We start from the raw sequence: 144,179 nt of genomic DNA, 5'->3' as shown, positions 1-144,179 counted from the left end.
GGCCTAGGTGCACTCATGATGTCGATCTAGTTTCCTTCCTTGCCCACTTCTCATTTTAGTTATAATGATATGGATGGTGCACACCAACTTTTGGTTTAAACATCCTTTCCAACCCTCCTCTTCAATGACACATAAGAATAGCACCTAAACTTGAACCAGACTACCAAATTAAATGCTATTGGATATCTTAATCTCCTCATCGACAGCCATGTATTTGGTGGGTCCAAAATTTTCCACATGGCAAATTGGATGGTACCTAAATTTCGTGGACCCTGGGCCCTTAGGTCTCCTAATCAAATGTTAAGCTTCAATTGAAGCAACGTTTAAGAAATGAAAATCCAAGACTAGGATAAATTTATGGGGAAAAGAATATTGTCAGGTGTGTAGTGTCGTCTTATGTCTACATAGCTTCTCCCTAGTCCCTCTTATGAAATGATATATCTGTCCCTTGTCCTGGGAAGAGAGAGAGAGACACGAGGGAGGCATTAGCATACACTATGCAGTCAGATAGAGAACTCATTCCTTCTTTTTTAAGGGAAAAAGAATGCTATCAGGCTGCGTAGTGTACATTAGCACTTTCCTGTGTCTATCTCTCTCCTTCCTCCTATGAAATGACATATTTGCTCCTATTTGTGGGAAGAGAGACAGAGACACAAGAATGCATGTATTGCATTGACATGTGTTGCATACACCATGCAACCGGATAGGGAATTACTTCTGTTTCTTAATTATTAAAAAGAAAAGGGATCCCTATAATGTCATAGTGCAATTTTCTACCATCGAGTAAGTAAAAAATCAAAGGGAAGCAGTTTTATGTACGGGAGTGTGGCCTACGCCAGCACTTCCATGTGTTTATCTCTCTCTTCCTTAAAACAAGGGGTAGAAGTGTCTTTTCACTTGGGGAGGAGAGAGATAGACTCATGGGAGTGTTGGCGTAGGCCACACTCCCCGACAGAGATCTTTTCCCCAAAATCAAATCATCATATAGGAGGTTTAATGAGGAGAGAAAATTTGAAGTCCAAAGGTGGCCCTTGCACCCAAACACAAGCTAGGGCATAATGACAGTTCCATCTGTTAAGAAAACAACACCAGAAGTGGCAATTTGCAGAAGAGATATGAGAAACAGGGAAGAACAAGCACACACAAACACATAAGATTTACGTCGTTCACCACCAGATATTGTATTGATAAACCAAAGGTGATCAAATATATCAGAGATATAGGCTATATATAGCCATTACTATTTTTTTGGTAAAGAATATATAGCCATTACAACAGCCATTACAACGGACTTAACAACAATTGGAATCCGTATGGACTTAACAACAACTGGAATCTGGACGGACTTAACAACAGGGCAAACAATACAAAGTAAATTATTAAAACATATAAAACATACATGACGCGACATGACATGACAAATTAAACTACTACACGACGAATTAAACTGCTTTAATCTGTCTCGGGGCTGCTGGAAGAATCGAGGCATGTGCCGCAGTGGAAGTATTGGTGAATCTCATACTCTACATGGTGTCTCATGATGTGATGGATCATTACGTGTTGTAGCACATTATTGAGGTCCCATGCAGTGCGGGTGAAATCAATAAGTGAGGGAGGTAAAGTAGCTAGGTCCACCTGATTTTTTATGCACATGGCTACATTCATGGCCGAGCAACAGAACGAATTTTACTATTCTCTGGAAATGTTACAAAACCTCTCTTACAGCCCACTCAGAGATAAGAACATTACACAGAGAAGCCCTAACCCGAGGAAGTACAAAAATACCTCTGGACACAAAAATTGCCAAACCGGACTGATCGGATCAAAACATAGCATTTATCCCAAAATATATCGTTTCGAAGATCTCGACGAGCCCAGCACAACTCACATCCTCTGGTGGTGACGTACGTCATTTTTCGACAATCCAAGATCGTTTTGAGGCTGAAATGGTCCGCTGAAGATCTCAACTGCATATTCTGAATCGAAATCAGGTTTCACCAATAACACCATCCATCAGGAAAAACAGAAATCCTACCCTTCTTGATGCTTCTGTACTTCCATTACCCCCTCTCTACAGCGTAGGAGCCATGCTCCGAGATAGAACGGGATTCCCTAATAATAATGATAACAATAACCTCGTTGGCAGTTCCACTTTGCACATGACGTGCAAAGATACTAGACAGTTGTGGTTGTTGTGGAATCGGGACACCCATCCACTCATATCACTTCAACCTCAATGGGGTTGCGGGCTGCCACCAACCGACCCTATAGTTGATAGTTCCCTCATCTTCCTTCATTAACTATGTTTTGTAAGTGCAATTGAGATAATGATAACATACACTAGGCGCGCGTACTATACTTCCATGAGGATCATGGATTTGTCTTCAGCTTTGATTTCTAATCGGTTCTATTTGTCTTCCATTGGAAGATATTTTTTATTTATGGTAAAAACTTTGACTTTTATTTTGTGGGGACAAAAATAAACTATTCTGAAATATTGGATAGAGAGGCTATGGATAGGATTAGTCACAGGTCAAATTTATAATTTTATTTTATTAAAATATTTTTTTATGTATTAATATGCATTCTATTTTTATCTATGCATCATGGTTCGTAATTTTGGATCAGTTCGACCGATATTGGTTGGATCAGATGATTTGGGTTGATGTCGTTTGGGTGAGACCGATCCTGATCCACTTGTATTGCCAACGGTTAAAAGGTTACCTTTTTTTTTTTAAATTAAAAAAGCAAGGGTAAATGCATCCAAATTGGTTCAATTATGAACGATACCAAGACCGATCTGATCCCGAGATTGATCTGATATCGGATCGATTCAACGATACCAAGATTATGATCACTGCACCTCCTGCAACACAGGACTCGAGTACTGCCCATATTGGGGAACCTATGTTTACCACAGAGTTTTCTCTCAGACAGGTGACCCAAGGTGGAGCAGAGGGAGCAGAGTCAAACTCAAGACTTTCAGCTTCATTTGGCCTCGTCCCTTACCAACTACGCTGCCTCTGCGTCTGCCTCTTGGGGTTATTTATTTCCCCTTTTTTTTTTTTTTTAATCAAAGAGGTTGAAAATGATTGTTTCATATCTCATGGAATTACGGACCCAAAAAAATTCACATCTCATGCATTCCTTAACAACTATATTTGTCTTCGTCGGAGAGAGAGACATCTTTCCTTATTTTCCGACCAAAACTAAATAATACAAGTGTCTTTGCAGACAATATAATCCTACATTATCAGGATGGTCGGCTGGTGTACTTTTCCTTCCATGCCTTTATTGGAAAGAAAATGTTATAGATACTTTAAGCAATTATCCCCATCTAACTAGTGCTTGGCAGGGATAATTTTCAACAGCCAGAGAAAAAATTCCTAATTTTTACCCTTAGAAGAAGAAAAGGAAGAAAAATAGTGGCTACATAAAAAAATAATGGGGGGGCAAACCATATATACCTTGTCCGGCTGTCTCAAGTAAGGATCAAGAACTCGAGTTTCGACCTAGTTGAAACTGAAATTTGGTCGAAACCTGATACTATTTCTCATTCAATCATGAGGAAACCTTGGTTGGAGGGGTTTCTATCGAAACCAAGGCGAGATATGCCTTTCTCGATCGAGATGACGTATTATATAGGCTTGGTTCAAGACTTCAGGATGGTTCAACCACGACCAAATGGTCGAAACATGGTTGAAACTGTCAAAACTGTCGATACCGAGTCCAAATCAAGTAGTTTTTAAAATACCCTTCCATCTCATCTTGAAAACCTACAAAACCGAGATATCTCAGTGGTTTCGACAAGTTTTGACCGAATTTTCTTTCCATGATCTCAAGTCGGTTTGATGCTAAGGCCGATCATTCAAAGTGGATTCCAGAATTGACTGAATGATTTGATAAAGAACACATAACTGCCAGACCATCAACTTCTAAGCTCAAATGGATTAAGCACCAATTAATTCACTTCTAAAATCAATACAACTGGACCTATACCGATCGATTACCTCGTATCCCCCCATCTGTACGTAGTAGTTTAGATTCTAATTAATTATTGAACATGTTATGTTGCTGGTTGAGCTTCAATTCTGCAGTTCCTTCAATTCTCCGAGGAAGATGGCCTCCGTAACAACGGATTCAACCGATCCTTATTGATTTGATGGAAAATGGATCTCTCTCTCTTAGTCAGGCAATTGGTGTCTTGGCTTTCATGACCAGGGTTTTAAATTCAAGAATCGGTCCTGCCATTCCCGATTCAGTTCGGATCTTTGAAATTTACATCAGAATCGATCCGATTAACCCTAGATTCGATTTGAAAAAACAGAAATCTGAGGAAACTCAAAAAAGGTAAATATTCTGATTCAAAAGAACAGCAAAAATCTGAATCGATCCTGACCGATTCTCGATCCCATTTATCGATTTTTGAAACCCTGACTTATAGAATTCAATCGGACAAACCTCCACCACCACCACCTCCCTAAGAAGATAGATTGAATCCATTGATACGGATGCTCTCTGCCTTAGACAGTCAGACCTTCTCCTTCAATCGTGAAACTGTACCAATCGGATCCATGGAAAACGGGAAACTGACCCACCTATCATGGTAAAAAACAGATCAAGTAGGTAATAAATAGATAATCGATGCAAAGGTCAACTTGACCTGTTATTCCGGTTCCGGAACAGATTCCGTAAACTGCATCAAAGGGAAGCTTTAATCAAGCCGTTTCCAATTTAACCCCTCGAGGCCTAAAATTCCAAAAAAGAAGAAGACTGATTTGATAGAATCAAGATGAAGAAGACTTAAAAAAATCCTCTAATAGGAACATCTGGATTGGAATCTCCAACTAATGGTTTTCATTATCAATTCTATCTCATGTGTTTTCCTATCGAATGGTGGAGGTTTGTCCAACTGAATTTTAGGACCCCTACTTAATTGTAGGTTTCTTTACCACCAAGGCGCAACCCTTAAACTCGGGGGACACAAGTGTCATTGCTTAAAAAAGCAAGTTGGAGGATTATCTTCTTCAAAATATTCTTGAAAATTTTTCAATGCTTCATGAATTTATTTTTGTAGGTTGAGATAGTGCAACAATATTACAAGGTAACAGTATAAAGTAGTTCATTAGAACAAAAAATGTTGCCTTAATTTTTAGAGTAAATGTTTACCAAACTATTTTTCTTTACTGTGAATTAATCAAGAAAGTGTGCCCCTTTGATTGCAACCACCATCCGAGGAATCAGAACTGGATTGCTGATTCTAGATGGATCAGATTGGAATCAATGGATCCAATTCTTGATTCTAACTGATTCCCAATTAAAAAAGTTGGCTGATTTCTATGGTTTAGGCCGAAAATGGAATCAATGGAGATTGGTTACATTACTAATTTCACTTACTTGAATCATAGTTGTAACGTCAGTACTTTTTATCGTTCGGAACTTTATTTTAAATGAAAATCTTGTTGTAATTAAAGTTGGCGAAAAAAGAATTGAACGCCTTTGTAATATAATACACTTCTTTCAACATCGGTAAAATCTTGTTATTTCACATTTATACTTATATGATAATAATAATTTTGAGAATTACTTAATTATAAATCACTTTCATATTAATTTAATTTTTTGAATAAAACAATAAAAATCAAAGATTACAAATTTTTTATTCCAATCCAGATCATATCATAATCGATCAAAGATCAATGAAAGAATTGATAAGAATTGATCCCAATAAACCCTAACCCTAGTTTTTGTGTCGGATCCCAATAAACCCTAACCCTTACACCAATATGGAGAGCTAATGAGAGCACGCGTAAGGGCATCAATATGGATGAGATTTTTTATTTTTTAGGGAAGAGATTTTTTATTCTTTAGGGAGTAAGTGGGTAATTTCACGCAATTCTATATTTGGTGTAGGATCCATGCGATCAGACAGCATTTTTTTTTTTCAAAAAAAAAATTATTTTTTTTAAAAATCATAAAATAACAAATAATTATCACCTCCAGTACGCTGCCCACACCAATTTTCTCCAATTCCTCACATAGGAGTGGAAATGACCACCCTACCCCATCTTGGACAATGTGTTTAAATAGGGGTAAGGTGATCATTTCTACTCCTATGTGAGAAATTGGAGGATTTGAAGCGGACAGCCACATGGAGGGGATAACAAGCTTTCTTTATAAGCCACATTTTCTTTAGATATGTCTTTTCATTGATTATTGATAACAACTCCTACCTCTCAAGGGAACAACTTTAAATGTCTGTAGAAGGATAAAGGAGGTACCGTCACAAGTTCGCAATCAATTCAAATCATCAACTTACACAAAAAATTAAAAATGGAAGAAGGCCCCTTTCTCCAAGCAAAAATTCAAGGCTGAGAATCATTAACAAAAACGTATCTGCCACATAAACCCTATTCTCTCAAATTTCCTTCATCTTAGGTTGATAGATATTTCTCCACAACACACACCAAAGGGGCATATGCCTGTCACGTTCTTCTGTTGCCACGTGGACGTTTGAACCGTTCGATAGCAACCACCGCTCCCAATGTACCTTACCACTTGGCCCATTTAGGTGCCCTTTGGCTTTGGTCACCCTTTCTCATTTTCTTCGCATTTTTAATTTGAAGATAAATATCAAGAAATGCAACCTCCAAACAGGGCCCCCTTCAATCATATATCATAAAAAATATATTTAAACTAAGCAATTGTCCCCCCTTCCCTTGTGGCACACATCCAACGGTGTATGATCACAAATAATTAAGCTAATGCCGACTCAACAGTGCCGATAGAACGATCATCATCATATTTTGGTGGATAAGTATGTGAGCTGCTGGCATTTGATTGCTGAGCTCTATCATGTTAAATGAAATTCAAACCAGTTACAAGTTGATATGTAATTCACAAACTCGATCTTAAGTGCCACGTGTCATTCAATTCAACATACCATACATGCATGCGTGGAAGACTTGAAGTCTCTATTTGTTGGAGGCTTCATGAGGTTAGTTGTTGACTTATCAACGGATAAATTTGGACCGCCTAAGTGACATGTGTACCCGTGTGTGGTTGGAAGAGTGATGTGGCAAATGGTTGATATGTGAGATTGGTAAGAGTGATCGATCATCATGTGGCGATGTGGACGCATCGATTGCTAATAGTAATATGGAAAAATGTTTTCTATGGGGGAGGTCACACCCAGACACAGTGGGGGGGTGGTGAAATGACCACCCCACCCAAAGAAAGGCGAAAATTCTGCTCCCGACCTTCATGTGCTTTCGTTGATTGTCATGCGCACATAGCTCCTGTGCTTCCCATAGAGAATGCTCTCCCTAATAATATATATTGCACTTTTACGTGGATATCATCACTTGGGATCCGGCTTCTCTCCAGGGAACTCAGCGCCCAGGGAATGCTCAGGGGGCATCTAAAGGTTTGGCTGTGTCGCACACATCTCGATGCATGCCTAGGGATGTATGCAGCACAGTCTAATGACTACATGCTCCCTGGACGTGCTGGGCTCCCTGAAGAAGAGCTCAATTGCATCACTTGTGGATCAATATATATGGATGAGAAGGACCATATATCCTTCTGGTATATTATATGTCACATATATATAAAAGAAAATTACGAAAGATATGGAAAGCAGTTGGGATTTTTCAATTCTTACATATACAACAAAGATCAAGAAGAGGGATGGTCGATATAGTAAATAGACTTAAGATTGGATTTAAGCAAGTTTGGAGTTTGAACTGAGTAAAAGACAAAGAGTATGGTTTAGAGAACAAAGTATCCAAATTCCAAACTGAGTAAAAGACATCAAGAATATGGTTTGGAGAAGAAAGTATTTGTCAATATTGGTGTCTTTTAGTTGATGTACTCTTATGTACATGGAATAAAGTGATATTGCCACCTCTTCCACCACCTCCCCCCTCTGTTCTTCTGTATGACACGTTTAATTTCTCTTTCACCTAATAAGTTTCCTTGTTTCTTTCTGAATTCTTAAAATTTTCAGATAAAAAAGAGAAAAAAAAATAAAAATTTAAAAAGAACTTTTTATTTTTGATAAAAAAAATTTAAGAACTTAAAAGAATTTATAGTAGAGATAGTTTCACATACCTAGTATTGGTCTCTCATTCCTATGTCCAATGTCCAATCATGACAAATCCTTTTTTTCTTTTTTGGGGGAATTTTTTTTTTTTTTTTTTTTTTTTTTTGTCTGGAGGGGGTTTGAATGATAGAAATCCCAATTGGATTCTCTGCAATATTTTGATCAATATCGAAATTATTTTGGAGTTCTCTCTTTTTTCTGTTCATCTTTTCTGATCGAAGGTAGGAGGATAATCAATATTTCTCTTCTGCGTTGATAATGACTTAATGGATGCAACTCTCATGTTGCATTTCTTTTTATTATTTTATTTTTTATAAAAAATTTTTAAAAAAATCTTAATTTTTTTTGGGGAAAAGAAAAATATATTGATTAAAAAAAATTATCAGATACACAAGATTCAAAAGAAACAAAATTGCGCTACATCAGAAGAGCTTGAAGTACGAGATTCTTGGTGGGTAACATAGAGTTAGTGTCTTTGTTAGCTAAAAACGAGGAATGCTTGAAATTTAAAGTTGCATTAGAATTTAGAAAGCTTGAGGAATAATGGTAACGCCTTCCAGGGTCAGGAAGTGCCTGGTGGAGGTGGTAGTATAGAGCAGATCGACTCCCTCATTACACTAAACCTCTTTGATGTTAAGATTCAGCTTCATCGCTTGTTCTGATCCCTGCAAATTAAATACCACAAAATGCATATAGCTTAGCCCGAAGATTTTAGACTTGGGTTAAATGCTCCTGCGCAGATTAAAATAGGGAATTCAAATATGTAATGAGGGAATCTGCTTAAAGACATTGTACCAGTCAAATATATATATATATATATATATATATATATAGAAAGAACACCAGCCGATCATGCGCTGTGGCGTGTACTTGTGCCTAGACACTGTCGGTCAAAAAATGACCAGCACACCCTATGGAAAGGTAGGGTGTGTTGGTCATTTTGCGTCCAACTGTGTCTGGGCGCAGATACACTTCAGAATGCACAACCGGGTGCTGGTCATTTTGCACCCGACTGTGTGTATGTGTGTGTGACAGTGTGAGCAACACTATATTTTAAAATGGGTCAGTTCAAATGAAAACCCAATTTTCTCATGGGATGGCCCAAGTTACGTTTCCCTGCATCTTATTGCAATTTGTAATGTTTTTAGGTAGAAAGGTGAAGTTACAATCAAAATACTGATTAATGAGATAACTACAATCAGAATAACTCATAACATGAAATGACAAGAGATATGGTTATTGCTTTCTCCAAAATAACCCATCTTTTTCCAACCTTGCTTGGAAACCGTTCTTGGTCTTGAAGCTCCACCAAAATGAAAGTTAGAAAGAAGCGGAGATTTCTGGCCCAGCCCAGCCAACGTGATCTTGAGTGTACAGTCCAAGTCCAGACTGGCCCAATGTCTTTAAGCAAGGTCTGCGCCTTGATACTTGCCCAATTTTAGGGTCACGGTTGATGTTTGGGCTTATGATTCAACTTGGATTGGGCTTCTGTATGTGTGTGTTATAAAAACTAAGGGAAAAGTTTTTATAGCCGCCAGGGCAGGGTACACTAGCACCTTTGTGTCTATCTCTTTTTTTTCCTCATATGAAATTATTTTGCTGTCCTCCGATGTACAATACTGTTTTGTCAAATTTCATTAGTGCATTCCTCCAATGCCGCTTGCTTAAAGAATCCTCTCCCAAAAAGCAAATATCGATTAGGGAGAGTGTTTCCTATCTGGGAGTGTAGCTTATGCTGGCAGGAAACATCCAACCATCCCGAAAAGGAAACATTCCCGAGGGGCAGAGAGGTCATATCAGAGGAGGAGAGGAGAGAGATAGACATAGGGGTTTGGTAGCATAGGGTACCTCTTGGACAGATAATATTTCCCCATCTGTTGTTAAAGATTTGAAAAACTTAAGAAACCTGGACAAAAGCAAGAACATATAATAATAGAGACTTGCAAATTTTTACAAATTTGGATCATTGGTTGCACTTTTGGGTTTTGACTCATATAATACCCAGGAAAAATTGATAAATTGGATATGGGAGGGTGTTTCCTGCCCGATATCGGAGGCTACACAAGTAGGTGAAAGGCAATGAGTGCCCTCTAGCGGCTCAATCAATATGGGGTAGAGAGGTCATTTCATTGGGGGAGGGGGGAGGGGAGAGATAGATAGAGGGATATGCTAGCGGAGGCTACGCCCCAGGTAAGAATATTCTCCGGCTAGATATTTTACAAATTTTTGTTTTCTATAAGGGGGGGTTGGATCTGATAAATGGTTACTAGTTGCAAATCATTTGCTCGTGCTAGATCTGGTATAAGGTGCGGTTTGAACTTTTGATTGATTTATGAATTTATGCTTATATTGATTTATTTTAATCAGAGATAGGAATCGTAAATCATACCAAACACATTATTTATGTTTATGTGTCCGATTAACATAAATTTAAATTATACCCCCAATTATGCTAAGTCAAATTCAAATTTTCTTGATTTTGGATTCTCAGACTACTGGGCCGACCCATTCTCACCAAGCCCACTGGCCCGCTATTATCTAGTCCCACTACCATAGGTGATAGGGCCATAGGAGGGACCCAAACAACCAGTCTCCACTAGTATACTCTGCCTCTGCTGTTTAAGATAATGAAAATTGAAAAAGCTTTTCCTGTTTAGCGAAGAACTTCGACGTTTAAATTTGATTCGATATGGTGGCTTTGAGTTCTCTACAGTCACTTGCTTCTTTAATTCCAACGACGTCTTACTCTTCTTCGTCGTCGTGTTCGCGCAAGGCCTTTCTTACCAGGCGAAAATCGATATTCTTTGCGTCCTTTGTTTTGGCTCCTTTTCTCCATTTCTATCCCGACTCTGCACATTCATTTCAGTTTGCAAGGGCCGAAGAGGATGAACTTGAGAAAGAAGAAGAACAGGTCGTTCACTTATTCCAGGTTCCTTCTCTCTCTGAAGTACCCATTTCGTTTCTGGAAAGTTGGAAACGAAATTTCGTTTTGTTTTCTCCTCTTTCCTTGCTTTCAATTTCGTAGTCCATGTTAAAGTCGTTTTTCATCTTGGTTTATGCTAACTCAGAAAACATTTAGTTTTTCTTGTAATTGGATTGGAATCACTGATGAACAATTACTTTTTCTTGCCTTAGAAGAGCTACATTATGTTCTATTGAAAGCTACCAAGCTCAATTTCAAAGTTCTACGAACATGGTGGCTGAACTCACCTTTGGGGGCTTTTGTAAAGAGTTCCCTGTCATTTGCTAAATCTAGCCTTTGGAACACTTGAGGAAAGGGAGTGAAAATGTCTTCTTGCTAGACTTGGAATCCTGTTAGTAAGAAAGCTAATAGGTTTTTGGGTTTTCTAGTGAATCTCACTAGCAATTTAAATGCCTTTTCTCCTGTTTTTTTAATTGTTTTGTTCATTTTCTCCAAGTTATTCAGTGATTCTCATGCATTTTGTTACGTGTACACGTGGTAGAGGGACTCTTATTGGTTATTATTGTTTATGTTAGGTATATTAGAGGAAGTTATCCGATAATGGTTAGTTATTAAGAGTTATTAGAATGCGTAGTAGTACTATAGAAGTGGGATACTTAATTAGTGGGTAGTTATCGTTGGATGTATTCCTTTTAAATGCAATGTACGTAATGAAGAGTAAACTTTTAGAATCCTAAATTATATCTTGGAATTATTCAGAGAAGAGGTCAACTACCTCCCAATCATCCAGACATCCGGCTTCTTCCGTAAAACCAAACTTCTCTATTTTCTCTCCACCCCACACGTGTACTTATCAATGGCATCAGAGCCAGGTACGGCGGAGGAAATTGACCGTCTCGGGTCTATATGGGAATATCCTTCTCTGTTTAACAACTTAAAACAAGGGATGAAAGATATTTGTTCAGTAGAGATTGATTGTCTTGGGTCCGTACGGGATTTTCATCAGGTTTTTCATTTGTCCGTGACATGTTACATCTCAAACTTCAAACTTCAAGCATTGGTGGACCATTGGGTTCATGGGCATAACATCCAATTCATATCCATTGCCCATTGGCAGAAGTAACTTAGGAATTACCCCAACAAGATTTGGGATCCGAGTAGGAATTATTATAATTTTTATTTATAACTTAGTAGTCTTGAGAACAAGACCAAACTTAAGGGGGATGGATTGTTACGTGCAAACGTGGTAGAGGGACCCTTATTGGTTGTTATTGTTTATGTTAGATATTGTTAGATCACATAAACGAGATCCAAATAACCAGGATTTGGATCATACCTGAATGTGTACGGAAAGGCAGTCGAAGAAGGATCAAACGCCAAGCTTATAGTTACGAGCACACGAACAAAGCACCACGATCTCAATAGGTTTCTCCTCAGAGAACTCCACACCACAAATCTTTGGGAAGAGATGGAATCCCACAGAGAACACAAACACTTGGAGAGCAGAGAGAAATTGAAAATTGGTTGATTAATAGCCTAGTCTTAGGGTTAGGGAGGTTATCTATTTATAACCTAAAACCCTTAAACTCCTCTCCCCTTGTAGACTCCCTCTAGGAATCGTCCAAGAGAAAGAGAGGGGGGGGGGGGGAGAGTCAGCCACTTAAGTGGCCGGCTCTCTCCGATGCTCATGGGTTGGACCGGCCTGCCCCATGTGGGCAGCCTGGACCGGACCTCAGGCCCATATTCGATTAACAGATATATTATAGGAAGTTATCCGATAATGGTTAGTTATTAGGAGTTATTAGTGAATGCGTAGGAGTTACTATAGAAGTGGGATACTTAATTAGTGGGTAGTTATCTTTGGATGTATTCCTATTTAAATGCAACTTACGTAATGAAGAGTAGACTTTGGAATCCTAAATTATCTCTTGGAATTATCCAGAGAAGAGGTTAGCTACCTCCTAATCGTCCAAACGTCCAACTTCGTCCGTAATGCCAAACTTCTCTATTTTCTCTCCTATTTCTTCTCCTTAATTTATCTTTTTCTCTATTTTCTCTCCACTCCAAACTTGTGTACGTATCACATTTTTAGTCTTGAGCATCATTTGAGAAATACTTACAGGTTTCAAATTATTGAAAGAAAACAGTTCTGATTATTAGTGCTTAGCTGTTAGACTAAACATTAATAATCTGGTGTTCTGTTTATTTTTGTTAATTAGATGTTTAATTCTACAACATGCAGACAAAAGTAGAAGCCTTGGTAATGAATCAAAAATAGCTTAAGTAGTTTGCAGAACTATAGCTGTCTTGTTATTGATTTAATATGAAAAAAGGAGTTAGAAAGACAAAATTTTGGGCATAGTTCATGTATCTTGCTCACTACTGTCTCTTTCGGTCCTTCTGTTTTGTGCGTGTGCGTGTTTTCTAGTTGAATCACATGGTATAGGTACAATTGAGTGTAATTTTATAATAAAGGAGCATCTTCTGTTTAATGATTTCAGGAAACATCACCATCAGTGGTTTTCATTAAAGACCTTGAAATAGTGAAGAACACCAATAGTACAGACGAAATCATGTCAACTGAAGATGGAAGTGCAAAAGTAGAAGGGACAGGTTCTGGCTTCATTTGGGATAAGACTGGGCACATTGTAGGCAATTTTTACTTATAATCAAGTGTTAGGATTTCATAATGGATTATGATGTTTAGATAAGTTTATCAGAAGCCAACCCCACCGTGGGATGGGAAATACAAATTTGTCATCTTACGCAATACGATGGTTACCTTTCTGATATATTTATCTTAAAATGTAAAGAGCGGCTAGCTTGATTTTCTTGTTCTGTTTTTGTTCTTTTAAACTTGCTGTTTTCTCAACTGTTTTTGCACAATGAAAATGTAACAAGATCAGCTTTTGTGAATTTAACACCTTTCTGTCAGATTCTGTTTCGGTCAACACCCCATTCCAGTTCAGAATCCCTACTAGAATCTTCACAGATGCATAGTTTGATTTCCTTTTTTAATTTTGGTCAAAGCACCTAGAATTCTTTCCAAGAACAAATCCTCTGTATTTCAGGTCACCAATTATCATGTTGTAGCTAAATTGGCTACGGATACAAGTGGGCTGCAGCGTTGTGAGGTCAGTTTGTGATTTTTATTTAATTTTCTGTTTTCTACCAGAACATGAGCTTTTGGAGCTAGACTTTTCTATAACTTATTGTTCAGTCATTATGACCTTTTTTTTTTTTAAAAAAAAAGGGCGTACCCAGTGAACGAGGCTCCCACCACTGCGGGGTCTGGGGAGGGTCATAATGTACGCAGCCTTACCCCCGCTTCGCGGAGAGGCTGTTTAAATGAACATAAATATTTGTGCTCTTCCTTATAGGTGGTTCTTGTGGATGCCAATGGCAGAAGCTTTACGAAGGAAGGCAAAATCATTGGTTTTGATCCAGCATATGATCTGGCAGTTCTGAAGGTACAGAACTCAAATTCCTATCATTTTTAATGAACATTACTGCCAACTACTTAGTAACTGATGAAGGAAACACTGTCTTTTCCTTTTTTGGGTAATAACTATTAAGTACAGTGAGTCCAATTCACTTGTAAATGTTAAACTAATCCATCTCTGGTCACTGGATCTTCCTGATACTTCAACTAAAATAAACCTTCCATTAATAGATCGATTTCCTTAGTGAAATCCAGATTATATATTACTCATGTATTTTTGTATGCAGTCTTGCATTAACACTTTAGGATATGTGAGTATTTGAATCTTGATATTTAACACAGTAAAGAACAGTTCTCCTTGAAGTTGGATGGATGGCTCTTCTGATTTTCATTTATGAAAAGCAAATATAAGGTCAATTTTCTCATTTAATTATATGTTGTTTATGGATAACATGGCTTGACTACTCTGCTCTAAAGCTGGAGTTGGTATGCCGCCAGAAAAATCATTTTCCCAGGCTAATAAATGATTCCAGATGAATTTAATTAGCTGATGCCTATTCTGCTTGCTTGTAGGTCGATGTGGAAGGGAAGGAGCTAAAACCAGCGGTTCTTGGAACATCTCAGGATTTACATGTGGGGCAGAGCTGCTTTGCCATTGGGAATCCTTATGGATATGAGAACACTCTAACAACGGGGGTAGTCTTTCATAAACTCTGATTGTTATGTGATCTTACTAGATTCTAAAGGTACTTCACTGTTAGCAAGTTATTATCATTCCTTCCAGACTTTAAACTAAATTTGGGGCCAAATATTTCTTTAAATTCAGGTTGGTTCTTGCTGATTTTTATTTCATTGGATGCTTATTTTTGGAAATGCATTATTGATCAATACTCATGTCGCTCCAGTATAAGTGTTCGGCTGTTTTCTTGAGAACATATGCACTATATCAGATTTCATTATTTTAAAAACAAAATCTGGTTTATCCTTGAGGTAGATTGAAGTCTGGATCAAGAATACCATTGATCATTTAGGCAATAGGAATGTATTACTCTCGTATCCCCTAGTTCATGTAGTAGCTTGAGAACCTCATTATAGATTGCTAGGTGCAATCTTGAATCAGCTCTGATTCTGCACATTTTCTTTTGCTAAATAATTCTATAAAACATATGAGTAGTCAATTAATAATTTCCTTTGGTGTTCCCGTTAGGTAGATTAAAATCTAAACTGAGCCTTGTTGACTTTGCTGAGATTTGTGGACTGCATAATTGAGTTTATAAACATGGAACATTGTGTTCCCGATTTACAAAAATAAGGGAGATATTCAGAGTTGCAATAACTATAGAGGCATAAAGCTAATGAGCCATACGATGAAGTCATGGGAGAGGGTTATTGATACCCACCTAAGAAAGGAAACTACTATTTCGGAGAACGAGTTTGGCTTTATGCCAGGTAGATCCACGATGGAAGCTATATTCTTACTTAGGAGACTCATGGAAAGGCATAGAGAAGGCAAGAAGGATCTGCATATGGTCTTTATTCACTTAGAAAAAGCTATGGTAGAGTCCCTAGAGAGCTTATCTAGCACATCCTAGAGAAGAGAAGGATACCAAGTAAATATTTGGACATATTTAAAGATATGTATGATGGTGTGGTGACTAGCGTAAGATCTGTGGGGGTCATGGTAGTGAATTCCCAATTACGCTTGGGCTACATCACGGATCAACCTTAAGCCCTTATTTGTTTGCACTTATCATGGATGATTTAACTAGCGACATACAAGATGAGATTCCTTGGTATATTCTTTTTGCTGATGATATTGTGTTGGTGGATGAGACAAAAGCATAGATTAATGCCAAGTTGGAGTTCTGGAGATCTACCTTGGAATCAAAAGGTCTTAGGATATGTAGAACAAAGATGGAGTATATGGTATGCAACTTTAGCCACATTGTGACAGCTAGTGAGGTCGTTAATATTGATGATAAGGAGATACCTCAGGGTGATTATTTTAGATATCTGGGCTCTTTCTTAAATAAAGAAGGTGATATAGAGAATAATGTTTCCCAAAGAATTAAAGTAGGATGGATAAAGTGGAGAGGTGTAACTGGCATACTGTGTGATTGACGTATTCCTTTAAAACTCAAAAGAAAAATTTTATAGGACTGCCATACAATCGGCTATGATGTATGGTGCAGATTGTTGGCAATTAAGAAGCAACACGTAGAAAAACTAAGTGTGGCAGAGATGAGGATGTTGAGATGGATGTGTGGCAAGATTAGGATGGATAAAGTAAGGAATGACCATATTAGAGCTGAGTTGGGAGTAGCCCTTTACATGAGAAGCTTCGAGAGAGTCATTAAGGTGGCATGGTCATGTCTAATGGAGGCCTGGGATGCACCAGTTCGTAGGTGTGATCTGATTCAGATTGAAGGATCTAAAAGAGATAGGGGCAGGCCTAAAATGACTCAGGAGAAGTAGTGACTAAACGCATGCTTAGCTTGGGCCTTGTCTCAAGTATGGCCTTGAATAGAGCTGATTGGAGGGCAACAATCCATGTTGCTGACCCTATTTAGGTGGGATATTCATGAGTTTTTGCGATGTTGTTGTGTTCTTTTCTTTTACTATTATGTTTAATTGTTTTGTCCTTGCAAGGATCCATGTAGCCGACCCCATTTAGTTGGGAAAAGGCTGTGTTGTTGTTGTGGTTGTTGTATAATTAAGTTTATAAACATGAAACCGGACCTCGGTGCAATGGTAAGGTTGCTCTATTGCAACCTAGTGGTTGTGGGTTCGAGTCAGGAAACAGTCTCTCCGCGAAGTGAGGGTGCTGCGTGTATTATTGACCCTCCCTAAACCTCACAGTGGTGGGAACCTCATGTACTGGGTATGCTCCTATTACGTTTATAAACACGGGCTTAAAATGAAGGTTGGTACTGGATTTGCCAAGCTTCTGAATGATGAAAGTAAACATCCTACTGACCCAAGAGATGATTGCAAATAGATAGGAAACACAGTTACACAAAAACCCTCCTGTTAATACAGAGCATGCTTGGAGTTTTAGTAGGATATGTTTTGCAGCTGAGCTTGTAGGATCATATATCAACTTTCAGGTCCTGAAGGGGGTAGCGCTGTTGGCAGGTACCGACACCTCACAATTAAGAGGTCATTTTTCAACTCTCCTTGTGGCCTACCTATCAATAAATAAATAGATAAAATTCAGGTACAGGGACCCCCATCATGTGGAAAGAAAGATCTTTTTCCTTTCCCTATTTTACTTCAAAAAATATTATTAGATTGAGAAGAAAGGAGGGGGGGGGGGGGGAAACCTTGATGCACATTAGGACATGGAGCTTCCATTGTCAAAGGCATTGTCTATATGTTTGATGCATAGAGATTTCAATTTTTAGGGGTCTTGGTACATCTGCAATGAAAATTAGCATCCTCAACTTGGATAATATATAGTCTCAGTCAATGTATTGTAATCTTGAAATATTGTAAGACAGATTGAGACATACTGAAATCTGATAAAAATGGAGAAATTTCTCCGCACTCTGCCAGGCCAGTGTCCTCCAGGAACTTTTCCGCTTCATACTTGTTGTACTTGTTACACGGGGAAGGTGTTCTCGAATTTACTTTGACTCCAGAAAGTATGGTAATTTCAGTTTTAATGATTTCTAAATTTTAAATGGAAATCCATGTTTTTTATAATATTTCAGCCCAATAAAATTGTTACTTTCAAATTTCCTGGAAATTTTTTCATGACATTCCCAGTTATGGAGGACTGTAATTTCTTTTAAAAAAAAAGGCCGTACCCAGTGCACAAGGCTTCCGCGTTTAGCACTGTAATTTCTAGTAGAGTCGAAATTATGGAGGTGTGGCCAATCAAATGTTTATCTATAAAATGGATGGTTTGGATTGTCCCATGTCAATATCTGAATGACTGGGAGAATGTCACCTGTCCTAAGAAGATGCCGTGCAGCACCTAATGGCAGATATTTGATAAGAGTGCAGGTAGTCAGTGGGTTAGGCAGGGAGATACCCTCACCTAATGGGAGAGCTATCAGTGGAGCCATACAAACGGATGCTGCTATTAATTCGGGTAAAATTTTAATTTTCTGTGCTATAGCTGATACCAATTTATGATTTTCATAAACCTGCAGTAGTTCTATTCCCTAATTTTTACTATATCTCAGACATCATCATCAGTGAGGATATTGTAGTAGAAAGGATTGCTGAACTATTGATTTAGCTTCATTAGCTATTTGCATATGTATTTGCTTGACCATTGAGTGTAAACAAATTGTTTAGGCTCCGTTTGGTTTCATGGAAAAGGGGGAAAGGGTAGTGAAGGGAATTCTTTTCCCTTTTTGAGTCGTCTGGTTGCAAGGGAAGTGAGAAGTGAAATTCATTTAATGGAGCTGTTTGGTTGGATGTAAAATTTTATAAATTTGTAATCCAGCCCAGTTTTGCTAAGTTGTAACTGACCAGACCCATCTCCATTTGCTCTAGCCCACTAACTAAGCTGTCTGTTTAACGAATGAACCCACCTTTGTCTACAGCTAGATTCTAACTCTTGTTGAATTATCAGATCAAAAAACCTCAATTCCTTTTGTAGATGCCCCTCTTTACAGAGACCATCCATGACCCCTGTGCAAGTATTCACTTATACCATGGCCCAGCATTTCAAGAAGGATCTCAGTAGTTGTTTGTCAATACCCTGCGACACATTGCCCATGAATTATTGCTATATAGGTTTTAACATTTGGAGATAAACCCTGACATCTCAAAGAAGCTTCATGGCCTCACCAAATAATTTCTCCTTACTTAATCCATCTATGAGTGAGGTGTAAGTTATAAATTCGGTATGAGACCCAGAATAACCATCTTATTAAAAAGTGCCCTTGCCACTTTAATTCTACCCTCTGTGCACATACTGGCTAAAACTGTGTTATACGTAGTCAGATTTGGTCTCAAACCAAATCGTAGCATTTCCCTGAGTAATTCTGAACCAGCTTCCGATCCTGATGAGCTACTAAGAGAAGTAAGGATTGTGTAAGTCCAACCATTGGGACTCAACCCTTTTTCTCACATCTGCAAGAGCTTTTGATAGGCTTCACTAATTCTACCCTCCTTTCATAACCCCTTGATCAGGGTATTACAAGTAATGAATGTAGGCACATAATGACAAGCCTGAATTCGTCAAGCATCTGGCGAGCAACATCGATGGTTCCACTGTGACAGTTCATGATTATGTTCAGTGTCACTAAATTCGGCGAAACTCAGAATTCTAGTAAAATTATTTATAGACAAACATGCTTCGAATCTGCTAGCTCTAACGAAAGAAGATAAAACCATATTACAAGAAGTAACAGAGGGATTGAAGTTTGTCTTCGGCAAGTTATGAAAGACAGATGGCTTCGTCAATCTTGCCAGATTTACAGTAGGATTCAATGACATTGTCAGTGTCTGCTGCTCCAAGTTCATCCACGGAAATCTAGCGGAGAGAAACAGAACTATAGGAATGCTACTGGCTTTGATTTTGAAATGTATGAGGAGCCACTGCTGTGGTAACCAAGTATCTTCTGGTTAAAAGCCATGGTTTTCATGTTCATAATTGGTCTCCTCTATCCCCCACACGGGCTTCCTTATGTTGCTTGCATGTTGCAATGCATCCAGGCCCTGGTGAGGCATATGGTATTCCAAATGTTGGTAGATCAACATGAATACCATCCATCAACATATGGGCATTATATTACTAAATGGAAACAGAACCTTGTGCACCAAGAAAAAAAAACCTTTGGAAGATTCTACCTCCATAAGAAGAATGGTGAAGAAAGAAAAATAGCTGGAACCGTACACTTTGAGAGAGAAAGAGAGATTGCAGCTACCCCTCCTTGATCGCTCAAGAAGCCTCTGAAGATGGCTCCTGTGGCCTCTGAGTTGTGAAGTCGAGCATCCGAACTTGGTGTGGTCAAGAAGAAGCGAAGCAGGGGAAGAGGAGAGGAACCGGACTTGCCCTTCAAAGCTTCAATGTTTCAGAGTTCAGAAACTCTGAAACTAGGCTTGGATGAAGAAGGGGAGAGGAGACGGATATGTATCATAGGTGGTCAGCTGTAAGGGAGAAAGAGAAGAAAACGAAGTAGAGAGAGAGAGAATTGAGGTCTTGCTTAACAGGGAATGAAGATAAATCAGAACAACAAAGGATCCTCAAAGCAGAGAGAGAGAGAGAGAGATTACTGGAGGAGGTATTGCTTAGCCTGGTTTGACATAAAGATTGCTCTGCAACTAGTAACTACCAACAGCAGTGGGCCGAGCTTCTCCAGAGAGAGAGAGAACCAGAGTCAAGTGCCTGGTCCGAGAGCAAGTTTTCATCAGATTTTACTTTTCAGGCGTTTTCAGTTGGGATATAAAAGGGGAAAGGTTAACATATAGAACATTTCCAAGTAAAATCTTATGGGGAAGGGGTTTGTGTATGACAGCTTTTGTAAATCAAATGCTTCGTATACAGGGGCTGTGGGTTTTGATATTTTAAAAGATGTTTATCCGCATCGAACAGTTTCATGTATGACCGTGCACCATCACGGCGTACATGTAAAAGACACTTTTCCAGCAACCAGACAGACACTCAAAGCAATTTCCTTTGGGAAATAAATTTCACTTTACATAAAATATTTGCATTTCCCTTGCAACCAAATGGAGCCATCGGATCATTTTTAATTTTATTTGCCATCTTGCTCTACCTTGTGAGAAAATTATCACCCTTTTTTCAACAGAAAACATTTCAGATGCTGCACTTATTCCGGGTCCTGATAGATTGAAATATGTAACAGGAAACTCAGGTGGCCCATTGATCAACTCATATGGTCATGTCATTGGAGTTAACACAGCCACTTTTACTCGCAAAGGTAACATAAAGCATTCCACATTCATGTTTTTCTCTCTGTACTTATATGTCCTCTTGTATCCGTTTCTGCATTCATTAAGATTAGTTACTTTTAAGGGAATTTTTAGAAATCTGAAAAAAAAGAAGAATGCAATGCCCAGTAATACAAGCAATGTTGTCAATAATGTGGCTAGGACATGCTATTTTTTGTTTATGATGTGAAATTGAGGCGAAAAATGGAAGTATGCAACGTGATATTACCACTTTTTGGGGTCTCGAGATAATAGAGCAAAAATTTTGTTCTATACCATCATCAATTTGAGTAATTGGGGTCAAATAGATATCTATGCATATACTGGAAATGATAGGGTTGTGATGCTGAAATCCAGCAGATATCTTTGTTGTACATTTTCTTTCAAAAATGGATTATCGTGAAAGTTGAAGCTTCTTTACTTATTATGCATATCGTCAATTGCAATGGAACTTTTTCTGTGTTGTAAAAAAAACCAAATAAAACTTTTTAACTAAAATTGAGTACTACAATGATTCTATTACATATGTACTGGTAACACATTTTCTTTGTCCCCTTGAGCTATTTACCTGTTTGCTTCTCTCCATGAAATTGTAGGATCAATTTAGTTCAAGTACACACCCAATAGTAAGCAGGATCCCAAAAATTCACCATCCTACCCTGATCTCATTTTCTATTGTTATATAGGGACAGGAATATCATCTGGTGTCAACTTTGCAATACCAATCGACACCGTTGTGCGGATTGTTCCTTACCTTGTTGTGTATGGAACACCTTATACTGACAGGTATTGACACCAGTCTTTCAATTGGACAAATAAAAGCTTAGCTTGGTGCATTTTGTTTGATCTTCTTGTTGTAATGCATGTCTTTTGGAGGTGATGACTGCTGATGACAATAAACAGAGAGGCTCAAAGTCTCCTATATGAGCTTTTGTAACTAGGGACATGTAATTCAATTAACCTTCAATGGAGAATTGAATCAAATTCATACCAGGAAGCTTGTATATGGGGAGGGGGAGGGGGGGGGGTGGGGTGGGGGAGAGGAAAAAAACAAAAAGGCCCTTGTCATCACAGGAAGCCTCTTTTTTATTTCTTCCCCCAAAACGATGTGTTCTTTAGTAGGCTTCATGGTATATCTGTGAGACAGGCTTTGGTAACAAACTTAGCCCTTGGCTGTGGAATTGAGCTTCTTTGATCACTCTTAATGCCATATGTAGTATTTGAACAGAGAAAATTATAGATTGACCCCCCCTGAGGTGAGGTTTCAAGATACCTACAGATCTGCCTGTAAGGTTTTATTTTTTTTGACCTAACAATTCCCCTCCCCAAGGCACTTTACCAAACTAAACTATACATTTGCCCCTCTTATCATTATGACTTGGAATCTAATAATAAATTCTAGTATTCAACATGTAGAATTTCATTTGCTCTTGGTTCATTGTCTTTTCTTTCTAATTTCCAAACCCCCATTTGTATGTTAAATTTTGTTACTATATAGGGTGAAGGCCGGGCATGCCGGCACTATTCTCAGCTTGAGTCTGTCTCTCTCGGTCTCTCCCATCCCTGTGGAAATGACCCCCTTGCCCTCCCCATCCCACCCTCTCCATTGGGCACAGCCGCCAGCTCTAGGAAAGCCAGCAGCGTGTCCAACCCTCTCTCTACTATATATTAGGAAAATGTTAGCCTTACGGTTGCATAAAGGACGCATGCATTGAGCCCACTCTCACCATGTAATGGTTCCACCACTTCTTATATTGGCAGAAGGCCCACTACGCTGGGGGAGTCGGATCGTGCATAGGGTATCACCTCTTAAGAGAGAATCACATCTGCTTGGCTGTTCATGGCATGAGGAACTCGGATTCGACAAAAGCAAAGAATAAAAACCATGGCTGAACTGAGAGATCCCAATGTTTAAGGCAATCTTCTTTAACCATAATTTCAATCAGAAAAAATTTTCCTTTTGTTTTCTAAATAGAATTTTACTCAACATTGTTAAAGTGTTAACTACATAATCTAAATAAAATCAGAGTTTAAGATCAAATGAAAATGGGAACAAATTTTCCAAATGAGGTTTTGAATGATGAAGATGGTTTTTTTTTTTTTTTGGTTGAAGAATGATGAAGATTGTTTAAATACTACATGGTGAGCAATCACGAAAAAGTGTCTATCACACACATATAAGGCTAGTATTTTCCTAAATATTTTGTTGGTACGTCGTAGCATCATGAATGGAATTTAGCTCGTCTCCAGGGAGCCCAGCACGTCCAGGGTGCTACCAGCTGTTGGGCTGTGCCACACACATACCTAGGCTTGTGCTAAGATGTGTGCGACATAGGTCGACCGTTGGATGCCCCCTAGCAGCACCCTGGGCGTTGGGCTCCCAGGAGACGATCCTGATCCTCATGAATGTGAAGTTAAAGTTAATAACACGTCCAACTAATATGTACCACATGGCAATTCACTTGGCCTTCAAATCATAGTTGGAAAACCAGGTTTTCTGTCTTGATTCGCTTTTTAGAAAAACATAGTGACTCGGTCTTGTCAAGCCATAGTCAAGGCGAGTCTTTTTTTTTTTTAATTTTTAATGCAATAAATCTATATAAAATAGTAAAAAATACATAAAAAATGAGAAAACCAAAAAGAAAAACAAGGAATAACATATCAATGCATTTTGAGGTTATACCATTGAACAAGGGAAGGGAGTCGAGAAGTTGAGGGTTTCTTACTATTTTAGAATATAAAATACTATTTTATTCAACTTAGTTTCTAAGTGAACTGGCATTATGGTTTTTAAAAAAACGACTCAACTCACTCAATTTGCCATGACTCAGGTAAAAATACCCAGTCTTATTTGACTGAGATGATTTATGATCCCGTCTTATCTTTTTTTACTCTGGCCTAGTCTACATAACTCTTGACAAATTCTCTCAAAATTTTGGCTCAATTCGGGCGACTCACCCCAATCAAAACCCAATTATGCTTCAAATTTGGTTCATAAGTAGGACCTACCATCCCCTATTTACCATAAAATTTCATTGCAATCCAAGTTTTATTTATAGAGAAAAAACAAGATCAAATATGGTTAAAAAATAAAAATAAGAGCCAAAACTATGTGCCATCCAAAGTATACTGGATAGTTGAATGAAAGTTGGGCATATGGTTGAATTTGGTCATAGAATTTGATATGTAGCTAATCCACGAGGAGCGTACCTACCCATATGGTTGGATGAACCACATTATTAGCATGTGGCAAAAATGATTTGGGATGTGCTGTTAATCTTGATACTACATTTGTGCTACCACATTTTTTGTCATTGACTAAAATAGTTTAGATTCAAAAGGTAATTTGGAATTAAAAAAAAAATAATGAAAGAAGGCGAAATTGAGAAATTTTATGTAATAAATACAACGAGCATAGGGCCACTTTGGGGATCCACAAATAGGTATGGGAGTGTATCCTTATTTTGTGAAGGTATATTTGTTTGAAATTTGACATGTGACTAACCCACATAACTTCCTAAGCATTCACTAGTCATAATTGTCAAATCATTCTTCAGTCGAAACACAAAGGTATGTTGATATGGAAATCGGGTCCAAGTTTGTTAGAATATGTTATTCCCAGGTTGAAACTTAAAGGAGAGTGAATCAGTGCCTAAAATTCTTCCAAAATTTTCCTTGTACTATTAACTCACCCTTGGTGTTCCATAACGAATTAAAATTGTTGACATATTGTAGACACTCACAACATACTGCTACGCAAAGGTGAAACACATAATGTTGCCAAGAGCTGAAGCTTGTATCTACAATGTCTAATCAAGGATCTAATTCAAAACCATTTTCAAAGGAGAGTCCTTCACTCACTCACTACCAACAACTAACACTTACTGACACATAATCGCTTGATACACCTTTCCTCTCAACTACAGCCAGTCATATAATTCCTCAGATAATGTCTACACGGTGTGTACACCCATCCTACAAACAAGCATTCCAATACATAGCATACACTAATCAGATCCACAACACAAAGATATAAGTGCTTCGACTAGTTGCCTATATATATAGAGTAATACCCAGACTTGCTCAGGATCTATTCACTATTGGTCTTCAACTGCAATCACCAATCCAGGTCCTAGTGGTGTTTCAGCCACAACTGTGACTCCTGACACCTTGTCTACTTCAACCCCTGATGAATACAGGAGCAAAGGTGTTACTCCCAAATGATATCCAACACCCATTGGTTACCAAGTACAGAATTGAGCTTATAGAATTACCCTACAATGAAACCCCTTATAGTCTTTCTTCTTCTTTTGCTTTCGAAGACTTCAAAACACACAAACACACATGCACACATTTGTTTTTTTGTTGTTTTTTTTTTCCTAAAAAATTCCTTGGTGTTTTCACAAACACCTTAAATGCACACACAACACTTTCTTTCTTTTTTTTCTTCCTTCTTTCCTTCTTCTTCTTCTTCCCTGTTTCTTTCTTTCATGTCACAACCAACATTAAATTAGCAATGAGTGTTTATCTACTATTTCAATAGCTTCAATAGAGCTCTAAGAATGCAAGAGCAAGGTTGGTGATGACATCAAAGCACATAAACAAGGGGGAAAAAGGGTATTTGTGATTTTTTGCACTTCCGAGGCCACAACCTTTTTTTTTTTTTTTTTCCACCCAATAGTGTAGAGGTTAGAAAAATGAAAAAAAAACGGAGGTGTGTAGATGAGAATTTTTATCTCCTCCAATTCTGACACCCTCCAATTCTCCTCCATTCCCTCACATGGGAGCTGAAATGACGATTTACCCACTGCCTGGACACACTTGTCCAGGCAGTGGGTAAATCGTCATTTCAGCTCCCATGTGAGGGATTGGAGGGGAATTTGTGTTCAGGCAGTGGGTAAATGGTCATTTCAACTCTCATGTGAGGGATTGGAGGGGAATTGGAGGGTGTCAGGATTGGAGGGGATAATGATCCGTGTGGATGAAGTTATCGCACTTTGAAGTTGGTCAATGGAAATGCTCCAAATCGAGTATTCCTAGAATATTTTGTGATGTATGTTACGTCACGCTACACAAAATCAACGTGGTATACAATGTGTAATAAAGTAACAAACCATGGTAACAAGTTGTACCACCTCTAGTTGCGACTTGGAATCTTTGGGATCGTATAGCTTGAAATCCGTTCAAGAACGGAATATTCGAGTACCATAAAAGGTACCTTGACACCTTTCGCTCTGCCATTAGTTCAATTCATTTTGATGAAATATATTTGGCTCCGTTAATTGAGAGGGGACTTAGGTGGGGTGGGAGAATTTGGGTGAGAAAATATTGATGTGGCATTTTAAATCCCATTTCAAATTTTTTTTTTTTTTTTTTTGGTGAGAAAAATCCCACTCCAACTTTGTTTTGTTTTGTTTTGTTTTGATTGATGTGACACTTCATAATCTCACCAAATGATTATTATTCATGAGAGAAGTAACTTTTCCTCGAACATTTTCACTTCAATAAAACCCCAACAACATGTGGGTCCAATCTTCCCAACAATCTTATCCCACCTTTCCCTCTAAATAAATAAACGGGTTTACCTTTAGATTTGCATATGAGATCTGACATGATCTGGAGTCTTGGTTTATGATCGCTGCTATGGTTTATGGCAGGTGCATAGTGTTATGTCCACTTCACTACTCATACGCTTAGATATGGAATCTTCTTCTCAAATCACGATTTTTAAACCCCAAAATGAGTAAAATCCCTTCGATCAGGATTCAGGATCATGATGACATGGAAGCACTTGAGCCTTTGGATGGTTCACTTAAGTGAACGTATTTAGCATGTATCAATTAAATGTTTCGGTGTAGCAGTCCACATCAATACCAATACATACACCTAGCGAAGACAAGAAATGACATATTCAACTCACAAACACTTCACCTTGAGCCACGGATTTGGAATATTCTAAAGCATCTTCATCTCAACTATCCAATCCGTCTATGTACTGTGATTCAATTTATCCCAGTGTAACATATACTATTATGCTCTCGACCAACAGAAATGCCTAGAACGGAATCAAATTATATATCACTCATCTTAATGAATTTTTGAGTTCCGTTTTCGCCACCAACCTTGTGACAGTTAAAACTTTCACTCCACATATGTGATTTCAGGAAATGGTTTTCAGAATGCATCTCAAAATCCCCAAATTCTCCAGATTTGATTTTTTAGGTGCGATTGTATGAGAGTAATTGTATCTCCTTCGTCCAGTATTGAAACAACACGAAACCAAATGCAATGGAACACTAAATCGAAGAACTATGTTTATTCAGTTTTCAAATCCTTCCTAAAATGTTATTTGTATTTTTGAAAATGCCCTCAAACACGCTGCCATTGCGTGAATCTATGAATCACCATTTAGAGGCATGTATCCTTCACCTGAAGCTATCAAAGGCTACCAAACACTGTATAAGTTTGAAATGAAAAATCATATTAGCCCGACACATTATGTAAATGGGCCCGGCTGGGCTTTAACCGGGTGAACTCGGTCCGGTCTATCGGGTCGGGCTTGGAATTGACACCCCTAACTAAAACCAAAGTGTCAAAATAGGATTAAAAAACCAAATACATTTTAAATAAAAAATTTCAAGCTAGGTTTGGTATCGATAGTAGTCTCAGCCTGCTTTCCCTGCCATCGGCATAGATATCGATTAGTCTTTCCTTATCCAATAGTGAGTGGAGAAGAGTAGAAGGAAGATTCCCAGTAGGTACATTCGTTGTCTCTTTCAGCCTTCATTTTTGTAATCTTTTCAACTTTGGATCTCGGTAGGTCTTTGATATGGTTCTTCACTCGATTCGTCAGGAACTGTGGTGAAAGCAAACAGAGATGGGAAGGCCCATAGCTTGAGAGGTCCCTTGTCGTTTGAGCCTCAATCTGCTATTTTCACAGATTTCCCTCCTAACGTGATCCAAATGACATGGAATCGGGATAACAAAAGTAGGAAGGAAAGCCCTTGATTTGAGCCTCAAAGTATGCCCATGATTTCACATCAAAGTCTGTGAGATAAGGGGTTGCCTTTTGGTTTGCAGCTAATTCACTTGAATCGAGACGTGTAGGTCTTCTCTCGATCCGCTCAGCTCTATCAGAGGTGGACGGATAAGGAGAGCACTTGGCATGGAAAAAGACCTAGGTGTGCGGTGTGCTACCCCTGTGCCTAGACACAGGGGTGCACAAAATGACCACTCGCCCCAATGTAAAGGTAGAAATTCATGAGGGCTTGATGATCATTTCACGCAGCCCCAGTGTTTGGGCACAGGGGCAGGGCACCTCACTTGCCTAAGTAGTGTGTTCTTTCCAAAAAAATAAATAAAGAAATAAAAATTTGGGAAGTAGTATTTTGTACGGGAGTGTGGCCTACGCCAACACTCCCATGTGTCTATCTCTCTCCTCCTTAAAACAAGGGGGCAGAGGTGTCTTTTCACATGGGAAAGAGAGAGATAGACTCTATGCCAGCACTCCCAGACTGAGAACATTTTCCCTAAAAATGTTTAGGATAAATCGTAAGAGAGACACAAAGAGAAGGATAGCCAATGGGAGGGGACCACGTGGGTAACAAGAACTTTCTTGCCATCTGGGTAACAACACGTCTTGACTCTTGATTAATTGAATACACTTAACAAAGGAAGCTCCCCAATGACCTTCGTAGATTTGTAAGTATCTTCACTTCCTCGCAAACGGCCTGTATATATTTTAGCTATTCTTGTCCCCTGAGCTTGGAGCTCTGTTTATATCTGCACAAATGGCAGAGGAGGAGGTTGTTCTCTTGAGCGTTTGGCCCAGTTACTATGGGATGAGGGTCAATATTGCCTTGGAAGAGAAGGGGATCAACTACGAGTTCAAGGAAGAACCAGAAGTCCCCGGCAAGAGCCCTCTGCTACGGCAGATGAATCCAATTCACAAGAAAGTCCCTGTTTTGATTCATAATGGCAGACCCATCTGTGAATCTCTCATCATACTTGAATATATTGATGAAATTTGGAGTCATAAATCTCCCTTGTTACCTTCTAATCCTTACCAACGTTCACAGGCCAGGTTCTGGGCTGATTATATGGACAAGAAGGTAATTAATGTCTCTCTCTCTCTCTCTCTCTCCGATTTGAATCTTGTTTTGGTTATGGGTTTTTAATCTATTTGCTTTTGACTGTGTTAGGTTTTCCCCTCTGCAAGAAGGATATGGATGAGTAAGGGAGAAGAGCAAGAATCAGCTAAGGAAGAGTTCATGGAGGGATTGAAAGTATTAGAAGGTGAGCTTGGAGAGAAATCCTACTTTGGAGGTGAGACCATGGGTTTCATTGATGTTAGCCTTGTTCCCATGTCGAGCTGGTTTTATGCATTAGGAACCTGTGCAAATTTCCGCCTAGAAGCCGAATGCCCAATACTGGTAAATTGGGCCAAGAGATGTATGCAGAAGGAAAGTGTTTCTAAATCTCTTCCTGATCCACATAAGATCTACGATCTGGTTCTGCAAATCCGGAAGTGGCATGGTATAGACTAAAAAAATCTCTCAATGTTCATATAAGAATTGTGTTCGTTTTGCTTCTCCATGTTCTTATCTTTCATGGCCTTGTTTATGCCGTCAAGATTCATGACTGGTTCTCAAAACTCAAAATTTTCTTTATCTAAGATTTGATTCATTTGGAGTCCAAAATCAAACAAATCAATCTGTTGGATGTGAAATTGCAGAAACAGGGCAGTCTTAATTTCTTGACATGATAGTAATAATGGATCAATGGTGTCTATGGTTGCATTTTCAGGCCTTCCTTTATGCTATTTCGGTACTTCCTATGAATAATAAGCCCGAAAATTACAAGATTACTCAAAAATGGGTAGGGAGAGAGAGATCATTTGAGAGTTCGGAAACTCTCAAAACTTGAGTTGCTTCTGGTTTTTTTTTTTCCCAATCATAAATAGCTGCTTTTTGACTCCAGAACCTGCTAATTTTGTTTCTCAATGGGGGGTTTTGGTTTTCTCTGTTTCAAACAATTGGTATCTCTTCTCTTCTTCCTCCCTCCACTTTACCACTGGCTTATATACCTGATTTTTTGTTCTCAGGAACAGAACCCAGACAACAATTTACTTGTTTGGCTATTTTTCTCTGGATTATGATTGTACATCTGGGTAATCATCATTTCCATTTCTCCATCCATCTATCTTATTGTTGGTGGTGTTTTGGGTAACCAACTTTGAAACTCCCAAGTTCTTTAGACTTGCTCTGTTTATGTTCTCGCACGAGGGGGGATTCCTTCTAGATTTTAAGAGAGAGAGAGAGAGATAGAGAGAGAGCATGGCTTTAAGAATCAGTACTTGGATTGGATCGGGGAATCGGTCGATTCAGATTGGAATTGCCCTTGACCTGATTTTTACTGATCCAATGCAGCCGATTCAAACCCACAAACCCTAGAAATTTCCTGTTTTTTGGATATGAGGATCAATTTTAGGGTTCTTAACCACCGATTCAGGCTGATTTTGATTCAATCCGATCCGGATTGCAATTGCCAATGATCAATTCTGTCTCGATTCCATGTTTTAAAACCCGGGAAGGAAGAGAGAGAGAGAGAGTATGTTTTTTTTTGGCATTCCCTTGATGGTTTAGAAAGTCCAGGGAGATTTCACTGCAACTTGCTAAGTCAAGAACTATGGTTCCGATGGTTGTTAGGGATTACTCTCTCCTCTCCTTCAAGCTAAGAGAATGAACTTATTTTAGAACGTAGAATGGAGATTTTGTTGCATTCTAGAACAAGGCTCTAGAACAAGGCTCATTCTTGAATCTATTCTAGGAATTTAAAATGGGAATGCATACCAAACACAAAGTTAATAAAATAGTTTTCTATTTATCATTCATTGGCAAAAAAAAAAAAAAATAGTTTTCTTTATGTGCAGTTCAGAGATGATCGCCGGGTATTTGTACACCTCCCTGCCCTGTGGATGCAAATTGGGTCACTTTAGGCTGGGCTCGAGTCCAGCCCATTCTAAACCCTTTTGGAAGGAGGAAGGATTTCTCATACCTGGTTGGTGGTCACCAATCAAGAATGGAAATCTGGCACATGAAAATTGTTTGCTTGAAATCATTCTCATAAGTTCTGAAAGCAAATTTTTTGTAGGCTTGGGGGGCAACTTCTCCATGGCTAACGTGAAGCTGGACAATCTTGTGTTATGGAGTGGAAAGCCAAAAACTTGTTAAGGCTAAAAGGGAACCCAAGATTGGATCCTTGGTTTGTAAACCCATTAAGTATAATGTTTGAACTAGCTAGGCTTGGTGTTTGCTAAGAGATCAAAAAAGAACGTATAAGAGACAGTAGCTAACAACTGCCAGGACCAGGTCCATTTAGTTTAGCCCATCTAAGGCTATGTTGGGTGCCACCCTTTGCTAAAAGGTACTGGTATGTTGGCAGTGGTCTTTCTAGGATCGGCTCCTCTCCTACGAGTCCAACGCTCAGTGAGGCATCCAACGATGCTAGGCTGCTGGGTGTATGGGGATGTGTGCCAGCACCGTTGGATGGTTGACTGGGCACTCCTTGAGGATTGGGTTCGCTAGAGAGGAGCCGAATCCGTCTTTCTCTGTGTTTTGATATATAAGACGAAATAACCACTTGTCATTGACAAACATTGTTAAGGTTCATGTGTTGGAATTTTCCATAATCTTATTAGAGCAATAATGGGAATAAATATACAAGGTTATGGTGTAAATCTCTCCATAGGAAAGGAAGGAAATAAAGAATATCTACCTACCTATTCTAAACTTTACATAAAATGACAATTATATAAAAGGTAATACACAATATAAACATGTGCTAATGAGTCCGTTGATGAGTCAGCCGATGTCTATCGTAACAGTCCCCCTCAAGGTGGAGCATGAAGGTCACGAATGCCCAGCTTGGACCGTAGATGTAGAAATTGAGGACGCCCAAGAGACTTGGTGAAGAGTCGGCAAGCTGATCAAATGAAGAGATATTGAGGGTACGGAGGAGTCCCTGTTGTAATTTCTCACGGACGACATGGCAACCAAGCTCAATATGTTTGGTGTGTTCGTGGTACACAGGGTTAGCAGCAATGTGTAGGGCTACCTGATTGTCACAATAGAGGAGAATATGCGCTGGAGTAGGTAGACCCAGATCGTGTAAGAGATACGTGAGCCAGGTGAGTTTGCACGTAGTAACAGCCATGGCGCGGTATTCGGCCTGTGCGGAAGAACGAGATACAGTGACCTGTTTCTTCGTCTTCTAAGATATGGGAACCATGCCAAGAAATATGCAATAGCTAGTAGTAGAGCGGTGAGTCATCGGGCAACTAGCCCAATCCGAGTCGCAATAAGCAATGAGGGTAAGAGCATTCTTGGCAGGGAGGAGAAGACCTTGACCTGGGGTACCCTTCAAGTATTGAAGTAAGCGATGGGCAGCGTCAAGGTGCGGCTGACGGGGTTGATGCGTAAATTGGCTCAAAATATTGACTGTGTGTACAATATTTGGCCGTGTAACTGTGAGATACATGAGTCGACCAACCAACCGTCGATAAGGAGATGGGTCACTGAGAATGGGTCCCAAATTGTCTGAAAGCTTCAAATTTTGCTCCATTGGAAAGTTCGCGGGCTGATAGCCAGTGAGGCCACAATCATCCAAAATGTCTAAAGCATATTTCCTTTGACAGAGGTAGAGACCTTGCTATGAACGAGCAACTTCTATGCTGAGGAAATATTTGAGAACTCCAATATCCTTTGTGTGAAACTGGGTGCAGATGCGATCCTTGATGTCCTATAGTAGGGTTGCATCGGACCCAGTAATAAGAATGTCGTCCACATACACAAGTACAAAGACTGAAGCGGACCCCCGATGTAGAGAAAACAAGGAATGATTTGCCTCGGACTGGTTAAACCCAAAACCAAGGAGGGCAGCGGATAGCTTAGCGAACCAACTGCGGGAGGCCAGCTTAAGCCCATATAAGGAACGCTGTAATTTGCAAACCATATTGTCCCCCTTGCGCCTATAACCAGGAGGGGGTTGCATGAAAACCTCTTCAGTAAGATCCCCATTTAGGAAAACATTGTGGACATCAAGTTGCCTAATGGGCCAATTCTTTGCAACAACAATAGTAAGTAGAACACGAACAGTTATGAGTTTGGCAACCGGTGCGAAGGTGTCATGGTAATCGACCCCTTCAATCTGGGTGTAGCCCTTGGCAACAAGTCGGGCTTTATACCGCTCAATTGAACCATCTGGCTTCCGTTAAATTTTAAAGACCCATTTTGAACCAATAGTGCGCTTGCCATCAGGAAGTGGTACTAGCAACCAAGTTTGGTTGGCTTGAAGTGCCTTAATTTCGGTTTCCATGGTAGCACGCCATTCTGGAAATTTCATGGCTTTTGCAAAGGTGGTAGGCTCAGTGGTGGGCAGTTAGAGTAGTAAAAAAACCAGTATGTGTATTAGAAAAACGGGTATAAGATAATGAATGAGCAAGAGGGTGAGCGATACCTGAACTGACCGAGGAAGATGTAGATGCTTGGGCAAGTAAGAGGTAGTAATCTTTTAGACAGCCCGGTGGCTTGGTGTCCCGGGTGGGACGAGCTGGTGGGGGTGGTGGTACCACAATTGGGAGGGGGGTATGTGGGTCAGGGTTGACAATAGGAGGTGGATCGGGTGGGTGGGGGTTTGTGGGTCAGGGGTGACATTAGCAGGGGGATTGGGTTGGTCATCCTGGGCTTGTGGGGGCGGGGGAGGGGCCTCATGTTCATAAATGGGTAGTGGTAAAACAGATGTGGGTGTAGTGGAGGGTGGTGATCGGAGAAGAAATGGAAAAATGGACTCATGAAATACAACATCTCGCGAAACATAAATTTTCTTAGAAGTAAGATCATAAACTTTATAACCCTTTTGTCCATGAGGGTATCCAACAAAAATTCCAGATAAAGTATGTTGATCAAATTTGTGACGAATGGAGGTGTTACACCCAAAGCAAAGACAACCAAATACCTTGAGATGAGAGAGGGAGGGAGGTTTTTGAAAAAATAATTCATGGGGGGTACGCCCCTGAAGCACAGGGGTAGGTAAACGGTTAATGAGGTAGCAAGCAGTGGGCACACAGTCGCCCCAAAATTCTAGGGGTAGACGACTTTGAAAGCGGAGGGCACGGGCGATGGCTAAAATATGGCAGTGTTTGCGCTCCACAACACCATTTTGTTGAGGTGTATAGACACAAGAGGATTCTTGAACAACCCCAAGGAATATAAAATAGGCAAAGGTGTCTTTGTTAAAAAATTCCCGTGCATTATCGGAACGAATCTTTCTAATGGAGGCATCAAATTGAGTTTTTCACCATGAGAAAAAAAAACCGAATTCAATAATTAACTTCAGTTTTGTGATTCATGAGAAACACCCAAGTGGTGCGGGTATGGTCATCAACAATGGTAAAAAAAGAACATGCCCCAGAATATGTAGGGGTGTGATATGGACCCCAAACATCAACATGTATAAGATCAAAGCGAGATGAAGTAGATATAATGTTTGAATTAAAAGGCAAATGTACTTGTTTAGTAAGAGGACAAACAGTACATACATGTTTATGCAAAAAAGAAATAGAATTGTCCATAGTTTTGAAATAAGAAAAGAAAGAGGGAGACGGATGACCGAGTCTCCAATGCCAAAGATCAAATTGGGGTGAGGTGGTAGCGGAAGAAAATGAAACCGAGGGATCCAAAAAATATAAACCACCATGGCGCTTACCTGTCGCAAAAATCATCTTCGTCCGTCGGTCCTGAAATGTACAAGAATCAGGGAAAAAGGTTAGGAAGCAATCAGATGAAGCAATAAGTTTGCTAACAGATAATAAGTTATAGGTGAATGAAGGGACATATAATACATCAGTAAGATGTAATTTGGGAGAAAGAAAAACGGTTCCAACATGGGTGACTGGGGCTGTCGATCCATTTGGAAGCCAAATGGTGGAAGGGGAAGGGTGGGAGGTGGAAAAAAAATTCAGGTCTGAAACCATATGGTCTGTGGCTCTAGTGTCGATAATCCAAAATGATGGAGAGGGTAGGGCCATGAGAGCAGTACCTGCGATGTGGGCAAGTGGGTGGGGTGTACCAGTAGGAAGAAGGGATAGAAGCTGCTGTAATTGATCGGCCGTGGGAGAGGCCGTGGGCACGGTGGAAGCCTGGTCCGAAACTTGGGAAAGATTGGCAGCAAGGCGAGCTGTAGTGGGGTGCGCAGGTGCAGCCGTGCGTGTGCCAGATTTGTTGCGTGGGGTCCAATTAGCCGGTTGCCCATGCTGCTTGAAGCAGCGGGAATCCGAGTGTCCATCAATGTTGCAAAAATTGCAATGGTAACGAGGTCGGTCAGGGCGGTTTGGAGCTTGTTGAGCAGCCATGGCGACTTGTTCCTGAGCAGGGGAACACGAGCTATGTAAAGATTGCTGGCGTTCCTCTTGAAGAAGAAGAGAGTATGCCTTGGCCATGGTTGGTAATGGATCCATTAGAAGGATCTGACTGTGAACCGCTGAGAATGAGTCATTAAGTCCTTGTAAAAAATCAATCAATGCATCTGTTTCCACAAAGGAGTGGAGAGTTTTCATGGCACCGCAGGTGCATGTAGGCAGCGGGCGATAGGCACCCAGTTCGTCACGAAGAGCTTTCAAGGTGGTATAGTGTTTAGAAATAGAATCAATGCCCTGTGAAACAGTAGAGATGGAGCGCCGTATCTCAAAGATACGAGACGCATTTTGTTGAGAGAATCGAGTAGACAAATCGTCCCAAACAGCTTGTGCATTGCTGCTCCATAAAATGCTATCGGCGATGGAAGGGATGGTGGAATGAATCAGCCACGAAGTGACCATGGAGTTGCAGCGTTTCCACGCTGCGAGATCCACAGAGTCAGCAGCCGGTTGTGGAAGAGAACCGTCGATGAAGCTAAGTTTGTTTTTCGCCTGAAGGGCCATGGTGATCGCACAACTCCATGTGGGGAAGTCGTCACCATTGAGGAGTTGCGTGACCAGTGGTGTGCCGGGGTGGTCGGAGTTATGGAGGAAGTAAGGAGAAGACGGATCAGTGGCTGTTGGAACCATTAGAGAGGTGTAGAATCGTTTTTAGGCTGATACCATGTTAAGGTTCATGTGTTGGAATTTTCCATAATCTTATTAGGGCAATAATGGGAATAAATATACAAGGTTATGGAGTAAAGCTCTCCATAGGAAATGAAGGAAATAAAGAATATCTACCTACCTATTCTAAACTTTACATAAAATGACAATTATATAAAAGGTAATACACAATATAAACATGTGCTAATGAATCAGCTGATGGGTCAGCCGATGTCTATCGTAACAAACATGAGTGAGTCAGTGTTGTGGAAGGCCTTGAACGGAACTCATTGGTGAAGTTTTGGCCCCAACAAGTAGGGAAAGTGACTCAAAAATGAGTTCAAAGTGGTAAAATTAAATACATGTCATTAGATTCTATAACAGTGAAATGGTATCCTTGTATGCATAAAAAAAGAAACGTATTCTTGTAATTTTATGAAACTTTAAACACTTTCTAAACCAAAATTCATGATTGTTTTAAGTTAAATTGTGACCTATGGAATGAGTATAAGGTTCTCTATCACATGGACCCACAAGTCCATCTGTTTCCAAATGTGGTAAGTGGTGATAAATCTAGATGTCACTAACTTTTGTAAATTGTTAGATTTTCTTTGGGAATATAAATAATATTCTCTCAAATTAATTTGGATGGTAGGAGAATCAAATTAAGAAGAGTGATGTTCAGAGTTATTTTAGATTTGGAAAAAACGAACGTTGCCCCACATGCAGCTTGAGCTAGACACAACCTCCTGAAATGATTGCCCCACCCTTCACAAAATGAAAAATCTCTTTATCAATGCGCTTAGTAGCTCCTACTGGCCCCCGTGCTGGTGCAAGGGTCATACAGCCTATCAGTGACCCTTTGCCTTTTAGATTTTTTATAGGGTGTTTAAATTCTAGAATTGTCTTTCGATTTAATTAAAGTGAATCAACATTAATCATGTAGTTTCATCATTTAGGCTATGTTTGGTTGACAAGAAGTGGATAGAAAAGAAATGAAAAAATTCAAATTTTTTTTTGAATTGGAAAAGAGAGATAGACACATACATCAATTATTGTGGAATCATGATTTTTTGTCATTATGACACAATGATTGATATATGTGCCTATCTCTCTCTCTTCTCAAATTCAAAATGAAAAAATAAAAAAACGAATTTTTTCTTTTCTATCTATTTCTTGTCAACCAAACCTAGCCACATGAAATTTCAAAGCTCACGTTTTTATTAGGGTCATTATCCTCTCCGGTTCCTTGCCCGGTACAGTTGTCCGGTTCCTTTCATAGGGGGCCGGAAATGACAACTTGACCCCTTACCCGAACACACTGCCCGAGTGAGGTTAAGTCATCATTTCCGCCTCCCTATGAGAAGAACTGGACAACCGTACCGGACAGAAAACCGGACTGAAAAAAAAATTCTTTTTATTATTAGTACTTGTTTTAGTTTGAAATTCCAATAGTAATATGGGTGTAGGATTCTATCACGGATTCACTCACAACGATTCAATTCTATCATCAAATTCCACAGGCAATTTGTTTGCATTTATATTTTCTTTTATGTGCCAATTTTAGGCCCTTGGCATACCAAGGAACTTGGTATTCTTTGGACACTGAGCTTGGTAGGCTTCTGGATATGCCTAAAGATGAGAAAGGCTGAGAATTGACATAAGCAAGAATGTCATTTCATTAGTAAGGAGTCTGGTGACATGTAGTAATTAATTGTTGCTTTAATTAAACTAACTTTTAACATATTTTCTTGGATCCTTGACCCAAAAAAAAAAACATACTTTCTTGGATCTGATTGGTATGATTTCTATTTCAATTTCATGGAGTGATTTTTATTTTAAAAATTGTTTGGTTTGATTTTTGCACCTTCTTTTAGTGAAATAGAAATTATGAAATAAGGGAAAAGTCCTTTCAATTTTGAAATTGAAATTGATATCTTTCTTGTTCTTTGATGAGCATATGGTTAATTTGATGGGCACAATAGTAATTTAATGTTAAAATAAAACATCATCCTTCACCCCAAGGGGTCAGCTCAGTTGGCAAAAGACCAACTCCTCAAATAAGAGGTCATGAGTTCAAACCACCTTGGAGCCTATCCCCCCTATTAGGATTATGTCGTTTCTTAATAGGCACCAATAGACACCTAAATGAATAATACGTATGACTATTGGACGACTTGTTTGAATGGTTAATCAATAAATATTTTAGGAAAAGATAGGATGTTTGGCATATCTCTTGGGAATACCCCCCAGTGGTGTCTCTTTCTCTCCTATATATAGAGAGGGGGTGTTGTCCATTTCTCTAAAAATTTTTATGTGGAGACAATAGTTTTTTGATTACATTAAAATCATTTTTCAAACCATCTATTGAGCCTAGCCTTGCAACAAGTTCGTGACTTTTAGCATCTTCACAATCTTATTTTTACAAGCCGGGTACTTGTTTACTACATCTTCCCACCTACACCCCCACCTTTACCCCCCACCCTTGCCTCTACCCTAGCAACCACCATCATCTCCTAATGAAATATAAATAACCTATTATCAAAAAATGAACTACCAAATGGATTTCATGTTTTTTAAAATATTTAAGATTGATGTAACTTAAACAATTTTCTTGATAGAAAAATCTATTTATTGATTATTTTTATGAAATAAATAGGAAATTGGAATTAAAATCATATCAAATCGAGCCTTTAATTGTTTTAAGAGATACTATTCCCTATATTTGGAGCGTAGGATGCGCTCAGACACATGGGGTGAGTAAAATGACTGACCCACCCCCTATCAATGACTATAATCTCATCTCTATCCCATCCTATGCATCTAGGCGCAACCGTGTCTGGATGCACTCCCAGGTAGACAACAACGCCCCTTGTTTTAATTTTTGAATTGAAATTTGACCAATAAAAATTTGAGTAGAATTTTTTCATGAATCCAACGAAATTTGCCTATATTGTAGTTTACTTTTATCCTTAGCAAAATGTTAGTGGCAAAAGATTCCAAGACATGGGTGGAAAGCATAAAGCACAAACAAAACCTTGACTTCGACTTCGGAGGCGGTATTGCTAACGTCCATAAAAACTGACTTGACTGATGCTCACAGACGTGAGCTAGTTAGTAATCCGGTCAAAGAGAGAGGTTGTTAAGCATATTTGAATATGGGTTCTGCTAATCCTGTCAATCCGGGGGCAGCGTGCAGCACTTGTGCAGCACCTAGAATTGACAAAGGCACTTTGACTGCCTTACCTCTAGTCGGACAGGATGTTGGGCAAGGGTAAAGTGGTCAAAGCGTCCTGTCAATCCCAGGCGCTACACATTACTGTACGCTGCCCGGATTGACAGAACCTTTTTCCCACAGAATACGTGAGACTGGTCGGTCATTAAAGACTTCAAATTCCAACCCAATAGGAAAATATGATAATGGATCTTTTCAGGCTGTCCCTATGGTAAAGTGTAAAGTCAATGGATTAGTCTATGTGATGGAGGACCGAGAAGAGTTGAATACAAATTATAAAATGACATTTTTTTTTAATGAGAAAATGATATTTTTTTTAAAGGAAGCAGTTTTCTATCCGAGACGCCAGCACTCCCATGTGTCTATCGCTTTCCTTCTTAAAATAAGGGGGCAGAGGTGTCTTTTCACATGGGGAAGAGAGAGACAGATTCATGGGAGTGTTGGTATAGGCCACACTCCCGAACATAAATCTTTTTCCCAGTTTTTAATTATAACTATTTCCTTTACTTATTTTAAGTTGAAATTATACTGAGATGCTTGTTGGGTTCTCTATTACATGGATTAATCCATATACTGTCATGTCACAAATAGTGAGGAGTTATATTTCACTAAGCATAGTGACACAAAGAAAAGCCTTTATTTTTTTCAAGAAAAGAACAAGAATAGAATGTAAGTTCTGGGGAATGATAAAAATTTTCTCTACAATATATATGAATATAATGAAAATGTTCATTGTGTGTGTGTGTGTGTGGGGGGGGGGGGGGGTGGGGGGAGGGAAGGGAAGGCCACACTCAGACAAAGTGGGGGCCGAACTGATTGCCCCCGCCTCATGAAATGCGGAGATTCCACCCCCCAAGATGCCATCGTGCGCACTCTCATCGGCTACCAAACGCACTTGGCCCTTGCGCTCCCCTACAGAGAACGCACTCTCATAGATATATATAGGGAAAAAGAACTCTGTCCTAGAAGGTGGCCTACGCTAGCACTCCCATGAATCTATCTCTTTCCTCTTCATATGAAAAGACACCTCTACCCCCTACCCCCTTGTTGAGGAGGAGAGAGATGCATGAGAGTATTGACGTAGGCCACACTCCCGAACAGCTAATTGGGCTGTCAATATGTCATGGGTGTTCTTCTATGGCAGTGCTGTAAAGTTCCCAAAGTTTAATTCATGAACCAACAACCAAAGCACCAAAAACGAATCTTTTCTGTATCAAAAATTGGGAATCCTCAATTCCTAGCTAATGATGCAATCCATGACGAAATCACCATAGAAGTTCCTAGAAAACAAAGAAAACAACACCATGAAGGGCTGCTTTTTACTGGGCACATGTCTGACTGATCAACTAATGATCAATTTTCACAAACAAAAGCTATAAATACACTTAGCCATCAAATAGTAGTTCACATAACTACATCCAATTCAAACTTTGAATCTTTCACCACCAAACAAAGTTTCTACTATTCTCTCTTGCTTCCATTGTTCACTCCTGCAACTAAGTTTGAGTTTCAGTAACAATGGCGGATGAGGTACTTCTTTTAAATTTCTGGCCCAGCTGCTTCGGTGCGAGGGTGAAAATTGCCTTGGCTGAAAAGGGTATCAACTACCAATACAGAGAAGAGAACCTCCTCCAAGAAAAGAGCTCTTTATTACTTCAAGTGAATCCAATTACTAAGAAGATTCCTGTGTTGATCCATAATGGGAGACCCATCTGTGAATCTCTCATCATTGTACAATACATCGATGAGCTCTGGAAGGACAAAGCTCCTTTGTTGCCTTGTGATCCTTATCAAAGATCCCGGTCTAGGTTTTGGGCTGATTACATCGAGAACAAGGTATGTATTTGTGAACCCAAAGGGGGAAGTGAATTATACCATTTCCTTGGCTGCCAGCCTTGTGTAGCAGGAACATTTCTGCCATAAGTGTAGGTGCAAAATTTTTCCATATATGAAGGGAGAGGGATGGGTAAGCTGGTGACATACCGTAAGCTGGCACCCTATGTGTTTGAGTTGGGATCAGCTACCTGCATGGGGAACAGTAGGGACAGATTCCTACCCTCCATGGGCTGTGGGACTCACCTCTGGGGTGTGGGACCCACACCCCATGGAGGGTTTAGATCAGTCCCCACCGTCCCCAAGTGGGTAGCACTTCCAAACTGTGTGTCTTTATCTCTCTCTCTCTTCCCCCTTTGAAATGACTCCCTTGCCTCTCAAAGGGAGGAAGAGAGAGCGAGAGAGAGAGACACATAGGGTGCTTGCTTACGGTATACCATTAGCATACCTAGCCTTTTCTTATATCTAATGGACAAATTTTCTTTGTGCCGAAGAAGCAGGTTGTGCCGAGACACATGTGGGTGGGAATGACCACCCTGTTTGCCTGAATGGTAGGCCCATATGTCTGGGCACAAGCTGCGCTATGGCACAGACATCATCAACCCTTAATTCTAGGTATCTTAATCTAATCTATGTTTGCATTCTCATTTCTTTGTTGATCACTTCTGTTATTTAATTTCTTTACCCTGTATTGCTTGTTTTAATTAAATTTATAGTGCTATGAATGCATAAGGCAAATATTATACAGTGGAAAGGAAGAAGAACGAGAAGCAGCTAAGAAGGACTTTATAGACATGTTGAAAGTGTTGGAACAAGAGCTTGGAGACAAGCCTTACTTTGGGGGTGACAATTTTGGGTTCGTGGATGTGAGTCTTGTGCCTTTCTATAGTTGGTTTTATGCCGTAGAGACGTTTGGGAACTTTGGCATAAGAGCCGAGTGCCCAAAGTTGATTATATGGGCCAAGAGGTGCTTGCAGATGGAGAGTGTGGCCAAGTCTGTTCCTGATCCACATAAGTTGTACTACCATGCTCTTCAATTGCGCAAGAAGTTTGGCGTGGAGTAGAGAGAGAGAGGGAGAGAGAGTCTTGGGTTTTAAAGTTTCATTTCTTTAGTCATCTAGCAATTAAAGGGTGTCAGACACCGGTTTGGTTTCAGTTTTGGTTCAAGATACAAAATCTAGAAATCAAAACTGAATGAACCGAGAATAGGAACACAATTTCAAAACCAAAATTGATTCTACTTGGTTCGGTTTCGGTTTGTATTTGGTTTCTTAATGGGTTTTAATTTGGTTTCATATTTGGCTTAGATTCTAATTTATGTGTTTGGGCCTACTTTTTACATCTTCACCAATAAAAAAAGCCCTTATTTATTAGGATCATAGTCCACCAAACTTTTTTCAAACACTAAAAAAGAATAGAATTTATCATCCACCTTTGGTTGAAAAATTAAGGAGAAAATTTTCGTACACGATCGTGTAAACCGTGTATGTGAGAGGGTGGGAGTTTCAAGGCAGTAATTAATGGGTGGGTATGTATGCCTTTTCCAACTTTTTGTGAGAGACTCTCTCCTATACACGGTTTACACGACCGTGTACAAAACCTTTTCCCAAAAATTAATAAAGAATATAATTTTATCCGATTCCTTATTCGGTTTGACAATAGGTAATTTGCTACTGTTTAATGATTTTAGGCATGAAACCAAAACCGCACCAAACCGACAAAAGACTCCAGCTCTTGAAATCAAAATCAAAATGATTTATTTTGGTTTGATTCAATTCGATTTTAAATTGGCGGTTTTGATTTTCATTTTGAGTTCTAAATTGACACCCTTATCTAGCACCGATGCAACATATGGACTCCAATATAAACGCATCTTTGCATTGTGACTCAAATTAAATGGGAAGTAAAAAAATGAATTTATTTTTACAATTTCTTTCCATTTCTTGTAGTTAGAGGGTGGGAGAGGGTTGGGTAAGCCGCCAGCTCCAGGTAAGCACGGGTGTGCCCAATGGAGAGCGTGGGATGGAGAGGAGTTGAGGGGATAGTCTCAGCGGACTTGGTAGAGCCCATGGAGCCAGACCTGTTTGGAACCACACAGGAAACCATACATTCCATATTCAACTTTAAGAACTCATGGAGCGAAAAACTATAAACAATCCTTCCATTTTCCATTAAAATGTGCATACAACGGGATGGATCTGATGAGTGATGACACTACAGAAGTCCTACAACGTTTCTATGCCCGTCAAGCAAGAGACCAAAAATATACCAAGACAAAAGAACAGAGAAAAATTTACATATACCACCCCTGAGGTTTGACGAACGGATATTTTCATGCTCAGCTTTGAAAAATTCTACGTACCCTTTAGGTTTGCAAATGATAACAAATAAGTCCATTCCGTTAGTTCATGATTAATATTGTTAAAATCAAAAAATGAAATGACAAAAATGCCCCTTTGAAGAAAAAGAAAAAAACAAAAAATCCTGCAATCTTTCTCCGCCTTCACTTCCCTGATATCGGCCAAGCTGCAGGCCTTCTCCGCCTTCACTTCCATGATTGCTTTGTTCTGGTGTTACAATCACTCTCGCCCCAATCTTCTTCTTCTTCTCGATTTTAATTTCAAGTCTATAAAGTAGTTAGTAGGTCAATTAATGGGTGATGTGATGAATGATGTGGGTGAAACATTGCAATTGCAGGGATGTGATGCTTCAGTATTGCTGGATGGTTCAGCAAGCAGCCCAAGCGAGCAGGAACAACCACCCAACTTAACCCTGAGAGCTAAGGCGTTTGAGATCATCAACGACCTCCAAGCCCTAGTCCAAGAGCACTGTGACGCTGTCGTCTCCTGTGCTGACCTCATCGCTCTTGCTGCCCGTGAGTCTCCGAAAAGAATGATCTTGGGCCTGATCTTTCAGACACAAACCAAAAAGAAAAAAAATCTCTTTTCTGTTCGATTTTTCGTTCTTCAGGTATAATTCACGGCTTAACAGTGGAACACGAATCCAAATCCTGCAAAACGCCTTCTCCTTTGTGTTAATGATACATGCAACTCTTTCTCTTCTGTCCCCCCTGACCCCTTCTTCTAAAGCTGCCTCTTCCTTCAATGCTTACCCAAATAATAATTGAAGCCCAACCAAAGAGAAACAGAGACAGAGAAGAGTGGTTTTTGTGGTTCTTAAGAGTAAGTGTGAAACCCTAACACTTTTCCTAAAAATTTGCAGTCCGGGGGTCCAGATTACAAAATTGCCCTTAGCGAACCTGCTACCCGGTACCAGGAACACAACCGCAGTCCTCGACTTGTTGGCCACCAAGAAATTGGACGCCACCGACGCCGTCGCACTCGAGTGGCCCTCGTGGGTGGATACTACACAGCAGTCCTTAACACGAGTTCATCGATCGCATCCTCAGAACTGGCGGAATCGTTGCCATTCAATTGAGCGACAATCCCTTGGTTTTGCAGGTTATCATCTGATGAAGAATCAGAAGTGAATAAGAGTGTCAATCACTATCGATGCGTGTAAGACTAGGGCGATAAATAACCTCATCATGTTCTTCCGAATTGATTTCCATGGTGTTCCCTGCAACTCATCTTCCCCAATTGATTTGGGGAAGATGAGTTGCAGGTTTTTTTTTTTTTTTTTTTTTAATCTTTTCTTAAAGGGGCATTTTTGTCACTTTACCCTTTGATTTTAACAGTGTTAGTTAGGGGTGTCAATGGGCCGGTTCGGGCAGGTTTTGGTTCGGGCTTTTCGGTTTCGGTGTGACTTTTATAGAAATCGAAACCAAACCATTAAGAAATGTTCGGTTTTGGTGCGGTTTCGGTTTCGGTGCGGTTTGGTTTCGTGTCGGTTTCGATTTATGATAACGGGTTAAAATCGGTTTGGATTCAGTTTGGTACCGGTTTTATATAACTAGTAAAATCCGGTTAGTGCTAATTTTTCTTCTCTTTCTCTTTTAAGTACATAAAATATTTCAAATACAATGCATCTTTGTATCCTATATCCTATGGCCTATGGATACAATTGGTTGGGTAATCATTAACAAAGGATATGAGATAAAGTGAGAAACTATCACAACACATTTAGGGGGCAATGAGGCATTAGGCATTTATTGATTTACTTATTTATCAGATTAGGTCAGTTCGGTTTGGGTTCGGGCCTAACGGTTCGGGCTATCGGTGCACCGTTGGACTAGCCCAAACCAAATCAAACCGTTTGCCTCTCTGGATCCACAAACCGAACCCGAACCATTAAGAGTTCGGTCCGGTGTGGTCCGGGCTCGTTCGGGCTGGTTCGGGCCAGTTTCATCGGTTCGGGTTGGGTATTGACACCCCTAGTGTTAGTCATGAACAGACGGAATGGGTTTATTTATTACCGTTTGCAAACCTCATGGGGTACACAGAATTTTTCAAAACTGGGGGGTGGAGGGGTTGAAAATATCTTTTTGTCAAACCTCACGGGTGGTATGTGTAAATTTTCCTAAAAAAAAAAAACCAAGAGAACAAAAACATATATTTTTTTGGTAAGAGACCAAAAAACATATTTACAAGGGTAAATATCATCCCCTCCCCTCTAAGTATCCATAATATCAAACCCTATCCTCAAGTTTTGAACAATGATAATGCCCTCACTTACTTTTGAAAGATTCTGTCAACCGTACCCTCAGTGGCTAACGGTGTTAAAACAACAGTTCAAAAGACGATATTTCCATCGTCTCTAACCTCACTTTATTCTTTCTTCTTAGTAGCCACAGTCACCACCACGGTTGTATCCACCACCATTGCCGCCACCATGGCTATATCCTCCACCAGCGCCCTCATGATGTTCACAACCACTGTCACCTCCACCTCTGGGTTATCTGGTTTCAACCTAGAAAATAGGGATAGAAACTCCCAAATGTCATTTCTACCTTCTCCAAATAAATGGCCAAGCCAATGTCCTACAGGCTCTGCCTCAACTACTACTCTTATAGTGTTAGCTGTCCATATTGAAGCGTAGCTGTCAGTATTGGATCGTAAGGTTGTCTTCATTAGATAAGATTAGTGTTGACTCATTGTACATATCTATTGAGCTATTTTAGGAGTTAGTAATGGGAAAAAGGAAACAAACCAATGTGTACCCGATCAACAAACACAAGAAATTTTTCCTTTCTTGAGTGAACTTAATAGAAAGCAAGCATATAAAGAAATATAGAGCAATATATATCGAACACAATGAAGGCAATAACCAAGCTCCCAAATCAGCAACTCAATGCATCACAAACACACACATATGAACACCATCAATTTTTAATGTGAAAAACCTCCTCAATGAGAGGAATAAAAACCACAGGACCGTAGTCCACCAAATTTCACTATTTTCAAATAATGGGAATACACAAGAGTTTTCTCTAATAAAGATTAGAGGCATATAACTATTCCAAACATCAAGAGTAATATATATTTGGCATCTATCATCAACAAGATGAACTCCAAAAAGAGGAATGAAAGAAAATAAAAGAGATATCACCAAAACAGGGGCAACAAAAACGTAATTATCAGACTGAATTAGAAAACTCAAATCAGCAATCACAAAGTTCAAAATGAAGATCTGTCTTACGAATCTACTATCCAAAATTCAGCAAACAAATATCAATTTTTACAAACAAAAGCTATAAATACACCTAGCCATCATATATTAGTTCACGTAACTACCTCCAATTCAAACTTTGAATCTTTCACCACCAAACGAAGTTTCTACTATTCTCTCTTGCTTTCATTGTTCACTCTTGCTACTAAGTTTGAGGTTTAGTAACAATGGTGGATGAGGTACTTCTTTTAAATTTCTAGCCCAGCTGCTTCGGTGCGAGGGTGAGAATTGCCTTGGCTGAAAAGGGTATCAACTACCAATATAGTGAAGAGAACCTCCTCCATGAAAAGGGCACTTTATTACTTCAAGTGAATCCAATGACTAGAAGATTTCTGATTCATAATGGGAGACCCATCTGTGAATCTCTCATCATTGTACAATACATCGATGAGCTTTGGAAGGACAAAGCTCCTTTGTTGCCTTGTGATCCTTACCAAAGAGCTCGGGCCAGGTTTTGGGCTGATTACATCGAGAACAAGGTATATATTTGTTAACCCAAAGGGGAAGTGAATTATACAATTTCCTTGGTTGCCAGCCTTGTATAGCAGGAACATTTCTGCTACGGGTGTAGCAACAAAATTTTTCCCATATTTAATGGGAGAGGGATGGGTATGCTAGTGGTATACCGTAAGCTGGCACCCTATGTGTTTGAATTGGGATCAACTACCTACATGGGGAGCTGTGGGGACAGATCCCAACCCTCCATGGGTTGTGGGACTCACCTTTGGGGTGTGGGATCCATGCCACATGGAGGGTTCAGATCAGTCCCAAACGTCCCCAAGTGGGTAGTAGATACAGACTCTATATGTCTTTATCTCTCTCTTCCCCCTTTGAAATGACTTCCTTACCTCTCAAAGGGAGGAAGAGAGAGAGAGAGAGACACACACACTTAGGGTGCTAGCTTACGATATTCCGCTAGCATACCCAATCTTTTCTTATATCTAATGGCCAAATGTTCTCTATGCTAGGGGCGCATGCTGCGCTCAGACACATGGGGGTGGGTAAAATGACCACCTTGTCCCCCTGAATGGTAGACCCATGTGTTCGGGCGCAAGCTGCGCTGCGGCACAGAGAACATCACCCCTTAATTCTAGATACCTTAATCCAATCTAAGCTTGCATTCTCATTTCTTTATTGATCACTTCTGTTATTTAATTTCTCTTCCCTATATTTCTTGTTTTAATTAAATTTACAGTGCTATGGATGCATAAGGCGAATATTATACAGTGGAAAGGAAGAAGAACGAGAAGCAGCTAAGGAGGAATTTATGGACATGTTGAAAGTGATGGAAGAAGAGCTTGGAGACAAGCCTTACTTTAGGGGTGACAATTTTGGGTTCGTGGGTGTGAGTCTTGTGCCTTTCTATAGCTGGCTTATGCCCTAGAGACGTTTGGGAACTTCAGCATAGGAGCTGAGTGCCCAAAGTTGATTATATGGGCCAAGAGGTGCTTGCAGAGGGAGAGTGTGGTTAAGTCTCTTCCTGATCCACATAAGATGTACTACCACGCTCTTCAATTGTGCAAGGGGTTTGGAGTGGAGTAGGGAGAAAAATAGTAATTCCAATAAGAGAGAGAGAGAGAGAGAGAGAGAGAGAGAGAGAGAGAGAGAGAGAGAGAGAGAGAGTCTTGGATTTCATATTTTCACTTCTTGGCTCCGTTTGTTTCAGCGTAAAATTTTACTTGAAAATTTTTCTTCGGTAAATTTTACTTTGTAAATTTTCGATGCTTTTTCCATCAAAATACAAACATTGGAACGCTTTTCAACATGTAAAATTTTACATGTCAATTTTTTTGAAGTGAAAATTTTCAATTAAATAAAATTTTCTAGGTAAAATTTTATGCCGAAACAAATAGAACCTTGTTCTTAAAAATACAACGGGATGGATTTGATGACACTATAAATAGGTCCTACAACGTTTCTATGCTGGTAAAACAGGAGATCAAAAACATATTTTCAATCTCATAAGAGTTTATAAACATCTTCATTAACCATCATTCGTATACTTTATGTTTTTTTCCCGAACTTATCTGGGACTTGGGCTAGCCCCTAAGAGTTTATTAATGAAGAAATCAAAGAAAATAGGAGGGGACATTGCACCTTACCCCAACCCAAAGGAGGATAGAACTCTCAACAAAGACTTGGACCCAAGCCATACAAACCTTGGGAAACTGGACAAACTAAAAACGAAGCTACATTATGAAAATAGGCAAACTAGCTCTGTCTTCCCAAAGAATCCGCTGAAGATCCCACGAAGGAAGACTCCCAGCATGGAAGACGGATGAGGAAGCAGAGTCACAAGCTAAATTGGCAAGCCAGTCTGTTGCCCTATTATTTTCCTTGAAAGTAAAGGAGATAAGTGGCCGAGTAGAGCCAGGAAGAGTCATGATATCCTGAAACCAATACCAACCCCTCTACAAGTTACACTTTTTGGAATTAATCATTCTGAGTATACTGGTAGAGTCAGAGTTAACCATAAAATCCGTGAAACCCAGGTCGGAGCACAACCTCAAGCCATCCCTCAGGGCTCTCAACTCCGCAATCAAGTTGGTACACTCCCCATAATGGCTTGAGAAAGCAGCTATAACAACTCCCTCCATGTTTCTAATGACCCCTCCAACCCCTCCACAACCCGGGTTACCTCTGTAGGCTCCATCCACATTAGCTTAACAGAGGGAATAGGCGGCCACTATAAGAAAAAGGGTTTTTCACGGCATTTTTAGACGGGCCTTAGCGGCGTTTACTGGTAAACGCAGTCATATAGGAACATTCGACGGCGTTTATTAACAAACGTCGGTATATAAAGTATAATAAGTAGAACTCGTGGCGTTTATATGTAATTGCCGCTACAAGTACATATTTGGGGGCGTTTGGTTTGAACTGCCTGAGTATGTAACAATACAACAACGTTTATTTGTAATCGCCACAGTAGCATACATCTTTAGGGGCGTTTGTTTTGAATTGCCGGGGTATGTAAAAATACAACGGCGTTTATTTGTAAACACCGTAGTATCATACATCGTTGGGGGCGTTTGTCTTAGATTGCCGGGGTATGTAACATCGTTGGGGGCGTTTGTCTTAGATTGCCGGGGTATGTAACATCGTTGGGGGCGTTTACTTGTAAACGCCGTAGTATCATACTATATTCATCACCTGGCATATGTATTTTAGGGCGTTTAGGAAAAAAAGCCGTTATATGGGGAGTTTCACGAAAAAACTCCAAGCTCTATTCATTTCCCGCCTCTTGCCGCGCGCTAACGATATCCTCTCTAAACTCTCAAATCACAATCCCTCACGTTTCTCTCTCAATCTCTCACTGTCCCTCTTCCCTATCTAATCTTCACATTCTCTCAGCGATTTCTCCCAAATCTCTTTCAATCTCTCTCCTGCTGCAACCGTTGTGGACCATTGGGGGATAAAACAACCGATTGAGGAACAAGGGGAGGATTCTAGGGTTGGTGTTGCTCCGGCCACAACTGCCAGGAGCTCCAGCTTGTTGTAGCTGACATTGGTGTTGCTCTTGACCTCCCTGCTCGAGGAACATCTCCTACTCTGAGGTACTTAGTATGTTCTTACTCTTGTAATTCCTCTTTTCTCTCCTATTTCCTCTGCTAATGTAACACATTTTTCTCATTTAACCGTTCGGAGTAAGATGTCTTGCAACAACTTTCTTTGTTTTTAATGCTGGGAAAATGTATTGGTATACCAGTACAATGGAGGCTCCAAGATTTATTTGATAGGGCTTATAAATAGTTTATTTTGTGTTTTCCTTTAGGGAGAAAGAACACTACTTGGGTTATTTTATTTTATTGTTGTTTTGAATTTAATGGTTGCAGTGTTGCACTATTGTATTGTCTCTTCCTGAGGTATCAGTTTTATTGTGCTTTGGTGAGTCTTTCATGTTGGGATTCGTTGACAATAGTATGGCATTGACCGGCTCTACCACAACTTCTCTCTCTAAGGAGATACCCAGCGGCGGATTTCATGGGTTCTACATACTCTAACAAAACCAGTGCAATTCTATTTAGATAAGAGACAGTACTGAACTTTTTGTTTGGGTAACGCACTTAACTAACATTGGCTATTAAAGTGTACTTAATAGCCACATACTGACCCACTTGGATGGGTGGTCCATTGTTTGGGCTTTTTTCTTTTTTATGCCCAGCTGTCTAATGTAGTCAATAATTGGAAAATCATTCACTTCAGAATTCAGTCTAGACATTGAGAGTGACTGGAGTAGTTAGAACTGATAATGGTGTAATCCCAAACAATTTCTTCTGTTCAGCCCTAGCATATTCTTAATCTTCTTAGTTCTCTGCTGTTCTCACTCTCATCCCAGGTTCAAGATAAACAATCTTTCTTATCCATCTTTTCTATTACATGTTATTTCATTTGGTTAACCTGGAATCAATGTTGTTTTTCACAATCCCCCTCCCTTCCTAACCCCACTTCTGTTATGAGGAATGTGAACCGGTGGATTTCTGATTTGAAACTTTATCCCTCTGATCTTAGTTTTATGATTCTAAGCTTCTTGTCCCATCCCCCTCAATTTTGGATTACTTAGAATTAACACAACCTGACTCTCTGATCCTCATCAGTGAGTCAAGTTGTTTTACGACTTATACAAGAGAGGCTGGCTGGGCTATTATAGTAATTTATAGAAAGAACTTCATCTGAAAAAATTGTGTGTCCAATAGAACAACACATTTTGGGTTCTCTTTCAAGGCTTCTATGAGGATTTTAGACAATTGGGTGTCCTTGTTCAAGTGGACAAGGTGATCGACCCATAAATTGACTCAGCAGTTGCAAGTGCCAGTCTTCTCTTTCCTATACAATCCATCCCTCGAATTAGAAACCAATTCCCATTCTTCTCGGACAATTTGGAGGAACCTATTAAAGCTTCTGCAATGGAAGGGATTATCGCAGATTGCCAAGGGATATTCTCTTGCAATAGCTTACAGAGATCTCTTTTTGGGTCCATCTTTCCTTCCCTTTTTTGAACCTTGGATGCCATGGAATCTTAGAAAAGAGGATTGCCAAGAGCAAGAGTGGTCTTCACTTCCTGGCTTTCCATGCTTTTCAGAAAATCAAGCTCAATTACGACTGCCGGTGTTCCCATGCCTCTTCATTAGTGAAACCAAATTCAATTGTTCGTGACTGGTGACTTCTCAATTGAGGTGCAATGCTTGTGATATGGTTGGTCTCCGATATAGACTCGGTGAAAGAAATCGAAGTCGATTCAGGGAAAATGCTGGTTTGATTGTACTGAGATGAGGAAGGCCACCAAGGGTAAGATTTTGAATAGGTATAGCTCTTGTTGAATAAGGAAGAGCCTTTCTGGTGGAGGATCTGATTAGGCCTTGGATGGTGTAGGCTGTGGCATAACCTGTTCCATCTTTTCTTCAATTCAACCAAATCCTCCTGAAAAAAATAAAATATTAATAAAGGAGACACGTTGTAAGAACAAAGAGAACTTAATTGAAAGTTGTTTAAAACATCATCATCAACATCTCTTTACCTTGTGATGGGTGTCAGCTTTATATGGCTGCAACCAGTAAGGCAAGTTGGTTGGACCCTTGACCATGTCTTTGGAATTGCAAGAGCTAAGAAGAGAGGAAAATGGGTTTTGCTGGCCTGATGTGAATATGGCTGCCTCTTTTTCAAAATTGGAGATACAATCAGCACAACAGGTGAGACTGTCTGGTTCTTCCTTAGGAGTGAAAGGTTTTGTTTCTGGCACTAGAGATGTGTTTGGAGAGAGAGATACCTTTGAGTCAAGGGCACTACAAGAATGAAAAAAAAAAAGAAAAGATTAAATCTAATGCAAAAAAGGAATTTAAAAAAAAAAAAGAAAGAAGAATCTCTAAATTTTCCAGTCAATACAGATATGGTAAATGAATTTCATATATAGTAACTAATGCTCTGTTTTTATTTTTCTATTTATTGTGGGTACTGTATTTTATTCACATTTGGTGATTATCAAAAGAAAATTTCTTCCAGATCTATTCTAAAGAAGGGAAAGTGCAAACTCAAATGGTAAATAAACTTGTGGTTTAGTTGAAAATAAACAATTAGATCAATAAGTAAATGAACAAATAGAATGTATAAATAAAGAGATAAAATACAGAAACCAGATCGAATTTAATAAGTGGACCCTCTTTGAGAAGGTAAAACTAGAAGATATTTGGAAAAAATTAAAAAACAATAAAAAATCAAAACAATGAATATTAGAAACACAAATCCAAGCAAAAATTCAAGGATTTCATTATAAATCTAAAACTTGATGCGTTTGACTGAAGCAATTGATGGTTGGCTTACCTGGAAGCATGGAGGCTCAAACCCAATCCACCTTAAGGAACAGAGACAGCTTGAAGATTCCATTGAGTCTCAAGAGAGGGTTGCTTCATCTGGCACCTCATGTAAGTTTGATAATTTGCAATGGCCATTAACTGTACCTTACTGTTTGAGCAGCTATAGTCTAAGAGCAACCTTCCTATCTCTGCAACCAGATGATCAGTAGCATTATAACTACATACTTCTGCTGAGAATCCTCCCTCTTTCTCACCAACACCACCTTCAACTACCCATTTGAGATCTCCAGCATAGATGATTGCTCCCCCACCTCCTGTTACAAGAGAACCCACCTTCCTTCTCAAGTCTGCAACCTTCATCTCCATATCCTCTCTCTTCATGAACCTCAAAGAGACACAGGATAACTGAAATTTAATAAAGTGGGCCGATCTTAATTCGTCAGGTACCTCGCCTCTTTCCACTTTCACCATGAGCTCTGCAACCAGTCCTTTAGTAGTTGAAACAGAGTCCCCAACAATCACTGTATTCCTTCTTTTCTTCCTCATCAGAACCTCCAAAACCAACCTGAAATCCTCCTTTTCAGTGGCTGAATCAGTGAAGATGGAACTTAAAGGCTTCTTTGGAGTAGAAAAGAGAAGTGGGTTTTGCTCAGAATAGCAGTTCAACAAATGGGTCTGCCAGAAACTGCTGTGGTTGCTAATCTCTCTATGAGTTTCAAAAGGAGGAGAACAAGTAGAAGAGAGAATGCCACCAGAGCTGCTATAGCACTGAAAAACAGAAGAAGCTGAAACGTCCTCTAGGTTGTTCTTCACAGATGTACCGGAGAATCCAGCTTCTCTCATTACCCTACTAACACTAGGGTCATCTAAAATGGATATAATGAGCTGCTCTAGTGCTACCTTAATGGCAAGGAGAGGTTGTTGTTGCTGCTGTTCTATGCAACCCCTCCTCTGGTGTGCTTGAGCTCTCTTCAGTGCTGCAATGAGAGCATTTGAGAGAGAAGGTTGGCCATGAAGGAAAGGACCAGGTGTTGTTGGAAGTCTATTGAGAGCCACATTGAAGCAAAGTTCAAGAGCTCTGCATTGCAGTGGATGAGAAGTTGAATGTGGATGAGACTTGAGACAAGCCCTCCTTAAGAGACTGCACCTTGGACTCAATAAGGTGGCAGCCTCATTACAGCTTGACACCAGCACCCCCAGCCCCTTAATTCTCCCCTCTTGGCCTAAGAAGATCAAGATTGGGATTGGAAGTTGGAACTAAATATCACTTGTATGTATCTTTGCGATATCTATTCATCTTGGGTTTTAAAACATAGAGTACAGAGAAACAATTCTGTATTAAATCAATTATATACAAAGAAACACCAAAAGACAAATATAGAATCCAGCCTCTGGTTCAAACTTTGAAAATTTTCGGGTGCACAACCTTAAATATTCCTCAGTTCACTATTTCTTCCCCTATGCTATGTTGCTGCTATATTTTACATACAGTTATTTCTCATTGGATGTCATTTGTCCATCTGTAGTTCCATAAAACCATCCAAAACAAACAGATAACAAATGGAACAGAAATCCAAAAATCCCAAACAAACAAACAAACAAACAAAAAGAAGCCATTTAAGATTTCAGTCTATGTACAGAGAATTAGAAGGGAAAAAAAAAAGACTAACCTCACAAAACAAGGATGCTGTGTAATCAATCAACTGTCTCTGCAGCTGACTAACATCTATTCCTGCTTAGTGCGTCCTTTCTCCCCTCTCCTCCTTGACTATAGTTTGTTCTATCCAAACTGAGCAACTCTTCAGGTTAGTCTAGAGAAAGAAAAAAACAGAGAAAAGGAGGGATGATCCCTTTCCTTTTAGCAATTAAGCATAGTACTTGGCTTATGGGCCCTCAAATTTACCACAAAAAGCAAGATGTTTCAACAGGTAAATAGGAATTCTTGATTGAATCACCATTTCTGTTACTGAGTTCTTCCTTATCTTTACTTAAAACTGAAATCCCTAGACTCAAAAGAGCTGGTTATTTCAAAATCTCTCAAATGGGTGCTTAAGAGTAAATTTCTCAAAAGGAAAAGGTAAATGATTTGATTAACCTAAAGTTCCTCAAATAACATAGCCATCAAGGAGTGAATGGAATATAGGAACTAACAATTTAGGGATAAAGGCAATAAGAAGAAATTTAAGGTATGGTAAAACTCAACCCGGGTTGCTTTATTTTCTTCCATTCAGTTTCTGAGAAAATTATTTCTGTATTCGTTTATTGAGATTTAAGCAGATTTATTTGGTCTTATTTTCTGGTTCCATGCTTTAATCCTATTCATTCACTTGAAGAGAGTTTCATATATTGCTGTGACATTATTTTTATTTTTAAATGTTTTCTTTATTGATTCCCTGGTTCTTCTTTTGTGAACTTAATTTCTTTTAATCTGAGTTACTTTGATGCTAGCCAACAGAGCCATTCTGTAAATATAAATTTTGAATGGCAGTATGTATAGGAAAGAGGTGAGCATCCAAGTTATGTTAATTAGCTTCTTGCTCAAGAAGAAATGTGAGTTGCATGAATCATATTATATTCTCTTCATTTCCTGCGTACCAGAAGCCGTAGTTTCATTGGAGGATGAAACAGTATTTGTTAGCTATTGAACTCCTTGATCTCATGAAGAGTAGCTTGTAGCAGAGACTAATAAAAAGCACTCTAGAATGTTGATTGTGAGTGAATTGGTTAATGAGTTGTTTCAAAAAGCCCTTCCTCTGGAGCTTATTAGGGGATGATTGCTAATACAATTGCTATTTATTGCCAAGAGATTCCTTGGTTATGGAAACAATATGGGTTGAATGACAACAATCCACCATCATTTAAAATGTTTTCTTTTTAATCTGATTGCTTATAGGGGTTACGACTTTGAAATCCTTTTTCATTTTGATTTGATGACATTGAACCCTTCACTATATTATGATGATGATTCACCTGCCATGGTAGGCAATCTATTTCTCTGTCCTTATCCATTCTAAGTCTCTCCAAAACGCAGAGCATGAATGATATGAGACTCTCCAAGATGGCAAAAATTGGAAGTATCAAGTGTTAGAATTTTAGTTCTAATAAAATTCCATATGGACATAATTAAATCCCTAAACCAGGCTAATTAGGGTTTTGGTCCAATAAATTGGTCTAGAGGTCATATTAGAAAGTCAATCCTATCCCATAGAGTTTTAGACACCGAATCATGGCGGTAACTGCATCTATGATCAAGCGACACAGAGCCTTCCATGGTCATGAGAGCCCTCCACTCTACTAACATGGATGTAATGTGGTAGTGTGACAATACTCACATAGTGATTCCTTGTGTATTATCAATTTGTCAGTCCAAAATTTATCTTCTTTAAGTGGCATAGGCTCACTAGAGAAATAATCTTTATGATTCTAACGAATCTGTATGTCTCATCTTGAATAACTCGAGTTTTACTTTATGTGTTACAAGACATACCTTTAGGCTAATAACTTAATGCCCCAGCCTTGCTTAAGGTTAACACATTCCTTAAGTCTTTAAAACTAGATATATATACGTCATGTCAATAAATGAAACACCCAAGTGTTCAAAAGAATTTTGCATGCAATGACAACTGATACATATAAACCAAGATTTACCACACGGTAAAAATTAAAGATGAAAATAAACTTCATTTTACAATGGAGCAAAACAACTCCCACTAACCAACCGCATCCCATGATGCACCTAAACCCATGCTTATGACATGTCTCTAAAAAACACAAGGACGAAGACCTTTGGTTAGGGGATCTGCAACCATATCATCTGTACCAATATGCTCCACTGCAATGTCACCTTCCTTTACTCTCTCCTTTATGGTCAAATACTTGACCTCCATGTGTTTAGACCCTCTAAGTCCTTTATTGTTGTTTATAACCAACACAACAGAGCTGTTATCACAATATATCTGGATGGGTCTATCCACAAAATCTACAATAGTCAACTCCTTTATGAGATTTTTGAGCCAAATAGCCTGAGTAGCAGCCCCATAGCATGCTACAAACTCTGCCTGCATAGTCAAAGTGGTCGCCAATGTCTGTTTTTTACTCTTCCATGATACTGCCCCTCCTGCCATCAAGAAAACATAACCTGATGTGGATTTCCTGTCATCCTCACAGCCAGCAAAGTCAGAGTCTGTATACCCCACCAGCTTGAGTTCAGGAACGTGTCTGTAAGTCAGCATATAATCTCTTGTCCCCTTTAAGTACCTCAATACTTTCTTGGCAGCAACCCAGTGGCTAAGACCAGGATCTGATTGATACCGCCAAGAAGTCCCGTCACAAAAGCAATATCCGATCCGTGCAGGACACGAGCATACATGATACTACCAAGTGCGCTAGCATAAGGCACCTTCTTCATTTCATCCCTCTCAGCTTCATTTTTCGGGCATTATGTCGAACTCAGTTTGTCACCCTTGAGAACAGGAACATTCCCAGGTTTGCAATCCAGCATACTGAACCTCTCCAGAACACGATCAACATAAGCCCTCTGAGAAAGACTTAATAAACGGCAAGAACGATCCCTATGGATCTCAATCCCAAGAACAAAAGAAGCCTCTCCAAGGTCCTTCATGTCACATTCCCTAGATAAAAGTTGCTTTGTATTATGCAACATCCCTAGGTCACTGCTTGCAAGCAGGATGTCATCCACATACAAAATGAGAAAACAGAATTTGCTCCCACTGACCTTGTGATATATACACTGATCCACTTTGTTTTCCATAAAACCAAACGAAGTCACAACACTATCAAATTTCAGATACTACTGCCTAGAAGCTTATTTGAGACCGTAGATAGACTTCTTGAGTCTACACACTAGATGATCTGAATCATCCACTGCAAAACCCTCAGGCTGAATCATATAGATTTCCTCATCAAGATTGCCATTGAGAAAAGCGGTTTTAACATCCATCTGATGCAGCTCCATATCAAAATGAGCTACCAATACCATGATCACCCTGAAAGAATCCTTCGAGGAGACTGGAGAAAAAGTCCCATTGTAGTCTACTCCCTCTCTCTGAGTGAATCCCTTGGCTACCAGTCTGGCTTTAAACCTCTCAACTTTTCCTTTGGAATCTCTTTTGGTTTTATACACCCATTTGCAATCAATGGGTTTACAACCTTTAAGTAAATCAACAAGCTCCCAAACATCATTATGTTTCATCGATTGCATTTCATCTCTCATCACATCTATCCACAAATCTGACTGAGGACTAGAAACAGCGCCTGAATAAGTAACTGGATCGACCACACAACCAATGTCATAGTCATGTTCTCCCAGATAGACCTCATAGATAGGTGATATAGCTGACCTTCTCTCCCTGGTGGATCTCCGTAATGGTGCCACTACTGCCTCAACCTGAATCTGAGGAATCTCAGCTGGAACTGCATCAATGATAGGATCCTCAAGCGCATCCTGATTAAAAGAAATCTCATTATGTCAATTTATTTTAAAAATTGTGCACATATAGTTTTCTTAAAGAGTTGTTAGCCTGTGATTTGTTTTGGTCAAAACTGTTTTTAAATCCTTTTAAAAATAAGGAATTTAATGTAAGTCCAAGTGGGAGAATGTTAGAATTTTAGTTCTAAAAAAATTCCATATGGACATAATTAAATCCCTAAACCAGGCTAATTAGGGTTTTGGTTGGTCTAATAAAGTGGGGTTATTAAGTTATATTAGAAATCTAATGTGGACTGGCTTAGTGTGGGCCAGATAGATTCCTATTGGGACTGTGATGAGTCAGACCCTATAGGGATTACTATATAAGGAGAGCTAGGTCCCCCCTCTACCCATCACAACTTATTATTCTCAATTGCTATTGAGGAGTGCATTCTTGAAAGAGAGGGAGATATTTAGTGTTCGTCGTCCCTGCGCATACGGTATTCTCATCAGGCCAGTTACTTTGGGAATAGAGGGGAAGCACCTAGATCTTTGTTCTTTATTTTCTGCTGCAATCATCATCACTATGGATGCGAAACAAGGTTGGTGGTTCTATCCTTGTTTTCTATTATTTATTTGATTGTGTTCTTGAACGTCCTATGGAGATCCTGGCTTTTGGGATTTTGTCCCTATTCGGATCGATTTATTCTAACATCAAGTTCTTGTTAATTGGTTCTCTAGATTAGATTCTTTAAATCTGTGCTTTCTGCTCATTTTGTTTATTAGCTTTTTCCTATCATAGTTCAATATGCTTCAGTCCTTCCCCTTCTGAACTTTTTTGCCTTGATATTCTCAAGGGCCTTTCTTGGTTGCTTGTTAGTAGCTGAAGATGGGTTTTGATGGCTCGTTTCATACTTCTACTAGAAAACCAGAAATCCTCACCCAAAAACCAAAAGAATGGGATGCTTGACAGTAGATTTTCCATTCGCAACTCAGTTCCCTCCCCCCACCCTTCTGTTTATATACTGCCTTTTTTTGCTTTTCTTTATAAGCCATCATGTCTCTTTCATAACCACTCTTGATTCCCATAAGTAGTAGGTGAGAGTAAGAGTCAAAATCTCAACCTTATGCTGAAGAAGGCAGCAGTCAGGGTACTGGGTACGTAGTCTGTTCTAAAACTCTTGGATTTGACATATTCTCTTCCATAGAGTGGTAGTTACTAGAAATTCAGAATTTGGTATCATTCGACACTTATACAACTCAGACTATATGGTTACCTCTTTCTACACTTCTTAAGTTACCTATGCCATGCACCAGGGTTTTGGAACTGTCTGCAGTTTCTGCTTTCCTTATTGTACATCTTGACAAGCTACTATTTATATTCAGTTTAAAGACAACCAGCTGTTATAAAAAAAAAAAAAGATAGGACCACACGTAGGACCAGGATCTGATTGAAGGATTTGAAGAAAACTGAGAAACTAAATAGATTCAAAAAATTTAATGCAGTTTTAAAAAAAAAATGGTTTTTCTGTTTTTACTAAACACTACCCAATGATTGTATTCATGAGGGAATAATTTACTGATTTTAGAAATTAGAGAGGGGAAGAAGAGACGTAAAACAGGGGTTCTAAAAGATGTCGAACTTAGGAAACTCTAATTAAGTTGGATCAGAATCTAAAATAGAATTGCTTGGGTCTACTTATGATTTCCAGGCCAGAAAATAATATCTTAATAAGGCTAGACGAGGTATCGTAGGCTGGTTGCTTGTAATTCATATATCTTGATAAGGATAAAAAATATTAGACTATTGTCAGGATTCAAGAGAGATTAGCAACATAAACACCAAATCTAAGAAGAGTCCAAACTAATATGAATAAGATATTGTCAAATGATGCAGGTTGGAAATTGACAGAAAAATAGGGTATGTGCTTGGTTTGGAATCAGATAAGCCAAGAAGTAAAGAGGAAGAAGTACGAGAAGAAGGGAAGAAGGAGAACAGAAGAAATTAGAATGGACAAGAATAGCAGGTTCACACCTGTGCTGAATAGCTCATACCTTTGTTGAGCAGGGACATGCACCACAGACACTAAACAAACAATTGATTCAATCCATTCAACTCAAGTATGTTCAATGGGTTACAATTTTATATAAAGAAGAAAAAAAAAAAGAGACTCATAATCATATCCTAAAACAGAAGTTAAGAACTACTTGAACTCTATTCCCTTAAAGAGAGGATTTTTATACCCTTTTCTGTTTGTCCTTCCCCCCCCCCCCCCCATCTTCAAAGTAGTTGAGTGACCTTGATTGTGGCTCTAACTAGTTTTTAAAATGCATTGAATGGCATTGTAACATCACCTTTTTGTGGACTGCATGTACTGTCAACAAATATTTTGTGCATTCATGCCATCATCCATTGCCATAATAGTTTATGACTCTTAAAACCTACAATGGCATTTCACTAATAGATTGTTTCTTTTGTGTTTCTCTTTTTCTTATGCCGTTGCGTAAGATTGACTCAGTGGGCAAGGTCAGAGAGGTGGTTGGTTGCTCCTGTTGTGTCTTTGTAAAGGTGAGTAAAAAGTACAATGAAGTTCATGTTAACCCATTTTCTAGTTTAGCATAAATCTGATTTCTTTCTCTTATGGTTTCCCATCTTCCTACTGATGTGCAGGACTATAGGGAAGAATCGGAGGGTCTTAATATCATCCAGGAGTATGTGAAGTCATATTATGTTAATGCACTAAGAATTGAAAGATACATTGTTTAAGGTTTTTGACCTGGAGTCGATCAATGGGAACCTTTCTTTTTATTTTTCCCTTTTGTTATTTGTAGTTGATAATTAGAATGGACTAAATACAATTATTTTTTGTTGGTGGTTGTGAACCAGGAGGGTTTTATCTTTTTTTCTTGTTAAGTTGAGATTGAATTCATATTTTTTTAATGTTTGGTAATTCATATTAGTGGATGTTGGGCATTAGTAAAATTACTGCTTTGTGGATGAATGTGTATTTTTATGGTCTGAAATGAATATTTATTATATATGAAACAGGGGGCAGGGTGGTCATGCAGGCTGTGCTGCAGCACAGAGAATAGTTTCTAAAAAAAATGAAATTATTTTTGGCGGCGTTATTTAACAAACATCGCAATAATAAACACCACCATTTATGACGGCATTTAAGAAACACCGCTACCATATGTTTTACCCGCGTTTACAAACAACTGTCGCAAACAATATACATTTAGCAACATATACCGGCGTTTAAGACACGCCGCTATAGGATATTTTACCGGCGTTTATGTAAACATGCCGCAAATAAATAATATTATACCAACGTTTACCAATCTATAGTGGCGTGTCCCAAAACGCCATGATAAAGTATATATGGCGACATTTACTAACAAACGCCGGTGAAAAAATACCTACACGGGCATATGGCATAACGCCGTGATACATTTTCGACGGTACATTTGACGACATATGTGCGGCGTTTATTACAAAGTCTTCCATCAGTCTAATACCCATGCCCCCCTCTTTTAACGGCCTGCATATTTTCTGCCAGCTCACCCAATGACGTTGCTGACCCCATTCCGAGGATCCCCATAGGAAATCAGAAAAAATCCTATTAATCCTACCAATAACAGCCGGTCCAAAGTAGCAAGCACATGTATTGGCATTGACACCAAGATGTGTTTAAGCAGTGTAACATGACCCCCAACAGATAAAAGCTTTCCCTTCCAACGTGCCACCCTGTTTCTGAATTTCCCAAGTAACTAATTGAAGAAACAAACCTGCAGCTTACCTAAGTAAAGAGGGGCTCCCAGGTAAGTTAAAGGAAGAGATTTTCTTGTGAACCTTGTAATAGTCCCCACCATGTGAACCATGCGGGCTGTTGCATTAAAGCATTTATCTCTCACCACAAAACAACTTTTATGTCTATTCACCAATTGATCCGAAAAACCTTCATGCCTGCTAATAAAGCCCAAGCTTTGTTTCAAAGAGTTCTTTAAGCCTTTCGTGAAAATGATTGTATCATAAGCAAACAAACATTGAGACTCGGTAGTTAAAAGAGTTTAGGTATTTGAGAGTCTCTATCTAGGAAATTTTTTTGCTCCTACATGTGTAGCAAGAATGTTCCTGCTACAGTGCTAGAAGCCAAGGAAATGGAATAATTTAATTCCCCTTTGGGTTCATAAATACCTTCCTAAGTTTTACTATTTTCTAAAATACCCCTTAAGATCCCATTTCCTTGGCTGCCAGCCTTGTAGCAGGAACATTCCTGCTGCTACATCCATCCATTTAAGAGCACTATGGTTTCAGAGAATAGACATTCACCTATGATATTAACCAATTTCTTTTTCTAAAGAATTATTTGTTCTTAACCTATAAGAGTTTGAATGAAAACTTGAAGAGTTTCCTCCATTGGTCTTAAAGAATCACAGATTCGGTTAGTTATTTCTCTGGTTCACATAATCCCAATTGTAACTCCATTCTCCAGCGATCCTTTTCTCAATCAAGGGTTTCATTATCTCGCCTTTCCATTTAAGATCCATCAATCCTAAATCAAAGATGCATTTGTTAAATTCATCCGCCGACACTTGGGAAATCATAGATCCTCCCAACTTCTCTCTTTAAAATCGGACCTAATTAAAGTCTCTTGAGGTCATCCATGAGACATTAATATGACTGGCCATCAAAGAAAGAACAGCCCAAAGAGCTCGCCTACCATCCAAAGATTTTGCCCCATAGATAGCTGAACATTCCTGCACCGTAGAAGAAGCCAATACTGTAACCGAAAATGCAGTCCCAACATATATTTGTCCTTTGAACAATTTTAAGTAGTATATTATCAAAAGAACCTTACACAGATACATAAATAGTAACTTAGGTAAGAAGGCTTTTGGCCATTACTAAAAAATAAATGCAAAAAATAAAATTTACATAATTGGGTATTTTCTCCCACCCCTCCAATGGGGAAGAATCCAAGGGACTAAACTACTAAAGCAATGAGGGCACAAAATATAGAGCAATATAGAAAACCCCATAAAAAAGAGTGGCACTGCAAATCAATGCAAATTGGTAAGATCAGCAAGCTTGAGTTATGCTACGCAAGATGATTGTCTCTATAGTTAGACCTGGTCCAAACCCTAATAGCACTCCCCAATCAAATCCTTCTCCAGTTGTGGCTTTTCCTTCCTTCATAGATTTATTCCTCATCTCATCCAAAATGAACATCATAGTGGGGCTTGACATATTACCATATTCGCTCAACACTTTCCTTGATGCCTTCAGTTTCTCCTCCTTCAAACCAAGGGTTACTTCAATCAGGTCCAAAATTGCTGGACCACCAGGGTGAGACACCCAAAAAATGGAGTTCCAATCATTAATACCAATCTTGTTGAATGCTTCCTCCAAGCATTTTCCGATGTTCCCCGAAATAGTTTTGGCTACATCCTTGGATAAGCTGATTGAAAGACCTGTTTGACGCAAGTGACCTTCAACCATATCATCCGAGTCTGGGAGAATTCGAGATCCTGACGAGGATGGGAAGATCTTGCACAGCTTTCAGTCCTCTGTTCCATGGGTATGGGTGGTGGTGGTAGTATCGGACCTCAACTTCTTGGTAATCTAGTTGTTGGGGTATTACGGTCTCCATCTACTGCCTAATGAATCCTTTGATCAGCTTGCTGGTCTATAGCATCTGGAGTTGCAAGCCTCTGACCTGAGCATTGGTAGTTAGTGTGTTGGGGTTGAGGGGCTGTGGCAAAGGCAGCGGTGGTGGCAATTGCTCTGCAGGAAGCTCTTTGTTGTCTTGGTTAGGCGGTACAACTGCTGTTGGACGGCCTCTGGTTGGTGACGAGGGTGTCCGTGGGGGGCCATCATCCCTCTGGGGGGTAGTCGCCCTCTCCGAGCACGTTCTTCGCCATTGCAAGATGTTTCTAGTGGGGGTATCTCCCTCCTGGGTTGCTGGAGTAGCGATTTGCTCTAACCATGGGTAGAGAATTTGAGTGGGTATAAATGAAGGCGATCGTTCCCACAGATGGTGCCAAACTGTTGGATCGAGAAATCTCCACAAGCTATCTTCTTGTCTAATCGCCTGTATAGAAAGGGGATACTAGAGAGCCGGTTTGCACCAGCAGGGGACTCTTTGATGCCTAAGTCATATCTCTTTGAGCAACGATCGAGGATAATCTAGATGGTTTGTAAGTGGTCATACCTGAGTATATATAGGGTTCGCGACCCCAAGATGCAGTCGGGGGGAGAGTCCCAACATTGTAAGTTTTATCTTTTGTAAGAGAACCACTGATAGAGTCCTTTGAGGATTGCAATCTCTGATCTGCAGGGATCGTAGGGCGCTTTTTTGGTAGTTTCCTTAAAGGAGTAGATTAGCATGTGGCCATTTTAGTATTTTCCATATGGGATTAGGTGACGGGAGTGATCTGGTAATCTCTGCTTATTATGAAGTCGTGATCTCTTGATTACGTGGCATAACCTTATTGGGTGGCCATATTTAGGTACGTCAACCCATTGGTAGTTATAGCAAGCTTAATAACTGCAAGATAGGACCTTTGGAGATTCTTGAGCGCATCAATTCTAATGTGTGCCAGTTGATATTAGCATCTCATACTCGAACGTATGATGTGTTTAATGTACGACATTTGACACTTTATCTTGGCGATTAGTCAGACGATGGTGCAGTGAATTTGAGGGTGAATATTTTGGGAATGATATAGGCTTAGAGATTATCTTAGAAGCCATCTCGGAAGCCATCGCTGATCAAGTGGAGGTTCGCAATGCAAAAGTCATCCAGCTCAGCCACTACACAAGTAATTAGAGAGTTCTAGTAGTTTTGGGATCAGTCAAGTAATTATAATTCTTTTAGTAGTTAGAGTTTTATTTGTTAAAGGAGTTTTAATTACAAGTATATTTTTTTTAGTAGTTAGAGTTTTATTTTCTAAAGGAGTCGGTAGTTAAAAGAATGGCCAAATATTCTCTGTGCCGGGGACGCAAGCTGCGCCTAGACACATGGGGGAGGGCAAAATGACCACCTTGCCCCCTGAATGGTAGGCCCATGTGTCTGGGCGTAGGCTGCGTTGTGGCACAGAGAACATCAGCCCTAAAAGAGTTTAGGTTTTGGGGAGTATTTAGTTAAGAGCTCTATGATTGTAGAGAACGGAGATTCTCCTTCGATAATCAACGGATTTTTTTTTTTCAAAGATTTCTTTGGGCTGAACCTAGAAGAGTTAGAAAGAAGCCTTGAAGAGTTCCCTCCAATGGTCTTGAGGAATCACAAGTTCGATTTGTTATATCTTTGGTTTGCATAATCTCTATCATAACACCGTTCTCCAGCGAACTTTCCCTTAATTGAAGCTTGCATTAATAGAACTCGCCATTCCATTTAATATCCATCAATCCCAAATCAAAGATGCATTTGTTAAATTCATCTACCACCATTTGGGAAATCATAGGTCCTCCCAACTTCTCTCATTAAAACCAGACCGAATTAAGGTCGCCTAAGGTCACCCGTGGGACATTAACATGGCTGGCCATCAAAGAAAGAACAGCCCAAAGAGCTCGTGTACTCTCCAAAGATTTTGCCCCATAGACAATGAACATTACCAAAAACCATAGAAGAAGCCAATACTGTAACCGAAAATGCAGTCCCAACATCTATTTGTCCTTTGAACAATTTTAAGTAGTATATTATTAAAAGAACCTTACATAGATACATAAATAGTAACTTAGGTAAGAAGGCTTTTGGCCATTACTAAAAAATAAATGCAAAAAATAAAAATGACATAATTGGGTATTTTCTCCCACCCCTCCAATGGGGAAGAATCCAAGGGACTAAAGAACTAAAGCAATGAGGGCACAAAATATAGAGCAATATAGAAAACCCCATAAAATAGAGTGTCACTGCAAATCAATGCAAATTGGTAAGATCAGCAAGCCTGGGTTATGCTACGCAAGATGATTGTCTCTACAGTTAGACCCGGTCCAAACCCTAATAGCACACCCCAATCAAACCCTTCTCCAGTTGTGGCTTTCCCTTCCTTCATAGACTTATTCCTCATCTCATCCAAAATGAACATCACAGTGGGACTTGACATATTACCATATTCGCTCAACACTTTCCTTGATGCCTTCAGTTTCTCCTTCTTCAAACCAAGGGTCACTTCAATCAGATCCAAAATTGCTGGACCACCAGGGTGAGACACCCAAAAAATGGAGTTCCAATCATTAATACCAATATTGTTGAATGCTTCCTCCAAGCATTTTCCGATGTTCCCAGAAATAGTTTTGGCTACATCCTTGGATAAGCTGATTGAAAGACCCGTTTGACGCAAGTGACCTTCAACCATATCATCCGAGTCTGGGAGAATTCGAGATCCTGCCGAGAAGAGTTGGAAAAGTGGACGCTCAATTGATGTGTCAGGGTCTGCACCAACTATTAAAGCTGCCGCGCCGTCTGCAAAGATTGCCTGCCCAAGTAAAGTGTGGAAGTCGGTCTCGGTAGGTCCCTTGAAGCCACTAACCGAGTTTAACTCGGAGCAAACAACGAGGACACGAGCACCTTTATTGTTCTCAGCAAGGTCTTTGGCAACACGGAGGACACTGCCACCACCATAGCAGCCTAGATGATACATCATCACACGTTTGACGGTCGGTGAAAGGCCAAGAAGCTTGATGAGTTGAAAGTCGCCACCAGGTGCATCGACACCAGAAATGGTAGTGAATACAATGTGAGTGATCTTTGATTTGGGCTGCCCCCACTCATTAATGGCTTTTAAAGCTGCTTCTTTAGCCAACTTGGGAACCTCAACAATCATAATATCTTGGCGAGCATCAAGTGTTGGAGCCATGGAGTTGTAGAAGTTGGGGTTCTCCTCGATCATTTCCTCTGTCATATAGAGATGCCTTTTTCTAATTGTTGATCTGTCACAGATTCGCTTGAATTTCTCCTTCAATTCAGTCATGTGCTCACTCTTTGTGGATCTGAAGTAGAAATCTGGGAAATCAGGTTGATAGACACAGTTGGATGGATTTGCTGTGCCGATGGCCAGTACTGTGGCTGGACCCTGGGTGCGTTGTGCTTCATAGATTTCTCCAACTGATCCCATTGCTTGTTGATTTTCTCTTGGTTGGATAAATCTAATAAAGGGTGAGAAAAACTGAAATAAAGGAATGAATTAAGATGGAAATTAAGAAAGCTAAAGCAAGGGAGGACTTGATGAAACAGCAAAGGCAGATGTATGGGGTTTTATAGAAGACGAAAGTTTGAATGGATCCATTGGCTGATGGAACCATGTGTTGAATTTTATGATTACTCAGACGTTGAATCAGCCTTTTTTGAAACCTATTTTTTTTTTTGGAAGATGAAGTCAAAGAGAGTTAGAGTAATACAACTAATAATTTATTTAAGTATTATTGAATGATACTCATGTGAGACTTCTATTTTAGAAAATGGAAGAAAAAAAAAATGACATGTGAGACAACCGTGAGAGAACGTTTCTTAACTTGATAGCAATGTTTTGTATCCATCCGGTTTTGGTTGTGTATAAGAGAAAGGTGAACTACAGGCGCCTTCTTTGACTAATTAAAGGGTGGGAAAAAGTTCTCTGTCTAGAAATGTGGTCTATGCCGTCGCTAGCACTCTCATGAGTCTATCTCTCTGTCCCCTTGTTTTAAGGAGGAGAGAGATAGACACATGAGAGTGCTGGTGTAGGCCACACTCCCGTACAGAAAACTGCTTCCCTTAAAGGGAATTTTAGAAAATACTAAAACCAAGGAGGGTATTTGTGAATCCAAAGGAAAAGTGAATTATTCCATTTCCTTGGCAGCTAACCTTGTAGGATTCATTCCTCTTACAAGTGTAGCAGCAAAAAATTTTCCCTTTTTTAGGTTACTAATCCAATCTTCGTACCTTAAAAATGATTTCAAATAATCTAAAATCAGAGTTAAATCTTAAAGACTAGCACATCCAAGACTCAAGAATACCTGCAACTCGTCTTCCCCAATCGATTTGGGGAAAATGAGTTGCAGGTGTTTTTTTTTTTTTTTTCTTGAAGGGGTATTTTTGTTACTTTATCCCTTGATTTTAACACTGTTAGTCATGAACTGACGGAATGGGTTTATTTGTTAACAGTTGTAAACCTCAGGGGGGTGCGTAGAATTTTCCAAAATTTGGGGGTAAAATCATACTTTCATTAAACCTCAGGGGTGGTATGTGTAAATTACCCATAAATAATTTATGCAATGAGAAAAGGTCTTTCGATACTTGGATTGTGACCACAATTCATGTAGCCAATTTATTAGGATATTTTTTTTGCTCTATTTTATGATTTCTAATATGGTGTTGGTGAATTTTTCCAACATGCTCACAAAATGGCGTAGTGATGGTGTAGGTGCGGGTATGTCAGAACCTTTGACGTAGGCTCAAATAAGGCTAGGGTCGCCTTATCTAATTTTCAACCAGGGAGTTTAGGGTTCCTTCTAAGTAACTTTAAGGACCTTTGGGTTAGACTATAATGGCGTTGGTCTCAATGGAACTCAATAAACAGCAAGAGCAAAACAAAAGAGAAATTGTAAAATATCTAAAAGACACACACACAGAAATACAAATGAATAACTCAAATAAAGGAGAACATCCATACTTGAGAATATATAAATAGGCATGGAAGTTAAAATATACCTCAAGAGCACCAAATACTGTTGACCAACCATAGGGCATTTAATTAAATAAAAAACCTTAATTTATTGAATATGTTCTTATCAAAGATTCTATGATCACAAACGGATGCCACAAACGCGATCAAATATCGTTAAAGTAATATAATACTAACATCGATAATATGAAAATAATTTTGTAACCAATTTATAAAAATGCCACTGGATCCAGGTTCCAATCCGGTTGATCACAGACGTTTCTCTCTACTTGATATCCCCCAGTCAAGGGTAGTGTATTCCATGTTGAGCATCTTTCGTTCACGATGCGTCATCATGAATCCAACACACCGATATATAGTACATGAGACATCAACCTTTGGTGTACCAAAATCCGTAACGTAACAGTGTGACGATAAAGATCTCTTAGGTCAAAGGGTCAGTTGGTGATGGGTACGCATGTCATCCTTATACAATAGTAACACATGTGAGATTTGTACTAGATTCTATCATATACACATAATCGATCTGTAATTATATTTATGTCCCGAAATCATCATTTCTAGTGACAAACAATGTAAAGACCATATAAAAAGAATGTCTGGTCTTATCCCTTCTCAAGAACAGTTTTGAGTGAAAACTCATGTAATAAAATTTTAGACCCGTTAAATAAATGCATGAAAAAATTAAAATAAATTATTTATTTAAAACAAATTTGGCTTTGATGAAGACATATTCCGACATGAGATATGGATGCATGTCAATACAAGTGAAGTTATTTGATTGAATTAGACTTTAAAATTTGACACGTTATTATAGATCATGTACTTTTTATATTACAACAATATTTCATTCACCATATTAGAAATCATAAAACAGAGACAAAAATTCCTGATAAATTGGCTACATGAAGGTCACAATCCAAGTTTCGAAAGACCTTCTCTCATTGCATGAACTGTTTATTAATCTAAGTTAACACAATTTTGTAACTCTAATGAAACGCTGTATTAGAGATTATATGGAGAATAGTGGTGCTAGTGTTTAAAGTCCATACATATAAACTTGGGGTCCAAGTATTTTTTGTTTTTGGGGATACTTAACTTGGTCCAAGTCCAAGTCAAATGAGTTTGGTATATACATATATTTGAAAAAGACCATGCCACCGTTTATTTACTGAGAGACTAGTCATTGAGTGAAACTTTCATCCTCACTCAAAGAATCAAACACCCCTATTTTATAGCCACTCACTCTTTATATATATATATATATATATATTTAAAGATTTAACTCTGATTTTAGTAACCAAAAAACATGACCATAATGACCTTTTTAATTAGTCAAAGAAGGCGCCTATAGATGCCAATTTTTTTTTCCATTAATTTCTAAAGTAGAAGTCCCACATGAGCATCATTCAATAATATTTAGTAAGATATTAAACAAAGCATACACCCATACAATCATGACCAGGGTTATGGGACACATCAGTCCTCCATATGTAGTCCCTATTGTATCTAACTTTTCCAAAACTTTCCTTCTTTTTAAAGGTCTTGGGTTGGTGTAGGTGTGTGGCATGCATCCACATTTGACTAATTAAATTTGAAAAAGACCACCCTACCGTTAGTCAAAGAACCAAACACCCCTATGATTATAGGAACTCAGTTTTGTTTTTAGTAACCAAAAAAATGAACATAATGACCTTAATTAGTCAAAGAAGGCGCCTATAATTCACATTTCTCTTATATGAGAAACAACGTTCTCTCAAGGTTGTCTCACATTAGTTGTATCACTCTTAACTCTCTTTGACTTCATCTTCAATAAAATAGATTTCAAAAAAGGCTGATTCCACGTCTAGGTAATTATAAAATTCAACACATGGTTGCATCAGTCAATTGATCCATTCAAACTTTCGTCTTCTATAAAACCCCATACATCTGCCTTTGTTGTTTCATCAAATCATCCCTTGCTTTAGCCTTCTTAATTTCCATCTTATATTTCAGTTTTTCTCACCCTTTATTAGATTTATCCAACCAAGAGAAGATCAAGAAGCAATGGGATCAGTTGGAGAAATCTATGAAGCACAACACACCCAGGGTCCAGCCACAGTAATAGCCATCGGCACAGCAAATCCATCCAACTGTGTCTATCAACCTGATTTCCCAGATTTCTACTTCAGATCCACAAAGAGTGAGCACATGACTGAATTGAAGGAGAAGTTCAAGCGAATCGTGATGATCAACAATTATAAAAAGGCATCTCTATATGACTGAGGAAATGATCGAGGAGAACCCCGACTTCTACAATTCCATGGCTCCAACACTTGATGCTCGCCAAGATATTATGGTTGTTGAGGTTCCCAAGTTGGCTAAAGAAGCAGCTTTAAAAGCCATTAATGAGTGGGGGCAGCCCAAATCAAAGATCACTCACATTGTATTCACTACCATTTCTGGTGTCGATGCACCTGGTGCCGACTTTCAACTCATCAAGCTTCTTGGCCTTTCACCGACGGTCAAACGTGTCATGATGTATCATCTAGGCTGCTATGGTGGTGGCAGTGTCCTCCGTGTTGCCAAAGACCTTGCTGAGAATAATAAAGGTGCTCGTGTCCTCGTTGTTTGCTCCGAGTTAAACTCGGTTAGTGGCTTCAAGGGACCTACCGAGACCGACTTCCACACTTTACTTGGGCAGGCAATCTTTGCAGACGGCGCGGCAGCTTTAATAGTTGGTGCAGACCCTAACACATCAATTGAGCGTCCACTTTTCCAACTCTTCTCGGCAGGATCTCGAATTCTCCCAGACTCGGATGATATGGTCGAAGGCCACTTGCGTCAAACAGGTCTTTCAATCAGCTTATCCAAGGATGTAGCCAAAACTATTTCTGGGAACATCGGAAAATGCTTGGAGGAAGCATTCAACGAGATTGGTATTAATGACTGGAACTCCATATTCTGGGTGTCTCACCCTGGTGGTCCGGCAATTTTGGACCTGATTGAAGTGACCCTTGGTTTGAAGGAGGAGAAACTAAAGGCATCAAGGAAAGTGTTGAGCGAATATGGTAATATGTCAAGCCCCACTGTGATGTTCATTTTGGATGAGATGAGGAATAAATCTATGAAGGAAGGGAAAGCCACAACTGGAGAAGGGTTTGATTGGGGTGTGCTATTAGGGTTTGGACCGGGTCTAACTGTAGAGACAATCATCTTGCGTAGCATAACCCAGGCTTGCTGATCTTACCAATTTGCATTGATTTGCTGTGACACTCTATTTTATGGGGTTTTCTATATTGCTCTATATTTTGTGCCCTCATAGCTTTAGTTCTTTAGTCCCTTGGATTCTTCCCCATTGGAGGGGTGGGAGAAAATACCCAATTATGTCATTTTTATTTTTTGCATTTATTTTTTGGTAATGGCCAAAAGCCTTCTTACCTAAGTTACTATTTATGTATCTGTGTAAGGTTCTTTTAATAATATACTACTTAAAATTGTTCAAAGGACAAATAGATGTTGGGACTGCATTTTCGGTTACAGTATTGGCTTCTTCTATGGTTTTTGGTAATGTTCATTGTCTATGGGGCAAAATCTTTGGAGGGTACACGAGCTCTTTGGGCTGTTCTTTCTTTGATGGCCAGCCATGTTAATGTCCCATGGGTGACCTTAGGCGACCTTAATTCGGTCTGGTTTCAAAGAGAGAAGTTGGGAGGACCTATGATTTCCCAAATGGCGGTAGATGAATTTAACAAATGCATCTTTGATTTGGGATTGATGGATATTAAATAGAATGGCGAGTTCTATTAATGCAAGCTTCAATTAAGGGAAAGATCGCTGGAGAACGGTGTTATGATAGAGATTATGCAAACCAAAGATATAACAAATCGAACTTGTGATTCCTCAAGACCATTGGAGGGAACTCTTCAAGGCTTCTTTCAAACTCTTCTAGGTTCAGCCCAAAGAAATCTTTGAAAAAAAAAAATCCGTTGATTATCGAAGGAGAATCTCCATTCTCTACAATCATAGAGCTCTTAACTAAATACTTCCCAAAACCTAAACTCTTTTAGGGCTGATGTTCTCTGTGCCACAGCACGGCCTGCGCCCAGACACATGGGCCTACCATTCAGGGGGCAAGGTGGTCATTTTGCCCACCCCCATGTGTCTAGGCGCAGCTTGCGTCCCCGGCACAGAGAATATTTGGCCATTCTTTTAACTACCGACTCCTTTAGAAAATAAAACTCTAACTACTAAAAAAAATATACTTGTAATTAAAACTCCTTTAACAAATAAAACTCTAACTACTAAAAGAACTATAATTACTTGACTGATCCCAAAACTACTAGAACTCTCTAATTACTTGTGTAGTGGCTGAGCTGGATGACTTTTGCATTGCGAACCTCCACTTGATCAGCGATGGCTTCCGAGATGGCTTCTAAGATAATCTCCAAGCCTATATCATTCCCAAAATATTCACCCTCAAATTCATTGCACCATCGTCTGACTAATCGCCAAGATAAAGTGTCAAATGTCCTACATTAAACACATCATACGTTCGAGTATGAGATGCTAATATCAACTGGCACGCATGCATTAGAATTGATGCGCTCAAGAATCTCCAAAGGTCCTATCTTGCAGCTATTAAGCTTGCTATAACTACCAATGGGTTGACGTACCTAAATATGGCCACCCAATAAGGTTATGCCACGTAATCGAGAGATCATGTCTTCGTAATAAGCAGAGATTACCAGACCACTCCTGTCACCTAATCCCATATGGAAACTACTAAAATGGCCACATGCTAATCTACTCCTTTAAGGAAACTACCAAAAAAGCGCCCTACGATCCCTGCAGATCAGGGATTGCAATCCTCAAAGGACTCTATCAGTGGTTCTCTTACAAAAGATAAAACTTACGATGTTGGGACTCTCCCCCCGACTGCCTCTTGGGGTCGCGAACCCTATATATACTCAGGTATGACCACTTACAAACCATCTAGATTATCCTCGATCGTTGCTCAGAGAGATATGACTTAGGCATCAAAGAGTCCCCTGCTGGTGCAAACCGGCTCTCTAGTGTCCCCTTTCTGTACAGGCGATTAGACAAGAAGATATAGCTTGTGGAGATTTCTCGATCCAACAGTTTGGCACCATCTGTGGGAACGATCGCCTTCGTTTATACCCACTCAAATTCTCTACCCATGGTTAGAGAAAATCGCTACTCCAGCAACCCAGGAGGGAGATACCCCCACTAGAAACATCTTGCAGTGGCGAAGAACGTGCTCGGAGAGGGCGACTACCCCCCAGAGGGATGATGGTCCCCCACGGACACCCTCGTCACCAACCAGAGGCCGTGCAACAGTAGTTGTACCGCCTAACCAAGACAACAAAGAGCTTCCTGCAGAGCAATTGCCACCACCGCTGCCTTTGCCATAGCCCCTCAACCCCAACACACTGACTACCAATGCTCAGGTCAGAGGCTTGCAACTCCAGCTGCTACAGACCAGCAAGCTGATTAGAGGATTCATTAGGCAGTAGTTGGAGACCGTAATACCCCTACAGCTAGATTACCAAGAAGTTGAGGTCTGATACTGCCACCACCACCCATACCCATGGAACCAAGGACTAAAAGCTGTGCAAGATCTTCCCATCCTCGTTAGTAGGAATCTATTTCTACTCGAGTCGTCCGAATGGGAGACCTGCTAACCAGGACTCAAGAAAATCTATGTGGCAGCGAAGGTGGTGCCTGAGTCCCCTCGGGGGACACAAGAACTCACCGCATGACACGATGCCATAAATCCCCATTCAGAGCCAGCCATATGTACCATTCCATAAGGAGCGAGACGTCAACTTCTGGAAGCCTCTATTGCACGAGCAACTGGGCGGGGACGATGAATCAGGCTCAGCGATTCATGAAAGATGAACTTCCTCCCAAGCCAAACGGGGATCGGGTTCGACGATCCAACACCCCGGTAGAACCCCCAACCCAACTAAGGGGAACCAAACGGTAGAAGATGACCTAAAGAAGAACCTAAAGGAGATCGATGAGAAGCACAAAGGTTTAGATTGACAATCCGGCATCAAGGCTCAGCTTGTCATGGGTGGACATCCTACTCGGCGGCTTTATGGAGGCAGAACTACCAGCCACCTTCAAACTACTCAGCTTTGAAAGGTACGATGGCAAGATTGACCCACATGACCACATTAACAACGTCAACACCATGATGACAATGTATGGAGGATCAAAAGCAGTAATTTGCCGAGTGTTCCCGAGTTCCCTTAAAGGAGCAGCCACCGCCTGGTTCATAAGCCTCAGGCCTCGATCAATCAATAATTTGACAAAGCTGTACGAAGCGTTCATTACCCAATTCCAAAGCAACATCAAATAGAAGAAAATAACTGGTAATTTGCTGGAAGTAAAGCAAAGGAGCGATGAATCTAACCGATATTTTCTCACTAGGTTCATACAAGAGTCCCTAGACATTCATGACCTGGGCGAAACTATGGCGTTCAACGTCCTGTATGGAGGCGTCACAAATAGTGACCTAGTGAAATCTATGGCGTAAGACCCTCTAACCAATATTGGGAAACTTATGGCTCGATGCAACCAATATGCCAATATGAAGGATGTCTTGAAGGCCAGGAAGGCAACCGAACAAAGAACCCCTGGAAAGAAAAGGGCCTCCAGTGAGAAGGATGACCAGAAAGAGAAGGATAAGTGGAGAAGATCCAACCGCCAACAGGAGAGAGAACCTAGTCCATAATACACCTCCTAAATACCATACGGACAAACATTCTCATGCAAATACATGACAGAGGTCTACTTTGATGGTCGAGGCCCATGTACTCGAAGCTAGAGGAATGAAACTAGAAGAAATATTGCCATTTTCATAATGATACCGGGCACGACACCGAAGACTGCCACCAATTGAAGAGAGAAATCGAAGAACTAATCAAGGTGGGTCACCTCTGCCGATATGTGAAGGGAGAAGGAGCAGACTGGAGAGAACACAGGAGGGAAGAGCACCCCAAACGGGAGGAGAGACAGACCAAAAAGAAGAACAACCTCTGAGAAACACAATCACCCAACCAAGATGAAGATAGACGATAGACTAAAGACAATCGACCGGCTGGGCGAGTAATCCTCACCATATTTGGAGGTCCAGGACAAGAGTCTAGGAGAAAAGCAAAGGCGCAAGCTAGGTTCGTTGGCGTGACAGAAGCAAGGGAAAAAAGGGGAAGAATCACCCCCGAGATATCCTTCTCTGCTGAGGATATGGAAGGAATAAGTAGGCCGCATGACGAGGTAGGAGTAATTTAATTAAATAACCTCATTTTTATTGATATGAATCCCATGTTGGAATATATGTCCATCAAACAGAATTTGGTTAAAATAAATAATTTATTTTAATTTTTACATTAATTTATTTAACGAGCTTATAAGTTTATTTCATGGGTTTTTACCAAAAACCATTCTCGACTAGAGATAACATCAGACATCCTATTTATCTAGTTTTGTACATTGCATGTAACTAGAAATGATGATTTCAGGACATAAGTGTAATTACACATCGAGTATGTGTATAGGATAGAATCATTACAAATCTCATATGTGTTACTGTCTATTGTATAAGGACGACATGTGTACCCATCACTAGTTGACCCTTTGACTGAGATATCCTTATCGTCACAGTGTTACGTTACGGGTTTTGGTACACCAAAGGTTGATGTCTTTTAGACTACATATCGGTGTGTTGGATTCGTGATGGTGCATCGTGAACGAAAGAGATGCTTGAACATGGAATCCACTACCCCTAATTGGGAAATACCAAGTAGAGAGTATGTTAACCATGATGTTGCGAATAGGGGACCACATCGTGGGCATCAACACCCGATAAGATCGTGGTGCCACATTTTTTCACCGTGGCACCACGGTTAGCTCGCGCGCGTGCCACGATTAAGTAGGGTCCCCTATAAATAGGGGTGACCCTTGCCCTTATTTCCATGGTTGAAGAGCGAGTTCTAACCCCCTTTATCCCCAAATTCACTCTCTTTTAGCCTTCCTACACCCATGTTAGCCTTCCCTGTTTACTTTGATCATCCTTCCTCATGGGTTGATTCTTCGTTTACCCCACCTGATGTTTGTTCGAAGCCATGATTTCACATGACCCTTGATACATATTTTACCCCTATACAACTATTATTCTATCCCAATACAGGTAGCGAAACCCCTTATACAGTCGTTATTCAATTCTGTCCCAATACAAGTTGTGAAACCCCTTATACAATCGTTACTCTGTCCAAGTACAAGTAGTGAAATCTCATTTGTTTAGTCGTTACTCTGTCCCAATACAAGTAGTGAAACCCCCTATACAATTGTCACTTTGTCCAAGTACAAGTTGCAAAATCTCATTTGTTAGTCGTTATTCTATCCAAGTACAAGTAGCAAAACCCCTTTTAAAATCCGTCACCCAGTTCGATTAAGAGGGAGGTAAGCCGATTGTCTGCCTCCACCTGAGCCAAGAGGCAACCAACAGTCTAAAGTCTCCGCCTTTTAGTGTAAAGGTGTATCTTCATATTGCACTTCATTTTGGCAAAATGGAGACTGTTCAAGCACATCACATTAGTGTACATATTAGTTAGCGTAATTCTTTTATGAATTTTTTATTTCTTAGAGTAGGTCATGGTAGGATGCATTCTTATAACTGAGCATCACTTTGTGGGACAAATGCATATTATTTTAGCCTTACGTGTTGGTATATGACATATCATTAAGAGAGAATATTTGATACAAAAGCATCTAGTAGAAAGACTGGTTCAACCAGGCAAGATGGGGCGCTAATACCTTCCTACTCGTAACTTGACCGCTTACCTGATCTCTAACCGAACCATATAGAATCACATTTCCACTCATCTCGGACGAAGCTACACTCATTGGGTCCTAAGATCAAATCCTAGGTGGCGACTCCTTTTGTTTTGATATATTAAGTATGATCCTAATCCCCCATAATTAATGCATCAAAACCAAAGAGATGCAAAACCCAAAAACCCCCATCGCCAAGGGGCCTCAAACATTGATCTGGATCGCAGTGCCTACAATAGGGACTCTGCTGGGGATGTTAGTCTGCTTTCAACACTAGAAGCTCTTGTTAAATGCAAAAATATTCTCCCTTATGCATTGTTTGTGTGATAACATGTTTGGCTAATTCCATTGTTTATAATAAGATTGTACTACTGTATCATGCATTGTTTTCAATGTAAAATCGAATGACGAGGGCACTCCCTGTTGTGCCTCCACCCCCAGGGAGGTGAGGCACATCATACTAAGTACTCTGAGATCGGATGATAGACACTTCCTACACCATTTTCATGCATAAACACACATGGCATGAGAACACATTTATCCCCATGGTTAGTCGTTGGACCCCATGTGTAGTCATGGATAATTTAGTTTGTTTTCCTATCATAATTAAAAAAAAAAAAAAAAAAAAACTTTGGGATTCATAGCCTTATGACTGATCACCCATGGCTAGTCGGCCATGACTCATTCGCTATGGTTGTTGGAACACAGGAGCATGCAGCTACACGTACACACCCTACCTACGATCGGATGTGCGCTGCCAGACCCACACACAACTATGCTAGGCCAGTACCAGGCCTATGCATAACATGGAGCCCGTTGCTAGTGTTCACGCAATCATGGAGGCTGGTGGCATGGCATACGGTTAATTCCCCTTGTCTCTTCTCTTTGCTATGTAGATTCTCCTTGTATAAAAAATAGAGTAATTTTCATGTACCTCCCCGGTAGTTTGGTCCACTTACAAGAAACCCCCCGTTGTTTGAACAATTATATTCCCCATGAAGGTTGACAGTGTTAGTGAGGTGTTAGTTTTGAGATGTAAAAGATAGTTTTGCCCCCTCTTTCTTCTTTCTTCTTCTCTTCTTCTTCTTCTTCTTCTACGTCTTCTTCTTCCTCCTCCTCCTTCTCCTCCTCCTCCTGCAACTCTGCCCCCACCCCTACTACCGGTCGTACCTTCCATACCTACCTCCACACCTGTTGCCGGTTCCACCATTATAAACTCCAATTGCAACCCCTTTCTTCTTCTTCTTCTTCTTCCTCCTCCTCCTCCTCGACTGCAACCCCTTCCCTGCAAAATTTTATTTGATGAAAACGCATGGGCTATTGTAGTTCAACTGCTGTTCACTGCAAACCATAGTGAGGATGTATGTAATGGATTGCATTAAAAAATGTTAAATATGGATGTATTTCATTTAGTTTCCTTAGACCTATTGGATAATGTTCAATAAATTTGGATGTATCTTGTTCCATTTCCTTGGCCCAGTAGGATAATAAACAAGACATGGAAGGGGTGTAATGGGCAAGGGGTGGATGGGTAGGATTGTATTGTGGAGAACCCTGTGGATAACCTTGTTTGAGGCGAAGAAAGCAGCACTCAACGGAGTGGTTTGTACGGCCACAATAAGTGCAATAGAACCGGTTGTATTGTTGTTTTGGAGCATTGGGAGGAAAATCACCATGCCCCCTGCCACCCGGCCCCTACCACAAAAACCCCTACCACCACAGTTTGCTTGGGGAGAGTTGGAGGCAGGAGAGGTGGTGGAGCGCTGCACCGTATTGGCAGCCGGAGACGAATCGGTTGGAGAAGACTCAGATAGTGCCAACTTCTTCAAAGAGGAGCCATGAAGGAATTTGTGACTCAAGAGCATGGCATGAAGATCATCTTTAGCAATAGCATCCATCCTGGTTAAGAGAGAATCGACCATAGAACGGAAGTCAGATTTGAGACCACGAAAAATATGTTAGTTGAATGCAGTCGGGCGCAAAGGATGTCCAACGGCACTGAGTTCGCCAGAGATGGATTTGTCGCGCTAGAGGAACTGAGAAACAGATTCATCAGGCTTCTGAGTGAGGTCTTGCATGGCCATGGTGAGAGACATCAGACGATTCTCTGAAGGAGAAGAAAATACAGTGCACAGAGATTGCCATATATTGCTGCTTGTAGTTTTCCCAAGAATGAGAGGGAAAGCCTCTTCAGTAATAGAGGTGATGAGAAGACTGAGGATAAGCGAGTCCTAGCGATGCCAGGCAGCAGCAGTAGTGGGATCATCAGGGCAAGGGACTGTGCCATCAAGATAACCAAAGAGATCCTAGACAGCCAGGAACAGTTCAATCTGGGTATGCCAATAAAGAAAGTTCGTAGAGGTGAGTTTCAAGGAGATGTAATGGTGTGCATGTTGAAAAGAGGGTGCTGCACCACCAATAGGAGGAGGATCTTGGCCAAGAGTAGAGGCAGCGGTGGAGTTGGTGGGGGAGCCAGCCGTGGTCAATCAGAAAAAAGATTAGAGATGAGCAGCTTGTTGTAGCAAGGACGCATGTTAGAGTAATATTATTCCCATAAAATCCTGATTCCTCAATGGAGGGAATATATACAAGAATACAAGAGGTTGAGATGTACAAGGAAACAAATAACCAAGTTTACATAGAATATATGATTTACATATTGACATAGATTGTTGATGAAGCTTCCATCTAGAGGGGAATCCATATTGCATGTGATCACGGTTACCTGAAATAGGAGATTGAGTTGTACAACCACAAGAGAGGGCTATATCATCAATAGTGGTTAAAAGAGTTTAGGTTTTCGGGAGTCTTTATTTAAGAGCTCTATGTTTGTAGAGAACGGTCAATCTCCTTTGATATCAACAAATTTCTTTTTCTAAAGATTTCCTACTTTTGAACCTAGAAGAGATTGAGCGAAACCTTGAAGAGTTTCCTCCAGCAGTCTTGAAGAATCACAAGTTCGGTTACTTATTTCTCTGGTTTGCATAATCTCTATCATAACTCCGGTCGGTCCTTGCCTCAACCAAGGATTGCATTAATGGAACTTACCTTTCCATTTAAGATCCATCAATCCCAAATCAAATATGCATTTGTTAAATTTTCAGCTATCACCATTTGGGAAATCATAGATCCTCTCAACTTCTCTCTTTGAAATCGGACCGAATTAAAGTCTCCTAAGGTCACCCATGGGACATTAATATGACTTGCCATCAAAGAAAGAACAGCCCAAAGAGCTCGTCAACCATCCAAATATTTCGTCCCCTTAGACAGCTGAACATTCCCACAATATTGAAGAAGCCAATACTGTAACTGAAAATGCAGTCCCAACATCTATTTGCCCTTTCAGCAATTTTTAAGTAGTGTATTATTAAAAGAATCTTAAAGCAAATACCCAAAAATCAAAATCTTATAAATGGGCATCTTTTCTTCCCCCCCTCCAATGGGAAGAATTCAAGGGATTAAAAAACTAAAGCAATGAGGGCACAAAATATAGAGCCATACAGAAAACCCCATAAAACAGAGTGTAACTACAAATCAATGCAAATTGTTAAAATCATCAAGCCTGGGTTATGCTACGCAAGATTATTGTCTCTACAGTTAGACCCGGTCCAAACCCTAATAGCACACCCCAATCAAACCCTTCTCCAGTTGTGGCTTTCCCTTCCTTCATAGACTTATTCCTCATCTCATCCAAAATGAACATCACAGTGGGACTTGACATATTACCATATTCGCTCAACACTTTCCTTGATGCCTTCAGTTTCTCCTCCTTCAAACCAAGGGTCACTTCAATCAGATCCAAAATTGCCGGACCACCAGGGTGAGACACCCAAAAAATGGAGTTCCAATCATTAATACCAATCTTGTTGAATGCTTCCTCCAAGCATTTTCCGATGTTCCCAGAAATAGTTTTGGCTACATCCTTGGATAAGCTGATTGAAAGACCCGTTTGACGCAAGTGGCCTTCAACCATATCATCCGAGTCGGGGAGAATTCGAGATCCTGCTGAAAAGAGTTGGAAAAGTGGACGCTCAACTGATGTGTCAGGGTTTGCACCAACTATTAAAGCTGCCGCGCCATCTGCAAAGATTGCCTGCCCAAGTAAGGTGTGGAAGTCGGTCTCGGTAGGTCCCTTAAAGCCACTAACCGAGTTTAACTCGGAGCAAACAACGAGGACACGAGCACCTTTATTGTTCTCAGCAAGGTCTTTGGCAACACGGAGGACACTGCCACCACCATAGCAGCCTAGATGATACATCATCACACGTTTGACGGTCGGTGAAAGGCCAAGAAGCTTGACGAGTTGAAAGTCGGCACCAGGTGCATCAACACCAGAAATGGTAGTGAATACAATGTGGGTGATCTTTGATTTGGGCTGCCCCCACTCATTAATGGCTTTCAAAGCTGCTTCTTTAGCCAACTTGGGAACCTCAACAACCATAATATCTTGGCGAGCATCAAGTGTTGGAGCCATGGAGTTGTAGAAGTTGGGGTTCTCCTTGATCATTTCTTCTGTCATGTAGAGATGCCTTTTTCTAATTGTTGATTTGTCACAGATTCGCTTGAACTTCTCCTTCAATTCAGTCATGTGCTCACTCTTTGTGGATCTGAAGTAGAAATCTGGGAAATCAGGTTGATAGACACAGTTGGATGGATTTGCTGTGCCGATGGCCAGTACTGTGGCTGGACCCTGGGTGCGTTGTGCTTCATAGATTTCTCCAACTGATCCCATTGCTTCTTGATCTTCTCTTGGTTGGATAAATCTAATAAAGGGTGAGAAAAACTGAAATAGAGAAATGAATTAAGATGGAAATTAAGAAGGTTAAAGCAAGGGATGATTTGATGAAACAGCAAAGGCAGATTTATGGGGTTTTATAGAAGACGAAAGTTTGAATGGATCCATTGGCTGATGGAACCATGTGTTGAATTTTATGATTACTTAGACGTTGAATCAGCCTTTTTTGAAGCCCTTTTTTTTTTTTTTTTTTTTTTTTGAAGATGAAGTCAAAGAGAGTTGGAGTAATACAACTAATTAATATCTGACTAAATATTATTGAATGATAATCATGTGGGACTTCAACTTTGGAAATGGAAAAAAAAAAAATAATAATAAATATTTGGCATGTGAGACAACCGTGAGAGAACGTTGTTTCATATATATGTTTAACTTGATAGCAATGTTTTGTATCCATCCGGTTTTGGTTGTAGAAGGGAAAGGTGAACTACAGGCGCCTTCTTTGACTAATTAAGGTCATTATGTTAATTTTTTTTTTGTTACTAAAATCTTTAAAAAAAACAGAAAAAAGAGTGAGTGATGATAAAATTTTCACTCAAAGGCTGATCTCTCAGTCAATAAACGGTGGCGTGGTCTTTTTAAATATATGTATTTATCAAACTCATTTGACTTGAACCAAATTGAGTGTCCCCCCAAAAAACAAAATACTTGGACCAAGTTGATATGTATGGAATTTAAACCTTAGTACCACTATTCTCCATATAATTTCCAATACAATATTTCATTAGAGTTGCAAAATTGTGTTAATTTTATCTATTTATTTTTTTGGTAAGAAAAATTGTGTTAACTTAGATTCATAGACAGTTCATGCAACAAGAAAAGGTCTTTCGATACTTGGATTGTGACAACAATTAATGTAGCCATTTTGTTAGGATTTTTTTTTTGTCTCTATTTTATGATTTCTAATATGGTGAATGAAATATTGTTGCAATATAAAAAGTACATGTCCGATCGATGAATAGAGAGGACATGGTCTACAATAACAACGTGTCAAATTTTAAAGTCTAATTCAATCAAATAACCTCACTTGTATTGGCATTCATCCAGACCCTGTGTTGGAATATGCCTTCATAAAACCCAGATTTGTTTTAAATAAATAAATTTTGTATGCATTTATTTAACGGGCTTGTAAGTTTATTACATGGGTTTTCACCCAAAACTGTTCTCGACAAGCCTATTTATGTGGTTTTTTCATTGTATGCCACTAGAAATGATGATTTTGGGACATAAATGTAATTATACATCGATTACGTGTATACGATAGAATCTAGTACAAATCTCACATGTGTTATTATTGTTGGATTTATGTGTCCATCAAATCTGGTTCGGTCCTGTTCAATCTGATTTTACTTTATATTGAACCTTTATACAATTTGGTTTAATATTTTCACATACGATATAAACTTTATGAGCATTATGTGTCCGTAAGTATTACTTAAAATGGTAGTCACGACTGGGGTTTGGGCTGGCCACCCTTATCATATGATCGTCGCATTGGATATGCCTAGACATGTGATATCAGGGTAGGAAGTACTCACATGTTCGATGTGTGTATTAGCGAAGAATCTACTTTGTCGATTCCCTCATGTATTACTATCAGATGTAGGAAGGGATAGACAAGTGTCACCGAGGCCCTGTACCTGAGGGGACCTTGTCACTGCAAAGTGTGATCACAATCTTTGGTTCATCAATGACTGAGGTTCAAGTGTGTCAAAGTTGGTGTTCTGGGAATGTGCGAACACTTTGTGAGTGAAGGAGTTACTCAATAGGTCACCACTACCCGATTGGGGAACACCGAGATTGAGGTTGTCTATGTATGGTCGGATCGGAATCTGGATTCAGTACCATTTTGGAAATGGTTTTTGCAAAACCTATTTTACATAAAATAATTGATTATATACAGTTATTTGATTAAAGTGCGATTCGATGGCGGTTTTTTTGCTTGTTGCTAAGAAAATTTTCCCTTGGTTTTTATGATAGCTTTGGTATGGGCTCCATTCTTTTCTAGAATCGATTGTGTGGAAAATCTCTCACTACTTCCGTGAAGCAAATCGTATTGCTGACTTCTTGGCAAAATCTGCAGCGGTTCAACAAGTTTCTTCGGTGATGGTGTCATTGCCGGCTCTGGTTTAGAATTACCTTATTTTGGGTGAACAGGGTAGACCGGGATCAGATTGGTTTACCTTGGGTTCTTTATGTCTTTTGTTATATTGGCATTTTGTTTTCCCCTGCTAATGGCATTGCCGAAGGTGGGGAAAACATTTTGCATTTTTTGGGGCGTGGCTTAGGCCCTTTGTTTTTGTATTTTGGTTTTCTCTTTTCCTTAATATATATATATATATATATATATGATTTTTTAGCGGAAAAAAAAAAAAAAAAGCATTAGCATGTTATAATTAGATTCTCCATAAATTACATATTTAACAATCAAATATCATTCAAGGGATAAAGAACGCTAACCGGTCGTGCGCCTAGTGTGGCTCCCATGCCTAGACATAGGAACCACCCTATCACCAAAAAATGACAGGCTTGCCCCTATGGGATTTCTGCCTTTTCATGTGGGCAAGGTGGTCATTTCCTGGCGACATAGTGGTTTCTGTGTCTAGGCATGGGAGCTGGGCAAAGCATGCGACTAGTTAGCGTTCTCTCACCCATCATTTAATTAGGCAACACAATTTTTGTGTGATCATAAAATACAACTTATACATTGAAATAGATATTTGGGATCTCACATGGTCAAATCATAGAAATACACATGTTCTAATTTCACCACTTGATTTGTGCATATAATGGTGTTGCACTCATGGTTTAAAGTATCGACCGATACGATATGATACGGACCGATATGTATCGATATTGGTCAATGCCGATATGATACATACCAATACGTCTCTTTTTTTTTTTTTTTTTTTAAATGAATTGTCTCGAAGTGTATCGAAATGTATTGACTGATACGGGCTAATACGATATGATACGATACGACCGATATGTATCGATACCATCGATAGGTCCAGTAAAGGGTTCAGTGGGTGGTTTAATACGTATTGATACATATCGATATGTATTGGCTGATATGGCTTAATACATACCGATATGCACCGATACATACCGATACGTACCAATACCATCGATACATTCCATAAAAAAGCCATTTTCACTCACAGACTCGATACAATTCCTAATCTAACGAAAAAATGAAGAAAAACTCTCAACCAAGAGTCTAAAATCTTGCATTTAATCTTGGTTTTTCTCACTTTTAAACTAAAAAACGAATCAAGGAGTGCTACAACATCATCCTTTGCATCATCCAATACTCTTCAGGGCTATAGACGATTACAACATGTGAGAAACTTCATCTATTAAAATAATTTCAATTTAATGCACTTGTTTGGTTATACATTATTCACCATTTTAGGTTTTATGCATGACACTTATTATATATTGCTTATTTATATTGTTTTTTGTTCTAAAAGTGTATTTCCATGTGTATCTTGACCATTTCTATGCATATTTGTATTGTTCGATACGTATCTCCAAAACGATACGATACGATATGATACGTCTCTTAAAATCACCCGACCGATACGATACCCGATACCGATACGTTAAATCCCCTTTTTATATTTTTATTGACCATTTCTAATACCTTAATTTCTATGAGAAAGAGGTATGTCGGCATTACACATGTTTTCTTCCTCTACTTTTTCATTCTCCCTAAAAATCCCCTTTTTATATTTTTTGAGCAATTTACATGTACCTCCCTTGGACTATGGTGGGGATTACAAATAAACCCAGTCCGTTAAGTTGAAACCATTAGTTGAAGCAAAAAAGTTATAAATGACCATATTACCCTTCATTAGTGTAGTTTTACCCCTTTACCCTTACATTACAAAACCCAATCCCATCTCCTCAACCTTCCACCATTCCAGCCTCATCGTCCATCTCACCTCTTTCTTCTCCAACAATCCGGTGACCTGCAAGGAGCTCCACTCTCCAATCCGGCGATAGCACTGTTCACCCACTGAAATGGGTTCGATGATGGAGCGCATGGACAGGTTCTCTGAACAGTTACAGTTGCCAATGGAGGGTTTCAGCTCTATCTTTCCATCATCTAACCCATGTCAACAACTTTATTGTATCCTTTGCTACATCAATATCGTATTTCTTGCCATTGCAATTGTTCTGCATTTTTTACCTCTTCTCGTTTAGTTTGAGATATCCTTTGTCCAAAACAATGGGAGCAAATTTATCGCATGGATTTAATGCCTATACCCAGCAGTCTAGCACCCCTCCTTCTCCTTCTCCTTTATCTTTCTAGTTTAGCTATTATCAGTTGTTTCATCGTTGCGATTTTTGGCCAATATCCTGACACCCTAGCTTTCCATATTATATATGGAAGAGTGCATTGTTGGAGACCTATGTCATTTCCATTCCCTGGACAAGTTTTACCCAAATTTGTATGGGGAACTTCTTCTGCAAAATTATCTCTAAAATTTTGGCGAACAGGTTGGGGGTGTTTCTTCCTCGCCTTATCTCAGGGGAGCAGGGTGCTTTGCAGAAAGGGAAAGTCATCTTTACTAATATTTGCTTGGCTTCTGAGCTGAGTAATCTTATGCATAAGGCGGTCAGGGGTGGTGGCATTGGCCTTAAGCGGGATGTTCAGAAGGCTTATGACTCTCTTTCTTGGGAGTTTCTCTTCTCGGTGATGCAAAGATTTGGCTTCAGTAATCGGTGGGTTCTTTGGCTGCACACTCTGTTGTCTTCTACTAGGATCTCTGTTCTTGTGAATGGTGGTCCGGTTGGTTTTTTTGGTGTGGAAAGAGGGCTGCGTCAAGGTGACCCACTCTCCCCCTGTTATTTATCCTAGCGGAGGAAATCCTGTGTAGAGGATTGAATCGGCTGGTGGCGGATAGCAAGCTCCTCCCTTTGAGAGCCCTTAGAGGAGTCCCTACCCCAGGGCACCTTCTTTTTGCTGACGCTGTGTTTATTTTTATTAATGGTTCTCTCAGGTATGCCAAAGAGCTGCAATCTTTCCTGGAAAAGTACCAAGGTTTTTCAGGGCATAAATTCAATTTAGATAAAAGCAAGCTCTTCTGTGGCACTACCACCCCTTCTAGAAGACGGCGGATCTTTGATATGCTTAATATCCCTTTGTGTGACCTCTCTACTAGATACTTGGGTGTGGAGATTTTTAAAGGGAGGGTTACTAGGGAGAGAATGATGCCTTTGGTTGATAAATTCATGCAGCGCCTTTCAAGTTGGAAAGGTAAGCTGCTATCCTTTGCAAGTAGAGTGGAGCCTATACGGTCTGTGGTGTTAAGTTTACTGGTTCACATCTTCTGTGTTTATTGGTGGCCCTTTTCCCTGGTGTCTTTGATGGAGAGATGGATTCATAATTTTATTTGGTAGGGAGAGATTGAGGCTAAAAGAGGTTTGACGGCCAAGTGGGAATCGGTTTGCAAGCCAAAAGCAGAAGGGGGGTTGGGCATCCGACGCCTTCGTGACATCAACAGGGCACTGCTGTGTAAGTTGGCTTGGTCGATTTTGCATGATGACTCGATGGTTTGTAAGTTCTTGCATTCAAGGTTTGTCTCCCCAAATGGCTCCTTAAAGTCCCCTTCTTTGTCCTCCTTAATCTTGTCGGGTCTTTGTAAAATTTGGGACTTTGTTAAGTAGCAAGAAAGGTGGATTATTAGTAATGGCAAATCTATTAGCTTTTGGAATGCTTGTTGGCTGGGTATTGAATCGATTGTAGATGCTTCGGGGCTTGGCTTGGAGATATTTTTGGATAAAGCTGCTTTGGTCTCAGATTTCATTTCTGATGGGTCTTGGTCCCTCCCTCAGGTCCGTTCTTCTTTTCTTAATGATATTTTTGAAGTCATAAATAATATTTGCCTGTCCATCCCGCCTACCTTGGACACTTGTTTTTGGGGTATCACTCCCTCAGGGGTGTTTTCTGTGAATTCGGCTTGGGAGGTGCTAAGGAAGAAATGTCCTAATGTCCCTTGGAGTAATTTGGTGTGGAATAAATCCCTCCTTCCTAAGCACTCCTGTTTTGCTTAGCGATTGGTTCATGGCAAAACGCCTACGGATATGGCGCTGTCTAGCAAAGAGGTTTCCTTGGTTTCACGCTGTGAATTTTGTAAGGCCTATGTGGAATCGGACGATCACATTTTCTTGGAGTGCTCTTTTGCTCGATACCTTTGGCAGCAGTTTATGATCCTGTTTAATGTCCTTTGGCCTGGCTCCCTGCTCCTGTTGGAGTTCTTTATGTGGTGGAAAAGGAAAGCCAATTCTGTCCCCATGACAGATGCCTAGCTGTCCGGTTTGGTCTTGATTCCTTTGCATCTGGTCTGAGTGGAATTACAGAAAGTTTGAGAGGAAGGCCAAGGGCCTGGAACCACTTTTCTCCTCTTTTCTCACTTCATTGAGGGGGATTTCCAGGGCTTTCTCTTTCCTAGTCTCTTCCTTGCTTGATCTTTCTTGTGCTAGATGGTTGGACATTCTTGTGCTCCCTAAGCCTGCTTGGGTCATTACAGAAGTCCGATGGTACGGTCCCCCTAAAGGATGGGTGAAACTTAATACTGACGTCTGTTCTCTAGGGAATCCTGGGAAGGCTGGGGCTGGTGGCATTTTTAGGCATGATCGGGCAGCCTTAGTAACGGCCTTTAGCTTCTTTCTTGGCATTAAATCCAATTATGTGGCGGAGTTTATGGATCTGTTTCATGGTTTGTTGAGAGCTAAGGAAATGGGTGTGTCACGCCCCCATCCCAGATAAGGGATAAAATACAATACAAGGGGGTGACTAGGACAACGTGTGTCATCCTACTAAGCTACCAGGATCACTGACACAATGTCCCAATGCACAGTCATAACCAATATTAAAACAATATAATATCAGAGTACGGAAAGGGAAATATTACATTCTAAAAGATCAATAGTTTTGCAGAAGCGTATAAAATCAAATAGTTACAAAATGATCAAAGCATAAATGATAAATACTATAATTAATCCATTTTCCATTACCATCTAATAACTATCAACAAGGGTATAACAGTAAATGTTTATACATGAGCCTACGCCCTAAAATAAACAAAAGGGGAACAAGTCCCTAGAATTCTCACGGCTCGTATGCACAATCGTCACAAGGACACCCGTTGCCATGTTCCTCTAACACAGCTTTCGGCTCCTCCATACCTGCATCATAATCTTAAGAAAATGTGTACACGAGGGGGTTAGCTCCACTGAGCCAGTGAGGGGATGGGGATACACAAACACACAATTCACATAGTCTAATGATGCATGCACATGTTAATTCCATTTTTCCACCTATCACACAACTAAGTCAGAGGTATATGCTACTGTGACAACTCGGGAGACATTGTGGGTCACTTAACTTATCGCCACAATGAAACCTCAATTGTCACTTGGGACCTACGTCGATCGAAGCCTCCAAGACCACTCAGTGGCAGACCCCTGATAACCAATATTACCATGACTGGCCTCTCCCACCTCCACAGAATCCGGTGTACTGATTACCCAACACATAAACCCCTGTTGGTAAGGGTCGTAGCATAAGGGTGCAAGTCCTAGCCACAGATATACTACATGCAATTCCTATCGTCCCGAGAGGTAATCTGGGCGCATCGACTTTTTTTCTGGTTTAGTGCCCGGTTACAAGCACGGCACGGCGCATACAGTTCAACATGACATTCAACATAATTACTTCATAATGTATATAGTATCCGGGGTTTCGGCACCGGCACCGAGACCCATCAAAGTAAAGCATCTCCAATCAACATCATAACATTCATATATAAAAGTATGCAATATGTGCAAGCATGCTTAATAATTTATAATGATGACATAATATGCAATGCAATAATAATATCAAGCCCAAACAACCAAACCCACTCACATATAAGTTATGTTCCGATGTTATGAGTTGTCGCCGCAATTAAGTAATATGCCACAAGATGGGAGTTTTAAACCTAGACAAGGAGTAAGAATAGGGTTAAATAAGTAAAGGGACGGATCCCCAAAAGGTCTCCCATAATCACTTTAAGTACAAGGTTTCAGAAGTAGAGTGGTTGCAGGAGTGGTCTTATGCCCAATTTCTAAAACCACAGGTAAATCCTAGAAAACCAGGGGCTCAGAAATGTCTCTGCCAAGTGCAGTTGCACAAGTGGTTTCTCGTAGGTCTTGAAATCATATGTAAAATCACATACCTGCAGAGCTGAAATTTGAAAGGTTTCTCACCAGGGGTTCCTTTCCCAAGGGGTTTAAAGGTAAGGAGGCTTCAAGGAAACTTCCTCCTAGGTCCATTAGGGTTCTAAGATCTCATTAGGTCTATATATCCCAAAGGATTCAAGAGGGAAACCAAGGAGAACCTAATCTATAGCTCAAATAGGGTAGAAACCCTAGGTCTTTCAATTAGAATGAGATTGAGAGCTTTAGAGCAAGCCATGGAGTAAAACAACTCCACAATAACCAAGGCTTAGAGGTTCCATCGATTCCTTGGGTTCCAAGAGAACCCTAGGTCAAGTCTTTTTTATTTTCCAAACCTTAATACCCAAAAATAGAAGAAGTGAAGTGGGATTTAATGGCTTACCTACCCCAAGGTAAAAGAGCTCCACGTTGAGGCTCCAAGAAGTGAGATCTTCAAGCCTCCAAGACCACTTCTCCACCCTTCTTCCTCCTTTTTCTCCTTCCTTCTTTTCCTCTCCTTTCTTCTTTCTTTCTCTTCTTTCCCTTCTTCCCACGTTTTTGGTTGGAGGAGAAGTAATGAGAATGAATGCTTCTCCCCCCCCCCTTTTGTCTTATTTATAGAAAATGGGTCTTGGGTCCTTTAAGTTAAATGGGTCAAGTGCTAAATGGGTCGACCCACTGATTTTAATTAGAAAAGAACCCAATAAGGATGGGTCCAATTGGTTGGGCAAGAAATAGAATAAAACCCATTTTTGATCCCACAAGTCAAATGGGTCAAATAGGTTGAATGGGTCGATCCAAGTTAAATGGGTCACCAAGGTTGGATGGGTTATTAAGCCAAATGGATTATTTTAAGTTAAATGGGTCAATCCATTAGTTCTGAATAGGGAATAAGATTATTAAAGAATGGGGTCCACATGGTATGGGGACACAAGTCCTTCACACGCTTTCCAAGGCAAGTGGGACCCACAAATAAAATATCTCCTACTCAACTAAAATAGCCCGGGTGGTTCAAACCTTGGCCCGTACTTCGAAGGCCTCGAGGGAAAGGGTAAATAAGTGAAATTAAAGGTTATAACTTACTTCTTAGCCGTCATGGTTTGTCACCCATGACCCCGATAGTTCCCTCTACAGGCAAACCCGTACCATGGTCAATAATTTTGTAGCTGGGTTTGACCATCATCAAGAACAGTCACCGAGATACATGGCAGTATCCACACGTCATGAGGGAGAAATAATAATTAATTATGATCCGGGGTATGGGTATAACAGGGTGTGACTCGCTTATGGGTGGAATGTGATTCCATGTCTGTTGTGGGTGCTCTCTATTCTAGTTCGATCCCTTGGTTCGTCAGGTAGCAATGGATTGGCTTGCAACCCTTTCTGCTACCTATCTCTTGGAAGATCACCCATTGCTTCCGTGCAGCCAACCCTGTAGCAGATTTCCTAGCTAAGTTAGCGGCGAACAATGGTGTGCCTTCTCCTTGGGTTTCGGATTTTCCTTCATGAGCCTGGAGCCTTTTGTCTGATGATGCTAAGGGTAGACCTAGATTCAGATTTGACTAGTGTGGTTTTGTGTTCTTTCTTGGCTATTTGCTTTTGGCCTTAGCTTGGTTCTGGGTTCTTTTTGGCTGTAGGCTTTTGGCCTTAGCATGGTGTTTCTATATTTGTCTGGGTATGCCTGGACATTAAATTCTTGTATTCTTTATTCCTTTAATATATTCTTGTTGATCCTTAGCCAAAAAAAAAAGCTAGAAGGAAATACACAGGAGAAAGGCTAGAACCTAGGTTTTGGTTGGTGTCTTGTTCATTATTCTACTGGGCCAAGGAAATGGAACAAGATACATCTAAATTTATTGAACAGTATCCAACTAGTCCAAGGAAACTGAATGAGATACATCCAGATTTAAAAAATTTTACTGCAATCCATTACATACATCTTCACTAAGGTCTGTAGGGAACAACAGTTGAACTGCAACAGCCCATGCATTTTCATTCAATAAAATTTTACATGGAAATGGTTGCAGCCTAGCAGGAGGATGAAGAAGAAGAAGAAACGGGTTGAAATTGTAGTTTAACTAGTGATGGGTATGGAAGTCATCCTTATTCAATAGACAATAACACATGTGAGATTTTTACTAGATTCTATGTTATACACAAATTTGATGTGTAATTACGTTTATGTCCTGAAATCACATTTCTAGTGACATATAATGTAAAAGCCATATAAATTGAATGTTTGGTCCTATCTCTAGTCGAGAACAGTTTTTGGTGAAAACACATGGAATAAATTAACTTATAAGCATGTTATATAAATGCATGCAAAAAATAAAATAAATTATTTATTTAAAACAAATTGGATTTGATGGAGACATATTCCAATATGGGATGCATGTGACTACAAGTGAGGTTAATTACTTGAAATATACTTTAAATTTTGACGCCTTGCAAGCCCTCTCTATATCCATCAATCGGCATGGACTCATATAGGGAGAATGTTCTCTGTTTCGCAGCGCAGCCTACACCCCAACACATAAGCAGTTTGTGCAGGGGGCAGGGTGATCATTGCGCCCACCCCCATGTTCCTGGGTGCAAGCTGCGCTGCGGCACAGAGAACAGCGCCCTTTCATAATACATGAAAATATTACAATAAACAAAGCATACACCCATACAATCATGACCAGGGTTATGGGACACATCAGTCCTCCATATGTAGTCCCTATTGTATCTAACTTTTCCAAAACTTTCCTTCTTTAAAGGTCTTGGGTTGGTCTAGGTGTGTGGCATGCATCCACATTTGACTAATTAAATTTGAAAAAGACCACCCTACAGTTAGTCAAAGAACCAAACACCCCTATGATTATAGGAACTCAGTTTTGTTTTTAGTAACCAAAAAAATGAACATAATGACCTTAATTAGTCAAAGAAGGCGCCTATAATTCACATTTCTCTTATATGAGAAACAACGTTCTCTCAAGGTTGTCTCACATTAGTTGTATCACTCTTAACTCTCTTTGACTTCATCTTCAATAAAATAGATTTCAAAAAAGGGTGATTCCACGTCTAGGTAATTATAAAATTCAACACATGGTTGCATCAGTCAATTGATCCATTCAAACTTTCGTCTTCTATAAAACCCCATACATCTGCCTTTGTTGTTTCATCAAATCATCCCTTGCTTTAGCCTTCTTAATTTCCATCTTATATTTCAGTTTTTCTCACCCTTTATTAGATTTATCCAACCAAGAGAAGATCAAGAAGCAATGGGATCAGTTGGAGAAATCTATGAAGCACAACACACCCAGGGTCCAGCCACAGTATTGGCCATCGGCACAGCAAATCCATCCAACTGTGTCTACCAACCTGATTTCCCAGATTTCTACTTCAGATCCACAAAGAGTGAGCACATGACTGAATTGAAGGAGAAGTTCAAGCGAATCTGTGACAGATCAACAATTATAAAAAGGCATCTCTATATGACTGAGGAAATGATCGAGGAGAACCCCGACTTCTACAATTCCATGGCTCCAACACTTGATGCTCGCCAAGATATTATGGTTGTTGAGGTTCCCAAGTTGGCTAAAGAAGCAGCTTTAAAAGCCATTAATGAGTGGGGGCAGCCCAAATCAAAGATCACTCACATTGTATTCACTACCATTTCTGGTGTCGATGCACCTGGTGCCGACTTTCAACTCATCAAGCTTCTTGGCCTTTCACCGACGGTCAAACGTGTCATGATGTATCATCTAGGCTGCTATGGTGGTGGCAGTGTCCTCCGTGTTGCCAAAGACCTTGCTGAGAATAATAAAGGTGCTCGTGTCCTCGTTGTTTGCTCCGAGTTAAACTCGGTTAGTGGCTTCAAGGGACCTACCGAGACCGACTTCCACACTTTACTTGGGCAGGCAATCTTTGCAGACGGCGCGGCAGCTTTAATAGTTGGTGCAGACCCTAACACATCAATTGAGCGTCCACTTTTCCAACTCTTCTCGGCAGGATCTCGAATTCTCCCAGACTCGGATGATATGGTCGAAGGCCACTTGCGTCAAACAGGTCTTTCAATCAGCTTATCCAAGGATGTAGCCAAAACTATTTCTGGGAACATCGAAAAATGCTTGGAGGAAGCATTCAACGAGATTGGTATTAATGACTGGAACTCCATATTCTGGGTGTCTCACCCTGGTGGTCCGGCAATTTTGGACCTGATTGAAGTGACCCTTGGTTTGAAGGAGGAGAAACTAAAGGCATCAAGGAAAGTGTTGAGCGAATATGGTAATATGTCAAGCCCCACTGTGATGTTCATTTTGGATGAGATGAGGAATAAATCTATGAAGGAAGGGAAAGCCACAACTGGAGAAGGGTTTGATTGGGGTGTGCTATTAGGGTTTGGACCGGGTCTAATCAGAGACAATCATCTTGCGTAGCATAACCCAGCTTGCTGATCTTACCAATTTGCATTGATTTGCTTGTGACACTCTATTTTATGGGGTTTTCTATATTGCTCTATATTTTGTGCCCTCATAGCTTTAGTTCTTTAGTCCCTTGGATTCTTCCCCATTGGAGGGGTGGGAGAAAATACCCAATTATGTCATTTTTCTTTTTTGCATTTATTTTTTGGTAATGGCCAAAAGCCTTCTTACCTAAGTTACTATTTATGTATCTGTGTAAGGTTCTTTTAATAATATACTACTTAAAATTGTTCAAAGGACAAATAGATGTTGGGACTGCATTTTCGGTTACAGTATTGGCTTCTTCTATGGTTTTTGGTAATGTTCATTGTCTATGGGGCAAAATCTTTGGAGGGTACACGAGCTCTTTGGGCTGTTCTTTCTTTGATGGCTAGCCATGTTAATGTCCCATGGGTGACCTTAGGCGACCTTAATTCGGTCTGGTTTCAAAGAGAGAAGTTGGGAGGACCTATGATTTCCCAAATGGCGGTAGATGAATTTAACAAATGCATCTTTGATTTGGGATTGATGGATATTAAATAGAATGGCGAGTTCTATTAATGCAAGCTTCAATTAAGGGAAAGATCGCTGGAGAACGGTGTTATGATAGAGATTATGCAAACCAAAGATATAACAAATCGAACTTGTGATTCCTCAAGACCATTGGAGGGAACTCTTCAAGGCTTCTTTCAAACTCTTCTAGGTTCAGCCCAAAGAAATCTTTGAAAAAAAAAAATCCGTTGATTATCGAAGGAGAATCTCCATTCTCTACAATCATAGAGCTCTTAACTAAATACTCCCCAAAACCTAAACTCTTTTAGGGCTGATGTTCTCTGTGCCACAGCGCGGCCTGCGCCCAGACACATGGGCCTACCATTCAGGGGGCAAGGTGGTCATTTTGCCCACCCCCATTTGTCTAGGCGCAGCTTACGTCCCTGGCACAGAGAATATTTGGCCATTCTTTTAACTACCAACTCCTTTAGAAAATAAAACTCGAACTACTAAAAAAAATATACTTGTAATTAAAACTCCTTTAACAAATAAAACTCTAACTACTAAAAGAACTATAATTACTTGACTGATCCCAAAACTACTAGAACTCTCTAATTACTTGTGTAGTGGCTGAGCTGGATGACTTTTGCATTGCGAACCTCCACTTGATCAGCGATGGCTTCCGAGATGGCTTCTAAGATAATCTCCAAGCCTATATCATTCCCAAAATATTCACCCTCAAATTCATTGCACCATCGTCTGACTAATCGCCAAGATAAAGTGTCAAATGTCCTACATTAAACACATCATACGTTCGAGTATGAGATGCTAATATCAACTGGCACGCATGCATTAGAATTGATGTGCTCAAGAATCTCCAAAGGTCCTATCTTGCAGCTATTAAGCTTGCTATAACTACCAATGGGTTGACGTACCTAAATATGGCCACCCAATAAGGTTATGCCACGTAATCGAGAGATCATGTCTTCGTAATAAGCAGAGATTACCAGACCACTCCTGTCACCTAATCCCATATGGAAACTACTAAAATGGCCACATGCTAATCTACTCCTTTAAGGAAACTACCAAAAAAGCGCCCTACGATCCCTGCAGATCAGGGATTGCAATCCTCAAAGGACTCTATCAGTGGTTCTCTTACAAAAGATAAAACTTACGATGTTGGGACTCTCCCCCCGACTGCCTCTTGGGGTCGCGAACCCTATATATACTCAGGTATGACCACTTACAAACCATCTAGATTATCCTCGATCGTTGCTCAGAGAGATATGACTTAGGCATCAAAGAGTCCCCTGCTGGTGCAAACCGACTCTCTAGTGTCCCCTTTCTGTACAGGCAATTAGACAAGAAGATATAGCTTGTGGAGATTTCTCGATCCAACAGTTTGGCACCATCTGTGGGAACGATCGCCTTCGTTTATACCCACTCAAATTCTCTACCCATGGTTAGAGAAAATCGCCACTCCAGCAACCCAGGAGGGAGATACCCCCACTAGAAACATCTTGCAGTGGCGAAGAACGTGCTCGGAGAGGGCGACTACCCCCCAGAGGGATGATGGTCCCCCACGGACACCCTCGTCACCAACCAGAGGCCATGCAACAGTAGTTGTACCGCCTAACCAAGACAACAAAGAGCTTCCTGCAGAGCAATTGCCACCACCGCTGCCTTTGCCATAGCCCCTCAACCCCAACACACTGACTACCAATGCTCAGGTCAGAGGCTTGCAACTCCAGCTGCTACAGACCAGCAAGCTGATTAGAGGATTCATTAGGCAGTAGTTGGAGACCGTAATACCCCAACAGCTAGATTACCAAGAAGTTGAGGTCTGATACTGCCACCACCACCCATACCCATGGAACAGAGGACTGAAAGCTGTGCAAGATCTTCCCATCCTCGTTAGTAGGAATCTATTTCTACTCGAGTCGTCCGAATGGGAGACCTGCTAACCAGGACTCAAGAAAATCTATGTGGCAGCGAAGGTGGTGCCTGAGTCCCCTCGGGGGACACAAGAACTCACCGCATGACACGATGCCATAAATCCCCATTCAGAGCCAGCCATATGTACCATTCCATAAGGAGCGAGACGTCAACTTCTGGAAGCCTCTATTGCACGAGCAACTGGGCGGGGACGATGAATCAGGCTCAGCAATTCATGAAAGATGAACTTCCTCCCAAGCCAAACGGGGATCGGGTTCGACGATCCAACACCCCGGTAGAACCCCCAACCCAACTAAGGGGAACCAAATGGTAGAAGATGACCTAAAGAAGAACCTAAAGGAGATCGATGAGAAGCACAAAGGTTTAGATTGACAATCCGGCATCAAGGCTCAGCTTGTCATGGGTGGACATCCTACTCGGCGGCTTTATGGAGGCAGAACTACCAGCCACCTTCAAACTACTCAGCTTTGAAAGGTACGATGGCAAGATTGACCCACATGACCACATTAACAACATCAACACCATGATGACAATGTATGGAGGATCAAAAGTAGTAATTTGCCGAGTGTTCCCGAGTTCCCTTAAAGGAGCAGCCACCGCCTGGTTCATAAGCCTCAGGCCTCGATCAATCAATAATTTGACAAAGCTGTACGAAGCGTTCATTACCCAATTCCAAAGCAACATCAAATAGAAGAAAATAACTGGTAATTTGCTGGAAGTAAAGCAAAGGAGCGATGAATCTAACCGATATTTTCTCACTAGGTTCATACAAGAGTCCCTAGACATTAATGACCTGGACGAAACTATGGCGTTCAACGTCCTGTATGGAGGCGTCACAAATAGTGACCTAGTGAAATCTATGGCGTTAGACCCTCTAACCAATATTGGGAAACTTATGGATCGATGCAACCAATATGCCAATATGAAGGATGTCTTGAAGGCCAGGAAGGCAACCGAACAAAGAACCCCTGGAAAGAAAAGGGCCTCCAGTGAGAAGGATGACCAGAAAGAGAAGGATAAGTGGAGAAGATCCAACCGCCAATAGGAGAGAGAACCTAGTCCATAATACACCTCCTAAATACCATACGGACAAACATTCTCATGCAAATACATGACAGAGGTCTACTTTGATGGTCGAGGCCCATGTACTCGAAGCTAGAGGAATGAAACTAGAAGAAATATTGCCATTTTCATAATGATACCGGGCACGACACCGAAGACTGCCACCAATTGAAGAGAGAAATCGAAGAACTAATCAAGGTGGGTCACCTCTGCCGATATGTGAAGGGAGAAGGAGCAGACTGGAGAGAACACAGGAGGGAAGAGCACCCCAAACGGGAGGAGAGACAGACCAAAGAGAAGAACAACCACTGAGAAACACAATGACCCAACCAAGATGAAGATAGACGATAGACTAAAGACAATCGACCTGCTGGGCGAGTAATCCTCACCATATTTGGAGGTCCAGGACAAGAGTCTAGGAGAAAAGCAAAGGCGCAAGCTAGGTTCGTTGGCGTGACAGAAGCAAGGGAAAAAAGGGGAAGAATCACCCCCGAGATATCCTTCTCTGCTGAGGATATGGAAGGAATAAGTAGGCCGCATGACGAGGTAGGAGTAATTCAATTAAATAACCTCATTTTTATTGATATGAATCCCATGTTGGAATATATGTCCATCAAACAGAATTTGGTTAAAATAAATAATTTATTTTAATTTTTACATTAATTTATTTAACGAGCTTATAAGTTTATTTCATGGGTTTTTACCAAAAACCATTCTCGACTAGAGATAACATCAGACATCCTATTTATCTAGTTTTGTACATTGCATGTAACTAGAAATGATGATTTCAGGACATAAGTGTAATTACACATCGAGTATGTGTATAGGATAGAATCTGTTACAAATCTCATATGTGTTACTGTCTATTGTATAAGGACGACATGTGTACCCATCACTAGTTGACCCTTTGACCTGAGATATCCTTATCGTCACAGTGTTACGTTACGGGTTTTGGTACACCAAAGGTTGATGTCTTTTAGACTACATATCGGTGTGTTGGATTCGTGATGGTGCATCGTGAACGAAAGAGATGCTGAACATGGAATCCACTACCCCTAATTGGGAAATACCAAGTAGAGAGTATGTTAACCATGATGTTGCAGAATAGGGGGACCACATCGTGGGCATCAACACCCTGATAAGATCGTGGTGCCACATTTTTTCACCGTGGCACCACGGTTAGCTCTGCGGCGCGTGCCACGATTAAGTAGGGTCCCCTATAAATAGGGGTGACCCTTGCCCTTATTTCCATGGTTGAAGAGCGAGTTCTAACCCCCTTTATCCCCAAATTCACTCTCTTTTAGCCTTCCTACACCCATGTTAGCCTTCCCTGTTTACTTTGATCATCCTTCCTCATGGGTTGATTCTTCGTTTACCCCACCTGATGTTTGTTCGAAGCCATGATTTCACATGACCCTTGATACATATTTTACCCCTATACAACTATTATTCTATCCCAATACAGGTAGCGAAACCCCTTATACAGTCGTTATTCAATTCTGTCCCAATACAAGTTGTGAAACCCCTTATACAATCGTTACTCTGTCCAAGTACAAGTAGTGAAATCTCATTTGTTTAGTCGTTACTCTGTCCCAATACAAGTAGTGAAACCCCCTATACAATTGTCACTTTGTCCAAGTACAAGTTGCAAAATCTCATTTGTTAGTCGTTATTCTATCCAAGTACAAGTAGCGAAACCCCTTTTAAAATCCGTCACCCAGTTCGATTAAGAGGGAGGTAAGCCGATTGTCTGCCTCCACCTGAGCCAAGAGGCAACCAACAGTCTAAAGTCTCCGCCTTTTAGTGTAAAGGTATATCTTCATATTGCACTTCATTTTGGCAAAATGGAGACTGTTCAAGCACATCGCATTAGTGTACATATTAGTTAGCGTAATTCTTTTATGAATTTTTTATTTCTTAGAGTAGGTCATGGTAGGATGCATTCTTATAACTGAGCATCACTTTGTGGGTCAAATGCATATTATTTTAGCCTTACGTGTTGGTATATGACATATCATTAAGAGAGAATATTTGATACAAAAGCATCTAGTAGAAAGACTGGTTCAACCAGGCAAGATGGGGCGCTAATACCTTCCTACTCGTAACTTGACCGCTTACCTGATCTCTAACCGAACCATATAGAATCACATTTCCACTCATCTCGGACGAAGCTACACTCATTGGGTCCTAAGATCAAATCCTAGGTGGCGACTCCTTTTGTTTTGATATATTAAGTATGATCCTAATCCCCCATAATTAATGCATCAAAACCAAAGAGATGCAAAACCCAAAAACCCCCATCGCCAAGGGGCCTCAAACATTGATCGGGATCGCAGTGCCTACAATAGGGACTCTGCTGGGGATGTTAGTCTGCTTTCAACACTAGAAGCTCTTGTTAAATGCAAAAATATTCTCCCTTATGCATTGTTTGTGTGATAACATGTTTGGCTAATTCCATTGTTTATAATAAGATTGTACTACTGTATCATGCATTGTTTTCAAAGTAAAATCGAATGACGAGGGCACTCCTTGTTGTGCCTCCACCCCCAGGGAGGTGAGGCACATCATACTAAGTACTCTGAGATCGGATGATAGACACTTCCTACACCATTTTCATGCATAAACACACATGGCATGAGAACACATTTATCCCCATGGTTAGTCGTTGGACCCCATGTGTAGTCATGGATAATTTAGTTTGTTTTCCTATCATAATTAAAAAAAAAAAAAAAAAAAACTTTGGGATTCATAGCCTTATGACTGATCACCCATGGCTAGTCGGCCATGACTCATTCGCTATGGTTGTTGGAACACAGGAGCATGCAGCTACACGTACACACCCTACCTACGACCGGATGTGCGCTGCCAGACCCACACACAACTATGCTAGGCCAGTACCAGGCCTATGCATAACATGGATCCCGTTGCTAGTGTTCACGCAATCATGGAGGCTGGTGGTATGGAATACGGTTAATTCCCCTTGTCTCTTCTCTTTGCTATGTAGATTCTCCTTGTATAAAAAAATAGAATAATTTTCATGTACCTCCCCTGTAGTTTGGTCCAATTACAAGAAACCCCCCGTTGTTTGAACAATTATATCCATACCCATGAAGGTTGACAGTGTTAGTGAGGTGTTAGTTTTGAGATGTAAAAGATAGTTTTGCCCCCTCTTTCTTCTTTCTTCTTCTCTTCTTCTTCTTCTTCTTCTACGTCTTCTTCTTCCTCCTCCTCCTTCTCCTCCTCCTCCTGCAACTTTGCCCCCACCCCTACTACCGGTCGTACCTTCCATACCTACCTCCACACCTGTTGCCGGTTCCACCATTATAAACTCCAATTGCAACCCCTTTCTTCTTCTTCTTCTTCCTCCTCCTCCTCCTCGACTGCAACCCCTTCCCTGCAAAATTTTATTTGATGAAAACGCATGGGCTATTGTAGTTCAACTGCTGTTCACTGCAAACCATAGTGAGGATGTATGTAATGGATTGCATTAAAAAATGTTAAATATGGATGTATTTCATTTAGTTTCCTTAGACCTATTGGATAATGTTCAATAAATTTGGATGTATCTTGTTCCATTTCCTTGGCCCAGTAGGATAATAAACAAGACATGGAAGGGGTGTAATGGGCAAGGGGTGGATGGGTAGGATTGTATTGTGGAGAACCCTGTGGATAACCTTGTTTGAGGCGAAGAAAGCAGCACTCAACGGAGTGGTTTGTACGGCCACAATAAGTGCAATAGAAACGGTTGTATTGTTGTTTTGGAGCATTGGGAGGAAAATCACCATGCCCCCTGCCACCCGGCCCCTACCACAAAAACCCCTACCACCACAGTTTGCTTGGGGAGAGTTGGAGGCAGGAGAGGTGGTGGAGGCTGCACCGTATTGGCAGCCGGAGACGAATAGGTTGGAGAAGACTCAGATAGTGCCAACTTCTTCAAAGAGGAGCCATGAAGGAATTTGTGACTCAAGAGCATGGCATGAAGATCATCTTTAGCAATAGCATCCATCCTGGTTAAGAGAGAATCGACCATAGAATGGAAGTCAGATTTGAGACCACGAAAAATATGTTAGTTGAATGCAGTCGGGCGCAAAGGATGTCCAACGGCACTGAGTTCGCCAGAGATGGATTTGTCGCGCTAGAGGAACTGAGAAACAGATTCATCAGGCTTCTGAGTGAGGTCTTGCATGGCCATGGTGAGAGACATTAGACGATTCTCTGAAGGAGAAGAAAATACAGTGCACAGAGATTGCCATATATTGCTGCTTGTAGTTTTCCCAAGAATGAGAGGGAAAGCCTCTTCAGTAATAGAGGTGATGAGAAGACTGAGGATAAGCGAGTCCTAGCGATGCCAGGCAGCAGCAGTAGTGGGATCATCAGGGCAAGGGACTGTGCCATCAAGATAACCAAAGAGATCCAAGACAGCCAGGAACAGTTCAATCTGGGTATGCCAATAAAGAAAGTTCGTAGAGGTGAGTTTCAAGGAGATGTAATGGTGTGCATGTTGAAAAGAGGGTGCTGCACCACCAATAGGAGGAGGATCTTGGCCAAGAGTAGAGGCAGCGGTGGAGTTGGTGGGGGAGCCAGCCGTGGTCAATCAGAAAAAAGATTAGAGATGAGCAGCTTGTTGTAGCAAGGACGCATGTTAGAGTAATATTATTCCCATAAAATCCTGATTCCTCAATGGAGGGAATATATACAAGAATACAAGAGGTTGAGATGTACAAGGAAACAAATAACCAAGTTTACATAGAATATATGATTTACATATTGACATAGATTGTTGATGAAGCTTCCATCTAGAGGGGAATCCATATCGCATGTGATCACGGTTGCCTGAAATAGGAGATTGAGTTGTACAACCACAAGAGAGGGCTATATCATCAATAGTGGTTAAAAGAGTTTAGGTTTTCGGGAGTCTTTATTTAAGAGCTCTATGTTTGTAGAGAACGGTCAATCTCCTTTGATATCAACAAATTTCTTTTTCTAAAGATTTCCTACTTTTGAACCTAGAAGAGATTGAGCGAAACCTTGAAGAGTTTCCTCCAGCAGTCTTGAAGAATCACAAGTTCCGTTACTTATTTCTCTGGTTTGCATAATCTCTATCATAACTCCGGTCGGTCCTTGCCTCAACCAAGGATTGCATTAATGGAACTTACCTTTCCATTTAAGATCCATGAATCCCAAATCAAATATGCATTTGTTAAATTTTCAGCTATCACCATTTGGGAAATCATAGATCCTCTCAACTTCTCTCTTTGAAATCGGACCGAATTAAAGTCTCCTAAGGTCACCCATGGGACATTAATATGACTTGCCATCAAAGAAAGAACAGCCCAAAGAGCTCGTCAACCATCCAAATATTTCGTCCCCTTAGACAATTAACATTCCCACAATATTGAAGAAGCCAATCAGTAATCGAAAATGCAGTCCCAACATCTATTTGCCCTTTCAGCAATTTTTAAGTAGTGTATTATTAAAAGAATCTTAAAGCAAATACCCAAAAATCAAAATCTTATAAATGGGCATCTTTTCTTCCCCCCCTCCAATGGGAAGAATTCAAGGGATTAAAAAACTAAAGCAATGAGGGCACAAAATATAGAGCCATACAGAAAACCCCATAAAACAGAGTGTAACTACAAATCAATGCAAATTGTTAAAATCATCAAGCTCGGGTTATGCTACGCAAGATTATTGTCTCTACAGCTTAGACCCGGTCCAAACCCTAATAGCACACCCCAATCAAACCCTTCTCCAGCTTGTGGCTTTCCCTTCCTTCATAGACTTATTCCTCATCTCATCCAAAATGAACATCACAGTGGGACTTGACATATTACCATATTCGCTCAACACTTTCCTTGATGCCTTCAGTTTCTCCTCCTTCAAACCAAGGGTCACTTCAATCAGATCCAAAATTGCCGGACCACCAGGGTGAGACACCCAAAAAATGGAGTTCCAATCATTAATACCAATCTTGTTGAATGCTTCCTCCAAGCATTTTCCGATGTTCCCAGAAATAGTTTTGGCTACATCCATGGATAAGCTGATTGAAAGACCCGTTTGACGCAAGTGGCCTTCAACCATATCATCCGAGTCGGGGAGAATTCGAGATCCTGCTGAAAAGAGTTGGAAAAGTGGACGCTCAACTGATGTGTCAGGGTTTGCACCAACTATTAAAGCTGCCGCGCCATCTGCAAAGATTGCCTGCCCAAGTAAGGTGTGGAAGTCGGTCTCGGTAGGTCCCTTAAAGCCACTAACCGAGTTTAACTCGGAGCAAACAACGAGGACACGAGCACCTTTATTGTTCTCAGCAAGGTCTTTGGCAACACGGAGGACACTGCCACCACCATAGCAGCCTAGATGATACATCATCACACGTTTGACGGTCGGTGAAAGGCCAAGAAGCTTGACGAGTTGAAAGTCGGCACCAGGTGCATCAACACCAGAAATGGTAGTGAATACAATGTGGGTGATCTTTGATTTGGGCTGCCCCCACTCATTAATGGCTTTCAAAGCTGCTTCTTTAGCCAACTTGGGAACCTCAACAACCATAATATCTTGGCGAGCATCAAGTGTTGGAGCCATGGAGTTGTAGAAGTTGGGGTTCTCCTCGATCATTTCTTCTGTCATGTAGAGATGCCTTTTTCTAATTGTTGATCTGTCACAGATTCGCTTGAACTTCTCCTTCAATTCAGTCATGTGCTCACTCTTTGTGGATCTGAAGTAGAAATCTGGGAAATCAGGTTGATAGACACAGTTGGATGGATTTGCTGTGCCGATGGCCAGTACTGTGGCTGGACCCTGGGTGCGTTGTGCTTCATAGATTTCTCCAACTGATCCCATTGCTTCTTGATCTTCTCTTGGTTGGATAAATCTAATAAAGGGTGAGAAAAACTGAAATAGAGAAATGAATTAAGATGGAAATTAAGAAGGTTAAAGCAAGGGATGATTTGATGAAACAGCAAAGGCAGATTTATGGGGTTTTATAGAAGACGAAAGTTTGAATGGATCCATTGGCTGATGGAACCATGTGTTGAATTTTATGATTACTTAGACGTTGAATCAGCCTTTTTTGAAGCCCTTTTTTTTTTTTTTTTTTTTTTTTTTTTGAAGATGAAGTCAAAGAGAGTTGGAGTAATACAACTAATTAATATCTGACTAAATATTATTGAATGATAATCATGTGGGACTTCAACTTTGGAAATGGAAAAAAAAAAAATAATAATAAATATTTGGCATGTGAGACAACCGTGAGAGAACGTTGTTTCATATATATGTTTAACTTGATAGCAATGTTTTGTATCCATCCGGTTTTGGTTGTAGAAGGGAAAGGTGAACTACAGGCGCCTTCTTTGACTAATTAAGGTCATTATGTTCATTTTTTTTTTGTTACTAAAATCTTTAAAAAAAACAGAAAAAAGAGTGAGTGATGATAAAATTTTCACTCAAAGGCTGATCTCTCAGTCAATAAACGGTGGCGTGGTCTTTTTAAATATATGTATTTATCAAACTCATTTGACTTGAACCAAATTGAGTGTCCCCCCAAAAAACAAAATACTTGGACCAAGTTGATATGTATGGAATTTAAACCTTAGTACCACTATTCTCCATATAATTTCTAATACAATATTTCATTAGAGTTGCAAAATTGTGTTAATTTTATCTATTTATTTTTTTGGTAAGAAAAATTGTGTTAACTTAGATTCATAAACAGTTCATGCAACGAGAAAAGGTCTTTCGATACTTGGATTGTGACAACAATTAATGTAGCCATTTTGTTAGGATTTTTTTTTTGTCTCTATTTTATGATTTCTAATATGGTGAATGAAATATTGTTGCAATATAAAAAGTACATGAGTCCAGTCCGATCGATGAATAGAGAGGACATGGTCTACAATAACAACGTGTCAAATTTTAAAGTCTAATTCAATCAAATAACCTCACTTGTATTGGCATTCATCCAGACCCTGTGTTGGAATATGCCTTCATAAAACCCAGATTTGTTTTAAATAAATAAATTTTGTATGCATTTATTTAACGGGCTTGTAAGTTTATTACATGGGTTTTCACCCAAAACTGTTCTCGACAAGCCTATTTATGTGGTTTTTTCATTGTATGCCACTAGAAATGATGATTTTGGGACATAAATGTAATTATACATCGATTACGTGTATACGATAGAATCTAGTACAAATCTCACATGTGTTATTATTGTTGGATTTATGTGTCCATCAAATCTGGTTCGGTCCTGTTCAATCTGATTTTACTTTATATTGAACCTTTATACAATTTGGTTTAATATTTTCACATACGATATAAACTTTATGAGCATTATGTGTCCGTAAGTATTACTTAAAATGGTAGTCACGACTGGGGTTTGGGTTGGCCACCCTTATCATATGATCGTCGCATTGGATATGCCTAGACATGTGATATCAGGGTAGGAAGTACTCACATGTTCGATGTGTGTATTAGCGAAGAATCTACTTTGTCGATTCCCTCATGTATTACTATCAGATGTAGGAAGGGATAGACAAGTGTCACCGAGGCCCTGTACCTGAGGGGACCTTGTCACTGCAAAGTGTGATCACAATCTTTGGTTCATCAATGACTGAGGTTCAAGTGTGTCAAAGTTGGTGTTCTGGGAATGTGCGAACACTTTGTGAGTGAAGGAGTTACTCAATAGGTCACCACTACCCGATTGGGGAACACCGAGATTGAGGTTGTCTGTGTATGGTCGGATCGGAATCTGGATTCAATACCATTTTGGAAATGGTTTTTGCAAAACCTATTTTACATAAAATAATTGGTTATATACAGTTATTTGATTAAAGTGCGATTCGATGGCGGTTTTTTTGCTTGTTGCTAAGAAAATTTTCCCTTGGTTTTTATGATAGCTTTGGTATGGGCTCCATTCTTTTCTAGAATCGATTGTGTGGAAAATCTCTCACTACTTCCGTGAAGCAAATCCTATTGCTGACTTCTTGGCAAAATCTGCAGCGGTTCAACAAGTTTCTTCGGTGATGGTGTCATTGCCGGCTCTGGTTTAGAATTACCTTATTTTGGGTGCACAGGGTAGACCGGGATCAGATTGGTTTACCTTGGGTTCTTTATGTCTTTTGTTATATTGGCATTTTGTTTTCCCCTGCTAATGGCATTGCCGAAGGTGGGGAAAACATTTTGCATTTTTTGGGGCGTGGCTTAGGCCCTTTGTTTTTGTATTTTGGTTCTCTCTTTTCCTTAATATATATATATATATATATATATATATATATATATATATATATATATATGATCTTTTAGCGGAAAAAAAAAAAAAAAAGCATTAGCATGTTATAATTAGATTCTCCATAAATTACATATTTAACAATCAAATATCATTCAAGGGATAAAGAACGCTAACCGGTCGTGCGCCTAGTGTGGCTCCCATGCCTAGACATAGGAACCACCCTATCACCAGAAAATGACAGGCTTGCCCCTATGGGATTTCTGCCTTTTCATGTGGGCAAGGTGGTCATTTCCTGGCGACATAGTGGTTTCTATGTCTAGGCATGGGAGCTGGGCAAAGCATGCGACTAGTTAGCGTTCTCTCACCCATCATTTAATTAGGCAACACAATTTTTGTGTGATCATAAAATACAACTTATACATTGAAATAGATATTTGGGATCTCACATGGTCAAATCATAGAAATACACATGTTCTAATTTCACCACTTGATTTGCGCATATAATGGTGTTGCACTCATGGTTTAAAGTATCGACCGATACGATATGATACGGACCGATATGTATCGATATTGGTCAATGCCGATATGATACATAGCAATACGTCTCTTTTTTTTTTTTTTTTTTTTTAAATGAATTGTCTCGAAGTGTATCGAAATGTATTGACTGATACGGGCTAATACGATATGATACGATACGACCGATATGTATCGATACCATCGATAGGTCCAGTAAAGGGTTCAGTGGGTGGTTTAATACGTATTGATACATATCGATATGTATTGGCTGATATGGCTTAATACATACCGATATGCACCGATACATACCGATACGTACCAATACCATCGATACATTCCATAAAAAAGCCATTTTCACTCACAGACTCGATACAATTCCTAATCTAACGAAAAAATGAAGGAAAACTCTCAACCAAGAGTCTAAAATCTTGCATTTAATCTTGGTTTTTCTCACTTTTAAACTAAAAAACGAATCAAGGAGTGCTACAACATCATCCTTTGCATCATCCAATACTCTTCAGGGCTATAGACGATTACAACATGTGAGAAACTTCATCTATTAAAATAATTTCAATTTAATGCACTTGTTTGGTTATACATTATTCACCATTTTAGGTTTTATGCATGACACTTATTATATATTGCTTATTTATATTGTTTTTTGTTCTAAAAGTGTATTTCCATGTGTATCTTGGTCTATGCATATTTGTATTGTTCGATACGTATCTCCAAAACGATACGATACGATATGATACGTCTCTTAAAATCACCCGACCGATACAATACCCGATACCGATACGTTAAATCCCCTTTTTATATTTTTATTGACCATTTCTAATACCTTAATTTCTATGAGAAAGAGGTATGTCGGCATTACACATGTTTTCTTCCTCTACTTTTTCATTCTCCCTAAAAATCCCCTTTTTATATTTTTTGAGCAATTTACATGTACCTCCCTTGGACTATGGTGGGGATTACAAATAAACCCAGTCCGTTAAGTTGAAACCATTAGTTGAAGCAAAAAAGTCATAAATGACCATATTACCCTTCATTAGTGTAGTTTTACCCCTTTACCCTTACATTACAAAACCCAATCCCATCTCCTTAACCTTCCACCATTCCAACCTCATCGTCCATCTCACCTCTTTCTTCTCCAACAATCCGGTGACCTGCAAGGAGCTCCAATCTCCAATCCGGCGATAGCACTGTTCACCCACTGAAATGGGTTCGATGATGGAGCGCATGGACAGGTTCTCTGAACAGTTACAGTTGCCAATGGAGGGTTTCAGCTCTATCTTTCCATCATCTAACCCATGTCAACAACTTTATTGTATCCTTTGCTACATCAATATCGTATTTCTTGCCATTGCAATTGTTCTGCATTTTTTACCTCTTCTCGTTTAGTTTGAGATATCCTTTGTCCAAAACAATGGGAGCAAATTTATCGCATGGATTTAATGCCTATACCCAGCAGTCTAGCACCCCTCCTTATCCTTCTCCTTTATCTTTCTAGTTTAGCTATTATCAGTTGTTTCATCGTTGCGAATTTTGGCCAATATCCTGGCACCCTAGCTTTCCATATTATATATGGAAGAGTGCATTGTTGGAGACCTATGTCATTTCCATTCCCTGGACAAGTTTTACCCAAATTTGTATGGGGAACTTCTTCTGCAAAATTATCTCTAAAATTTTGGCGAACAGGTTGGGGGTGTTTCTTCCTCGCCTTATCTCAGGGGAGCAGGGTGCTTTGCAGAAAGGGAAAGTCATCTTTACTAATATTTGCTTGGCTTCTGAGCTGAGTAATCTTATGCATAAGGCGGTCAGGGGTGGTGGCATTGGCCTTAAGCGGATGTTCGAAGGCTTATGACTCTCTTTCTTGGGAGTTTCTCTTCTCGGTGATGCAAAGATTTGGCTTCATAATCGGTGGGTTCTTTGGCTGCACACTCTATTGTCTTCTACAGGATCTCTGTTCTTGTGAATGGTGGTCCGTTGGTTTTTTTGGTGTGGAAAGAGGGCTGCGTCAAGGTGACCCACTCTCCCCCTGTTATTTATCCTAGCGGAGGAAATCCTGTGTAGAGGATTGAATCGGCTGGTGGCGGATAGCAAGCTCCTCCCTTTGAGAGCCCTTAGAGGAGTCCCTACCCCAGGGCACCTTCTTTTTGCTGACGCTATGTTTATTTTTATTAATGGTTCTCTCAGGTATGCCAAAGAGCTGCAATCTTTCCAGGAAAAGTACCAAGGTTTTTCAGGGCAGAAATTCAATTTAGATAAAAGCAAGCTCTTCTGTGGCACTACCACCCCTTCTAGAAGACGGCGGATCTTTGATATGCTTAATATCCCTTTGTGTGACCTCTCTACTAGATACTTGGGTGTGGAGATTTTTAAAGGGAGGGTTACTAGGGAGAGAATGATGCCTTTGGTTGATAAATTCATGCAGCGCCTTTCAAGTTGGAAAGGTAAGCTGCTATCCTTTGCAAGTAGAGTGGAGCCTATGCGGTCTGTGGTGTTAAGTTTACCGGTTCACATCTTCTGTGTTTATTGGTGGCCCTTTTCCCTGGTGTCTTTGATGGAGAGATGGATTCATAATTTTATTTGGTAGGGAGAGATTGAGGCTAAAAGAGGTTTGACGGCCAAGTGGGAATCGGTTTGCAAGCCAAAAGCAGAAGGGGGGTTGGGCATCCGACGCCTTCGTGACATCAACAGGGCACTGCTGTGTAAGTTGGCTTGGTCGATTTTGCATGATGACTCGATGGTTTGTAAGTTCTTGCATTCAAGGTTTGTCTCCCCTAATGGCTCCTTAAAGTCCCCTTCTTTGTCCTCCTTAATCTTGTCGGGTCTTTGTAAAATTTGGGACTTTGTTAAGTAGCAAGAAAGGTGGATTATTAGTAATGGCAAATCTATTAGCTTTTGGAATGCTTGTTGGCTGGGTATTGAATCGATTGTAGATGCTTCAGGGCTTGGCTCGGAGATATTTTTGGATAAAGCTGCTTTGGTCTCAGATTTCATTTCTGATGGGTCTTGGTCCCTCCCTCAGGTCCGTTCTTCTTTTCTTAATGATATTTTTGAAGTCATAAATAATATTTGCCTGTCCATCCCGCCTACCTTGGACACTTGTTTTTGGGGTATCACTCCCTCAGGGGTGTTTTCTGTGAATTCGGCTTGGGAGGTGCTAAGGAAGAAATGTCCTAATGTCCCTTGGAGTAATTTGGTGTGGAATAAATCCCTCCTTCCTAAGCACTCCTGTTTTGCTTAGCGATTGGTTCATGGCAAAATGCCTACGGATATGGCTTTGTCTAGCAAAGAGGTTTCCTTGGTTTCACGCTGTGAATTTTGTAAGGCCTATGTGGAATCGGACGATCACATTTTCTTGGAGTGCTCTTTTGCTTGATACCTTTGGCAGCAGTTTATGATCCTGTTTAATGTCCTTTGGCCTGGCTCCCTGCTCCTGTTGGAGTTCTTTATGTGGTGGAAAAGGAAAGCCAATTCTGTCCCCATGACAGATGCCTAGCTGTCCGGTTTGGTCTTGATTCCTTTGCATCTGGTCTGAGTGGAATTACAGAAAGTTTGAGAGGAAGGCCAAGGGCCTGGAACCACTTTTCTCCTCTTTTCTCACTTCATTGAGGGGGATTTCCAGGGCTTTCTCTTTCCTAGTCTCTTCCTTGCTTGATCTTTCTTGTGCTAGATTGTTGGACATTCTTGTGCTCCCTAAGCCTGCTTGGGTCATTACAGAAGTCCGATGGTACGGTCCCCCTAAAGGATGGGTGAAACTTAATACTGACGTCTGTTCTCTAGGGAATCCTGGGAAGGCTGGGGCTGGTGGCATTTTTAGGCATGATCGGGCAGCCTTAGTAACGGCCTTTAGCTTCTTTCTTGGCATTAAATCCAATTATGTGGCGGAGTTTATGGATCTGTTTCATGGTTTGTTGAGAGCTAAGGAAATGGGTGTGTCACGCCCCCATCCCAGATAAGGGATAAAATACAATTCAAGGGGGTGACTAGGACAACGTGTGTCATCCTACTAAGCTACCAGGATCACTGACACAATGTCCCAATGCACAGTCATAACCAATATTAAAACAATATAATATCAGAGTACGGAAAGGGGAATATTACATTCTAAAAGATCAATAGTTTTGCGGAAGCGTATAAAATCAAATAGTTACAAAATGATCAAAGCATAAATGATAAATACTATAATTTATCCATTTTCCATTACCATCTAATAACTATCAACAAGGGTATAACAGTAAATGTTTATACATGAGCCTACGCCCTAAAATAAATAAAAGGGGAACAAGTCCCTAGAATTCTCACGGCTCGTAGGCACAATCGTCACAAGGACACCCGTTGCCATGTTCCTCTAACCCAGCTTTCGGCTCCTCCATACCTGCATCATAATCTTAAGAAAATGTGTACACGAGGGGGTTAGCTCCACTGAGCCAGTGAGGGGATGGGGATACACAAACACACAATTCACATAGTCTAATGATGCATGCACATGTTAATTCCATTTTTCCACCTATCACACAACTAAGTCAGAGGTATATGCTACTGTGACAACTCGGGAGACATTGTGGGTCACTTAACTTATCGCCACAATGAAACCTCAATTGTCACTTGGGACCTACGTCGATCGAAGCCTCCAAGACCACTCAGTGGCAGACCCCTGATAACCAATACTACCATGACTGGCCTCTCCCACCTCCACAGAATCCGGTGTACTGATTACCCAACACATAAATCCCTGTTGGTAAGGGTCGTAGCATAAGGGTGCAAGTCCTAGCCACAGATATACTACATGCAATTCCTATCGTCCCGAGAGGTAATCTGGGCGCATCAACTTTTTTTCTGGTTTAGTGCCTGGTTACAAGCACGGCACGGCGCATACAGTTTAACATGACATTCAACATAATTACTTCATAATGTATATAGTATCCGGGGTTTCGGCACCGGCACCGAGACCCATCAAAGTAAAGCATCTCCAATCAACATCATAACATTCATATATAAAAGTATGCAATATGTGCAAGCATGCTTAATAATTTATAATGATGACATAATATGCAATGCAATAATAATATCAAGCCCAAACAACCAAACCCACTCACATATAAGTTATGTTCCGATGTTATGAGTTGTCACCGCAATTAAGTAATATGCCACAAGATGGGAGTTTTAAACCTAGACAAGGAGTAAGAATAGGGTTAAATAAGTAAAGGGACGGATCCCCAAAAGGTCTCCCATAATCACTTTAAGTACAAGGTTTCAGAAGTAGAGTGGTTGCAGGAGTGGTCTCATGCCCAATTTCTAAAATCACAGGTAAATCCTAGAAAACCAGGGGCTCAGAAATGTCTCTGCCAAGTGCAGTTGCACAAGTGGTTTCTCGTAGGTCTTGAAATCATATGTAAAATCACATACCTGCAGAACTGAAATTTGAAAGGTTTCTCACCAGGGGTTCCTTTCCCAAGGGGTTTAAAGGTAAGGAGGCTTCAAGGAAACTTCCTCCTAGGTCCATTAGGGTTCTAAGATCTCATTAGGTCTATATATCCCAAAGGATTCAAGAGGGAAACCAAGGAGAACCTAATCTATAGCTCAAATAGGGTAGAAACCCTAGGTCTTTCAATTAGAATGAGATTGAGAGCTTTAGAGCAAGCCATGGAGTAAAACAACTCCACAATAACCAAGGCTTAGAGGTTCCATCGATTCCTTGGGTTCCAAGAGAACCCTAGGTCAAGTCTTTTTTATTTTCCAAACCTTAATACCCAAAAATAGAAGAAGTGAAGTGGGATTTAATGGCTTACCTACCCCAAGGTAAAAGAGCTCCACGTTGAGGCTCCAAGAAGTGAGATCTTCAAGCCTCCAAGACCACTTCTCCACCCTTCTTCCTCCTTTTTCTCCTTCCTTCTTTTCCTCTCCTTTCTTCTTTCTTTCTCTTCTTTCCCTTCTTCCCACGTTTTTGGTTGGAGGAGAAGTAATGAGAATGAATGCTTCTCCCCCCCCCTTTTTGTCTTATTTATAGAAAATGGGTCGTGGGTCCTTTAAGTTAAATGGGTCAAGTGCTAAATGGGTCGACCCACTGATTTTAATTAGAAAAGAACCCAATAAGGATGGGTCCAATTGGTTGGGCAAGAAATAGAATAAAACCCATTTTTTATCCCACAAGTCAAATGGGTCAAATAGGTTGAATGGGTAGATCCAAGTTAAATGGGTCACCAAGGTTGGATGGGTTATTAAGCCAAATGGATTATTTTAAGTTAAATGGGTCAATCCATTAGTTCTGAATAGGGAATAAGATTATTAAAGAATGGGGTCCACATGGTATGGGGACACAAGTCCTTCACACGCTTTCCAAGGCAAGTGGGACCCACAAATAAAATATCTCCTACTCAACTAAAATAGCCCGGGCGGTTCAAACCTTGGCCCGTACTTCGAAGGCCTCGAGGGAAAGGGTAAATAAGTAAAATTAAAGGTTATAACTTACTTCTTAGCCGTCATGGTTTGTCACCCATGACCCCGATAGTTCCCTCTACAGGCAAACCCGTACCATGGTCAATAATTTTGTAGCTGGGTTTGACCATCATCAAGAACAGGTCACCAGCATACATGGCAGCGGTATCCACACGTCATGAGGGAGAAATAATAATTAATTATGATCCGGGGTATGGGTATAACAGGGTGTGACTCGCTTATGGGTGGAATGTGATTCCATGTCTGTTGTGGGTGCTCTCTATTCTAGTTCGATCCCCTGGTTCGTCAGGTAGCAATGGATTGGCTTGCAACCCTTTCTGCTACCTATCTCTTGGAAGATCACCCATTGCTTCCGTGCAGCCAACCCTGTAGCAGATTTCCTAGCTACGTTAGCGGCGAACAATGGTGTGCCTTCTCCTGGGGTTTCGGATTTTCCTTCATGAGCCTGGAGCCTTTTGTCTGATGATGCTAAGGGTAGACCTAGATTCAGATTTGACTAGTGTGGTTTTGTGTTCTTTCTTGGCTATTTGCTTTTGGCCTTAGCTTGGTTCTGGGTTCCTTTTGGCTGTAGGCTTTTGGCCTTAGCATGGTGTTTCTATATTTGTCTGGGTATGCCTGGACATTAAATTCTTGTATTCTTTATTCCTTTAATATATTCTTGTTGATCCTTAGCCAAAAAAAAAAGCTAGAAGGAAATACACAGGAGAAAGGCTAGAACCTAGGTTTTGGTTGGTGTCTTGTTCATTATTCTACTGGGCCAAGGAAATGGAACAAGATACATCTAAATTTATTGAACAGTATCCAACTAGTCCAAGGAAACTGAATGAGATACATCCAGATTTAAAAAATTTTACTGCAATCCATTACATACATCTTCACTAAGGTCTGTAGGGAACAACAGTTGAACTGCAACAGCCCATGCATTTTCATTCAATAAAATTTTACATGGAAATGGTTGCAGCCTAGCAGGAGGATGAAGAAGAAGAAGAAACGGGTTGAAATTGTAGTTTAACTAGTGATGGGTATGGAAGTCATCCTTATTCAATAGACAATAACACATGTGAGATTTTTACTAGATTCTATGTTATACACAAATTTGATGTGTAATTACGTTTATGTCCTGAAATCACATTTCTAGTGACATATAATGTAAAAGCCATATAAATTAAATGTTTGGTCCTATCTCTAGTCGAGAACAGTTTTTGGTGAAAACACATGGAATAAATTAACTTATAAGCATGTTATATAAATGCATGCAAAAAATAAAATAAATTATTTATTTAAAACAAATTGGATTTGATGGAGACATATTCCAATATGGGATGCATGTGACTACAAGTGAGGTTAATTACTTGAAATATACTTTAAATTTTGACGCCTTGCAAGCCCTCTCTATATCCATCAATCGGCATGGACTCATATAGGGAGAATGTTCTCTGTTTCGCAGCGCAGCCTGCACCCCGACACATAAGCAGTTTGTGCAGGGGGCAGGGTGATCATTGCGCCCACCCCCATGTTCCTGGGTGCAGACTGTGCTGCGGCACAGAGAACAGCGCCCTTTCATAATACATGAAAATATTACAATAAACAAAGCATACACCCATACAATCATGACCAGGGTTTTCCAAAACTTTCCTTCTTTAAAGGTCTTGGGTTGGTCTAGGTGTGTGGCATGCATCCACATTTGACTAATTAAATTTGAAAAAGACCACCCTACTGTTAGTCAAAGAACCAAACACCCCTATGATTATAGGAACTCAGTTTTGTTTTTAGTAACCAAAAAAATGAACATAATGACCTTAATTAGTCAAAGAAGGCGCCTATAATTCACATTTCTCTTATATGAGAAACAACGTTCTCTCAAGGTTGTCTCACATTAGTTGTATCACTCTTAACTCTCTTTGACTTCATCTTCAATAAAATAGATTTCAAAAAAGGCTGATTCCACGTCTAGGTAATTATAAAATTCAACACATGGTTGCATCAGTCAATTGATCCATTCAAACTTTCGTCTTCTATAAAACCCCATACATCTGCCTTTGTTGTTTCATCAAATCATCCCTTGCTTTAGCCTTCTTAATTTCCATCTTATTTCATTCCTCTATTTCAGTTTTTCTCACCCTTTATTAGATTTATCCAACCAAGAGAAGATCAAGAAGCAATGGGATCAGTTGGAGAAATCTATGAAGCACAACACACCCAGGGTCCAGCCACAGTATTGGCCATCGGCACAGCAAATCCATCCAACTGTGTCTATCAACCTGATTTCCCAGATTTCTACTTCAGATCCACAAAGAGTGAGCACATGACTGAATTGAAGGAGAAGTTCAAGCGAATCTGTGACAGATCAACAATTATAAAAAGGCATCTCTATATGACTGAGGAAATGATCGAGGAGAACCCCGACTTCTACAATTCCATGGCTCCAACACTTGATGCTCGCCAAGATATTATGGTTGTTGAGGTTCCCAAGTTGGCTAAAGAAGCAGCTTTAAAAGCCATTAATGAGTGGGGGCAGCCCAAATCAAAGATCACTCACATTGTATTCACTACCATTTCTGGTGTCGATGCACCTGGTGCCGACTTTCAACTCATCAAGCTTCTTGGCCTTTCACCGACGGTCAAACGTGTCATGATGTATCATCTAGGCTGCTATGGTGGTGGCAGTGTCCTCCGTGTTGCCAAAGACCTTGCTGAGAATAATAAAGGTGCTCGTGTCCTTGTTGTTTGCTCCGAGTTAAACTCGGTTAGTGGCTTCAAGGGACCTACCGAGACCGACTTCCACACTTTACTTGGGCAGGCAATCTTTGCAGACGGCGCGGCAGCTTTAATAGTTGGTGCAGACCCTGACACATCAATTGAGCGCCCACTTTTCCAACTCTTCTCGGCAGGATCTCGAATTCTCCCAGACTCGGATGATATGGTCGAAGGTCACTTGCGTCAAACGGGTCTTTCAATCAGCTTATCCAAGGATGTAGCCAAAACTATTTCTGGGAACATCGGAAAATGCTTGGAGGAAGCATTCAACAATATTGGTATTAATGATTGGAACTCCATTTTTTGGGTGTCTCACCCTGGTGGTCCAGCAATTTTGGATCTGATTGAAGTGACCCTTGGTTTGAAGGAGGAGAAACTGAAGGCATCAAGGAAAGTGTTGAGCGAATATGGTAATATGTCAAGTCCCACTGTGATGTTCATTTTGGATGAGATGAGGAATAAGTCTATGAAGGAAGGGAAAGCCACAACTGGAGAAGGGTTTGATTGGGGTGTGCTATTAGGGTTTGGACCAGGTCTAACTGTAGAGACAATCATCTTACGTAGCATAACCCAAGCTTGCTGATCTTACCAATTTGCATTGATTTGTAGTTACACTCTGTTTTATGGGGTTTACTTTACGGCTCTATATTTTGTGCCCTCATTGCTTTAGTTGTTTAGTCCTTTGGATTCTTCCCATTGGAGGAGGGGGAGGGGGGGGGGGGGAGAAGACGCCATTTATGTGATTTTTGTTTTTTGCATTTATTTTTTGGTTAGGGCCAAAGGCCCTCTTACCTATGTTACTTTTTTGTATTTAAATAAGGTTCTTTTAATAATATACTACTTCAAAATTTCTGAAAGCACAAATAGATGTTGGGACTGCATTTTTCAGTGTATTGGCTTCTTCTATGGTGTGGGAATGTTCGGCTGTCTATGGGACGAAATCTTTGGATGGTAAGCAAGCTCTTTGGGCTGTTCTTTCTTTGATGGCAAGTCATATTAATGTCCCATGGGTGACCTTAGGAGACTTTAATTCGGTCTAGTTTCTAAGAGAGAAGTTGGGAGGATTTGTGATTTCCCAAATGGCTGCAGATGAATTTAACAAATGCATCTTTGATTCATGATTGATGGATCTTAAATGGGAACTCTTCAAGGCTTCGTTCAAACTCTTCTAGGTTCACCCAAAGAAATCTTTTGAAAAAAATAATCCATTGTTATCAAAGGAGAATAGCCGTTCTCTACAACCATAGAGCTCTTAAATCAAGACTCCCAGAACCCTAAACTCTTTTAACTACCGACTCCTTAAGAAAATGAAACTCTAACTATTGTAAAAAATAAACTCCTAACTACAACTACTTTAACAAATAAAACTCTAACTACTAAAAGTGCTCTAATGACTTGCCTGATTCGAAAACTACAAGAACTCTCTAATTACTTGTACGATGGCTAAGCTGGACAACTTTTACGTTGTTGAATCCTCGCAGAGCGCCTAATCCCGTTAGGATGGTTTTGGCAAACCTCCACCTGATCAGCGATGGCTTCCGAAATGGCTTGTAAGATAATCTTCTAAGTCTGCATCATTCCCTTCCGATTTAAAAGAATTTGCCCTCGAATTCATGTCACAGTGGTCCAGCGAATCATCAAGATAAGGTTTTCAAATGTCATACATTAAAGACATCATGCATCTCAATATGAGATAGTAACTTCAACTGGTACACACTAGAATTGATGCACTTAAGAATGAGTTCAGATTTTCTACCCACATGGGGACGGGTGTGGGACCCACCTCTAGGGTGTGGGATCCATGCTCCATGAAGGGGTCAGATCTGTCCCCACCCGTCCCCATGTGGGTAGCTGATCGGGACTCAGAATCTCCAAAGGTCCAATCTTGAGGTTATTAAGCTTGCTATAACTACCAATGGATTGACGTTCAGGGGGTAAGAATGCCCAAATATAACCCCGATTAAGGATGTATATAGAGGAGAGGCTTGCTGTTATGAATCCCAAGCACGAAGGAGGCCATAGAGCACGTGTGGAGCATGTATACATGTTAAGATTGAATAATCTCATTCCTTAATGATCTCTCTCAAAGAGGAGTATATATAGAGTACAGGAGCCTTTGTGGAGTTATACAAGGAAACAAGATAACAATGATACATAAAATATAGAAATTGAGATGCGGTGAATCAGTTAGAGCCGAGTTGCCATTATCACAGGGATTCTATATCACATGTACAATTCTAAAGAGATCCTCAATCAAAGATGCCATCCTCAATTGGAAACGTTATCACATGTGGCATCCAAAGGGAGAAAGATAGTTATACCCTGAATACACCCCCTCAAGGTGGAGAATCCAGAACGCGAATCTTCAACTTGTCACATAGGAATTGAAAACGGGCAGTACCTAGGGCCTTGGTAAAAGTGTCCGCTAATTGATATTTGGAGGAAATAAATTGAACTTGCAATTGCTTGTTAGCCACACGATCACGAACGAAGTGGAAGTCGATTTCCACATGTTTGGTGCGCACATGAAATACCGGATTGGCAGAGAGATAAATAGCACCTATATTATCGCACCAAAGAATCAGGGAACCAGACACTGGGAATTCCAACTCACCAAATAAAGATCCTAGCTAAATCAGTATGCAAAAGCATCTGCTAGGGCCTTATACTCAACTTCCGTGGAGGAGCGAGCAACCGTTCGTTGCTTGCGAGAATTCCAAGAGATCAGGTTTGGGGCAAGATAAATGGCAAAACCACCAGTTGATTTTCGATCGAGGCTATCACCGGCTCAATCACCATCAGAGAAGGCATGGAGAGAACGAGATGAAGATCATTGGTGCAAACCCTGACACATCAGTGTAATAGTTGGTGATCAGACAATCTTTGCAGATGGCGCAACAACTTTAATAGTTGGTGCAGACCTTGACACGTCAGTTGAGCTTTCATTTTTCCAACTCTTCTCAGCAGGATCTCGAATTCTCCCAGACTCGGATGATATGGTTGAAGGCTACTTGCATCAAACGGGTCTTTCAATCAGCTTATTCAAGGATGTAGCCAAAACTATTTTTGGGAACATCAGAAAATGCTTGGAGGAAGCATTCAACAAGATTGATATTAATGATTGGAATTCCATTTTTTGGGTGTCTCACCCTGGTGGTCTGGCAATTTTGGACCTGATTGAAGTGACCCTTGGTTTGAAGGAGGATAAATTGAAGGCATCAAGGAAAGTGTTGATCGAATATGGTAATATGTCAAGCCCCACTGTGATGTTCATTATGGATGAGATAAGGAATAAATCTATGAAGGAAGGAAAAGCCACAACTGGAGAAGGTTTTGATTGGGGTGTGCTATTAGGGTTTGGACCGGGTCTAACTGTAGAGACAATCACCTTCCGTAGCATAACCCAGGCTTGCTGATCTTACCAATTTGCATTGATTTGTAGTTGTACTCTATTTTATGGGGTTTTCTATATGGCTATATTTTGTACCTTCATTACTTTAGTTGTTTAGTCCCTTGAATTCTTCCCATTGGAGGGGGGAGGGGTAGATGCTCATTTAAGTGATTTGGTTTCTGGCATTTATTTTTTTAGTAAGGGTAGAAGACCGTCTTACTTAAGTTACTATTTCTGTATTTGTTTAAGGTTCTTTTAATAATATACTACTTAAAAATTTCTGAAAGGATAAATAGATGTTGGTATCAACACTTGCAATAAGGAACCCCCTCACAGTGGAGCAATACACCAATGAGTTCAATGAATTGCTAATTCGCAATAACATTGGTGATTCGGAGTAGGCGTCTGTAAGCAAATAGTTGGGTGGATTGGAACCCTATAATCAAGAGGTGCTTGAAGTCATCGATATTTGGGATTTGAGAGATGCTCACCAACATGCTATTTAGCTTAAGCGGTCTCCGAAACGAAAGCAGCAACCTCTATCCATGCCTAATCGGTTCTCAACCATGAAGGTTCAACAACATACAACCCATCTTCTAAATATGGTTCTACCATCCAACCCACATGAACACCTAGCATCACTTTGACTACATCGGGTTCTATTGCCAACCATCCCAACCGAACTACTCATCCACTCTCTCAAAACAATATTCATCATCCAATATCAAGAGTTCAATGACCATGTTATGTGCATATCCTAGAGTAACTATCTCAAGTCCTTGTAGTCAAAGTCTTCTGTGACTGTCATGCGGTCTTCCATGTAATAGTATTTAATGTTGCATGGTCAAGAAGCTGAAAATTCTTTACTATTTATTAATGACCACTTGTGTGGAACTCTTAAACATCTTCATTGATGTTGAGCACCTCCAAAAAATTAGCTTTGAGAAAACCTTCCCATCAAAGACAATAGGAGGAGAAAAACAAAGCTACAAAGAAGAAAAAAACTAAGAAAACCGGTATCTTGGCCTTTGGAGCGCATCAATTAGCAGATCATCCCTAATATAGGAAGGCAAGTCCACCATTAAGGAAAAAACTCTCAACTTAGCAACTGACTTGGCCAGAACGTCTACAATAGGATTAGCTTCTCTAAAGTAGTGAGAAATCTTCCAACGGACACTTGCTAGAAAAGGAAGAAGAACCCACCATCTTTGCCTAACAAACCAAGGAATTGCCCCTTTGGAGACCAAAACCATTACTGCACAAGAGCCTCGATCCAAAGATAGGAAACATCCAACATCTTTGCAAATTCAAGACCCAAAATTAGCACAAAAAATTCTGCTTCAAAATTAGTTCTGACACCCAGGAAAGCCTAAAGGAGAAGATTACATAGGCATGATGATCTCAAAAAATGCCACCTGCACCAGCTCGACTTAGATTCCCCAAGGAACATCCATCAATATTTAATTTTAACCATGGTGAAGGAGGCAATGCCCAAAAACCTCCAATAACGGCCGAGAAATGCAGGGATGAGAACGAATTCTCAACGATCTTGCCTGCAATAAATCATCAATGGAACAAATACGGTGGGAGCAGGTTAAAGATATTGAACTTAGCTCTCTCATAACCAAACTCCAGAGATGATGGTGAGACAGCAACTTCTCATCAAAACGACTTCGATTGTGCTCCAAATAAGGAATCAACACCAAACCAGCAAGTTAGGCATTTTTTAAAGAGATAACCGAAGCCTTACTTTTTCACCAAGAGCAAATCTCAGGGAAAGATAGAAGCTGCTGCCAAACCACACCAAAAGTAGAAGCAAAGGAGGACCATAAAGTATGGGCGAATTACACTCCACAAACAAATGGTGAAATGACTCCACCAACTTGAGGCAAAGATCACATCTAGAAAGCATTGAAATACCTTTGATTAAGACTTGATCAACCGTCTGAAGCTTGTCATGGCAAAGCCTCCATCTAAAGGCTCAATGACGAGGTTGAAGCTCTTTGAACCAAACCGAAGTAAACCAAGCCACCTTTACGTTCCTCTTTCTCAGAAGCTCCCACGCTGATTTAACAGAAAATGCACCAGAGGGAGAAGGAGACCCAATACACACGTCCTCCATAGGCGGGTTAGGCAGTATAACATCATGAATACCATTAAAAATGGCCTTCAAATTATGGGACGCCACATTAGGGAGACACCACTTGGATTAGCAAATGAAATCTGAAAAACGAGTCTTGAAACCCAAGAATAAAGAAGCATCCAAATTTAAAAGTTCCACAATACAGCAAGGACTGAACCACCTATCAAACCAAAAATGAGTGTTTCGACCATCACCAACCAGTCATCTTTCATGAGAAGAAACAAAGTCCTAAAGCCTCCTAACTCCAGGCCAAGTAGAGGAAGATTTGTAGTAATATTTCAACGACTCATCTTCATTAACAAATCTGGCCCTGAAGAAGCGACCCATAGCAGTTTGCCTATGATTTATCTTCCACACTAGCTTAGAAAGGAGAGCTTTATTTATGTCGCATAATCTTTGAATTCCAAATCCCCCCTCCTCTTTAGGGCAGCAAACCCAGTCCTATTTAACAATGATTTTTTTTTTTTGACGAGTTTAAGTCTCCCAACCAAATAAAATTGCGCAACCAATGCTCCAAGGTCTTCACAAGTGACTCAGAACACCAATAAATAGAACAATTATGTACTGAAATTCCCAAAATTATAGATTTTACCAATTCAACGTGACCCACCAAAGAGAGGAGTTTGCCTTTCCAACCCGAAAAACCGGCTTCTTATCTTATCCATCAAAGGAAGAAGGTGGTCACGTTTGGTACGACCCTTAAAAATCTCAACACCCAAATAATGACTTGGGAGGGAACATTTAGGAATTCTTAGCTACTCAACAATAACACGATGCCTTTGAAGGGGAACTTTGACAAAAAAAAAAATCTTGCTTTTTTCCAGGTTGACCCGCTGGCCCGAAAACTCTTGATACGTCATCAATAAATATTTTAGATTATTGATGTACTTGGAAGATGCATTCATGAAAACAAAAACATCATCAACAACGAGCAAGTGACTAGGCACCTTGACACCTTTAGGGCCTAGAAGAGCCATATTATTTTTTCTAGGCAATAGGTCATTGAGACCTCTACAAAGAAGTTCGTCCGCCAAAATAAATAGCATGGGAGAGATGGGGTCGCCCTAACGGAGACCCCTTTCCTTCCCAAAGAAGCCAATTGGACCACCATTCATTAGAATCGAAATTCTTGAAGACAAGAGGATTTGATGGATCCACCCAATCCACCGCTCAGAGAAACCAAAGCACCTTAGCACACTAAATAAGAAGTCCCAAGACAAAGTGTCATAGGCCTTCTGAATATCAAGCTTTATGCCCATATTACCTCCCCTTGTAGCCGAAAACATAATATTGGCTAGTTCTGAAGCCAGACTAATATTCTCATATACGATTTTTCCTTTTTGGAAAGCGCATTGCTCTTCTGACACCAACCTTGGGAGCTTGACTGCCAACCTCATTGCCAACACCTTAGAGATTGTTTTGCAAAGAAAATTACCCACACAAATAGGCCTGAACTTATCAAGAGAGAGAGCCCCTTCCACCTTGGGAATTAAAGTGATAAAACAATTATTGACCCCTCTTGGAAGATAATTCGAAAAGAGGAAGAATTTGATGGCTTTGCAAAAAACCAAGGACACCAACTCCCAACAATTCCTGAAAAAATCCCGTGGGAAACCATCAAGATCCAAAACAGCATTTTTAATTTCATCATTGGACGGGATTGCCTCCAAACCCATAACATCCACATCATCTAAGATTTTTCGGATACAATCCAAAATTTCATGACGAACAGTCAACAGAATGGCTTAATGAAAATTTTCATAATACTCACTACAAAAGAAGCCAATTGTGATTAATCAGAAATCATCGAACCTGCCTCCTTTTTTAAAGATCTAATCAAATTCTTTCCTCTCCTAATTTTTGTAGAGAGATGGATGAACTTAGAGACTGAGATGGATGAACTTAGAGACTCTATGATCACGATCGAACATTGTAAAACATCTAAAAATAAATTTCAATACTTATTTTATTATTTTTAATATTACAAAATAATTTTGTATACAATTTACAAAAATGACATTGATATCAGATTTATGACCGATCAATCATAGGCTTTCTCTCTCTCCTTAATATTCCGGAATTAATGGTAGTGGATTCCTTGTTCAGCATCTCTTTCATTAACAATACAGGACCACGTTTCTAGTGCACCGATATTTAATTCATAGGACGTCAACCATTGACTTACCAAAATAAGTGACACAACATTACAACAAATAGGATCTCTCATCAAGTCAAAGGTCAAAAGTCAAATGACAGGTTCAAATCTCGTCCTCTCACAACCGACTGTAACACATGAGAGATTCTTACCAAATCCTTTTATATAAATACACACAATATGTGTACTAACATTTATGTACCGAAACGCATTTCTGGTAACATACAATGTAACAACAATATGAACTAGATGTCTGGTCCTAACCCTTGTCGAGAATCGTTTTGGATGAAAACTCATAGAACAACTTATGAGGCCAATAAAATATGTCATGCACGACAATAAAATAAACACTTCTATTAATATAAATCGGGTTTGATACATTGTTGAAAAATCAAGTTTTCTAACTCGACTCGTCTTCTAGAAAAACCTGGTGACTCGGCCTAGTCAAACCCGGTCAAGACGAGTCACGTTTTTTAATTTTATAATTCAATAAATATGTATAAATTAGTAAAAAATCATAAAAATACAGAAAAATATGGGGAAAAAAAATCAAGTAATCACATATCAATGCATTTTGAGACCATTGAACAAGAAAAGGGAGTCGAGGAGTTGTTCTTATTGTTTTAGATTATGGATTTACTATTTAGTTAACTCCGTTTCTAAGTGAACTAGTTTTATAATTTTTTTAAAAATGAGTAAACTCATCCATTTTGTCATGATTCGGGTAAAAAATACCAAGTCTTATTTGACTCGAACAATTTATGACTTAGTCTCGTCTTTTTTTATCTTGATCCAGTCTACACGACTCTTTAACTAGATTTTTAAAATTTTGACTCAAACTCGATTTTCCAACTATGATTTGATAGACATACATATCCAATACTTTCATTGAATGCTTATTGTGTGCTTCGATTGAAGTATCGACTCCTCTCCTTCACCCTCTATTTATCGGAGAACCATGTAAAGAAGAGGACACAGATTTGGCACCGTGTTTACATCTAGGTAGGACCTGCCCCTCCCTATTTTCTTCGTCTTTAATGGTTGTATTTTCATTACGTCTCCCTTCATCGCTTTCTGCTTTCTTCATCCCATTTATTTATGTTTGACTTTTGCACCACATTTCCCACCGCCACCTCTCCTTTGTCTTCAAAGGTGGAGTGAGTTGGGCTTGGGCCCTCCAATTGACTATTGAGTAGAAGACGACAAAATGGTGCGTACTACCTTTTGAAGATTACTCTTTAAAAGAAGAGGAGAAGCAGAGAGGACAAGGGTAGCCCTCATCATGGCTTCAGGCCGACTGCAGAGTGTCGACGGGAGTTGAAGAGTGAAATATAGCGGTGAGTGTGCGTGTCTGTGATCTGTTTCAGAAATTTTTTTATTATTTTCACGGATTTGTTTCCTGTTTTTAGTTTTCTCATTTTCTTCTTTTATTTCAATTAAACTGAACAGAGCAAGTAGAGCTGTTCAAACTCAATTGAAAGACAGAAATGGAGGAAGTGATACAGTTTAGGGTCGGAGACGAAGTTGAGATCTTCTATGAACTAAGACTGGGTGAGGACGTTGGTGGATGGGCTCCAGCTACCATTTTGGAGGTGTACGGATCCGAATTTGTGGTAGAGACCAAGAGGCAGTTGGGGATAGCTGATGGGATAAAAATGCGTGTTGGAACATCCAACATAAGACCTCAGCCACCACCGGAGGAGGAAAACGATCAGATCTGCTTCGAGGAAGGGGAAGTGATTGAAATGCGTCTTTTATATGACTTTTGGATCACTGGGAAGATCTGGGAAGTCATTCATGGCACAGCTGGGACGAAGAACATGTGTTATTCTGTCCAAGCCTTGGGTAAGGCTAAATATCGTTGCCCTAACCTGAGAATCTACTCCGCATCCAAGTCGCAATTACGAGTATGTCGGCAATGGGTTCACCCAGCAAAGCGACATTTAAATCATCATCAGGTATTTAAGAATCTTTTGCTTATTTTTGGGAAAACGAAGGCCACCCGGTCGTGTGCTATGGCATGTACTTGCCAAAACATAGTTGGGTGTGAAATGACCAACCCATCCCAATGGAAAGATAGGGGTGTGCTGGTCATTTAGGCGTAGGTACATGCCACATCATACAACCAGGTGGCGTTCTTTCTTCCTTTATTTTTTTTTTTTGTGGGTAAGTAGTTTAGTTATCCCAATTCACAATTGAGATAACCGAAGACAGAGTCCTCTGAAACTCTTCAAATTCTTCTTCAAGACGGAGCATCATGGGAAACATCTTAAAAGAAAATCTGTTCCTTGAGAGCCATAGTTTTTGAAGACACGTGTTCCGAAACCATTCCCTAAAAGAATAGTCAAGAGTTTCAGTTCTCAGCCCTCAACCCGGACAAGATTTTGCTGCCACAAGGCTGGTAGCCAAGGAAATGGGACCTTAAAAGGTATTTTAGAAAATACTAAAACCGAGGAAGGTATTTATAAACCCAAAGGGTAAGTGAATTATTTCATTTCCTTGGTTGCTAGCTGTATAGCATGAACATGCAAAAAATTTTCTGTTTTGATGAGAACCAAGAGGCCAAGGCACACTTCTGGTCTTGTTCTGCTGGTTTAGCACTGCTTACTTAAGACAGTACCCAAAGTTTTGGTCAGCCTCACCCCCACCCTCTAAGGGCAGTCCCCAATTCCATCTTCTGGCCATTGTAGCGTCCAAAAGAAAAAGGAGAGGGAAGTTACAAGTGACTGGTTCATAAGCTTATCGGGTGGAGTTCGGACCCATTGCACCAAGGCAGTGGATTCTATGTGGGTGGCGTGAGGATCCCAAGGTCGGTTCTCGCACATAGAATCCACTGCCCCTTCTGTGGGTCCTTTGGATTCTTTATGGATGGCGTGGGGGTCCCAAGATCGGTCTTCGTACAAGGACCTGATTTGAACTCCATTGCACCTACAAGTAGTGCTTGACACATATCTCGCCATTGAAACTTGGAATAGAATAGTATTTCTAAAAGCAAAAGGACATGTGTTCTATCGGGGGTGCAGCAGGGCCAGGTTGAGCCGAGTTTTTTATTACCCAGGCCCAACCTAGGGTCTCAATGGCTCAATCAAAGCTCGGACCGACCCTAGGTTGGGTTGAGATTTTTCACCCTAGCCCTCACCCTACAAGGCTCAGGGAAGACCGGACTCGGATCTATTTTATCGTTAGACCATTTGGTTAGTCCAAAAATAACCAACTTTTATTGATAGTTAAGCCCTAGGTGAGTGAACTTATGGCCTCGTAATTGTATAAACAAAATTTGAAAATGTCACTCCCTCTTATCTATAGACTCTTATTTCTTTGGCTTTGTTGAATTTAACTAGCAACAGTCTGATTCCCAATCAGGTTATATATATAAGGCCGAGCTCAACCCAAGGCCTCAGACCTAGCCTGGCCCGACCCTAGCTCAGGCTTACTGGGAAACCTGCATCCCTAGTGTTGTCAATATATAGAACAAAGCTGGTCTCTATTGTTTGCATGGTTTTAGGTATCGGTATCAGACTAATACATATCTGTATCACTATTAGTATCAATTCGTATAGATTGTATTGGACAATTTTTCCCTCAAAGATATCAATATGATATTATTTTTTTACAATTTTACCCTTTGTCTGTACTATGCTCTGATCTAGTATCAAACACTAATACCGATGTGGATCAACCGATACAACGGATATCAAGCCGATACTAAAATTACATGGGGAATGTTTTACCCCAGCGTGGGATGGAAATATCCACCCATCTGCCTTTTGCCTTTCCAATAGTTGAGCATCCAGCCCTAGAAGTTGAAGCCCACAAGCTATCCGAAATTCCTCCTCAAAGTTGTAAAGTTTATAGTTAGCTTCCACCGGGATGGCATTGGTATGGATTCTCTCATTGAAGGGTAAAGCAGTAGTTTTGATAACTGCACCAAATTGGTGGTTGAATTGAAAAACCGGAACTATCCCATTTTTTGGTTTATGGTTTTCTCTACCCTGTAGAGCAGGGATCCAGATCGTCTGTTGCCGCCTGCCCGTGCTATGGGTGTGTTTCCTCACATAGGCAGGGGCGCAATGACCGCCCTACCCCACCCGGGCAGGACGCTCGGGCAGTGGGTAGGGCGGTCATTCCGCCCCTGCCTATGCGAGGAAGCACGCCTGTAGCATAGGCAGGCGGCAGTAGAGGATCCAAATTGCTAGAGCAGCCTTTTTTCCCTCTCTTAAAGTAGTAGAAAACCATCATTCTGCCCCTGCCTGTGCGAGGAAGCACGCCTGCAGCATAGGCAGGCGGCAGTAGAAGATCCAAATTGCTAGAGCAGCCTTTTTTCCCCCCTCCCTCTCTTAAAGTAGTAGAAAATCGGAATTGTGGTCTTCTGGTTTGATCTCCTAGCCGGTTATGAAATGTCACACGGTAGTCTCGGCTCCTGTATGACATTTTCAAATAAATTTTATAATTTTTGGCAGTGCTTTTCCAACCTTTGATGTTGATTCTAATGTAGGGATTATCAAACCCACTTGTCTGCTATGAATTGAGAAATACCAATAATAATCCAATGTAAAATAGCCAAAAAATTTTAACCAAGCAAATAAGAGAATATAAAATTTCAAGAGATCATCACAAAATGAACACCAAGAATTTATGTGAAAAACCCTCCAGTGTACAGGGAAAAAACCACGAGGCAAATCTTACACCAATCCACTATGAGAAAAATAGGAGTACAATGTTTTCTCTCAAGTTTTTGTCCAAACTTGAGATTTGCAAGCAATTGGAGACAATACAAAAAGGATTACCTTACAAAAACTCAAACCAAGTTCTTACCACAAACAGCACAAATCTTACACAGTCTCCTTGCTTTGATGAGATCTCAAAGTTGTAGTAGAAACACCAAGGTTTTAAAATCGAACCCAACCTTCTTGCGGTTTTTTCTCCTTCTTCGTCTCTCTCTTTATCTTTCTTGTTTTCTTTCTCTTTCTTTATCTTTCTTGTTTTCTTTTCTGTTGTGAGATGTTTCTACACTTAAGAATGACACACAACCACCACTAAAGAAAACCATAGAAAACGATGCCCAAAAGGCTATCCTCCAAATTCCACTGTCCAAACCCCCTTGACGATTCACAATCTAATGCCTTTTGCCTTTGGCTTGACTTTATTAGATTTTAAACTTTATGGTTTCATTATGATATTAAAAATCCTTAATCGTATTACATGTGATATAAGATATATATACAAGAGAGTGAAAACAGGTATAGAATCCTAATCAATCACAACTTCCTAATAGGGTGAGAAGGATAAAATGAAAGACTTGGTGTGCAAGATGGATAAAGATGGAAACCAAATATACACATCGGCTGTATGTTCGGTTCGGATCATACACCCACTCGAGCGGATAATTCGACTTGGCGGATTTTCAGCTTGTCTCGAAGAAACTGAAAACGATTCGAAGATAAGCCCTTGGTGAAGATATCAGCGAGTTGATCAACAGTGGAGATGAATTGAACCGATAGTTCTTTCCTGAAGACTTTGTCACGAACAAAGTGGAAGTCAATTTCCTTATGCTTGGTGCACGCATGAAACACAGGATTGACAGATAAATACGTAGCGCCAATATTGTCACACCAAACAAGAGAGTAGTCACAGGAACACCAAGTTCTTGAAAAAGAGAACGAAACCAGACAAGTTCAGGCCCGACATCTGCGACCGCTTTATATTCAACCTCAGTAGATGATCTTGTAACGGTCCTTTGTTTAGGAGAGGACCAAGAAATTAAATTAGAGCCAAGAAGCACAGTATAATTGCCAATGAATTTACGGTCCATGGAATCGGCTGCCCAATCAACATCGGAAAAGGCTTAGAGAAGAAGGTTTGAGCTGCGACTAATAAGCAAGCCATGAGATCAAGTTTGTTTCAGATAGTGTAAAATATGCTTCACAAGAGCCCAATAGTCATCAGTTGGAACATGCATATATCGACAGGCGTGATTAACAGCAAATGCGACATCCGGCCTGGTAAGAGTACTATATTGAAGGGCGCCAACTAGAGACCTATATTGAGTAGCATTAGAGAAGGGGGCACTCCCTGCAACAGTGGGCTTTGAAGTGCAAGAAATAGGAGTATGAACCGGCTTACAATCAGCCATCTTTGCCTGTTGTAATAAATCATCAATGTAACGTTGTTGGCATAGAAGTAACCCTTTAGAGTGTGGAAGGGCCTCTACTCCCAAGAAAAAGTGGAGGGGACCAAGATCCTTAATTGAAAATTCCCGTGATAAATGATCAGGAAGAGAGCGAACATGTGATGAAGTGTTGTTGGTGACTAAAATATCGTCAGCATATATTAAAACATAAGTAGTGACCGAACCTTGAGCATAGATAAAGAGTGATGGATCAGTCTGTGAAGGGCGAAATCCAAGCTGAATGAGAGACTGTGAGAGGCGATGGAACCATGCCTTTGGTGGCTGTTTCAAACCATAAAGAGATCGACGAAGCTTGCATACATGATAAGGGTAAGAGGTGTCCACAAACCCAGGTAGTTGAACCATATAAACATCCTCAGTGAGGACACCGTAGAGGAAAGTGTTATGGACATCAACCTAACGAATTGGCCGACCACAAGATACTGCCAAAGTGAGAACGATATGAATAGTAGTTGGTTTGATACTAGGACTGCATGTTTCTCCATAGTCCAGGCCCTCTTGTTGGTGAAAGCCCTTGGCGACAAGACGGGCCTTGTACCGTTTCAAAGATCCATCGGCCTTCCTTTTGATCCTGTAAACCCATTTGCAGCCAACAACATTATACTGGAGTTGGGGAGGAACTAGAGTCCAAGTACCATTCCGAACCAAGGCGTTGAATTCTTCTACCATTGCAACCCGCCAGGTATGATTTTATTGGCTTGCATGAAGTAGGTGGGTTCAAGTGGGGGAGTGTCGGCTATAGTGAGGTGAATATGAGGGTGGTACGAGGACGAAGAGACATTGAGTGGGTTCCATTAGGAGTTGTAGGGTTAGGGCCACTGGTGGTGATGGGGTAGATATGGTGGTTGTTCGGTTGTAAATATGCCAACGGTCTATTGTGGGGTTGAGGTTGGTCGGGTGTACAAGGGATGGAAGGTGTAGGAGAGTGGAGCACCAGGGATTCGAAAGGGGGACCATGTGGCACGGGAACTGCAGGGACGATAGAGGGTGTGGTATGGACCGGAGCTAAGGCCCAAGGAGATAGAGGTGGAGTGGTGGGAGTAGGGCCCAAAATTGAAGAGGGTGAACCCTTAAAAGGAAAGACTGTCTCGTCTAAACGAACATTACGAGCAATGTAAAATCAATGAGTAACTAAGTCCAAATAATGGTAACCCATATGGGATGGGTTGTAACCCAAAAAAATGCATGGGGATGAATGAAAATCCCTTTTGTGCCTATTGCAGGGTCGAAAGAAAGGAAAACACAGATAACCAAACGTACTTAAGAACGAGAAATCCGGCGGTCGGTTGTGAACCAACTCAAAGGGGGAGACATTGTTGGAAATTGGAGAGGACATACGATTAATAAAAAAAAATAGTCGTTTCAAAGGCAAAGTGCCAATATTGGTGAGGGAAAGCCCCTTCAGTAGGAAGGGAAAGACCGGTTTACACAATGTGGCGTTGACGGCGCTCAACAAAGCCCTATTGCTCATGGGTATGGGGACAAGCAAGATGGTATTTGGTGCCCAGGTTTCCAAAAAATTCAGATAGATGACGGTATTCACCACCCCAGTCCGATTGGATGGTTTTGATTTTACTATTAAATTGGCGCTCAACAAGAGCGCGAAAGTTCTAAAAAGTGGTGAAAACCTCCAAACGATTAATAAGAGGGTAATACCAAATAAATTTAGTGCAATCATCCACAAAAATAAAGAAATATTTAAAACCATTAATAGAAATATAATGAGAAGGTCCCCAAACATCGATAAAAATTAAATCCAAAGGAAAATTATTGCGAGTATGAGTTTCAGGTATTGGAATCCTACAGGCTTGCCAAGTCGACAAGCCGGACAAATAGAACTAAGTTTACTAGAGATATAAGGCAATTGATGGATGTTAAAAATTTATTTATCTATTTGTGTCCCCCTTTGGATAGTCCACCGTGTTAGAACTCCTGTATGATATACATATTGTTTCCTCCCTTTCCTAGAAGGTTGGTCTTTTAGAGGAAGCGGTTTCTACATGGTATCAGAGCAGGCAGGGATCATGGTATTGAGTCCCCCTAGGAGCGGGCAGGTGTTAAAAAATTATTTATCTATCCGTGTCCTTTGGATAGTCCGCCGTGTTAAAAGCTCCTGTATGATATACTCACGGTATCGAGTCCCCCTGCGAGCGGACAGGTATTAAAACATTATTTATCCACCCGTGTCCCCCTTTGGATAGTCCGCCGTCTTAGAGCTCATGTATGATATACATATTGTTTCCTCCCTTTCTTACAAGGTCGGCCTTTTAGAGGAAGCGGTTTCTACATGGTATTAGAGCAGGAAGTGGTCACGGTATCGAGTCCCCCTGGGAGCGGGTAGGTGTTAAAAAATTATTTATCTATCCGTATCCCCCTTTGGATAGTCCGCCGTGTTAGAGCTCATGTATGATATACATATTGTTTCCTCCCTTTCCTATAAGGTCAGCCTTTTAGAGGAAGCGGTTTCTACAATGGACATAAAAAATTTGGCGAAGAACGCATTCGTGGGGGGAGGCCAAGACACCAATGCCAGCCATCATAAGAGGTGCGCTTAGCCACACTGACAGAGGGAGGAACTGATTGTACAGGAAAGGTGTAGAGACCCCCGTTACTCGGAGCGGAAAGAAGTGTACGTCTGGTTGTCTGGTCCTTAACATAAAAACAAGAGGAATAGAATTCAAAATACATTATTATCACGACAAAAATGTTGAACAGAAAGTAAAGACTTGTTAATGTCAGGAACGTGAAGGACATTGGACAGTTTAAAAGAATTAGGAGAATGATGTAAAATGGAAGAACTAACATGAGAGATTTGAAGTCCATTACCGTTCTTGATGTGGAGCTAGTCTTGACCTTGATAAGAATCATAAGAGGAGAAGGACTGTAAGTCTGGTGTCACGTGATGGGTTGCACCAGTATCCGGGTACCATGAGGAGTGAGAGGGAGGCATTGGTAGATGGTTATAATGGGTGTGGTAAGTTGTGGGTGCTGGGTAAGGAGGATGGACAGGCCATAAAGGGCTGGACGGTGGTGGAGGTGGGGAGGGATAGGTGTGATAAGAAGATGGAGATGGGTTTGATTGGCGGTAAAAGCGGTGGAGGTGTGATGATTATTTCTGTTGCACATAGTACACCAAAAATGACCTTGGTTCTGGAATCGGCCTCCCCGACCACGATAGGAGCGACCACGGCCACGGCCACGACGTGAGGAGCCACGATCAACAGCAGGAGGGCTGCTTGAGTTAGTAGTAGAGTCGATGGAGGGATTTTGGTTGACTGTGTTGGCTAATGGAGTAGTGGCATTGGTGGAGGCATCAACAATGGTGAGTTTCTTTAATGTCGAGCTGTGCACAAACTCATGACTAAGAAGCAGTGAATGTAACTCATCATATTGAATCGGATCTGGGCATCCCATAAGCATATGAATCATCTCTCTGAATTCGAAGCGAAGAGCACGAAAAATATGCCCATTGAAATCGGCACCAGAGAAAGGGGATCCGGCTGCTACAAGTTCATCGGAGATACTCTTGGCACATTGAAGAAAATCGGAAACAAATTTGTCTGGCTTGTGTACTAGATCATGAAGAGCCTGTTGGGTTTTGGGCTACATTAATGAACATTGTTTATTGGGCCCATAATATAGGTTACCCACTCCAGGTTTTAGTCAGGGGTATTTCTAACCTAACAAATTGTGGGAGTGTGTTAGGGTCAGGTGAATATGATATATTCAACCAAAGGTCCCCACAACCATCACTTGTTATTTTATATTTTCTTGCTCACGGGAGTTGCAAGAGAAAGGCTGTGGAAGGCTATTGGGAAGCTCTAAAAGCTTGGAAATCGACTTCAGCTATCAACCAAAAAGGTATGAATCTTATTCATTGTTTATTCATTGTGTTCCACAATCTATATGGGATCTTATATTTATGAATGAGTGATAGAAATCACAACAGAGCCAAGTGCAACGATTGAAGAAGCATAGTCGATGCGGACGCATAAGCGAGGAGAAGAGTCTCCCATATAGCGCAGCTTGATGTTTTGCCGATAATCATTGGAAAAACCTCATCTGAGAGAGAGGAGATAAGAAGACTTCGAACGAGAGCGTCCTGTTGACGCCAGGTAGAGACAGTCACAGGGTCAGTGGGACAAGGAATGGATCCGTCAAGGTAACCAAATAACTTTTGGCCTTCGAGAAAAGGTTCAAGTTGGGTTTTCCAAAACAAAAAGTTCTTGGATGTAAGCTTGACTGAGAGATAGTGATGGGCATGGGGAATGAAGGTAAGGGGAGAAGAGAGGGGGATGATTGTAGACTCAGTGGTGGTGGGCAATGTAGCAATGGCGTCGACCATGGTGAAGGAAATATAGACTGTGGTTGCTGATGAAGAAGAACGACCATTTGGATCAATGCTCGTTGGAGATTTTTAGCTCTGATGCCATATTAGACTTTAAACTTCACATTTCATTATGATATGAAAAATCCTTAATCATATTACATATGATATAAGATATATACAAGAGAGTGAAAACAGGTATAGAATCCTAATCAAACACAACCAAACACAACTTCCTAACATGGTGAGAAGGATAAAAGGAAATGGTGTGCAAGATGGATAAAGATGATGAAAACCGAATATACACATCGGCTGTATATTCGGTTCGGTTGATAGACTTTAATGGGCATGACCCCACAACATTTATTGGGAGAATTAAAGGAGCAGTTCTGCCTTGCTCCCTTCTGATTCTAGCCACTTGATCAACCGATCTGACTGGAAAGGAGTTTTTTTGGTTTTTTTTTTTTTTTTTTCCTATATCTCCATTGATATATGTCGTGGCATTTCGTGATTAAAATCTCTTTAATTGCATGACATTCCTCTTTGTTGGTTACCATTAAGACTTGAATTTGATTTTCCCTCTTCCAAAAATAAATAAATATATAAAGAATCTGATAAATTTGATCTATGGGGATTGTTACAGGTTTTTGCTGTCCCTTCAATCCGGAGTGGAGACTCTTCGGCAGGGCCCATAGACCATTCTTTAGACCAATGGAGGTTAGTCAAAAATAAATTAGTAAATATAAAGTAAATTAGAAAATAGATAGGGAAAATAGATTCAAGCATACCTTTCGCATATCTGTGGGAAATTATGACTATTGGATGTTTAGGAAATGATTTAGTTTGTCACATGTCAAATTTCAAATTAAGATTCAATATATCTTTTAATATGTTACCTCCAGCATATGTCCAAGCACCATATGCACCATAGTCCATTAGTAGTTCTTGATTTTTTCAATACCTTGTTGTATCACTTGGCAAACTCGGTTTAGGCTAAAATTTGACAGGTGAAGGAGGCCTTGGGGTGCTCCACAAATTTTTAACCCAGCTTGAATTGCCATATGGAAGTTATAGGAGGCTTGCTATTTTACTTTGGTGTGAGGGCGTGTTTAGACCCAGTTTCTAAATTAATGTGTCCCAATAAAGAAGATTTGAGGGGGTTTAAAACTGTAGGGAAAAAGAACTTTGTCCGGGAGTGTGGTCTACGCCAGCACTCCCATGAGTTTGTCTATCTATCTCTTTCCCATATGAAAAGACATCTATGCCCCCATTTTTTGAGGAGGAGAGAGATAGAAACATGAGAGTGCTGATGTAGACCACACTCTCGAACAGAAAACTACTTCCCAAAACTTTATTACTAAATACTTAGCAATGATTTGGAGATTTATGGAGAAAAAGTTGTTCTTCTTTGAGGATCCAAAGTAGGCCAAAGTTACAACTGAATTTAAGTAAATTATGATTGACTCAGCCATGCATCTCTTCCTTGATTAAAACTAATATATTTAATTATTATTATTATTTTTTTTTTTTTGTTATGACTTATAAAGGTCTAAAGGAAGAGCTGTTGTTCAATCAAGAAGCCAAGATGACCAATTTAGCATTGGGAGTGAAGTTGAGATCTTTGAGAATTCTATGGATGGGGGGAAACATAAGGAATTGGAAGGAGACCAAATTAGAGTTCATTCTTGTGTTAAACATTCTGTGAATGAGATTAACAAGTTTTATGATGTTTCTCTAGTAAGGCCTTTGCCAAGCCCACCTAAGGCAAAGGATGATAAAATCACATTTAGTTTGCACCAAGAGGTTGAAGTGTATCACTTCGACTATAAGACATGCAGTGGTGGTTGGTGGATAGGAGAAGTCTTGGAGATATGTAGATTCGAAGATTCTGACTGTTTCTATTCCATCACTCATCCAAAAGTGGGCATCATTAGTGTAGACGAAAGAGATTTAAGTGTTCGTCGACAATGGGTTGATGGCAAATGGGTTCGACCACAATCAGCTTTGTACCTGGGGCAGGTAATTTATTCTTTCTTCTAGTTTATACACCTTTCTGTTTTCTTTTCCTTTTTTTTTTTTTTTTTTTTTTTTTTTTTTTGTACACTTATTTTTTTGTTTGGTTTGGGGAGGGGGGGGTGTGGGGCAATTTGGGTCGTCATGCTGGACCGCCGGGGATTGGTGCCCATCTCGATGCACCCAGTGGCCCAGCGCTGTCGGATGCCCCCATGGCAACCCCGGGCGCTGGGCTCCGTGGAGAGTAGTCGGATCCGGTGTGGAGTGGAGGAGATTGGATTTTCATGATTATTGCAAAGTATAAATGAAATTGGGTGTAGGTTTTGTTTGGCTTTTTTTCTGGATTGCTCAAATAATTAATTAACCGTGAGATCGGTCTATCGTAATCAAATGGTATTGATGGAGAGCGCGTGGGCGTGTCAGAGTCTATAAGACTCAAAGTAGTAGAAGTTAATTTGCACTTCTAACTTCTATCAGGCTATATAGATCACCCTCTTGCCTCGATTCCTCCAAGGACTTTAGATTAGAGATCAAATTGCAATGTATGGAGTAAGGATAATCACTGAACAATTGATAGTGAAGATTACTCACTACTACAGAGAAGCAAATCGGATTACTGATTTCCTTGCCAAGTCAACAGCTAGATTGATGGTGGCTCTCAATCCCACAGTTGATGAAGAGCTGTTAGTTGATGCTTAGTGTAGGCCGTGATATAGGTGTCTGACTTATTAGTCCATTTGTCAGCTGATTTTCTCCCGTACTGATGGCATTACCGAAGGTGAAAGAGTAAATCTGACAAGTCTATAGGTGTGTCTGGCTTGATTTGACCAGTACGTTTACTCTTTGTATCTTATATTTTTTACTTCTTGTCAATACAAATGATCCTTTTAGCAAAATATATATATGGTTCAGACTATACCAATTAACCAATAATGCCTCGAAAATGTTATATGAAATTAAGATGTGAGTGGAAATGGCTAGACATAACAACCTACTTTACCATAGATTCTCATTTTGCTCTTTCTTTTGTTGGTAATCTACAGACATTAAAACAAAGAACAATGGAGGAGGCTCTATCAGTTGGAACTGAAGTTGAAGTCTACTGCTTGTATTACAGAGGATGGGTTCCTTCGACCATATTGGGGTCAGCCGGGAACCAAATTGAGGTTGAATCTAATAGGGTGAGGGATGACAATAGAACAGGAATGAGATTATATGTTGATTTGTGTAGAGTAAGGCCTCGACCATCAGTAGAGAAAGATAATAATCGTACTTTCAAGGAAAATGAAGTCGTTGAAGTGTTTGGGTACTTAAGTGGTTGTTGGCAGAAAGGAGAGATCTGGGAAGTACATGGTACTCGAAAGAACCCATTTTATTCTATCAAGACAATGGGTGAGGATGGTATAAAGGTGTACCAAGTATCCAACTCCCAAGTAAGAGATCGTCGGAAGTGGGTGGAAGGAAAATGGTCATCAGATTCATCTTTTGAGCAGGTATAATTAATTCCAAGTTAGGGAAAAGATTCCTCCATGCCTAGCTGTTCTCCCAAGCGGATCTTTATCTCCTCCACAGTTCCTTGCCTGGCCAGTTCCTCAATTCCTTTAACAAGGGGCTGACATGACCACCTTACCCCTGTTTAAACATTCTGCCCGGGTGGTGTCCACCATCCCCTATTAGAAGAATTGGGGAACTGGGCCGAGCAGGGGATTGGAGGAGATAATTTTCCTCTTCCACGCCCACTAAAATTTATAATAACGGCCATGTGGCAGCCTAATAAATGCCCAAATTTTACTCTAGGTCATGTTCCCACATCAGTTAGACTGTTTCACAATTGTTGAAAGAGATCACTATTGGTCTTGTAGGAGCATTTGATTGAATGAGATTTTTTAGTACATTGAGGACTGAACGGTAATTTTGTGCGATCTTGTATCTAGCTGCAAGAACCACGCGATGGATTAACATTCTTTCCCCAAAAGTTTAATTATTTATTGAGGTAGTTGAAATTTGAACAAGGAGACTCATCCTACCAAATAGGAAAAAACCCTAAATACATGGTAAGCCATTGGGTTGAGATGGCCCAACAGATTCGATGTATATAGCCTATCAAAAAAATTATGCCATGTAGCCAGCAGTCAGAATACCAAATCATCATATTCTCTTTCTATGTGGTAAAAGAATAGTGGGCATGGTTGAAAGACCGCATGTAGGAATCATTTTTCCCTCTTATTTTGATAATTTATATATGGGAAAAAGATCTCTACTTGGTGGTGTTTTCTATGCCCTCTAACAGGGCACCGTAAGATGACGCCTTACTCACCCATTGGACCAGACGCTTGTGTAGAGACCATGCGACCAAGTAGAGATCTCTTTTCCAATATATATGAAATATGAAATAATTTTTTTATATGTTGTAATGTATTTGTCCAAGTTTGACGGTTGCGTTTCGGAGGAATTGTTACAGCTCTCTTCTTCTTTGGAATTAATAAGAGGAGATGGTGACTCGGATAACAGGAGGTTTGTATCTAAACTTGTCAAATTAATACATCTATTTTTAGTTTGATATAGTCGCTCTATTTGTAGTTTGCTATAGACGCCAAGGAGGCATTTAGGCTCCCGCTAAGGGAAAAAACTTTGGCTTCAACCCGGGTTGCCCCCAATAGTAGGCACCAACTTGGAATAATTCCCTTCCCTTTGGGTTCATTAATACCCCTGTAGATTTTAATATTTTTTTTGGTAATTGGGAGCTTTACATATATATTTGATAGAAGAGGGGGGATCGAACCGGGGAGGGGATAAGATACCAGCCAAGAGACTCGAACTCGAGACCTCTTGGTGAGCATGGGCATGAAGCGCACCACGGCTCACCAACTGAGCTAAGCAATTGTTGGTAGGGACATATGTATTTTAATATTTAAGCAGAGTCTGGGAGGGACATATGTATGCAATCTTAGAAGCTGCTTTCAAGTTTTAAAGCCGCAATCAACAGATTACAATAGCGCAACTTAACTGTTGCCCAAGGCTAGCTGGTTCCTTGTATATTTATCTATCAGGAAGTAGTTTTCAGTCCGGTAGTGTGGCCTACAGCAGCACTCCCATGTGTCTATCTCTCTCCTCCTCAAAACTAGGGGGCGAAAGTGTCTTTTCATATGGGGGAGGAGAGAGATAGAGAACGATAGCTACGCCAGCACTCCCGGATAGAGAACTTTCTCCCTTTTCTCAAGGAAAGATAATTATAAATTTGTTTTTGTTACTTGGACTACCTTGAAAGGTCAAAGACAACTACAAAAGGATGGATATGGGAAGATGCACAATTTTGTATTGGAGCTGAGGTTGAGATCTTCAATGATAAGATGGGTGGATGGGAGCCTGGGACTGTGATGGACTTGCAAGGAAATGAAATTGAGGTAGAACTCCATTGGAGTGGCATAAAGAAGTTCGATGATGCATCTGCGGTAAGACCGAAGCCGCCTGTTTTGGAGGATCAAACATTCCAATTACATGATGAGGTTGAGGCATTAGACGATGATAAGTTGTGGTGTGTGGGAAAGATCTTGGAGGTATTGTGGAGTTGGCATAAATATTATATTGTCTCTCATCCCAGAAAAGGATTCATTTGTGTATCAACGGAAAAGATAAGGGTCCATCGTGAATGGAGAGATGCGGAATGGATTCGGCCACATTCAGATTCATCAGTCGATCAGGTAATTAAGTTATTCCCATTCTGCAAGTATATGGTTGTTTTTGTTCAACTTTGAAGTCTGATTTTGTTTGATCGTGCTTCATAATTGATATGAACATAATCCTGCCCAGTTCCCCAGTGCCTCTAATAAGGGAGTGCGTAATGACCACCCTACTCCTATCCAAACACTCTGCCCGTGTGGGTTCCACTCCCCTCCCCCCCCCCTCTCCCTTTATTAGAGGCACAGGGGAACTGGGCACGGCAGAGAATTGGAGGAGATAATTTTCCAGAAATCAAACTAGAAAAAAAGTTCTTATACAATTAGTTGCATGTGCCTCTAAGAATCACTTTTTTGGATCATTATCCTCTCCAGTTCCTTGCTCCGTACAGTCGTCTGGTTCCTCTCATAGAGGGCCAGAAATGAAGACCTAACCCCCTGTCCGAACACACTGCCTGAGTGAGGTTAAGTCGTCATTTTCGCCCCCTATGAGGGAAGTTGTGTATAGCCTTGTGGCAGCTTTTTGGTTTTCAAAACTTGTGGCAAAAGTCTAGCCATGTAACAACGAAAAAAATTTAATTTGAAAAAGAAAGGTAGATATGTATTTAAATACAAAGGAGAAAAACAACATATATGGATGGATTAAGCAACAGTAAAGAATGACATTTTCAAAAAAAATTTAACCCAAATTTGATGAACAGATAGATCCTAAGATATCCATTTCAAATGTCAAATTTCAGCACAAATGGGATCTACTAAGTGGGAAAATAAAGTTTTGAAGAATCAAAGAGAGATTGCAAAACAGTGGTCACTATCAAAAATAGCCACCTCATGTGTTCATGTATCACAAAGAGGGTGGGGCTCTGATCCAGGCCTAACCCCGGCCCCTCTTTTCATGCGTCAAGTGGAGGATGACTCAACAAGGTTGGAACATTCGGATTTTAATCCTCTCCAATTCCTAAAAGTGTGGAGTGTGGCAATGATAGGTGGAGATGCCGATACCTGCCACAAGACTATACACAATTTCCATTATCTATATTTTTTAAAAGTAAATCTTGAGGGATACCGGTTTTGGAGTTGACAAAGATTGTCTTTCTTTATCTTTTGCTATAATTTAGGAAGTGGTTAACTTGGAGGGATCACCAATGGACCAGGATCCTCTACAGTACCGGCGGGGCGGCAGTGCGCATCCGACGGCACAACAGAGCTCACGTGGCACACATGGCACACATGGCCTCTGTTGTGCCATCGAATGTGCACTGCCGCCCCGCCAGGTATTGTAGAGGATTTTAATTGGATCAGCAACTGGTCAAGTCACATTGCTGATGACTTGCAATTCCACTTTCTCCTCTATTTTTATGGAATGAAATTCACACATAGGTTGAACGAATTTGGGAGGAGAGCAAGCCGACTTTGGTGATAACCCATTCCCCTCCTGCCCTATTTATTTGGCTACATTTTGGAATATTCTTGGAGCAAGAAGCCTCCACCTATGGACAGACCCTTATCACGATTTTGAATTTCCCTTCCTTGCCTTATTTTTGAAATGAAGCACAATCAAGGACATGCCCTAGTAGACAATTTCCTAACGGAGGATTTACACTTGGATGGTTTGGAGGGGAGAGAGAGAGAGAGATAGCCTTGGGACAATTTTGGAGCTTGGACAACCTAGTTCAAGATTTTTGAAAACCAACCACCTAGCCTTAGAGGATTTTTCATGATTGACCTACCACTGTGAGGAGGATGGCCATGCTTGGCCGAATTCTTTAAATCTCCTTTCCCTTTAATTGGATTTTGTTTATTTTGGTAATTCTTTTGTAACAAGAAATCTAAGTTGATTAAGAGTTACCTTGACCTAGTTTTCTTTATTTTAGCTTCTGTTTATTTTTAGTAATTTTGTGACAAAAAGGTCTAATGCAAT

At 40.2% G+C, this 144,179-nt stretch overlaps 9 protein-coding genes, 1 non-coding gene and 3 pseudogenes across 11 annotated transcripts; 8 read left to right on the top strand and 5 right to left on the bottom strand.

Annotated features, from left to right (window-relative positions):
- The first annotated feature begins 10,702 nt into the window (after positions 1–10,702).
- Positions 10,703–22,374, top strand: LOC122640989 (protease Do-like 5, chloroplastic). 2 transcript variants are annotated; one of them, XM_043834297.1, is made up of 8 exons: positions 10,705–11,033; positions 13,529–13,675; positions 14,099–14,161; positions 14,408–14,497; positions 15,043–15,165; positions 18,478–18,565; positions 21,297–21,371; positions 22,068–22,374. In XM_043834297.1, the coding sequence occupies exons 1-8, from the start codon at positions 10,794–10,796 to the stop codon at positions 22,172–22,174; spliced, it is 933 nt and encodes a 310-aa protein (XP_043690232.1). In that variant the 5' UTR covers positions 10,705–10,793; the 3' UTR covers positions 22,175–22,374. The 2 variants fall into 2 exon arrangements, with proteins under 2 accessions (XP_043690233.1, XP_043690232.1); XM_043834298.1 differs by lacking the exon at positions 13,529–13,675 and having other exon boundaries at positions 10,703–11,033.
- A 6,749-nt stretch (positions 22,375–29,123) lies between these two features.
- Positions 29,124–29,945, top strand: LOC122639587 (probable glutathione S-transferase parA). Its single transcript, XM_043832456.1, has 2 exons — positions 29,124–29,492; positions 29,583–29,945. The coding sequence occupies exons 1-2, from the start codon at positions 29,172–29,174 to the stop codon at positions 29,925–29,927; spliced, it is 666 nt and encodes a 221-aa protein (XP_043688391.1). The 5' UTR covers positions 29,124–29,171; the 3' UTR covers positions 29,928–29,945.
- An 11,307-nt stretch (positions 29,946–41,252) lies between these two features.
- LOC122638955 (probable glutathione S-transferase) lies at positions 41,253–42,631 on the top strand. The gene is made up of 2 exons (XM_043831805.1): positions 41,253–41,570; positions 42,284–42,631. Exons 1-2 carry the CDS (start codon positions 41,253–41,255, stop codon positions 42,629–42,631), a joined length of 666 nt encoding a protein of 221 aa, XP_043687740.1.
- Positions 42,632–45,044: 2,413 nt separating this feature from the next.
- Positions 45,045–45,120, bottom strand: LOC122641179. Its single transcript, XR_006329829.1, has one exon. It is a non-coding gene; the product is annotated as a small nucleolar RNA U31b (small nucleolar RNA).
- A 2,242-nt stretch (positions 45,121–47,362) lies between these two features.
- LOC122640804 lies at positions 47,363–48,752 on the top strand (annotated as a pseudogene).
- Positions 48,753–51,847: 3,095 nt separating this feature from the next.
- LOC122638954 lies at positions 51,848–64,434 on the bottom strand (annotated as a pseudogene).
- A 2,423-nt stretch (positions 64,435–66,857) lies between these two features.
- Positions 66,858–88,444, bottom strand: LOC122639730 (chalcone synthase 2-like). The gene is made up of 4 exons (XM_043832662.1): positions 88,440–88,444; positions 74,761–74,767; positions 72,426–72,429; positions 66,858–68,082 (listed from the first exon to the last, which is right to left on the bottom strand). Exon 4 carries the CDS (start codon positions 68,049–68,051, stop codon positions 66,873–66,875), a length of 1,179 nt encoding a protein of 392 aa, XP_043688597.1. The 5' UTR covers positions 68,052–68,082; positions 72,426–72,429; positions 74,761–74,767; positions 88,440–88,444; the 3' UTR covers positions 66,858–66,872.
- Positions 71,635–72,834, top strand: LOC122639734 (annotated as a pseudogene).
- On the bottom strand, positions 81,979–83,222 carry LOC122639733 (chalcone synthase 2-like). Its single transcript, XM_043832664.1, has one exon. It carries the CDS (start codon positions 83,167–83,169, stop codon positions 81,994–81,996), a length of 1,176 nt encoding a protein of 391 aa, XP_043688599.1. The 5' UTR covers positions 83,170–83,222; the 3' UTR covers positions 81,979–81,993.
- Positions 88,445–91,305: 2,861 nt separating the features above from the next.
- Positions 91,306–95,861, top strand: LOC122639735 (chalcone synthase-like). Its single transcript, XM_043832665.1, has 2 exons — positions 91,306–91,318; positions 94,690–95,861. Exon 2 carries the CDS (start codon positions 94,704–94,706, stop codon positions 95,859–95,861), a length of 1,158 nt encoding a protein of 385 aa, XP_043688600.1. The 5' UTR covers positions 91,306–91,318; positions 94,690–94,703.
- Positions 95,862–105,113: 9,252 nt separating this feature from the next.
- On the bottom strand, positions 105,114–106,274 carry LOC122639736 (chalcone synthase-like). Its single transcript, XM_043832666.1, has one exon. It carries the CDS (start codon positions 106,233–106,235, stop codon positions 105,135–105,137), a length of 1,101 nt encoding a protein of 366 aa, XP_043688601.1. The 5' UTR covers positions 106,236–106,274; the 3' UTR covers positions 105,114–105,134.
- Positions 106,275–114,400: 8,126 nt separating this feature from the next.
- Positions 114,401–118,977, top strand: LOC122639731 (chalcone synthase 2-like). Its single transcript, XM_043832663.1, has 2 exons — positions 114,401–114,413; positions 117,753–118,977. The coding sequence occupies exon 2, from the start codon at positions 117,767–117,769 to the stop codon at positions 118,943–118,945; it is 1,179 nt and encodes a 392-aa protein (XP_043688598.1). The 5' UTR covers positions 114,401–114,413; positions 117,753–117,766; the 3' UTR covers positions 118,946–118,977.
- Positions 118,978–121,106: 2,129 nt separating this feature from the next.
- On the top strand, positions 121,107–121,778 carry LOC122638953 (acridone synthase 2-like). The gene is made up of 2 exons (XM_043831803.1): positions 121,107–121,169; positions 121,239–121,778. The coding sequence occupies exons 1-2, from the start codon at positions 121,107–121,109 to the stop codon at positions 121,776–121,778; spliced, it is 603 nt and encodes a 200-aa protein (XP_043687738.1).
- The last annotated feature ends 22,401 nt before the right edge of the window (positions 121,779–144,179 follow it).

The sequence above is a fragment of the Telopea speciosissima genome, chromosome 9 (genome assembly GCF_018873765.1).
Source record: "Telopea speciosissima isolate NSW1024214 ecotype Mountain lineage chromosome 9, Tspe_v1, whole genome shotgun sequence".
Classification (NCBI taxonomy): Eukaryota; Viridiplantae; Streptophyta; class Magnoliopsida; order Proteales; family Proteaceae; genus Telopea; species Telopea speciosissima.
Note: the sequence above shows the minus strand (reverse complement) of the source record. Positions and strands in the feature narration are given on the sequence as shown.

Bases quoted from the DNA above. Each gene is read 5' to 3' on its own strand.
- LOC122638953 (XM_043831803.1), top strand. From the start codon at position 121,107: ATGGCAAAACCACCAGTTGATTTTCGATCGAGGCTATCACCGGCTCAA. The intron at 121,170-121,238 runs GCATGGAGAGAA...GTTGGTGATCAG, and splicing joins CTCAATCACCATCAGAGAAG to ACAATCTTTGCAGATGGCGC.
- LOC122639587 (XM_043832456.1), top strand. From the start codon at position 29,172: ATGGCAGAGGAGGAGGTTGTTCTCTTGAGCGTTTGGCCCAGTTACTAT. The intron at 29,493-29,582 runs GTAATTAATGTC...TGACTGTGTTAG, and splicing joins CTGATTATATGGACAAGAAG to GTTTTCCCCTCTGCAAGAAG.
- LOC122639736 (XM_043832666.1), bottom strand. From the start codon at position 106,235: ATGGGATCAGTTGGAGAAATCTATGAAGCACAACGCACCCAGGGTCCA.
- LOC122640989 (XM_043834297.1), top strand. From the start codon at position 10,794: ATGGTGGCTTTGAGTTCTCTACAGTCACTTGCTTCTTTAATTCCAACG. The intron at 14,498-15,042 runs GTACAGAACTCA...GCTTGCTTGTAG, and splicing joins ATGATCTGGCAGTTCTGAAG to GTCGATGTGGAAGGGAAGGA. The intron at 15,166-18,477 runs GTAGTCTTTCAT...ATAAGAGTGCAG, and splicing joins AGAACACTCTAACAACGGGG to GTAGTCAGTGGGTTAGGCAG.
- LOC122639733 (XM_043832664.1), bottom strand. From the start codon at position 83,169: ATGGGATCAGTTGGAGAAATCTATGAAGCACAACGCACCCAGGGTCCA.
- LOC122638955 (XM_043831805.1), top strand. From the start codon at position 41,253: ATGGCGGATGAGGTACTTCTTTTAAATTTCTGGCCCAGCTGCTTCGGT. The intron at 41,571-42,283 runs GTATGTATTTGT...TTAAATTTATAG, and splicing joins CTGATTACATCGAGAACAAG to TGCTATGAATGCATAAGGCA.
- LOC122639730 (XM_043832662.1), bottom strand. From the start codon at position 68,051: ATGGGATCAGTTGGAGAAATCTATGAAGCACAACGCACCCAGGGTCCA.
- LOC122639735 (XM_043832665.1), top strand. From the start codon at position 94,704: ATGGGATCAGTTGGAGAAATCTATGAAGCACAACACACCCAGGGTCCA.
- LOC122639731 (XM_043832663.1), top strand. From the start codon at position 117,767: ATGGGATCAGTTGGAGAAATCTATGAAGCACAACACACCCAGGGTCCA.